We start from the raw sequence: 142511 nt of genomic DNA, 5'->3' as shown, positions 1-142511 counted from the left end.
CAAGATGCCTCTGCTAGGTGAGGTATTCTAACTAAGGGGATATTCTGGAGCAGACCCCGGATAGCAGGAGGATTTATGTGTCTCGACTGGTTTGGAAGCTTCTTGTTATCCACATGTAAGAGCTGGATAAAGGAGGCTGCTGCTGTTCCAGGTTTAAACCGCGGCTCTTATTACACTATTATTCACAGTAATTAACGTATTTTTCAGCTGTTATGAAATGGCTTGTTTTGTAGCCGATTTTTTCCTTTCTAATATTTCTTCCTAAATTTATAGTTATTGCACAATGGCTGTTGATGAGGGGTGTCAGGCATCTTTGATTTTTTTTAGGGAGCTTTTACTACTGTGATTAATCACTCACATGCCTGTTTCAAGTGCATCCCAGCTGGGTTGGTATAAATCATTATTTTGTTTTGTTCTTTTCCTACAACTCTTTGCTTGTGATGTCTTGTGTATTTATGACATAAAAACCAAAGCATTAGAGCAGGAATGTGGCACGGGGTGTTTACATCTGGAACATTAGAGGGTTAAACGCAGTCATGTGGACACATACTGATCTTCATACAACCAAAGTGCTCTCCCAGCCTCTCTCTGTCATGCTCTGAAAACTTTCAACACACTTTAAAAAAATAAAAATAAATCCAAGCTTAATGGGGAACATGTCTGAGACAAAAGACATGTGGTTACCCTGGATTCTGTCCCTGTCCCCATATTGTGCAGACTTGTAGAGATCCAGAAGGGTAAAGTGTGAGCGTTTCTCTTCTTTGTCACTAATATCCCAGTATCCCAGTAATCCAGTGGCAGTTGTCTGTACACTCAAGAGTTCAGTTCAAACAGGAGCTGCTGGCAGCTTGATTGACCTTCTTTTAATGGTGCCAAATTCAGGCTGAAAACTGGAATCAAAAGCGAAACCAGTCTCCAAGTCCAAACAGCACAAAGAGCATACCATGCCTTAGAGCAGGGGTGTCAAACTCAATTGCACTGGGGGCCAAAACTCAAGGCACACTTTAGGTCGCAGGCCAAACAAGATAAACATTTATTGAACACACTAAAACAATGTTTTTTTTAAACATAAATATGAATAAAAACAGACAGGAATATTATTCCAGAATAAATAAACTTAAAAAATAAACTTTAACTTTAAATATTTTGCTTTTCATAAATAGAATAGAATAGAATTCAACTTTATTGTCATTGCACATGCACAGGTACAGGGCAACGAAATGCAGTTTGCATCCATCCAGAAGTGCTTTAGTGATATAGATATATTACAATATATATTAGCAATAATATAGATATGTAAGTATATTACAGAAATGGGTCTATTATGGTATGTTAAAAAATATATAAAAATATATCCTGTCAAAATTATGCAAGCTATAAATATGAACATGCTGCCAAAAACCCCAGAAAAAATTAATTAAAGCATACACAAGGTTGGAGCCGCATGTAGACGGAGCTGGGCATTGCTTCAGGAATGGAACTAATAAACTGTGCGGGCCATTCAATGCCGTACTTTGTTTGCACAGGTGCAGTTTCCACGTAAATGGGTTGCGAAGCAGCTCAAAATTCTCTTTTTGTGCTTCAAAGTCTCCAAAGCGCTGTGCGAACTCAGTGTGCAGTGCGCTCAGTTTATCAGTAAAGTGCGCATTTGGGAACACTGTTGCGTTGACTTGGTTCAACATTACTTGGCAACAGGGAAAGTGAGGCAAGTTGCACTGGTGCCTTTGTGACAGCTTCACTTGAAATGCCTTCACAGCATCATACATGCCATGTCCATGAACTGACAGTTTTGCTGTGCTCAAAAACTCGATTGAGAACTTTTCCACAACTCAGCCAACGGACCTCTGTATGATAAGGAATGTCGGCAAACTCTGAATCTATTTCCCACATATAAGACTGAAATTGATGGTGATTTAAACCTTTAGCTCAGATAAAATTCATGGTCTGCGTTACGGTGATCATTACATGCTCCATTTTTAGGACTTTACCACACAGCCTGGTGTATGATGCAGTGATATGCTGTTAACTCACCGGTACAGTTCTCCTGTATCTTTACTTTCATCCTGCCGACTAGTCCACTTTTTTCACCGCACAACACCGGCGCTCCATCTGTTGTAAGTCCAACAAGTTTGTCCCAGGGCAGTTTCATGTCGGTTACACTTTGACATACGTTTTCAAAAATGTCTTTGCCTGTCGTTGTCCCGTGCATCGATTTAATGTTCAATATTTCCACTCCACGGATGAAGATGGCCAGCTGTGCAATGTCCATCATGTCTGTACTTTCATCCACAGCAAGAGAGTATGCAATAAAGTTTTTGCTTCTTTCACACAACTGTGTTCTTAAATCAGTGGCCATCTCACAAACCCGATCAGCAATCGCATTTCTGCTCAGGCTCACATTTGCCAAAATCTGCGTTTTGTCTGGACACAAGATTTCGCACACCTTGCCTAGCGTTCAACAAGGAGACTGCATCGCTGCATTATGGGATCTTTTGTTTTTGTGTTGTTAGCACCTCATGTCGCCGGGCCATGCATAACAATAATAATAAATCTATATAAAATGATCTCGTGGGCAAGATATAAATGTCCGCCGGGCCAGATGTGGCCCGCGGGCCTTGAGTTTGACACATGTGCCTTAGAGTAAGAGGAAATAAAAGTAGTAATCTTCTTTGCATGTTCACCATTTGACAACTCAGAAAATTTGACTTTTGATGTGCAACTTAGTCTCTAAACAAAAACGAGCATTACTGCATTTTTCTGTTTCATTAAGTAAGTTTTGTTTTGTTGTTACGTGGTGAACTTAACATGTTTGATGTCATCATTATTCAGGTTTTTGGACATGTGACACTGTATGGTCACATGATCATAGAGAGCATCTGAGAAATACTGGTCGCTAAGGTAAAATGTCTATTGCCCAACTAGTTGCCAAATGGTTACTTGCGGTCGCTATGTGCCACTGGTCACAAGAAGGTATATGCTGCTGCACCGGAAACCTCCATGCGATTGCGCTGGTCACTAGAAGACTGCCTCAGTCATCTCTACCTTGCATAAAAGATGCTGACATGTCTGCAAACACTCACCGGCTTCTCTCTTAGGCTACATCCACACAAGCCCGGATAGATTTGAAAACTGTGTTTTCGTCTGAAAACGCTCCACGTCCACACTAGCGTTTTCAGTCGTTTTCACAGAGTTGTGCATCCACATTGAAATGCGCAAAAGCCAGTGAGAGTTAAGAATTTGAAGAAAAGCTATCTGGAGCATGTACAAACTGATATGAATGTTTTTAAGGCTGTCAAAATTGAGAGCAATCAAAACAACTGCTGTATAATGCCTCTGCTATCTTTGTTTAATTGGTCACATGACTGCATCACATGACTACAATGCGTCATCGTTTTGGAAAGTCTGCGTTTTCGAGTGTCCACACTGGACGGGACAGCTCCGTTTTGAAATGTATTCGTTTTCGAGAGCGTTTTCAAAACGCTGCGATTTTCCTTGGGGAAAACGCCGTCTCAGTGTGGACAGGAGGCCAAAACGGAGAGAAAACGATGCGTTTTCAAACGAAAACGCATTAGTGTGGACGTCCACACGTACCAGGGTATTTTTGAAGTCTGAGATTTTTCTATGCGTTTGCACCTTTCGTTCACACGTAAACGGCGTTTTCGGTCACTGAAAAAGGAGATTTTTAAAAACGCCGGCCAGGGTGGATATTTTTGAAAACTCCGTTTTTGCATTTACGTGTGGACGAGGAAAACGGAGAAAATGCAGCGTCAAAGGTGTGCGCCTGTGTTTGACGTCACACTGTGCGCCACGTTATTGTTTCGGTGAAATGAATTTCTAAAATGGGGGACTTAGACAAAATACTGTTACTGTTACTTGTACTCTCTGCAGTGTTTAAATGCTTACACATACACACACAGTTACTGTCCCTCCACACATAGGACTTGGTTCTGCTTCCATGCACCATCTTTGTTTACTATCTCCCACCGAGGCTTCTAGACTTCTGATTGGCCAACATTTCTACACGATTAGGAATATATCGCCACCTGTTGCTTTGGCATGTTCATAGCAGTGTTTTCCTTCATTTTTTCGCGTTTACGTGTGGACGGGATTATTTTTTTAAAACGAAAACAGAAAATCTCAGTTTTCAAAAATACCCGGGTACGTGTGGACGTAGCCTCAGAGTGAAAGTGTGAAAACCTAAAACAGCTTTCAAAGTAAAAGTTTTGAAACATGTCGACCAAAGCACTAAAGTGCATATTTGAAGGTGAACCTTTCAAGTTAAGTTTCACAACCATTCAGCTCGTAGTTTGCAGACAAGCTGCCGTCTCCTATGCAAACTCTGGACAGTCGTAGTCATCTGCTTGTGACCAGCACAATCATAAGGAGGTTGTTACAAAGTACCCTAATTAATCACCTATGCAGTCTATGGCTGGAATAATTTGTCGTCTATGTAATCTGCAAAATGCGTAGCATCAATAAAATATTTTCACTGCATAATCATGTGATCAGTTTGTTGAATTCAATAAAAAAGTTATTACTATAGTCGACTCTGTGTGCTCCTTCTGTTTTCTCCCTGACTTATTGTTCAGGTTTCCCCTTTATGCTTTATGTTACATGTTTTTTCTTTCCTTTTTCCTTTTTAATTGTGATGGTTAAGTTTCTGTTCCATCTAATACCACTTTTACTTCCTGTCTTTTCCCTCCCTTTATGATAATCTGCTCCTTCCTGGCTGTTTCCTGCTGTGCCTTTCCCTCCTATGTTTCGCTCTGGTCATGTCTTGAATCCTCTCTGCCTTTTTGTTTTGTTTTTTTACATTTTTGTTGTTGGATTTTATTATTTAAATTTTTACTTTAGCCATTAAAGGCTTCTCTTGTTTCATTTTCAGTAAGAATAAGTGTCGTGAAGTGTGTCCTAAAATCAGAAGTGTCCTGATTTTTTTCCTAAACCTACCCAAGCCAGTCCTTTTTTAAAAATAATTATTATTCTTAATTTTAAAATTAAGAATAAAAAATTCGCTTCTGAATGTGGACTTATTTATCCTTTAAAACTGGATGGTAGTCCTTTTATTATACACTGATAGAAATGGTGAAAAACCGGTCAGAGGCTGTGAGTGTTTCACAAACTGCAGACTGTTTTGATTTTATTGAATGAATCCTTTTTAATTAACTGGTTTGGGGGGGGCGGTGGGGGGGGGGGGGGGGGTGTGTGTAATCTGGTGTGAACAGGGAATAAAAACTGTTAACTGAAGTGTTAACAGGTCAGTTTGAAGTCATCCTGGTGTAATTTTAAGCAGCTGCTCAATCGTACAGCATCATTAACACCTTCACTCTGCTGTGAAAACAAAGCCATCAGGAAATTCAGGCTCATGGGCATAAATGTTTCTCATCTGAAGAAAACACCTCTGTAAATGTCTGTCATCATCTTGCTTCTTATTATTTGCTTCCAGACCCAACAGCATACCCACATAATTTACCAGCAGACCACCTCCTCTGCTTCTGCTCTTATTTTGAAATTTCACTCACTGTTAAGTTTCCTGCACTCACTACAATCCAGAGCATATGTTCTGATTCAGACAGCCTCAGTTTGTTTTGCAGCTGCGATGTGAAGGCAGGGGCAAACAGCAATAAACACTGAACTGAACTTTGGTTTGCAGAAACTCAACACTTGGATCAGCAGAAAAATGTGATCAGGACTTCCAAACACCGCTCTAATGGCAATCCATCCATTCAGCCACTCTCAGATATTTTGTTTCTGAAATTTTTAATAAATGTATTTAGACAGATGTCCGCCTGGAGTTCAGGAATTCTGTTGTTGTCTTTTGTCAGTGAACTTTTGGATTTTGCTGGAAAGAAAAGTCCCCATGCAGTTGACTTTCATGTTGACAAGTTCATTGATCGTGTCCTTGTCGTCCTTTGCTCTGGACTCCAATCATTTTTATTTTTCTTTGTGAATATTTATGGTACTGTGCAAAAGGCTTGAGCCAGCCCTGATTTCTTTATATTGTGTTTCTAACAGAGCCTCCCCAGAGCCCAGACCTCAACAGAGAACAAAACAGAAGGTAGCAAACACCCAAAGAAAAGCTTTGAATGTCCTTCAAAACCCCTGGAGAACTATTACTGAAGACTATTTAAAGAAATTACAGAAATCTTCCTCAGAGTTCTGAAGAATAAAGTTGGTCATACCTAATATTCACTTTCAAATGCATTAGAATTGTCCAAACGCTGTTTTTGCCTCATAAACTGTATTATCTTTGTTGACTTTATGCCATGAGGTAAATGTGTGAAGGAGACTTCTTACATAGAGAAGTCGACTGCACTTGCATAGACTGTTTAATAATCATATATTGTTCACATTGAAGGGGAACAACAAAAAGCTCCTCTTAGAAACTTTGTTTTCTGACTCTAACCCTACACAACACACACAAAAGCATAAATATCAGTGGGCAGTGACTTATAAAGTAAAACAAAAATGCTCACCACACGGAGATGACTTGCGTATCCTGTCCACTTATGTTTTCCTTTATCAAAGCTTTCCGTGACTGTGGTCAAATTAAATAATACTGATAATAATCCCAAACTAATAAACCAATGTAAACTCAGTTAGGGCCAACGTTAAATTCACTTTGATTGGTTTCATATAGCTTGCAGTGTTTATTTGTGGAGCTTTATATACGTATACAGTATAGATCTGTGTTCATAAGAGGCAGATTTGATTACAGCACTGTGATGTTCAGCAACAGGTTTAAAGTTCAGAACACATCAGCAGGTTGTGGCTTTTCATTACCGCTCACACGATGAGTGTAGTGGTCTTTCACGTTAATTGTTGCAACCTCATTATCTACTCTCCCATATGGAAAAGATATATATAAATCTTATAAAGTTTGTATCTGTCTTGTGTGAAACTTGTATGAAAAGCATATAAGAGTGAAAACAGATATAAGATCCCTTGAAAAATTATATAATGAAACTTGTATGTTTTGGATACTTCCTAAAACAATGTATGAAAGTAATGCGAAAGTGGCCACTTTCATGAGTAAATCATATATAAGTTTTTACTATTTCTTTTCCGTATGGGCTCCTTTCATAAAGGATGCTTTAGTGTCTCCTCTGTTAAAGACTGTTATAAAGGAAGTACCGAAGCATTTAGAGAACTGATGAGGTTGCTGCAAAGCAAAGATCTAACTAACTCGCCACATGCCGTCCTTCATGTGATCACAGTTCAAACATCACAATTACATGAGCTTGTATGTTTTTTCTGGTGAATGTTTTACTGTTTATTTCAAAGGATAAGTGAAGATGAAGGGAGCAGTGAGGTTTAAGGAGTCCTATTGGACTTGGTTAGCCTGTGGGATTCCAGTACCAGCCGGCCCAGCAGGTATCGGAGTCATCATGAGCTACAGGTAGGAACTGAAGGAATGAAGTTGTAGACACAGGCCGAAGAGTAGCTGCCCCTATCTTTGAGATAGGGTGAGGAGTTCAGTCATTTGGCAAGATCTCAGACATCCTCCTGAATGGCTGCTCCTCTACTTCGAAAACAAGCTGAGGTGGTTCAGACATCTGATTAGTATGCCTCCCAGGTGAAGAATTCTGGGCACATCCTACTAGGATTAGACCATAGAGCAGACCCAGGAGAGATTACATCTCTTGGCTGGCCTGGCAGGCATCGATTTTCTCTTGGATGAGGTGGAGGAGGTAGCTCAGGACAGGGAGGTCTGAGCTTCTCTGCTTAGGCTGCTGCCCCCATGACTCAGCCCCAGATAAGTGTAGAAAACTGACCCCTCTGTCTCAGCTCATTCCAATGAAACTCATTCTTCATTGAAATGATTTTCGCAATTTTCTGCAGGCCGTGACACAGTGAGCACGCAAGCTTTATGTTGTTTTTCTTCAGCCTTGTGGTCTGATGATAAATGACTAATTGCAGATGCCACCCACATCTTCACATCGACTGCTTGTGTTTGTGTGTGTTTGTCTGGCTCAGGATGCTCTCGCCGCCAGATGAATCCTTTCTGCCATGTTTGTTTGAGGAGAGCTGGAGTGATCTCTTAGGCTTGTTTGTGTGGGGAACACAGCAAATAATCCAGATTTATATCGAATACACTTGAGGAGAATTGCAGAAACTGTGAGTAAGACTGAAAAGAAGTTATTTCTGCTGTGTGTGAGGGAAATAACTGCCCTCATGTTAATTTATATATTGTTTTTCCTCCAGTCACTGTGAAATTGTTCAGGGTAATCCAGGTATCCAGGAGTTTTCATGTTTGCATGTAATATAGCAGGTCAGTCAGTCCATAGTGTCCTCGTAACTGTGTAGTAAAGGTTGGACATCAGTAAGACGACTTAGGTCAGGGACAATTATCAGGCCTCTCGGTCATGTTATGCCCGAAACAAACCCTGTGATGAGCCTCGCTGTCTTTATGCTAAGCTAACCAGGAATCATTTTTCTCAACCTGTGAGTCTTTATGATGATGACCACCTCTGATTATTCTGTATCTGTTGGCACAGGGTGTGCAGCAGATGTAAACTGCAACATTTCCCTGAGGCCGTCGCTGTTTGATGACTGACTCAGTGCGACTGTAATAAAACTCGGATCATGTCAGATCAGGTAATCCGGGAGCGCGAGTGACGGAGTTAAAGGAATTTATTCTGATCTGTCACAGAAATCCCTGCAGCTTCTCCAAAGTGGACATTAAAGTCTTAATCAGTACCAGGAGGTTTGGACCGAGCTCTGTGTGTGTGTGTGTGTGTGTGTGTGTGTGTGTGTGTGTGTGTGTGTGTGTGTGTGTGTGTGTGTGTGTGTGTGTGTGTGTGTGTGTGTGTGTGTGCATATTTATCCACCTTATCCACCTTAGCACAGAATATTCAAACCACAGAAGAATAAAAATCTGATTTTTATTCCTGCATGAAAGAAGAAACGAGATTTAAGTTTTAAAAGACGAGCTGACTAGGAGGTGAGTCACAACCTCACTTACTTACTTAGGTCTCTCTTTAGCACAGCAGTCCATCACAGCTTCACCATCCCTCTGATCCATCTGTCAGCCCCTCTCCCTGAACAAGACCCTGAGGTACAGAAACTCCATGTCAATGATGACGATCTAAAGAGGACGAGGAAGGTTTGGATAACTTTTTTCCTCCAAATACAGTAAATCATAATTTTAAAAATGCATTTTGTATTTATTCAGACTATCTTTGTCAGACACTATAATTTATGTAAGCTTGACAAATATGCATAAAACTAAGAAATCAGGAAGCAAATATTTTTTTCATGGCACTCTGACAACAGGCCAAATATCCCATATTCCCAGAGTACCCGCCCATATGGCGCCCCAAGGAATGAATGTCCACAAAGAATGTGTAGACTAGTTGGGCAAAGAACCAAACACACTTGAATATCCTCGAGAGGATAAAGAGCTGGATTTGGCCAATAGACAGACTCTCATCTCCATCACACACCTGCTCATAGAGGCTGAGGAGTATAATTCCCTTCCTGTACCCCCTTCTTCAACCCCAGCCTGCCAAGGGGGCAGCACAGGACAGTAAAAGATTGGATACATGCTGAGAAAAAAGTTACTTAGTAACCTGAAGACCTGAACATGATGCTGAGACTTGTAGAAGTAGAGATGGTGAGGGCGTCTTGACAGGAAGCAGCTTGTAAATAACATCCAGCAGCTTTAAAGCTCATTTAAGCCCATTAAGATTCTCTTTCTCTGTTACCTTCTGGTCAGCAATTTGTTTAAAAAGCAACAATTACAACCTGAACTTGGCTGAGAGAAAAGACTTGGCCTTCGTCTGGCCTCTAAACATAATAAACAAATTCTGTATTATCCTAATTTATAGTCTTTAGATAATTTTCTAGTCTTGCTTTTACCAAACTTAATGATTTTTCTTCACGAATAATCTAAAGTAAAGGATTATAGTTCAGCGCTCTGACTGCAGAAACAGGATAATTGTGGCTGGAAAGCTTTTCTAAAGCGACTGGTGGGAGTGTGGTGTACTTGATGGCCGAGGGCGACTGAGCTTCTCAGTAACTCTCGCTCTCTCTGTCGTCTTTGGTCTCCTTGCTTCTGTTCTGAAATTAATTGTTCATTTTCCTCTTTTGCACAGCTCACGTTAGGGCTTGTGTGTAGGTGGGAGTATTCATGGTAAAAAAAAAGAAGAAGAAAGGTTCAGATTTTTATCTTGTTTTCTGCACTGACTGCAGAACACCAGAGGGAAGTGGTGTCAGAGAGTTTATCTCACAACAAAATATTTTAAAAGCTGATATATAAGAGAAAGAACAATGTGTGGACCGAGTGAATTGTGTGTGCAGGAGTTAAGCAGCTTACAGTGGCAGGTCACATAAAACATCAGTGGCTTTGTGAAAAAGGAAATGAGCAGCCATCTCACCTGCATAAAAATGAGCTCCGCACACACACACACACACACACACACACACACACACACACACACACACACACACACACACACACACACACACACACACACACACACACACACACACACACACACACGTGAAACATTACCACCATTATCCCTTGTGTTTCTGAGTCATGGCATTGCTTAATAGTTATAACTTATAACAATAATAACAATAATGTTGTTTCATTGGAGTTCATTGGAGCCAGGGGTGAGCGTATTTGGACAAGAAAGTGAAATGCTACGTTATCTGCTAGCTGTTTTGAAAAGATGCAAACGTAAGTACATGAATGGGTACGACACAAAAGAATAAAGATATACAAAACAACTACAATAAGATGCAAAAGAATAATCAAACCATAGAAAACAACAAAAATAGATGAAAAGTAAATATAAAAAGAGGCAAAACTTTCAGATCATGTCATGCCTGTGAGGGGATGATCGTGCCAGACTTCCTTCTCCCTGTTCAGGAGATATTTTATTTATGAGAATTAGTCAGACAAATAGTTTTACACTCAGAGTTTCTTGATTTTCACAATGAAGGACAATTTATGAACCAGTATGATGACATATATATTTTAAGCAGCAAGGGGCAGCTGTGGATCAGGAAGTCTACCAATCAGAACCAAAGTTTGAGTGTGTGCACGAAAGTTAGACGAGGCATTTAGGTATAGAAGTGTGTGTGTGTGTGTGTGTGTGATTGGTTGTAAGCGTAGAAAAGCGTTATATAAGTGCCAAACCATTTACCCAGGAACAGTCACAGACACATCTCGACCTCTCTAAGTGGAGTTTCTATGCTCAGCCACAGACACTCTGAGTCAAGCTGACATCGAAGGTTAAGGTCTTGAGATTTGATGAAATCTCAAGCATGTCTTTTCCGCAAGAATCTTTTAGGCCAAAAGTGAGGCAGGCGTTTCAATAACCTTTATTGCTCCACAATCCGGTTAATAATACATTTCAACTGAAACCAAAGGCAGTGAGGTCTTTGAGTGAGTGCAATTTTTTGTTGAATCTCAAGGTGAGAAAAGAAGGGAGAAAGTTTGGTTAACACTCTGTGTCCTTGTGGACTTATTGCATAAATATAGAGACCCTGAGCATCTATTTCAGGTCTGCAGACCCTGACTGGTGTTTTTCTGCCCAACACAGATAAGCCTGAGCAACAGGAAGCCATACAGCAAACACAACCATTAGGTCCCTGCTCTTAATGGATGCAAAGAGCATGCGATGCATATGTTGGTGCCACAGTGAGGCAGCTGATACAATCAACTGGGTTATTTAAAGCAGGAATCAAACAAAATGAGGAAACAGTTTAGAATGATTAAAAGCAATAGTTCAAGGAAGGTATATTCTCAGGGGCATTATCCAGTACCTCCATGTGTGGTGTGTGGTTTTCTTCTTCTTTTTTTTGGTTTGATTGTTGATGTTTCTTCTGATTCAAGCAATCACAGAAAGGCAGGAACACACACCCACACAAACAAACACTACAAGATTCAAAACATCTGTCAGTAAGAGTGCAAAACAATCAAAAACAGACAAAATAGCCACACAAAATCAAAGAAAAATGCAAAGGAAAAAAAAAGAGGGAAGATATGTTAAAACAAACAAACAAATAAAACATGTAAAAACAGTCGCAAAAGAAGCAAAGACTAAAGACGATGCACAAAATAAAAACAGAAAAGAAGAGAAACTCGTGCAAAAAGATGCACAACAGCATCAACTAGAAAGGGCACAAAACAATCACAAACAGACAAAATTATCAGAGTTATGCAAAACAATGGCAAAAAGATGTTAAACTAGTAATAATGATGGAATGTCACAGCAAATGGATGGAAAACTACCAAAAAACAAAAGACACAAAATCAAAGAGAAGACACACAACAATATATTCATCTAAAAAATCCTCGAAAGAGTAGTTGTCAAACAGCTAACAGATCATCTGCAAAGGAGAGACTTATTTGAAGGGTTTCAGTCAGGTTTCAGAGCTCATCACAGCACAGAAACAGCTTTAGTGAAGGTTACAAATGATCTTCTTATGGCCTCTGACAGTGGACTCATCTCTGTGCTTGTCCTGCTAGACCTCAGTACAGCGTTCGGTACTGTTGACCACAATATCCTATTAGAGCGATTAGAACATGCTGTAGGTATTACAGGTACTATGCTGCAGTGGTTTGTATCATATCTATCTAATAGACTCCAATTTGTTCATGTAAATGGAGAGTCCTCTTCACACACTGAGGTTAATTATGGAGTTCCACAGGGTTCAGTGCTAGGACCAATTCTGTTTACATTATACATGCTTCCCTTAGGCAGTATCATTAAACGGCATACCATACATTTTCACTGCTATGCTGATGACACTTAACTTTGTTTATCCATGAAGCCAGATAACACACACCAATTAGTTAAACTGCAGGAATGTCTTAATGACATAAAGACCTGGATAACCTCTAATTTTCTACTTCCTAATTGGGGTTATTGTACTCTGTCCTAAAAATCTAAGAAATATGCTATCTAATCAGATTCTTATTCTGGATGGCATTACCTTGGCCTCCAGTAACGCTGTGAGGAATCTTGGAGTCATTTCTGACCAGGATATGTTCTTCAATGTGCATATTAAACAAATATGTCAGACTGCTGTCTTCCATTTGCACAATATCTCTAAAATTAGAAACATCCTGTCTTAGAGTGATGATGAAAAACTAGTTCATTCACTTTTTACCTTCCTGACTTCTCTCTCCCTTCGTCTGTGTTTTGTTCTGTCTCCCTTTATTTTCTTCTTTTTCCCCTCACCCCTAACTGTTCATGGTGGATGGCTGGCCCATTCTGAGCCTGGTTATGTCGGGGGTTTCTTCCTTTTAAGGAGTTTTTCTTTCTCATCATCACAAAGTGCTTGCACATAGGGGGTCATCTGATTGTTGTGGTTTTCTCCACTAATTTAAGCTTTTTACCCTACCTTTGTAAGCATCTTGAGGTGACTCGTGCTGGGATTTGGGGCTAAATAAACCTGAATTGAATTGAATTGAATAGCATAAAATGCCAACATGAAGATGAAGGAAAACAAAAGAAACACACAAAATAACAAGAGTAATGTGAAACAATGGCAAAAAGATGCAAAACTACTAACAAAAACACATGTCAATCAACCACAGAGGTGTAAAAAAAAAGCCACAAAAGGAACAATAAATGAGGCATAACTACCACAGAAATTTAAAATGTTCACAAACAACCTTTAAATGACTTTTAGTGATTAGGAGACGTAGAAGATGTAAGAACAAAACAATACTTGGAAAAACTCTTTGTTTCTTGTTTGTTTTATGTTGTGGATCGTCCTGTGTCTCCATTTGGTCAATAAACCCCACAGTTCTGAAATATTTTTGTTTTCACTTAAATTTTGTTTTCATTTGGAGGTCAGTTTTGTGAAAAAAAGTGAGTGAACCTCAGGACTGTGCTGGTCTGACTTCTTGTTTCTTGTTCGACTGTGGAGCTGTTAGAGAGCAGATCTGAGACACTCTGCTGCCACCTAGTGCTAATTAAACAAGTACAAAAACAGCAAAACATGAAAAAGAGCCACTTTATTGTACTGTATTCAACTTTGTAGCATTTTCTATTTAATTGTGTTTCTTTCGCTTTTGTAAATTTTTCCTTATGGTGCAGTTTTATTTTGTGATTTTTTATTGTGTTTAATTGAGCTCTTTTGCTTTATTTAAGCTATTTGTTGTGTTAAATAATCGAAAATTAAATATTAGTAAATCCATCATGCACATCAACATGATGAACATTAAATAAAATGAATAAGACACCAAACCCGATTTGTTATTCTAGTGTACTTGTACATTGTATAGAGTGTATATTCTTGCGTTTTTAATCAATGTTTATGTGGATTTCTCTCTCAAGTCAAAATGAAGGGACAACTGGCTGATTCTTGCAAGAATTATTTTTACAGTCGCTTTCTGTTGGTGAAGCTCATTATCAAATACAGCCAGCAGGTGGAGTCAAATAACCATAAACTCAGTTTTAAAAGGCTGTGCGGCTTCTGTCTGAGCTGATATCACGCTGCTCCATTCATACAGTCCAAATGCAGCAGAAAGAGTGTGAAGTCTTTTTTTTTTAACTTATGTTTAAAAACAGAAATTATAGCCTGTTGGCTACTTCCTCTGTGGATCTCCTGCAAAGAATCATACATTCATGTATTTGTCATCTTAGAAATTCTTTTGACGGTGACTGCAGAGATACGTAGTGTTTTAGACAGGTTTCTCTTATCAGTATACAACAAAGACCTCTCAGTGCCAGATGCACCTGTACAGACCGCAGAGGTCTCTAGTCTGTTCCAGGGGCCCAGTCGGAAGCTAAAGATCCTCCTGATTTTATTTGAGTTTTGACTTCCTTCAAACTGCTTTTTCTGTGTTTTTCTGTTACTTTGTCCACAGTTGACTGTCTTCCAGTGTTTGTTTTATCCTGCTGGTGAAGCTCTCTGGAGTTTACAGAGTGCTATAAGCTCATTATTATTGTTGTTGTTATATCATTTTAAATAGAAAGATTAAACACCCCCAAGAGGTCACGGCACATGCCTGCCCCTCCCTGAGCCTGGTTTTGCTGGAGGTTTCTTCCTGTTAAAAGGGAGTTTTTCCTTCCCTCTGTGGCCATGTGCTCACTGATCTGATTGTTGAGGTTTTTTCTGTATTTTTGTGGGGGTTTATCTTACAATATTAATCACCCAGAGGCAACTGTTGTTGTGATTTAGCACTACTGAATTGGAGAAATAAAACATGAAAAAATTGAATGTAATTTTCTTTAACAGATGCTCCTGGACACACTCTCTCTCTCTCTCTCTGACTCACTGGCCGCCGAAGCTGTCAATCATGCCTCCGGTTCCGCCTACCGCGCGGACACACCCATTTCCTCACCGGCATTTCATTTATTTATTTATTTATTTCCCCCCTTATTGGAATTATCTGCACGCGCGCAGGGCTGGTGCGTCTGCGCGTGCCGGTCACGGCGGGGTGAGGATAACATTTAAACAGGGACACTCGACCCTCTGTGTGCGCGCGCGCGCGTATGCGTGTGTGGTCCAGCGCACGTCTACCTAGTGGGCGTGTTCCCGCTCCTCCCTCCCTGCAGACCGGTGCATGCGTGTGCACGCGCGCGAGTGTGATTGCACGCGGTGAAGTCGGGCTTCTTCTTTTTTTTTTTTTCTTTTTTTTCCAAGTTTAATCAGCTGGTTGTTCGTCCTCGCGGCGGCGGCGGCGTCTGCGGTCACGAGTGGGTAATTTCTCTCTGAGTGTGCGTGATTCCCCCCTCCTCCTCCTCCTCCTGCTGCTGCTCCTCAGCGTGGAGAGGTGCGGGGCCACTGCTGGCTGTGTTGTTGCGGCACTGGATGGATCCGAGCATGTTTGCGGGTGAAGCCTCGGGCGGTGCACGCGGAGGGAAATAATTTTCTTCTTGTTCTTCTTGTGTGTTTTTTTTCTTCTTCTTCTTCCTGTCTACCTGCCGGTCAGTCACCTGCGCTGTGGCGACATGTCAAACTCAAACAAAAGCAAGAAGGACAAAGAAATCCTTGCTGAATACGAGAGCCATGTGAAAGGTAAGCTGATTTCTCGTCATGTGTGAACATCTCCACGCGCATCTGCACCTAAATCTCCCTGTCACACCCACCCTTTTTTCTCTCACCTTTGCATGCTCACGTTAAACTCTCTCTCACACACACACACCTGTGTGCCAGCACGTTCACCGCTCATGCATTGAGTCCCGTGCAGGGTGTGTTTGTAGGGGAGCTGACACCTCACCGTGAGACGTCAGGATTTCTGGGTTCATCCTGAGTGCTGCATGGCGCCTGAGGGGGAGAGGAGGAGGAGGAGGAGGAAGAAGAGGGGTGTATGTATTCTGCAGATCCTCTTGATCTTTTTCACCCACTGTCTCTGTGTGTGTGTGTGTGTGTGGTTTTACGCTCAGATCTGAGGCAAGTGGCTGTCTGGTATTTGTATTCCTCTGAGACTGTGACTGCAGCAGCGTGTGTGTGCACCTGATACCCCAGGGACACGCTCAGGTGATGATGATGATTGGGAAAAACTCTTAAATAGTGGTTTCCATGATTGTGGGACAACCCCCTCTCCTCCTCTTCCTCCTTCCATCCCTGCTCCGATGGGGCGGGCGAGTCAAATGACCTTTTATGAAAAGCTCTTTACAAGCTGCTTCATTTTCATTTCATGAAGCAGGGTGGATGATGGGAGATCAGCCAAAATCCACCTGTGTCTACGTCTGTGTGTTTGTGTGTGTGTTCCTCTTTACCTCCAAATGTCTGACCTTTTAACAGCCTCATTCAAACGCCTGCAAAATGCCAGCAGCATCTCATTTTTGTGCAGCTCCACATGGCTCCTCACACTCAGGCTGCCATCTTCACTTGTCACCTACGCCCACGCTTTAAAAGGAGCCGCTCATGTTTTCTCACCTCAATCACATGCCGAATCTTTGGAAATGTTCAAAATCCAAGCACCTTCATTCAAGAATCCTGCCTCTGCCCTGTGTGTGTGTGTGTGTGTGTGTGTGTGTGTGTGTGTGTGTGTGTGTGTGTGTGTGTGTGTGTGTGTGTGTGTGTGTGTGTGTGTTTCATACCTTTTCCAATGAATCGACACAGACTTTGAGTGATTACATTTAATGGAGAGTGGCCATTACAGCCCCCAAGAGTGGAGTGTGTGTGTGTGACTGTGTGTTGTTTGTGGTTGCTTGTGTTTGTGTGCCCTCGCCTTGGCGTCTTGCCAGAACGCGCTCGGGGATGCCCTGCATCATAATGACCGCTCTGATAAAGCCCCCTGCTGCTCCTCCTTCTCCGGACGGCCGACTATCTCGGTGCCCCTGTCGCCTCCTGCCGAGAGCCAAACGTATAGATCCACCATTGTAACTATGTGCTTTCCAAGTCTGCCTCCCTGCTCTGCCTCCTGATTGGTGGATGCAGGAGGTGGTGTGTAATGTATACACAGGAGGTGGCTGCTGCCGCTGGGGAGGTGGGGTCTACTCACTGAGGTGAGTTGAGCCTGATGTAAAGGTAGTGGTGGAGATTATGCACAGTGCTGACAATACATATTTGGAACTGCACTGAGCACACTCACCCCGTCACCTCATCTCCAGCGTGTCACGCTTCCTCTGGCTGAACGAGCGAGATGAGGAACGTTTTAATGAGAAAAAGGAGGGGGAAAGGGAAAAAAGGAGCTCTGCAGGAGGAGAGGAGAGGCAGATATAAAGTGTTTCCTGCTGCAACGGCTGCAAGTTTGGGTTTTTTTTTTTTTTTTGCCTGCGCCTGCACGCAGCTGATTAGTAACTTCACATCTGCATACCTGCAGGACAGACACACCAACATACAGACAGGCAGACAGGTGAATAATTACAGAAGAGGGAAGGAAGTGACTCTTCACTTTAAATGCTCTGAAGTGCCAAATGAGAGGCCCCGATCACCGTGCACGTACGTTCATCTGTGTGTGAATTTCTTAATGATGATCCAGCACTACTCTGCCCCTGTGTCCTTGAACCTGGTTGTCGTGGTAACAACCACGGCGTGAGCTTCCTGTTCTTCTGACATCATGCTCACACATGCTGTATTTATAGGACGGCAAGCGTGAGGATGGTTTGAAGGATAATGGCACAAAGTCACTTTTCAAGGTGCTCGGCAGGTCAGCACAGAGGGCTTGCAGCAGTTTTGTCTCTGCATTTTCAGGGCAGTGTGCGATAGAAGAGACGGTAGCAGAGGCAGAAAACTGTTCAGCATATTGTTAAAGAATTAGATTTCTTTGATCTGTGCAAAGATCTTAAACCTTTCAGTAAATACTCTGGCACCATCCACTTTCCTGTATCTACAGAGCTAAGTCTGAAATACAAAACTGCTGATATGAATGTATTAAAATGTCAGCTTTAGCAGCATGTTGTTTACTTTATAGGGACAATATGTTGGTTAGAGATCCCCACCCAGATAGCAGTTTTAGTACAAATAGCTCCAGGGACAGGAACCATCCATTTTTCTTAAGCTCTTATTCAGTTCAGGGTCCTTAAAGACCAGATCCTCTCCAATCTGTAATAAGACAAGAGGCAGGGTACACCTTGGGCCAAAGCATCTCCAGTGCTTCTGCGTTGTTTAGTTCAGGCCATGTAGACCAGGTAAAGTTACAGAGCGGAGTTGTGCTGACTCCATAACTACGCAGTTTTAAGCCTTCTCTGACATTAACATCAGCAACAAAAAAAACGTGTGCCGGGAGCTTCATTGCATGGGTTTTCATGGCCGAGCAGTTCCTTTAAGTGTGACATGAAGGTGGCTCAACCTCACTGATGCTGCACATCACATGGTCAGATGGTGTCGTAAACCTCCTCCTGCCTTCTCCTACCCTTTTTGAACTACACTTACTCTCTATAATCGGAAGAATATGCAGAATTTCTAGATGATGCATGAAATTTCGTATTTGTAGCTGTTTGTCTTGATTTGCTTGAGCGAGATATCAGTGTATGCAGGTAAGCTATCCATGTGGTGACAAAAGATATCAAAAGCATTGCCAACTATCACATGAGGATTTAACCCTTTTAAAAATATTTTTCTGCATTCAGAGTTGAACTATTAACAGGCAGGAAGTTTCGGTCCAGACAGGCGATGTCCACGCTTGATGTTCCAAAAGAATAAAATTTCTACTTGTAGAGCTTACACCTTTGTGTGTTGGATCGCGATCTTTATGCCCTGGAAGTCCCGAAACACTGGCTATTAGTCCAAGATGCTCAGTAACCAGACTGAATCAATGGGTTCCCAGATTTCACCACAACAGTATAAAAGTGCAGAAGAATGTCGATGGTACTACTACTCGTTCTAGCTCTTTTTTGTTTCTTACTGTTAGTGTCTGGATCTTTCACACAAAGAACTCACAACACTCAGCTTTCAGTCTGTTTGTGCCATTCCAGTCCTACTCCAAAGCTGTTCTTAAACAGTCCGTTTGAACATTAAACCATTTTTGACCTCCCAGCTCTCTTGCACAAAGTTCTTGTGATGTCCAGTTGCAGTAAAATAAGAATAGAGCAGGTATTTGACTGGAAAACAGCCTGGAATGAAACTGCTCAGCATTTCCAGTATTGAGAACCAGCATGAAGTGGGCTCTGTCCTGTTTTGTGTACAACATTGGGCTTTATTGACCAGATTGTCCAGCCATTTTCCAGAGTTCATGTGTGAAAATAGCTTATGAGTGCCTGAAAAATCAGTAGTAGGACTCTTTGTAGCTGAAGGTAGTTCAGTTCTTTATGACTAGCTGGATGGTGAGGCTCATTATCATGCTGCAGAATGATGATCAATCAAATAGCTCCCTAAAGGCCATTTGAGGGTTTCACTGCGCCTGTTGAAGCTGGCCTGATCTTCTCACTGCCAGGTCGCCATTACTGCACAGATGCATGAAACAAGTCTGAGTGCCTCCAATTTTAGAAGCACATAATGAAAGCTCATGCGAATGCAACTTTTGCACAGAAAAGGTTTCTCCATAAAATTAACAAAGAAAGGGTCAAGATAGATAAAAGTCGCCATGATTAATAATTCTTGAAGAATAATTCATAAAGCCTCATCAACCATCTGAAAGATGTCTTCGGCCATTTTAAGGAAGTACACAAGAAAGAGGAAGTCAGCCAACTGGAAACAGAAAGAGGAGTAATTTGGTCTCTAAAATGTATAGAATGGTGAAATCGCATTGCAAATTCTCAGAGTGCAAAATAGTTCACATTTTATTGTGTTACAAAACAAATCTTCAGTGTTTGAGAAGCTGGTAGAGAGAAACCACAGAATTAAGTCAAGACACATGCACCAATTTACTTCCACATCACTTTTCCAAAGCTTTCACAGTAGGGTTTATTCGATTTACTTGTTAGCTTCTTTCTCCATTTTGAGCCTAGTGAGTTAAACACCCAGTTCGCCAAAGCTGAACACACTCTTCTGGATGAGAAAGGAGACCAACCGAGAAGGGCTGTTACTCTGAATAAAGCCCCTGGAGATCGTTTTAACGTACGTAAGCCATTACCAACCTACAGACTACTGTGGCCCAGTTTTAAATATGAAGATCTTTTAAAGCCCCTTTTTCTAAAATGAGTCATTTCACTTGGCTGATTTATTTTTAAAATTATTATTATTGTATATTGTACATGACCATTTGCAGGCACATGCAGTACTTTTTCATTTTGTTCCATATAAAACTGTGACGACTGGTAGATTTAGATTTTTTTCAGTGTTCAAACATAAACTTGAATTTTTAATAAAATATGTTGTGTTCTGTTTGTTGACAAAGACAGCCTTGTGGGTCAATGCAGGTCTGTTCTTTGACACAAAGTCCTAATTTTAAATAAACTAACTAAAAAGGCAGGTTTTTGTGCATAAACCAGTCTTTTTCTACTTTATTTGTTTTTCAATTCTCAGCCGTTTGGGATCTCGTCCATGCTCTAATCTCACAAACACAGAGCAACAAAGGTGATTAAAAATTAATCTCACTTAACTTTATCCAGGACTCCATAACAGAGACGCAGGTAATCTAAATTTAGGATGATGCTGATGGTGTGTAGATGCACAAACGTAAAAGTTTTCATGCGATTAAGAAGCATTTAAATTGACTATTACTCTAATAAAGGTCGCTTTGAACAAATAAAATGGATGTATCAATAATTATACATTCACTTCATTCTTATTTTGTGGTTTTGTGCTCTGACCTCTGACTGTGCATGACCCGAGCACGCCATCCCCGGTGCAAAAGGAATAAAACGAGCTCCAGGGAGCTTTCAGATCAAATCAGTCCACAGATTTAACAAGACAAATTCTTTACACTCTAGGTAACTCCTGCATGTTTTCCCCTTTGTCAGTGTTTTACTACGTTATTCTGCGCTGACTGTAGCTCGTCTGATCAAAGAGGGTGAGTCTAGTCGTCGGGGTGCTACGAGGACACGCGAGGAGGTTTCTAAGAAGAGGCATTTCAGAGATCAAAAGGTACGCACGGCGGATATCCTCTTTCACTCTCAGTTGACTGTGATCCCAGCCAAGAAGTTTCATTTATATAATCTCGCCTCCTCGGTGGATCTGTTTGAATCCTCCTTCTCTTCTGCAAAAGCAAGCCTCATATTTTTGTATTCCTATAAAGCAAACAGACAGAAACACAGACATCTTCTTTAGGACATTTTTGTTAATTCATCACGAAGTGTTTGGTTTTTAGATCTACTGATTATAGTCAAAAATGCAAATAATCCAAACAACACTTAGTTTCCTGTCATATTAGACAAAGTAAGGCTTTGTGTTCTTCTCTTTAGAATAAACCAGATTGTACCCTCCTTTTAAATCTTTGCTTGTAAAACAACTTTGTGTTGCATTGTTGAATAGACTCAGTGTTGCCTGATATAACCTGAGATGGGAATGTTTCTAATTATCATACTCTCTTCAAGCAACCTTCTTCTTTGGTATTGGCTGGTTTTAAAGATTTTTCTTCAGGGTTGTCTGGCTTTTTAAAAAATTATTATTACCTTAAATTGTTCTCTGCAGTTTTTCAGAAACGTCCGTCATTTTTTTCCAAAATTTCCTTCCATTGTCCGGCTGTTTTTGCAGCCTCACTGCCTCACAGTACTGATCAGTACCGTTCCACACAAGTGTAAAAGGGGCCCACTTCCTGTTACTGCTACATATTAAAAGAAGTTGTTCTTAACTGATGTGGTTTAATGCAAAGGGTTAATGTAGTTGGTCTTATGTTGATTAATTTTGGAACAAATCTGGATTTGTTGATTTTTATTTTGCAATATCACCAAAATAATAGCCCCACTTTTTTTGCTCATTGATTAACAGTGTTGGGTGTAATGCACTACACGGTAATGCGTTACTGTAGTCATATTACATTTTCAGTAACATGGTAGTGTAACGGTACTGTTCTAAATTCAGTAATCACATTACAGTTACAATTATGCTGTTACTTATGCTGAAAAAAGAAAAAAAGGAGGGGGGGGGGGGGGGTCGCCTTGAAAGCATGAGTGATGTAAGGATTGCATGCGGACCCCAGTCCTGCAGCCAGAGCCTGATCTTCAACGGGTAACAGCTAAATTATGCTTTAGTGTTGGCAGTTAAGGGCTGCCGGTCTACCTGCAGAGAGTTGTTGATGGAGGCAGTATATGAACTATGTGCTGCGACTGGTCTGTGGGCCACTCTTGCTACAGCTGTTGTTGGTCTGTAAGCCAGCCGTGGAGAATAGCGAAGTTATAACATACAGAGAGCAACAGTTAAAAACAAAATCTCCTCTTTAGCCACTGTTTGAAATTTCCATGCTGTACTTTTTTATTTTTGGTGTTTATTTCCTGCGTCTCACATTCCTGGTGAACTCCACTGTCGCTCCTTTCCTTTTTCTTGCCCACTTGCCAACAACTACATTCATCCATGTTGAGAAATTTGCAGTTGGGATTCTGGAGGACTGGCACAGAGCGTGTTTGTGAACTTATCTCTGTTGGCAAAAACCTCCCCAGACTGAAACAACCACAGGACCATAAAATAAGCATAACAGAGGCAGTGATGAGCAGTCAGGCCTGCAGCCTCCATTTGTACCGGTCTCTGTTTCCACGGTAGAATCTCTGTGGCGATCGCTTTGAAGTGTCTTTGGGCTAGTTTTCAGCTTTGCTTTGTGTTCAAAGAAACGAAAGATCCTGTGTGTCCTCATTCGGATCCGGATTTACGTCAGTGTGTGGGACTGTAGCTTTAGTTTAATATTCTTAACTGGTGATTATGTGACAGTGCATTTCAGGTCACATTACAGAGTACTGTGAAAGGAATATAATAAGTAGTGTAACAGATTAGTTAACAATTTTCATTACTTACAAAACCAATGTTGAATTTAGATACTTTTTTTATTTATTTCTGTTTATAAGTGGCTCTTCTACTCTGCGTGAGCACTTGAAGCTCATTCACACACATTCATACAAGCACTTTTTTCTATGCTTGCGGTCTATCTAACAGGAATGAAACCAGCAACCTTCTGATTAGCAGACAATGTGCTCTGCTGCCATTTCAAACACATATCAGACATTTTTCACAAAAACAAGTACAGTTATCGTTTAGAAAATAAATCTTACATGGATTGGATTGCAGGGTTGGAATCCTGGAATTTACTGTAAATTGCCTCAATGTTCGTTTGCAGTAGAAGAACTCTGTTAATAGATGTATAAAGCAAAAGGAGAGTTTGGAATTGAAAATGTGGAAAGTTGCCATGTTCTACATTGTAAGGTCTTCTTCCTTGAGACTGCGTGGCATTGAAGTTGCTCGTCACAGCAGGACGTCATATGACTGCAGGCAGGTGACTGGAGTAGAAAACAAGCAAAGCAGGAGAGCAGAAGTGTAACACAGAAGACTATACGAAGATGTTAGCTGCTAAAGGTTGTGCACAGCTAAAATTTAACACCTTAGCTCCTCTTGTTTTAATCAATTCTTAACTGATCGAGTCACTTTGACATAATCCTGAAATATTCTGCAGGTGCCTCAGCTGTGCAGCAGAGGGCTTCTGTACACGTGTTGATCAAAACTGAATTTATAAAATTTGGCCGTGCCTCTAGCAAATCAGGTGACCATGAATAAATTTCATGTAAAAAGCTTGAGATGGACTGCAGAGGGGAATGTGGGATTTAGAAAAATATGAACATATAAAATTATGTATATGTTTAAAAATTATTCTTTAAATGAGCAATAAAATTCCAGGTTCAAATTGTAGTTAAATTAGCTGGACTGATTCTGATTTTGACTTTCAGACTCAACAAAAGGTACAACAGAAATAAAAATAATTGATAGTTCATCTTGAATGCGTCTTTATATTGTTTAATATTTGTATTATTTAAATTTGATTGCAGTTAAGTTTTAATCCAAGGAGGACTTTAACTCAACAAAAGGTCGTATCACTGCCTTTGATGCACGTTTGTGTAAAGACGCAGTCTCACATCATTTTGGAGGCAGAGTTAGCGTTTGAACTCTTTGATGTGGCATCAGAAATCCCAGTGGAAAGTGTGAAATGGATTTCCAAGAAGAGCAAAGAAAGAGCCTCCTACAGTTTGTTTTATTAATGAAATAAAGAAATTTACTGCATCATGTTTCAGTGTTTGGTGTTGGAGTAGCGAGAAAGTGTGTGCATGGTGATAACATATGTGAGTGTGTATAACTAAAGATAACATTTAAAAATAACAGAAAAGTTTTGATTTTTATTGTCGATATTATATTTATATCTATATTATTTATGTTATAGACCCTTAACTTAAACATTTCCTACTTTGTACTGTACCCGAACTAGTAAATAATGAAAGTTTAATATTGTTGGATAAATTGAATATTGCAGTATTTAAAACTTTCAAAGTTAGATGTTGGATAACATTATTTTAATATTTTATTATCACATTGTGAAGGTCACTCTGTTTGTGAGCTCTTAAATCAAATCTGGCTTTGTATTTATAAAACTGTCACTAAGAATCATCTGATTTCAAAAGGCTATATTTTTAAAGTTAGCTACCAACAACCACTTGAAACTCACAAAACCCCTTTTTTCTAATTATATATTTCAGTCGTTGCCATTAATAATTACTACTATAAATCAGTGGATAGAAATGTGGTTGTATGGTCGTATGTTCTCATTTCAATGTACGACTGCACAAAACAGTTATAAATAATAAATACTGCATCAGCTTACATTTACCTCTAAATAAAAAGTCCTATCCTTTAAAAATGTTCAGTCTGGCGAGAATCCAGTTGTTTTTCTTTCAGTTGCAATATAGTGGGATGTATGGGAGTGTAGCCCATCAAACACACTGGTGCTGTCTAGTTTCAAGTCTTATTGAACACAAAATGATGCTCCTTTTGTAAAATGTGGTCCCATTTATAGAGTAAAGCGGTGTATGACTCATACGGTGTGACTCATATGGTAGTGACTTGCTAATCATATGGTGGGGCAGGTGTATGATTAACAAGTTGCTGCTGTGTGAACGTGCAGTGTCGCTGGGTTTCTCCTTGTTTGTCACATCTGCTTTCAAAAGGATGATGAAGTTTGAGGTTTCAAAAATGGTAAATTTCAAACCGGTCAGTGTAATAGCATAATAAACAATAACTACTAACACTGCCCTTTTTTTCTCTGCATAGTTGTATATTTTCAAAGGTTTCATTTAACTGAACAGAATGACCAACTAGCACAGGTGAAAAGTGACTGCAGTTATTCAACTGAGCCTGGTTGCACTTGCGGTTTCTTCCTGTTAATAGAAGGTTTTCCCTTCCCACTGTCACCAAGTGTCTGGTCAAAGGGGTCGTTTGATTGTTGGGGTTTTTCTTATTATTGTTGAGTCTGTACCTTACAATATAAAACACTTTGAGAACTGTTGTTGTGATTTGGCACTAAAGGGTGGGCCATTTATATGGATACACCGTAATAAAATGGCAATGGTTGGTGATATTAAAGTCCTGTTTGTGGCACATTAGTATATGTGAGGGGGCAAACTCCTCAAGATGGGTGGTGACCATGGTGGCCATTTAGAAGTCGGCCATCTTGGATACAACTTTTGTTTTTTCAATAGGAAGAGGGCCATGTGACACATCAAACTTATTGGTAATGTCACAAGAAAAACAATGGTGTGCTTGGTTTCAACGTAACTTTATTCTCTGGGATCTGGGTCATACTCGTTGAGATGCTGCAGTAGCTGGAGTTTGTAAGGGTGCCATTTGTGAGTAGCTAATATCTGCCGAAGGGATGTTCGACTAATGCCACTCTCCAGTGACATGTGGCGAGTGCTACGCTGTGGGCTTTCTTGCGTCCACATTTTGGAACCAGTTTCATGAAACTTAGCAAGCAGTTTGCTAACTGTAGCATGGGAGATGGGTGGTCTCGTAGGGTGTCTTGCATTGAAATCTGCTGCAATGACCCGGTTACTGCATTCACCCGATATCAACACAATTTTGTTCTGCTCCTCACGTGTTAACCTCTTCGACATGTCAATGGCTGTGAACAAAGAGAAACTTGTAAATAACTCATGAAAGAATAAAGTTACGTTGAAACCAAGCACACCATTGTTTTTCTTGTGACATTACCAATAAGTTTGATGTGTCACATGGCCCTCTTCCTATTGAAAAAACAAAAGTTGTATCCAAGATGGCCGACTTCTAAATTGCCACCATGGTCACCACCCATCTTGAGGAGTTTGCCCCCTCACATATACTAATGTGCCACAAACAGGACTTTAATATCACCAACCATTCCCATGTTATTACGGTGTATCCATATAAATGGCCCACCTTGTAGTTTAAAAATGTTACTTTAACTGAAATCCATTTAAAAGAATGAAAGAATATCCTTCTCATGATGTCTGTGAAAAGAAAATTTGGTCCCTGAAGCCAAGAGGTTTTTCTAAGCCTCGACCCAAGTATCTCAGTCCCTTCCTTTGGCAGATTCAAATCTCAAACTCGAAACTCGATTTAAAGAGGACAAACTCGAAACTCGAAAATATCCTTCCATTAAGGTTTCAGGCTGGACAGTAGCCCAGTTACAACATGTCCTAAAAGAGAGAGGGACAAACTTTCTCTTTCTCTGCCATCTGTCCATCATTTGCAAACTGGCACCGGGTTGCCAGTTTGTTGCTCCACTATCCCTCCTTTCCAGTAAACAGCAGCAAACTTTTCTTGGCACTGCGTTGTCAGTTTCTCTGCCATTGCTCCCTATTTTCTTGCTTTCTCACACAAATAAAAGCTGCGCCTCTTTTTTAGGAGATCCGGACTCCACAGTGTGCATAATTCCTCAAGGCATACCTTCACTTCTCAAATGCTTTCACTAGCATCACTTAAACCCTCTCTCCTGGACACAGTCATTCAGGACAGCTACTTCAAGACAAACTCACATTTCTTCACAAGCCGTTGGGTCATTACCTGGAGCATCAAAAATCCCAGCATGCGCCCAGCAGCAGAGTTTCTGTTAAGAGTTGAGTCGCATCGCTATTCCTCTATCAATGTCTGTCATCGTCCAGAATTTCTTCTGATCTCTTCTCCTGCCATTCCTTCCAAATTTTTCCAGCACATGCGCCACTCAATGGAATCCCTGACCACCCCATCAAGGTCACGGGTTGCTTATCATTGCAAATGATTGCTTATCGTTGCTTATCAAACCTGCCTGCCTGCCAGTCATATTTTTTGGAACAGTCTTCAACCTTTGTAACATACAAGCATTACTGGTTCTAGGGCAGGGGTGTCCAACTCCAGTCCTCGAGAGCTACTGTCAACACAGCCGAGTCAAATGATTGGATCACCTCTTCAGCATGCCATCAAGTTTGGCAACAAGGCCTGGTAACAAGCCATTCATTTGATTCAGGTGTGTCGGAACAAAGATGCATTTAAAAGCTGCTGGACAGTAGCTCTCGAGGACTGGAGTTGGAAACCCCTGTTCTAGGGGATGCCCTCTCTGGGGATCTGTCTGGCCTGGGAGACACTACCAGTCCCCTCTGAGGCCTCCCCCAAACCTCAGTCTCTATTCAAGCCATCTGCCATCACCTACTAGAAATGCTGTCAAACCTAAAATGAGAATGTAGTCCCAGCTAGTGAAATCTGGCCCGTGTTTAGAATTGCCACTTGTGAAAAAATGTGACATGATGGAACAAAATAGACATTATTTTTGAAACCAGGAACCCAAGATTGGCATAGATAATCTGATATGAGTCTTAGCATCATATGATCTTCCACATATCCAAAGTTATAATGGCAGCAGGCTTCCTAAAATATTCTCTTCAGCATAATCCACATCTGCTTCTTCCTGTTTCCAGTCCAGGATAGATGTATAATCCCTCCAACACTTCCTGGATCTCCCCTCATTGCCCAGAAATCCTGGAATTCCATTTGAAAAAACCTCCGTGAAAGTGAAATTCTGAAATCTAGTGCTGGATAAAATCATCTGGAAGCAGGAAATTGTGGCCCCCTTCTGGAGCCAGACATGAATCCACATAACAGACCAGAATCTAATATGTTGTTATTATTATGAAACCATTTATGGTTTTCAGTAGCAGCTTGTTTCCCCGTCGCCACACTTCCGATGTCTTAGACCCGGAATAGCACATTAGAGACCTTTCTTCTCCACTTGGCTGCTCATAATTAGCGTTTAAAGGACACATAGTGAACGTGGCATCGACACCAACTTAAAGAAGTAATTAAACCGCTGATCCATCGGGCCAATCAGAACAGAGTGTTCTCCCCCCTGCCCGGGGTAAGATGTGAAGCAGCTTCGGAGCAGTGGAGCAGACATTCATTCATATGAAATTGTTGCGGCTCAACACAATGTGTGAGAGCAGCGTGAGATGGCAGCCATTTTAAATTAGTAAGCAAACAACATCAAACAATGCCAGAATCAATACACACACACACACACACACACACACACACACACACACACACACACACTGCTTGCTGCACATGTTTTTATGGATTTCCACAGAAAAATGGTCAGTCTATAAAACTCTCCACCCCTGTGTGTGTGTGTGTGTGTGTGTGTGTGTGTGTGTGTGTGTGTGTGTGTGTGTGTCGATGCGGCAGATGCAAGCTCTTGTCTTCACCTTCCTCATCACATGGTTCACACACAGTGTGTGGTTGCCAAGACAACAGGTATTGGAGTGGATAGAGAGCCCTGGGATTGGTGTGTGTGTTTTGTGTGTGTGAGAGAGACAGGTGGAGTTACTGTGTATTCTGTGCTCGCTCTTCCTGCTGCTGCAGATTGATCGAGCTCTGAAATGGCACGAGCAGTGAAGCATGCAGCCAGGCTTTACCACGCTGTAGGACTCAAAGTGTGTGTTTGTGTGTGCTTGCAATGTGGGTTTTTAGGTATAATAATTTTAATGCGGTCACAGGATGTCGTCCAAGGTGACTCCTCAGAGGAAAAATGGTCATCATCTTCATCAGCAGTTGCACGAGGTAGAACAGACAAAGAGAGTGAAGATGAGGAAGAATAGGAAAATTAAGCAATGTTAATCAATGCTGCAGTTTAGCATGTTAAACCAGAACCAGACCTATCAATTAAACTCATTATCTTGACTGTAGCGGTTGCCTAAGCGATAGACTTTGTTCTTTCACTGCAGGAGAAATCTGTGTTCTCTTAATAACATTAATAACATATAAAAGGCGTTCCTCTGCAAATACAGGCCCAGTTTGTGGCAAATAAACAATAAAGCAATAACGAGCTGCCTCTCCAGTGAGTCCCACTTTTAAAGAGAGCGTTCAGCAAACAGTGCTGAAAGAACTGTTGCAGAGGCAGCTGAATGATTTTGAGGACAACAACAACTACAAGCAATCTCCTGGAAATCCAAGCTGAAATAAGCGGCTGAATATCAGCGGCTGAGCTTACAAAAAAGGGCAAGTGCATTGTACACTTTTAAATCATTCTCTTGGATGAAAGGGATAAAAAAAAAAAGAGTTGTCTCTCAGTGGTTGCCTCTCTGTTGACCAAATTAACTGATTAGATGATCATTAAGCAGCTGCTACCCAGTGCCTGTCTATTTAAATCTGACCTGTTCACGTCTTGGTGTGCTCATGTCCTCCTGGGATCACGATTTTCTCTTTTGAAGTTGTTTTTAGACTGCTTGTATCAGTCTCAAGGTCAAAGTGGGCTCAGTAGTATATCACTTCTAGTTCAGTGACATATGTGGCTGGTAGACTGACAAATCTGTGATCAAATTTACCATCACTGAAACCATTTTAAAGCATTTACTACAGTAAGTATAGAATATAATCTGCATATTAAACTCTGAATCAGGAGTGACATGGTGCAAGATAAATTTATGTAAAAATATTTGATGGTTTCAGTGTGATACTCCTTTGTTTGAGTCTGCCCCATCCAGTGGCTTGAATCACTGTGCAGAGCAGGTTAAGGCAGGTGATGCTACATGGAGGATGTGGTTGGAGCAGGATGATGCAATCTTTGATCTCACGTCTAGGTCTCTGCAGACACTGCTCTGGAGTTCAGGCAATCTCCAGTTAATCACTGCAACCCTTATTTTCAGTTTAGCTTAATTCCTGGACACTGCATGTGTTCATTATTTAAAATAAATGCTGCTTTATCTCAGCATCAACAGTTCCGGTCTTTGAATGTCTGATTATTTTAAATGTGAAGGATGTGAAGAGTCAGACCTTTGTTCACATATGTATTTATATTTATTATATTTTTATTTATATAAAGTCAGCCAACAGAAACAACATGATGTAACAACTGCATTACATCAGCATCACTATGATATGTTTTTAATTTTGAGAAAAAGAAGGTGATCCTACAGATTTCTTTTTAATCTGTAAAACTCTGGAAGAGTCGCCAAGTCTCAAGCTTCATTTTGGTTTGTATAGGTGTATGTAGTATTAATATATATTTATGAATTTTCCACACAACTAGGTCTAACTTACCAGCGGACAGAAACGATTGCGAAAACAAATATTCGTTAAGTATATTTGTTTTTTTCTTAATTATCCGTGTGCAGATGTGCGGACCCAGTTGGTGGAGCAGCAGCGCTGTCTGGAGCAGCAGACAGAGATGCGGGTCCAGCTGCTTCAGGACCTCCAGGATTTCTTCAGGAAGAAGGCTGAAATCGAAACAGAGTATTCGAGAAACCTGGAGAAGCTAGCCGAGAGGTTCATGGCCAAAACACGCAGCACGAAAGATCATCAGCAATACAAGTAGGCCTGCTTACCTGAGTACGCATGCATGTTTGCATGTTTCGGGGGGCACATATTTGTGTATTAAATGAAACACACAAAAATGTATTTACTGAAAGGGGACATATCAGGGATTTACTTTACCATAAATATTCATTTTTTATAACTTTTGGAGCTTTAAAACTGAGTTGGTTATTGCTAGCTGTTAGCCTAAGCTTAAGCTAATTTACTTACTTACTTTCCCATGTTTTTTTGAACCAAAGATATTAGTCAAGTTTATTCATTTTAATTCATTTTAATAATCCCTTATATCAGCGGTCCCCAACCTTTTTTGCGCCACGGACCGGTTTATGCCCGACAATATTTTCACGGACCGGCCTTTAAGGTGTCGCGGATAAATACAACAAAATAAAACTAGTACCGGTACCGAAAAAAAGAAAATTTATTCATAACACACGTGAAAAGACCAAGGAAAACCGAGTAAACGATAAAAACGATAACAAAATAACGCTGAAAACCGATAAAAACCCTGAAAACTATACATTTCACACGTGAGCCTCAACTCTCGCGGCCCGGTACCAAACAACTCACGGACTGGTACCGGTCCGAGGCCCGGGGGTTGGGGACCGCTGCCTTATAGCACTTCACATCAATAAGAAACATTTAAAACTATGGAGAAAAGTGTTTTAAGTAGGCTTTTTAAAAAGCTTGATAGCTTCTATTAGCATTGTAGCTAAAGCTCTTGCCCCTCCAGAATAAGATTAACCACATAGTAAGTTATTATTTTGCAGATAAATTACTTCAATATATATAAAACCTCCCAGTGATATATAAATAAGAAAAATAATTAATGGCTACAATGATAAAATAATTGAATATACATGATTCTGAAAAGTTCCACTCAGAATAAGTATGTTTGCTCGAGGTACTTTAAATGTATTTTAATACAACAAATTTAATAAAACTTTTCCAATATTAAGATATTTAATATTTGTTAGTTATAGGTTTATAATTTTTTCTTATCTTTGCCAATTTTCTTGATATTTGTTTATTTTTGGTCCTCATGTGCCCCCATTTAAAAAAGAAAAAGAAAAAGGCATTGGTGTTTTTTTTTAGTTACTGCTCTCTGTTCTTTAAAAAATGTTATATATCCTATAACATACATCGGCACCTGGGTATTTGGACGTTATACATTTAGGTCATGAATAAAGTAATGATGTAATGATATAAATAAAAATAAAATACGATTCAGAATTTTGCATTCAAATACAGGCTGTTGATAGAAAATTTCTTAAAATGAAGCACAAAATATCTTTAAATACTTTTATTTCACATAAATTTTAAAATAAATTTTTATTTCACATCAGAAACAGATTACTAAATGTTTGAGGTGTGAAATAAACCGCAATGGAGTTTGAAAACAAAATATGGATGTGTGTGGTTGGAGGATGTGTTTGTGCGGGTGGTGGGGGGGCGCAAACATTTTTCTTGTAAAACAAAGGTGGGCCCAGCAAAAAAAGTTTGGGAACCACTGATCTAATATATGTGTTTACCGGGGAGTTTGTTCAAACCTTTACTATCTGTCAATGAAGCATAGGATAGCTACTTAACGGAAAAGAAGAGGCCAACAGTGGATATTAAGGGCTTGAACTCAAATGCATTTATCTTTTATCTAAATGATCCTCTCCACACAGTTTTAATAATCCACATATAAGTTGTATAAATGAGTGTTTTTGCTATGTTTAAGGCATCTCTCACTTTCCCTCTTCCAGAAAGGACCAGAATCTGCTCTCACCAGTCAACTGTTGGTATTTGCTGTTAAATCAGGTTAGTTTATGGTTTTGTGAATCTCCTCAAAGTCTTTTTGAAATCTCTGAGCTATGAATATACAATGAGGCATGTGCTGTTAAATGTAAGAAAAGCTGTTGCATTCGATCTTGTACTTAGCAAAGTGGCTGAAGCTTGTGCTCACCAACTATTAGAGGTTTTATTCAATCCTTTCAATCTTTCCTTGACATGTTCCCAATTCCTGTCCCAGAGAGACAAGCCATCAACAGTCTAAACGAGTACAGACCAATAGCACTTATATCAGTAGTCATGAAATGTCTGGAGAGACTTGTATCTCAATACATCAAAAACTGCCTCCCTCTTAACTTTGACCTGCACGAGTGAGCTCATGCACCAAACAGCCCTCCAGATTTCATTGAGCCATTTTGAATACCCAGGAAATTATCCTGGAATGCTCTTCCACCTTCACCACAATCGTCTCGTATATACTGGTTGGTAAAATATGTGACCTAGACCCCTCGCCCCCATCTGTACTGGGATTAAAGACTTCCTTACCAACCATCCACAAACGGTGAATGCTGGCCACCATCACACTTAGCACTGGCTCTCCTCAGAGCTGTGTGCTGAGTTCTCCTGTATGCCTTGTACACATATTTAATTTAGTTCAATTATATTTTTATAACACCAAATCACAACAACAGTTGCCTCAAGAGACTAGTGTAAAGAACTTAAATAATAGAGAGAAACCTCAACAATCAGGCAGTCCTGTTTGAGCAAGCACTTGGAAACAGTGGGGAGGAAAAACTCCTTTTTAACAGGATGAAACCTCCGACAAAGTTTGATTCATATGTGGAGGTGAGTCAGCATACAGAGAGCTATCTGGGTGTTGCTAGCCCTCTTCTACGTCAGGGTTTCCTCAAATTCATGGGAACCAACATCGTGGAGAATCAGCAGTAACCCCATCAGAGACCAGGTTTACTGAGAATGCTCTGAAGGAACTACACAGAGGGAGAAACTGTTGGTGGCCTTCCAACGCTCCACTTTGAGAGTGTACTGCATCACAGTGTGGTAACAGCAGAGGTTTATCAGCACCACCCAGAGAAGCATCAGCTGCCCTTTCTAGAGGACATCTCCAGCTCTCTGTATCTCAGCAGGGCAAAGAAAATAATGCAAAACCTTTCCCGCCCTGGACTGCACTTGTCCAACCTGCTGCCTCCAGACAGACCAGACAGTACAGATACATAAAGAGCCGGAGCTAAAAACAGCTTCTTCCCCGTGGACCATCAGAACTCTGCTGTAAATAAAGGAGTGCAATAGCTGTTCTATAGGAAATGGCGTTCCGTTAAGTCCAGTCATGTCCTAAAGATGTGTGTCTGCCCTTAATGCTTTTATGCATTGTATAATTTTTAAAACCACATTTATTTATTTTTAAATACACTTATTCTTTTTCAGTCTTTTTACCTACAGTTTTGCACTGAATAGAATAGTTCTCAGAATCTTGTATAATTCCCCAAGGATTATTATTATTAGTAAATTATTATTGCTACTGTTGTTATTAATTATTATTATTATTATTACTATTACATTCTTTTATACCAATCTCTGTTTTCCAGGTGAGGAGGGAGAGTAAGGACCATGCCACCCTCAGTGACCTCTACCTAAACAACGTCATCTCCCGCCTCACACACATTAGCGAGGACTCGGCCCGCCTGCTGAAGAGGGTGAGCAAGATTATCATCACTATATACTTTGATATTTATGCAAACAAAATATCCTTCATGTGTTAGTCTGTTAGTAAAGGTTTCTCCACTTCTAAAAGAACAGAGGTCTTTATTTTTAATGCTTTGTATGTATTTGCTCGGGAGCATTTTTAGACTAATTTTGTTTACTTTGTCAAATAAATGAATGTAGCCTGGTCTCATAATTATATTTCTGTTGATATGTCGTAAAAACCTTATTTATCTAAGAATAATGAAAATCAGTGCAGGAATATTTTTTACATACGACAGAATGAGGTTTGTTGCTGCACCAGAAAAGTCGATTTCCTGTCTTTAGGACATTATTGTTACACAACTTTTAAGTTTTCACTTTTATTCAATATGTAACAATAGCACCACAGTGGATTCTTCTAAGCTGAAGTTAAAGAAGTACCATTAGATCAATAAGCAGTTGTTTTTTTTGAGTTAGTATCAAAAACAAAACAGAAAAGTCTACAAAAGTTAGTGTTGTGCTGACTTGTGTCGTTACATTATTCCGATGAAACCAGTCAAATCTTCACATTTATTTTTGCATTCTCACTCCCATTGAAGATTTTAATGTCTTCATCATCTTCAGCCTCCTGTCTTTTTGTCAGTCCCATCGTCTTCAAACCCAACATCACAGCAGGTCTCACTACTAGGGCTGGGCGATATATCGAGTTTTTTAAAAATATCGATATATTTTCATACGAGATATAAGATGTGACAATATCGTTTATATCGATATAGCCTATGTTACGTTATAATTATACTTGTGGAGCCGCAGGTTTGCCTCTCTTTCGTCCACTTTTGTCTCTACGCAACGTTACTCGGCCTCGCCTCTCCTTCACTGAACACAACTCCGCCTCCCCCATAGCTTCACCTGCAGGCAATGACAAGATGAAAGCGGAAAATCTCCGTTAGCGAGTTACCGCGGATCGTCCCGTGCGTGGGGCTGGACGGCGTCAACGTGTTAGCTAGCTAACCACGCTAACGAGCTAACCGCGCTAACGACATGCAGCCCGGAGGAGCTGCACGGCCTAAAATCCTTTCATTTTCTCAAAACTGGACAGTGCGCCTTATGTATTAATTCTGGTTGTGCTTACTGACCGCGAACCGATTTTATGTGGTACACAGCGCTCAGCAATCTGTCAAAAAATGTTTTAATATGACTTTGCTAAGCTACGGAGCTGCACCGCTTGATGGATTGTTGGAGGATTACGGCTACCGGGGAGGAGCCTCGCGGAGTGATACGTACTGTGCTTCAACGTAATATTACCGTACTGTGTGTGTATAAGGACCATAAATGGCACCTGTTCAGAGACGTGGTGCAGCTGTGAAATCTGTCTCTTTGTTATTACGCTCAGCGTCTATTAGTTTACATTTTGACTGCACAATTGTGAGCTTTTTGTTATGCACAAAAACAACATTTTCTTTTATTTATGGACCATGATTATTTAATAAATGCTGATAATTTATTTTTAAGTAATTTCTTCATGTACATCTACGCTGTATGTAAATAAAAGTGCCCGTGTGACATCTGGAACACAGTGTGACTAAGAACTCTCTTTTTGTTCTTAACTTATGGCTTTAAAAAAAAATATCGAGATATATATCTTATATCGCCATCCAGCTAAAAAATATCGAGATATGAATTTTGGGTCATATCGCCCAGCCCTACTCACTACCATCTTGTAAACCTTTCCTTTCATTCTCGCTGCTTTCCCTCTGTCGCCTGTCACTTCTGACACTTGTCTCCACCCACTCCACCCTGCCTGCACTCTCTCCTTCAGCCGCCTTGTGCACTGTCAGTTACTTTGAACGTTTGACCACGGTACTTTCACTATCTCCTTGCCTATCTACCTGTATCCATCTCACTCAAATGATTTCCAAAAAAAGGGTTTTTCCTTAGAATGTTTCTGTAATTGCTACATTTCCTTAATATCAAAGGACTTTTCGGTCAAAATTTTATGCAACTTACAAACTGATGCACTCTAGTTGCCTTTAAGAATGTTTTTGAGACACTATCAGAAGAAAAACAGCAAACTCAGAGTCTGAGAGCAAAAAAACAAGCTGAAACTCAGCTCAGCTGTTCATTCTCATTAAGTTCATCACGTCAGCTCATACTTTATTGCCATCAGAATATTGATTAGCAGCTGCTTTAAGCAAAGGATCTGAGCGCCTCTCCCTCAACTGTGTGTGTGCCCCTGCACAGAAACAGTGGTTATCCATCAGGCAGGCTGAACAGCAGCAGATATATAAATGAATCTGACCACACACAAACAAATGAATTCATAAATGAAACAAGCCGCGCTCCGCTGCCTGCTCTCAGACTGGATTTCTGTCTCATGCATTAAACAGCCGAGCAGTTTGGGAAAGAGCTATGTGGCAGCATTAATATTACATTATGCTAAATGACTGAGGAATCCCAGGATGGATGAATCCCGTTCCCATAGCGCCCGCTGAGAAAAGATCAGTTGAGCTTGTCGCCATGGCCACAGGGCTGTCGGTGTTGTCATGGCCACTCAGCTGTCTGTCTCTTCCTCTTCAGAGGAGAGTTTCTGAGAGGACGCGGCGATGTGATGGAGGTCTTGCTGTTTATAGCTGCTGGCAGTAGCTGCACTTTAGTTAGCATGAATAAAAGACGAGCCGGAAGCCAGATTAATAATGAACACGGCGAGCTAAAGTTGGAGGCGGGTAAAAGTACACCAGTGTGTGTGTGTTTAATTTGCCAAACTCCAGCAGAGCTCAGGGGAATACTGACTTTACTTTTTATTAAAATCAACTCTGCGACTTAAAGAAGCCGTATGAAAAAATAACAACCCCAGAGGTCTGCGCACACGGATGGTTTCCAGCACTGTAAAAATACATTAATGGTACTTTAGTGCTGTACTCGAGCACAGTACTGAGGTACTTGTGCTTAGAGCCACTTCTATAATCCGTAGTTTATATTAACAATTTATAAAGTGACAATGTGATTGGGCAGCTGTTCTCTGAAAAACTATAAAAAGCAGCTGTATCACGGGAAAAGTGAATTTTTAAATGTTTTACCTTAAAAATTAAGTGATTTAAGCATTAATAATTACAGTAGTCAAAACTAGGCTATTTATAAAATATAATAATAAATTTATACAGTACTTTCTTTAGCAAACTTATAAAGGAGTTCACAGAAATTACTTATAAAATAAAACATAGATTCAGGATCACCTCTCAGTTGTGACCTCCGCTTGTATTTGAGTATGAAGTGGATGAAAGGAGAATTATCACCTCAAAGTCCGGAGGATTTGTTTTTTTCTGGGTGTAGGAGTTAAAATGAATTAAGTTTGTTTACTCTGGTCCAAATCGGTTGATGAGCTTTCTCCTTGTGGTTTGGTTTCTTTTCACACAGAGAAAAATTCAAACGACCTATAATGCGTCTGGCTTGGCACTTAGTACAGCAAAAGGGTCCTGGGTTCAAACGTAGGCGGGGCCCTTCTTATGCTTGTTAATGTTGTGATCATTCAGGTCAAAAAGATGTGAGTTGTTAGAGGATTGTTTCCTGTAAGTGTCATTGTATAAAGAGACAATTCTAAAATGGTGCATAAATCTGTGAATGTCTTTATTTGAGAATATGCTGGTAACAGGTTTCTCTTCTCATTTGTGTGCTTTAGAGTAAGGAGATCCTCTTCCAGCTTCAGGAAGACCTCATGAAGCTTCTGAATGAGCTTTACACCGTAAGTGGAACAAAAGTTATTCTTCCAAGGCTTTAAGACACAAGTTTTTTAATGTGTTAGTGTTAAACACATTTTTATGTGGTCTACAAATGCAACAAGAAAAGAATGCACTTCTAAACATTTCATTCATTTACGGTTAATCAGGTAATAAAGCAGTAAAAAACCAGACCAAGGAAGGATTCTTGTAAAATTCAGGTTTTTAAAGCTGTTATAGCTGGTGTTGGGGTCATTCCTCAATAATGGGTTGCACAATAATCATGCACAAAAATGACACATTAAATACACTAACAGCAAGTGTCTGACAGTCTTTTGTTGGCTCACTAATTGCCCCTCCCACTCCCACCTCTGCATCTTCAGCACTGTGAAAAAGTATTTACCCCCTTCCTGATTTCCTAGTCACTCCAAATCATTTGCCATCACCCCCAACCAGTCACAGCAGATGGCTGCCCCTCTTTGAGCCTGGTTGCACTGAAGGCAACTGTTGTTGTGATTTTGCGCTATACAAATATAATTGAATTGAATTGGCTTGTTTTTTTTTTTCCACATTTGCCACACATACATTTTCAGATGACATAAAATTAACACAGCAAAAGAACATCATACCAACAGTCAATTGTGGCGATGGTGGTAGTATGACGGTCTGGGGTTGCTTTGCTGCTTCAGGACGACTGATAGAACCATTAATTATGTTTGCGGCCTCAAAATCCTGAAGCTATAATTTTGTGCACTGAAGCTCAAGGGCACTTGGGTCCTGCAGCAGGACGATTCGAAAGACAGCAGCAAGTTCACCTCTGGCTGCAAAAAAAAAGCTGTTTTGGAGTGGCCTAGACATAGTCTGGAATCAGACTGAGATACTTCGGCATGACCTTAAACACGCAGTTTATGCTGGAGAACCCTCCCATGTGGCTGAATTAAAACAATTCTTTAAAGAGGAGTGGGCCACTTCAAAAGCCTCATTTCCAGTTATCAAAAATGATTCATTGCAGTTTTTCACACATTAGTAGATGCTACCTTTCAAACATTAGCTGGCATTACAGTTTTTCTGTCTAAAGCTTTTTGTTTTCACTGCTTTAAACAGGTAAACAGGACCTGTTATGCTTTTGCTTTCCTGTCTTTTGAATGTTCATTTAAATCATGGCCAGAGTTACAAATAATGAAGTCAGTGCATGTGCAATTAATCACAGTGAGCAAAAAAATAGGTTTCAGCCAGGTTTTTTCTACTCTTGGATTTGTGTGGTGTCATAGAGAGCAGATATTCCTAATGTGGTTGTCTCAGAAAGCCCCACCCACCTGCTGTTCCAACTGTTTTTTTAACAATGAGGAGCCAATCATGAGAAAGCTGGCTGAAGGAGGAAAGAAGCCTATACGGCAGTTCCAGAGGATGAGGGGCTGCAGAGCAGTGATTCAGAGTTGATTCACCGCCCTGCAGAGCTATTCGAGTCCAAGAATGAAAATATGGTTCTGGAAATGAGCAGAATAGGTTCCTTTAATGGTAGTAACAGGGAACTGTCAAAGCAAAGTCAGTGGCTTCTTTTCACAGCTCTGAGAGCTTCCTTTATAAATGCAAAAATTGTCCTTTCTGCCTCACATTTCTCATCCATTCATTTTTTCTTCTGCTTTTTGTCTGACGTTATCCTTCTAGCCTGCTTTAAAGTAAAAAGTCTGCCTCCTGTTGGCTGCCAATTATCAGGTTTTTCTTCAGGTCAGAGCGCTGGCCTTAAAAGCTCCTTGTCCAAACACTAGAAATCAGATTAGAGCAGCGCTGATAACCTTGGGGGGATAAAAAAAAAGACAGTCGACCCCGGCTGCAGCGCACTGCTGTTTTCCTATTTGATTGGGCTATTATGGGCTGCTGTTGCCTAGGTGATGAAGACATATCATATGTACCACGCGGAGACGATCAGCGCAGAAACCAAGCTGCGGGAGGCGGAGCGGCAGGAGGGGCGCGTGAAGGGCGTGTCAGGGACTGGCGGAGGGGTGGAGCCTGTGTTTGGCCTGCGGATAGAAGAGCGCCACCAGAGACGCAACGCCGCCCGCAAGATGGAGAAAATGAGAGAGAAGGTAACAGTTTTATAGAGAAAGGAGACTGTGTTTCCTCTCAGGTGTCATCCAAAGCAACCAGATGGGTAACCTGTTCCTGCATGAGATATTTTAGAATGAGATACTTTCTTTATGTAATCCTAATACTTTCCACTTCTTGATTTCAACATGACTTGAAAGCAGAAAGGACTAATTATGAAAGCTATTTTTTTCTTCTTGTTGATCGCATTTGCAGAACAAACGAGGGGAATCGGTACACAAGAACCAGAAACCAACCATTTAATCTTCTTTATGTCTGTTTCTTTACTAGAGGAAGGCAAAGTACTCAGAGAACAAACTGAAGACCGTGAAAGCCAGAAATGAGTATCTGCTGACTCTGGAGGCCACCAACGCCTCGGTGTTCAAATACTATATCCACGACCTGCCCGATATCATAGATGTGAGTAAATTACAGAGTGTATTTGTGGCTCAAACCTTATATTCATCACTTAAAAAGGTTGTTAGGTTTGTAAGCCTAAATAGGAATTTGTTTGTTTAAAGGCAGTTTTAAAATGTATGGAGAGAGCTTTTATGAGATTATTTTTAGGGCCTCTGTTAATAGGAATAAAATTCCTTTAGATTTTTCCCATAGCGAATGTTACATCTATTACACTTGAAACTATGGTAGTACTTGAATTGCCTTGCAACTCTTAATTCTCTTAATAAACGTCACCAATTTCTACAAAATACATGCGGTCTTTTCCCTCTCGTGAATAAATCCCCATCTTTGTTTCAGTGCTGTGACCTTGGGTACCACTCCACTTTGAGCCGGGCACTGAGGACCTACCTGTCAGCTGAACTGAGCCTTGAAGCCTCCAGGAGGGCGGGTCTGGAGGTCCTGGAGGGGGCTGTGGAGGGCCTGGACCCTGCCCGTGACAGGCAGCGTCTGCTTGATCTCTACCCCACTGCTTTCTGCCCCCCACAGAACTTCAGCTTCCAGGCCCACATGGGCGACACAGTCAGTTTGCCCCTCTTTATGTCCTTTCAAAATAAGAGTCTGACACATATTATTAAATTTAAATGTTCACCACAGAGAATTTAGACCTCTGAACAGCCATTTTCCAATTGTCTTCTTTTTTGTTTCATACCAGGTGGCCCAGATCACCTCCCAGCCGCAGGTCCAGTCTGAGCTCAGCCTCCGCCTCACACAGCTTCAGACCCGCCTGGCGTCTCTGAAGATAGAAAATGAGGAGGTCAGACACACAAGTACACCTCATAAAACTCAGGAAAACCATTTTGACATTAACTCTATTTTGAGTTACTAACTAGGACTACACTAAGATGGTTTATAAGCCATGTTTTCTAAGCAACTTCAGTAGGCCCACACAGAAGCTGATCTAATGTTTAATCCCAGATGGAAGAATTTAATCTGGAATATTTTTGACCGTTATGGTGCAGTTAGAGCTGTAATGTGGCTCAAAAGTCATCTGTGCCTGATATGTGTTACTGCAAGTGTTAATGTTGGCTAAGATGACATAACTCACCTGAAATCTGGCCCATATAAGGTGGACCTGAGACTGAGTCAACACCATCATTCGTTGCTAAAAGAGAACTGCAGATTTGCCCAATAATACCTGGGGCACTTATTGGTATTTGGACTAAGACTTCACATTTTTGTGTTTATTTTTATGGTCTCATCTCATGTACAGGAAGTTACCTCTTTTTCTTATTTTTTTCCCCTAATCCTTCTTAAAGCGCTGATCAAGAAAGTGCCTACCAGTAAGTTCAACAACAGATTTCTTTGAGCTGCTAAAAAAATATCATCACTGTGGACACAAATTTACTTGATGTTTGCACTAATCTGTCCTGTTGTCCATCTGAGATATTTAGCTCCAGCTTTAGAAATTAAAACAACATAGAGACTCTGGTAAAAGTGGCCAAAACCCCTCATTGATTATTAATAACTTTCTAACAGTTATAAACTTTGCACAAAGTTATGGTAATTTATACAGATTTAATGGGGTGATAATGTGGCATATGTAGCCTCTAAAAATAAAGTTGAACCATCTGATAGCTGTGTGGTGCTGCAGACTGCCGGTGTCCTCGCTGTTGTTGTGCACAGAGGGCAGCTGTTAACTCACCCCGAAGGGCATAAAAATGCTGAAGGAGTCTGGATTAATGAGCTGCATCTGCACATCTCAGCGGCTTACAACCCACACAAACACAAATTAAAAACACTCATAGACTCATTACTCTTGCTGTAAATATAAACACTCTTTGCATATGTAGCATATGTAAACACTGCACCTCCTTAGGCATTTTTGAAAACAAAGCCACGCCCATAAAAAATGACAGTAATTCAGATGCATTGATCCATGGAGCTGTGCTGAGACTGAGTAATGTGTTCAGATCTTACAAAGTTGCTCTTCCATTTAATATCGGTAGAAAAACTCGAGTCCAGTAGACCAGCAGACATCACCAAATGCTGTGTTTGCTCCCTTGAGATGCTCTGCATGACCTTTACTGCAGAATATCGCATTTCTTTATCTTTGGTTCATTATCCATTTGCACTGAGAAGCTCTGTCTGATCAGTTTTGCAGCATTCAGCCAAATCTGAGGAGAGAGTACAGCTCTGTACACTTCACATTTCATCCTGCTGCTTCTATCACTAGTGGTCTGGTCCCACTGGTAGCCATACAGGCTCATGCCATAACGATGCCGCCACCATGTCGGACAGATGATGTGGTATGCTTTGGATCACGAGCTGTTTCTCCCCTTTTCCATACTTTTCTGATACAAATTCACCTTGATTCAGTTTCTCCTTTTATTCCAGAATTGAGCAGGCTCTTTCAGATGTTTCCTTGAGTGTAACCAGTGGTTTGCACCTTGTCATAAATCATAAATCCTCTGTATTTATATTCATGAAGGTGTCTTTTGATTGTAGAGTTTGACAGTGATCTGCCTTCCACTTCAAAAGTGTTTTTTGACTTTGTTAAATGTTGTGAAGTTGTTTTGATTAACAATGAAAATCATTCTGTCATGATGCACTATAGTTGTCGTCTGTGGTCTTTCAGGAATTTTTTGTGATGCTGAGCTGACCAGTACATTAATTTGATGGCTTCTAAAGTTTCACTGATAGGTTTATTCTGGGTTTTCAGCCAAATGATGGCCTCCCTTATCTTCACTGACATCTCTTTGGACCTCATATTGAGAGTAACATGTAACGTGGATACTTACTATGCTGTTCCACTTTTCTGCCACCTTTCAGGTGAAGAAGACCTGGGGTGCAACTCTGACCACCTTGCAGGACATGACGGTGCTGGACGACTTTGACGTCTCCCAGAGCTTCACCCACAGCCCGTCTTCCGAGTCGGTGAAGTCCAGCGTGTCGGACGGCTACTTGAACAAACCCAGTCTGGCCAAGAGACGGGCGAACCAGCAGGAGACCGAGCTCTTCTACTTCTCTGTAAGCCCAGCAGAGCAGATTTGTTGTTTTTTTTTATTTGACACTGTTTTTCACCCCAAGTTACTCATATTAGATGAAGGTCGGTTTTGAAAGTAGCAAATATTAAATAAGTATAGAGTAAACGGTGGCATGACATCCAAAACAGACTACAGTTAGTCAGATAAATCAGATTTCAAATAAGTTGTTACAGCTGCAGAATACAGTTATACTTTAGATTTCTATATTAGTGTTTTGTTAACGTAGTTTCCTTTATAACACCACAAAATGCTGTCCTGCTTTTTTTTATTAATTTATGACATTTTTTAAATTTCAGATTCGTCTATCTTCTGGTGGTGTCTCTACATTCGCTTACTAGATGATTCAATGTGAAGTTCATTGTGCTTTTAGCTGCTTTACTTGCACTAATGTACAGTGTGTATTGTAATCACTGCATTCTGCATACTCATACTTTATTTTAGTTTGTATAATTTAGCCTTTGTGTTTGTCATTTATGTGATTTCCTATATTCAGAAATTCCGCGAGTACCTGGAGGGAAGTAATCTTATTTCCAAACTTCAGGCTAAACACGATATATTAAAGAAAGCGTTGGCAGAGGGTAAGAGTCTCTCTCAGTCTTCTTTAGTCTTGTACTTTGTCAGACAGACTCTGATCAGCATTTCTTCACTTTTAAATCTTCTCCTTTTTTTCTTGCAGGATACAAAGCTGAACTGCTGACTACAAGGTAAGGTGCTTTCCTGTCGCATCGATAATAAGTGTTGTATCTCTTTGCTGTGCTTTGGCTCTCTAAAACTCTCATCTTTTGCTTTCTTTCTCCTTTTTGTACGTGTTTCAGCCGTGGGCGGAAGAACTCCCACAGCAAGCACCAGGTAAAGTTTGACCTCATCCAGGTTTTGAGGATTTGGGGAGGTGGGGGGTTCATGTTCTCCTCAACAGTAGTCAGTGCAAGATATCAGCAGCGCAATCTGCTAATTTGTCAAAGGCTACAATTTGGATTTGAAAGCCCAGAGGAGTGTAACCAATAAGCAGAAATATTAGCAATATAAATAAGGTTGTCATCTACAATGCAATGAAAGTGTATTAATGTTGCCCTCAGAACAGCAAGCTTAAGAAGCAATAATGACTCATTTTTAGGATTCATTTACCCATAGTATTACCCGTCCCTGCACCTGCACCATGTCAGACATTACTCGGGGCAGGAAAGATAACTTCTTGAACTTTTTATGCATACTTTTTGATCAATTGTTGGCTTAAAAGATAGCAGGACAGTGAAGCTGCACACACAATATCGATCATAAAACATTAGTAGTAATATCAGTGTATTAATGTAACACAGCAAAAACTACATTTCAAACATAAACATGTTAGTAAATGGCCTGCATTTGTATAGCGCTTTACTCAATCCCTAAGGACCCCAAAGCGCTTTACACGTTCAGTCATCCGCCCATTCACACACTGGTGATGGCAAGCTACCCAGTAGGAAAACATGGGGTTAGTATCTTGCCCAAGGATATTCGGCATGCAGCCAGCAGGCAGCCTGGGATCGAACCACCAACTTTCTGATTAGTGGCTGACCTGCTCTGCCACCTGAGCTACAGCCACCCCGCGAGTTTTACAATAATAAAGCAATTTACACCACAATTCTCTTTTCTGCTATGGTGAGCCATTAATCTCATAATCAAGGGATATACCATATAAATGTAATGTTTTTGCATGTCTGTTGATTGGTGCATGTCCACAACCTGTCTACACATAATACATTAATGTACATGAAAAAGATCTTCAAGAATCTTATAAATATAACAAAATTAAAAATACTCTGCACTCCAATTGTGTTTTTGTAGGATTCAACCAAAGCCATACCCTTGCTTGTGGAGAGCTGCATCCGCTACATCAACCTACATGGTGAGTGTCACTTTTCAGCTTTAAACAATGTGAAATAAATGCTGTAGTGGCTGATGCTGACAGATGAAGGGCTAAATTAGAGAAAGGGATGAAGCGTTTGTTAGTTACAGCAAAGAAAACGACTGGAAGGTATGAATTTAATGTACTGCAGTCCTTCTTCCTGCTTTCCATCAGCTATAATTTTGGTTCAGAAATGTTGTTGCGTGTATTTGTGGGCTGTCCAGAGGTGTTTTACACTTATAAACTAAAAGAGGGACATTGTGAACGGTGCTGCAGGAGGCAGTTAAATCCTTTTTTGTTGATCACATAAAGCCGCCTAAATCTTAACTGTCAAACTCTCGTGTTGGCATCCTTTCACTCTCTTCATTCTGCAAACAACAAAACTGCATCACAGCCAGCCCCTGACAGCTGAACAAGTACAAAACAGTGATTTCATTTTAATTCAGTCATTCCCAAGCTGCAGCTGATAATCATTTTTTTGTAATTATGCTATAAAACTGAATTTAGCCTCATACTCAACATGGTGTGTTCTACAATGTACTTTTGGTGGCATGTAAAATAAAATGTACTCAAATATTCATATCGTGATATATTTTACATTTTAAGTAATCAATAGCAAAATAACAGATAGAGACCATGAATAAAAGCTCTTTTTGTCTGCCTATGAAATGCACGAAACAGTCCAACCCAAGAGTTCATAGACATTGTGATTGTGTTGTTTATTCAGCAGTGACTTCTTGGCCGCCTACTGAATATGCAACTGATGTAACTCATCATTAGATCCTTAGGATAGCACCTAGTAGCCCAAGTTGGCAGCTACCAATTCTAGATTAAGAACTACAATCCTAACTAACACCAGTTTTTGGCAGAATGTTACTCTAGTCCCTAGCAATCCAATACTATCAACTAGGCATTGCTTCCAAGGCATTGGTGTCACATGGCTAATAAATAGCTTTTGAAGCTAGCTACTAGCATCCCTCTGTTATCAACTACAATTTCTATGTGGTCAGTGGTCAGTAGGCATATGAACTACAAGATTCATGCATTGATTAGTACTTTATCTTGTTAAATCAATATATAAATCAGTCTTTGGCACTTCGCCATAAAAAACTAGCAAGTGTTCATACTACAACTTATGTCAACGTTTGTTTCTCAGCATTTGGGACAGATCTGCTAGGCTTAGACTGTGACTATGTGCAACCTCCATCCCTCTGCTGTTCCCAACAGGTCTTCAGCATCAAGGCATATTCCGGGTATCAGGATCACAAGTGGAGGTCAATGACATCAAGAACTCGTTTGAAAGAGGTGAGAGGTCAACGGGAAGGTAACTCGACTGTCATGTGATAAGTACGCCGGCAAACTTGTATTTGAGGATTTCTCTCTTCTGCCTCTCATGCAGGTAACGATCCGCTGATTGACGAGGAAAGCAACCATGACATTAATTCTGTGGCTGGAGTGTTGAAGCTCTACTTCAGGGGTTTGGAGAACCCTTTGTTTCCCAAGGACAGGTTCAATGACCTCATCTCCTGCGTCAGTAAGTACTGCATAGACAGACTGAATCATTCATGATAAAAACAGAAAAATAATGTAAAAGAAATGGTTTGATCACAGAGCAACCAAAAATCCACCGAATATGTTAACGATTCAGAAAAGAATCACAAAGATTTGATATTAATATTAGGATGTTTATATTAAGTTAAGGATCGGGACTTTTTCATAGCAAATAATCCAAACCACTGACCTTGTCCTGTGGATGGGCTCATTTTGGATGTTCTCTTGACTGAACTTTGGTCAAATTTCAGTGTGTTTTTGCCACTTAATGGCGTTCAACTCTTGTCAAATATAGCTTAACCACATTATCATTCTCACTGATGAAGCAGGCAGTGTTTTTAGGAGAAAGCATGGGAAAATATGACCAACTATCACTCCTAACAGGAGGTTAATTAAAAATGTAAAGTTTTAATTAAGCACTTTTTACCCATAAAAAGTGCTTAATTAAAGCACTTTCATTAAGCACTATTAAAGTGCTATTGACAATGTCCCTCTTTTAGTTAAAAAAATCCTGAAAGAGCTTGGGATGGACCTTCATAACACTAGATGACATGCACTAGTTGCTAGATGCTAGCATATACTTGTTGCACATGGCGAACAAGTATAACCTATACAAGCTACATAGTGGATGAAGTTATGCAGAGCTCCAACTAACTTGGGTGGTGTAGATGCAGTGAAATGTGAAAAGATCCAACAGTTGGTTATTTGTGTCCCAGTGAAATGTTCAAATCAAGTGATTGTCTGTGAAGCTCGACTTTCATTTGCTTTAACACTTGAGTCTGAACCGTTTGTGCAGCTTCCATCTGCTGCGGTGAAGCTCAGCATGAATCTCTGTCTATCTATTCAGCCCACACGCAGTCACTTTCCCTCTCGGTTTCCTCGTCTTTGTTTCTCGTTAGTGTCTCTTTGTCTCTTTGAAACCCATCCCCTCCACAGCAGAGACATGGAGCTGCCTGCTTCCCTTTCTGCGGCACCGACTGGCGTGTTTCAGGATGTGTCATCGTGTTACAGACACCTCGTGATGTCTCAGGGACTCATAATGACTTTAGATTATGTGCATTTTCCTGCTGCAGGGATAGAAAACCTGTACGAGCGAGCGCAGTGTATCCGTAAGATCCTGCTGGGTGTCCCAAGGGCGACGCTGGTGGTGATGCGCTACCTGTTCGCCTTCCTGAACCAGTGAGTATCCACTTATACAAAACCGGGCCCTCACATTTATGATAATTGCCCATTTTTGTGTTTTCCCAGCTGGGTGGGGAGATGCCTCTCCTGTAGTGAAAAGGGTTCGAAGTGCACACTTGTATAGATGATAAAACACAGCTCATTTTGTTTCTGCAGCCTCTCAAATAAATATAGAATGAGAGAGCAGCATGGAGAGGCAGGAGGTGTGAACAGGAAGTGTGATGAGCTGGTGCGATGTACCAGGCGAGTGATGTACTGGTGTGTTTATTAGCAGGGCTCTGAAATGCATTCAGCTTCAGTGTTATTAAACCAGGAGCTTCACGGTCGAGCGCAGAGAAGATATTTCAATCACTATTTGAAATGAAAGCTGCAATAATGGAAAAATGCCAGAGTTTATTGAATACAGACTTTTAGCTTTAGAAGTGTATTTATATTGTATTAAGGCAAGCTTTTTTAAAATAATAAGGCAAAGCAGAGCATCACATAAAGAGCTGTGGAGTCGTAGTTTGCAGGAAATTTGCTGCATGGTTTCATAGTAGAAGAGAGAACGTTAAAAAACATGCAGAGAGTAACAATATTAGGACCTTTTTGGTGATATTAGAATATTCTTTAATAAAATAATTCAGAAAATACAGGATTTTTTTCCTTTTTAAATTAAAAATAATTATAAAAATTCATTGGATGCATTTATTTTATAGGTTTTCAAAGCCTAAAAAATTACAAAACTTTATAAATTAATGCAAAGAACATAGCAAGTAATAATAATAAAAATAAAGCAGTAACCTAATAAATCTCATGTGATCATAAATTACATATTTCTGAGGTTTCGGGGCTGCTGCTTCGAAGTTCAGAAACATTTATGTTTCATTTTAATTTATCATTTTATTATTTTTCATAAAACTTCATAGAACTGTGGTTACATCAATAACTAATCTTTAATTATTTAATTATTATTTAATCTTTTATGTAAGTAATCTACTAACTTCTGAACTCTTACGCTGTCTTCTCAAACCAGACTCCATTTAAAAAATAAATAAAAAGCATAGAGATTGTATTCTCCATTACAGTCTTGTGTATGAATCAAAACCTACAAATTGCTTTGTCACCTTTTGAAACCAGCAAACAACACAGAAGTGTAAAACTGACTTTTGCATAATTAATCTGGTGAGTCATAGTTAAGCATCAAAAATGCTTAAAATGCAATACCAAACAAAAACATTTGTGGTTTTTCTTTGTCTTATCTGAAGGTATATTCGGTATTTTAAGGTGTGAACTGTTATTCAGACAAAAAGAAGAAAACTTTTATTGATTAAAAAGTCAGAAAAAAAATCACGATTTTATGTTGTTATTAAGTATCAGAGAACCATGGTTACGTGAGAAACCTACTGTTGTGCCACTGTAGGTCTCAATTAGAGCGAAATGGTGATCAATCACTTAATCGACAGAAGTTTAATTGGCAATTATTTTAGTAAAGTCTCATTTTAAACAGTTATTATTTAAGCAAGATTTGATATTTTATTTCAGGGAAAATTATAGTTCCCTTTACTTCTCAAACTAGACTCCATAAAAATAATGTCAGTTTAAGACAGATGAGGAAAATTGTTTACAGTCTTTTTAGTGCTCACTTTTCTTTTTCCTCACTGCTCCTCAGAGCCATATTTCTAATATTTAGACACATGTGTACAGTGAAACATTAATAAAGGAGTCATACAAATTTCTAAATTCAGTGTTTCTCTCAGTTTTGATAATTAACAGTTTAATTGTAAACAAGTAAAGTTTGGCCACATTGCCCACGTTTCTGCAGCCTTTCCCAGTACAACGATGAGAACATGATGGATGCTGGAAACCTGGCCATTGTGTTCGGCCCCACCCTACTGCCGACACCGGAGACCCTGGACCAGGTGGCCTGCCAGGCACACGTAAATGAGGTCATCAAAACGGTCATCCTGCACCATGACAACATCTTCCCCGACACCAAGGAGATGCCCGGCCCAGTGTATGAGAAGTGTATGACTGGAGACCAGTACTGGTGAGCATCAGGATGTTATCCTTTATTACGCTCTGTTGGAAATTAAATTCATTTATGTTATTAATAACAAAACAAAACAGGATTTAAGACCTCTATATGCCCATTTCTTCGCCAGCCTTGAATTTTGTTTTTATATTTTAATGTTTTCAGATTAACTGTTTCATTTCTGATATTTTGGTAAATTCTTACTTTGACAGTTTCAACCACGTGTTCCCTGGTATTTCACCTTTAATTCAAAATGCAGAAATAAATCACACATTGATATCATGCAGTATGACCCGCACTTCACGGGGACATCAATAATTCTGATGTTCATCAAGAATAAACACAACAAATCTTCTTAAAGGTACCTTCTGTAATGAACCTCTGCAGGATTTAACTAAAGCTTTCACCACAAGGGGGCAGATGTTTTTCTTTCCACTGGGTGTGTAGAGATGTCTCCAGATGTGTGCAGTTGTTTAATGTCTAATATTTCTTTTTAGCTTTCCTTCATTTCCACAGGCTTTACCTTATGTCCCACTGCTGCTGGAAGTAAAAATGACACCAAAGTACAGTCTGGCTGTGGTTCAGCTTGCGTTGATAACTCTTTAAGCTATTTTAAACAGAGGAAAATACTTCAGAGCTCCTTAAAAGGGCAAAGAAAGAAACACCCTGCAGAACCTGAACCAGAACATTTTAGGTTTCCTTTACTGTCACAGTAACTCAGCAGTAGATCTATGTATATCACTACATGTACTGCAAAGAGGAACTTCTTATAGGAAATTCTGCATTCTTTTAATGGTGTTTAATGTATATAAATAAAGGTTAACTGCAGGGTGGGGCCTTTGAATAAATTGAGCTGTTAGTTTGAGCAGACACCTGGCAGCCTGTCAGGAACACGAGGTGTTGGAGCAGACAGTAATCCTTCTGCTGTGGGAAACCTCCTACAGCTTCTCTTTTCCCACCATCTTCTGAATCTTGACATTCTACTGTAGCCGTAAACGTCCTCAGACTCCAATGAGCGGGCTCGCCTCCTGCTGTGCGTGTTTCTCCCTTTGTTCCCACACTGAATGGACGGGTGTGTGTCAATCTGCTGCTTCTTCTTCCCACAGCGAGAGTCCGTTCAGCGAGCCGGGAGCGTTGGAGGAGGCCGAGCCCGACGCCGGCACCGAGACCCAGACCAGCGACGAGGGTACGCATGACCCCTGACCTTCACGCAATCGCCCACACTCCCATACTCGTACTCCCTCGTGGTGGTGGTGGTGGTGCTGGAGAGTGGTTGCTACGGCAACAGCAGCCATGGAGACACTACCACCACTCTCCTTCCCTCCTTTCATCCACACCCCACCCAGCCTCCCCTCCCTCCTCCCCATCTCTCCATCTGAATTAATAGAAAAGACTCTTTTTAAAGCTCTTTTCTGATTGGTGGAGCGGTGGGCGGAACAAAGCCTAAGGGACTGTTGATTGACAAGTTCAGGTTCACCTGCAGTTCGATGTTTGGCTCTTATCTTCACCTCCTCCTCTTTTCTCTCTCTGTCTCTTTGGCAGAGGGTGAAGCTGTGGAGGCGGTGGCGAGGTTCGACTACGTGGGCCGGTCGGGCCGCGAGCTCTCCTTCAAGAAGGGAGCCTCCCTACAGCTCTTCCAGCGCGCGTCACATGACTGGTGGGAGGGCCGGCACAACGGCAACCACGGCCTGGTGCCTCATCAGTACATCGTGGTGAAGGACAGGCGAGTGCACAGCCCGAGATGGTTTGTACACATCAAAAACACAAAGTTAAAAAAGCTGCAGCACAGTCTGAAAATACTCGAATCCATAAAATAATCAAAGTTCATCATTAAATGTGCTAAAATGTTTAGAAAACAATGATTTTCAGTTTGTGTTTTTTCACTTAAACAAATGTATTTGATTTTTTTCCTGATTGCAGGCTTCTGAAATGATGCTTCTTTTTGGTTTGCGTCCTCATAAAACTGCAAAATATCGTTTATAAATTACAAAAACTGTTGTCGTTTATTGAGTTCATGCCAGTATTCAGAATTGCATATGTTGTACTGTTTATCTACTTTTTAATGATTTTGCTAAATTACAGGATAATAATGCCAATGCATTCAGGGGTTTTTTGTGTGGCTACATCTTAAATGTGACCAGAATTGTTTTTATAAATACACACGCAACTGTTCCACAGTTTGTTAATGCAGATGTCTAATCAGCCAATCACACAACAGCAGCTCAGTGCATTTAGCATGTAGAGATTAGGCATGTAGACAGGATCAGAATGAGGAAGAAAGGAAAGGGCATTAAATTTTTTAACACTTGATTCATTTTTGTTTCATTTTTTTATTCGCGTAATAATTTATAATATTCTGATATAAAAACATTACATTGAGAATTTGGGGGTTTATATACAGCGTGTACGTGAACAAGAGCATTTTAAATTCATTTGCATTTCTTTGTGCCGCATCGTCACGATGTAACATGTATATTATACCACATGAGATGACTGGAAAAAATTACAAAAAATAGTATAATTATTTTTATTTCCTACATATTTCCTAGACATAATTTAGCCTTCACTTCCGTTTCACATTTTATAAAATTACAGTGTAATGTTATCACAGCATAAACTATTTGCAAAGTTTAATTTTACTCAAGCATTTTTCAAAATATTTTTCAAAATATTTCAGTTTGGTTCAAGCTTTATTTTAGTATAAGTATTTCTGTTTTCCATAGATATCAATTTATATGGACATATGTGTATAGATATACATAGACAGATGTTTAGTGTCTTATTTGCATTTTTAATATTCGTATTTACCTAGTTTTTATCTTCAGTTTTCCAATACAAGAGCAAGAACAAAGGGGATGCATTGTGTGTGTAAACGGTTTAGTTTAGTCGTAGTTTTGAGTTGAAATCTTTCTTTGTAGAAGTTCTTGTTAGCATAAGTGGCTCGATGGCCTCATTGAAGAGCTGCAGTGATGGATTTGTCTGGATTGCCGCTCACTGGATTGTACACCTTGTTGATTAACAGACTGATTGGGCCGAGGCAGTCACTAACCACATACTATTGATCAGTTAATTGATGATTGGTGCGCTGTGCTAGTTCAGCTCTCCAGTTTCCAGAGTGATTTTTCCTGATTGAGAGTCTGTGTCTTCAGGGCCGACGCCATGTCAGACACACTCAGTCAGAAAGCCGACAGCGACGGAGGAAGCAGCAGCACCGACGATAAGCGGTCTAGGAGCGAGCTGAGCTCCCCGACCGACATGAGACCTCCAGAGACCTACAACAGGTCTGTCATGTAAGACACCTTTCATTATCATGACACCTGGGAGGATTTTCTGCGGCGTGTTTTAAGCCCATCCTGTTCTCTCACCTCTAAAAATACCTGCGGATCTCATCACGCTGGTGTCACAGCTGTTCTCATGTGACCAGTTTCCCCATCTGCAGACTCCAGACACCTTTTATTTTATTCGTAGTCATTCCTCACAACACGTCAAGGAAGGCAGCCCAAGTGTGGCTAAGTTAATCTGTGCAAGAGGCTTAAAAAGCCTTCAGTACCAGTGTGATTATGTGGACATGCTTCTTAGACCGAAAGCTTTCTAACACTTTGCATAAAATTTTGTGTTTTTTATGTTGGACTCTTTTAAAAACAAACAAACACAAAACCCCCACACCTAACGCCATCACCTATCGGCTGCTAATGTGTATAATAAAAATGGGAGCATTTCCATGATTTCCTGGTTCATCTGCAGTTACGTAAAGATTTATACAAACTGGACTTTTGTAAAACTCGAAAACTTGAAGCGTCACTTAAGTATTACATATAAGTAGCTGAATTTATAAAATCCACAAAGCTGTTTAATTATTTGAGTTTAAAAATAACATGAGAGAAGCTTTGGTACAAGCAGAGACGAGCTTGCGGGTTCTCCAAAGGGAAGATAGCATGTAGTTCAGTAGTTGCTGAATATGATTTGTTTCATTCTACCTGAGTTAATGCTATTTACACTTCCTGTTGACAGCCACAGGAGGAAGCGAACTGATGGTTTATTCCGCCGCCCCCTCTGTCGCTCTAACGACAACCACGGGAACGGAGGCGTGATGGAGCGCAGTTCTCCTCCGGTGACGGGTCACTTCAGCCCCAGGGACCTGCTGCTAGGACGGGGCCAGGGCTTGACCCCGCCCCTAGACAGCCCGGAGCGCCGCCGCCGCTCTGCAGCTGTGACCATGACGGTCAGCCGACACGATTCTCTGCGGAGGCCGGAGGACACACCTATACGACGCTCCAACAGCGGGCAGCATGGCTTTGGAGACTCCCATCGATCCCGAGCTCTCGACCCCGACGCGCTGGCACAGGTACGCCTAGAAAACATGTAACGTGAGATGAATATTGAAAAAAATCTTTGTTTTCATTGCATGCAGGTGTCACCAGACTGGAGGGGGATCTGAAAACAGACAGCAGAAATTCACCTAACTATCTCTGATTGAAATCCTAAATCCACGGTTGAGTAACACTTTTATATATCAGTGAGCAAGTGACACTGATGGTATCAGACTCTAAAAATTCTCAGCTACGACTCTGCCAAATCTGAACAGCAACAATGACACATCCATTTTAATCACAGTAGTACCACAACGCCTCTTGAGTGAGCTCCATGCTTCTCACAGTGTCGCCAGTGGGAGAAAATACAACCCAGTTCTGGACAGCAAAAAAATAAAAAAGCTTTAAGGGATTTTATATCGAATTGCTTCAAACTGGTCCTTCTTGTGACACGCTATAAATTCTTTAGTAGCTCTAAATTTGTGGTTTCAGTTTTCTAGAAATTTTACTTGGATTTTTTTACTCCTTCAAAAAGTTTGCTGTTTCTTAATTTCTCTAATATTTAGACAAAATTCAAATCATGAGGTCCTCGTATGCGAAGCAATCCTTGTGAACGAAACACTCTGGTTCAGGCAGTTTTTTTTCTACTCTTGCTCTGTATGACATCATTAGGGGCCGTTTTAATCTGGAGGCGAAAGTGAATGGGGGTCTTCTTTGAGGTCGAAATGCTTCCATGTTAAGTCAGAACACCGACAGGTTCCAGAAAGTGATAAATCATGCAGAAATAATATATTTGTGTTATTTTTAAAAAAGTAAAATCTTATCTGTTACGTTATTTGTCTCAAGATTCAGTCAGAGGTTTTCATGATTTACTACAGAAAGATACAGTTCGACTTAAGACTCTACCTTCCAAACTGTGAGTGTGTGTTTGGCTTTTAATACAACACTCTCATTCAGACAGTTTTTTGTACTCTTAGCTCTGTTTGTGAGGGGCAGCCAATAGTGAAAAAAGCACATTTAAAGGAGAGGAGGTAAAATGGTTTGTTTCAGAGTAAAAAGTCATTTTCTCTGGCCAATACTGAGATAATTACTTTTACCATGATTACTCACACTCTGGAAAAATGTGGATTTATTAAACTTTCAAATAAATTGTCTTTTTAATTAAGTTGATTTAAATGAACTGTGCTAAATTGAATGAATACGTTTTTTGGCAGATAAAGGAAACAAGAACATTACTGCAGCACAATAACAGCTGCATCTTGATTTTTCTCGTTTTAATAATCATAAGTTAAATTAGAATTAACTGATTTGTCAAAATTAAATTACTTTTACAAGCCTAAGAGAGGATAAGATAAGTAAGGATTATTTTAAGCTCTGAATATGGAAAAGCTACTTTCCACGAATAATAGATGGAGCTGGAAAAGAACGTAATAGGTCCCCTAAAATATACATGTATTAATTTTTGAAGAATCATCCAAGGAACCAAAATCTAACTTGATGTGTGAATGGATTCATTTAAAACTGTTAACTTATTCTTCAATCATCCTCTCCGCCTGCAGGACATCGAGGAGACCGTGAGTGTGGCTTTGGGGGAGTTGAGGCAGTTGGAGCGACAGGGCTGCCGTCCGGCCCCCGACGTGGTCCTGGACACCCTGGAGCAGATAAAGAACGGCCCCATCACCACCTGCTCCTCCGAGTCTCCCAGCCCGCACAGCACCCCAAGCACACCAGGCACACCGGGAACCCCCGGCACCCCCGGAACTCCCGGGACGCCCGGTACCCCAGGCACCCCAAGCCCCCTGAGTCCTCTGAGCCCCATCAGTCCACTTCCTGGACCTCCATCTGGACCTCCCAGACCTGCCAACCCATCCCCTGACGCTCTGGGTTCCTTCAAGCCGGTGGCAGCCGCTCGCATCGGGGCTCCGCTGCGACCACCTGCCCTGAGACCCAAACCTATGGTTCCACCTAAAAGCAGCACCCCGCCTCTACCCCCGCCACTGGACAAATCCTGCACCATGTGAGCCAAACCAGGCCAATAAGAGGCCGAATCAGGCCTACCCGGGCCAAAAATGGGCCAGAAGAGGAGATCAGGGTACTGCTTAATGTTTATAATCAACATGAGGGTAGAAATGGTAGGAAAGACGAAAAAGGCTTTTAATGTAGTAATAAAATATAATATATGACATGACTTATGATATGATATGCCATGATATTTATGTGTTGTCAGGTTGGTGTGTACTCTCTTGGTGTGTAGGGGTTTACTTTCTCCATGTATCGAAGCATTTATCAAAGGTTAGCTAAAAGAACTGCTGATGCGGAGATGCAAATACGAGCGTGGGCGGGGCTTCCTGTGTGAGATCGTAATCAGAGAGAGAGAGAGAGAGAGAGAGACGCGTGGGGGGTGTGGGGGGAGTTGGGGAGTGTAGTTCAGCTCCAGTAAAACTGTAGTTTAAGTGATGTGACTGTTGCCAGAAAAAAAAGGAAAAAAAAGAAACGAACACGATTGGATGCTGTATCCAGGACAAGCGACTCGATTGGGAAGAGGACGCGGCAAACGATGGTTCAACAACGTCTGCAGGACTTTATAATTTATTTTTTTAATTTTTTCACTCGGTTCAGCTGCTAAGCTCACTTGCACCTCAAAACCACGAAAACGCCTCCTGAGGTCGTCAGTGAAAGAAAACTTATTTAACCAACGTCCAGCTACTTAATGAATGTTTCCTGTATTTTAACGACTGTTCAGCCATCTATTGAATGTTCGGCGAGCCGCGGCGGCAGCTCGCTAAACTTTTTAACAGCCTTCTTGTGTTTTCAGACGGGGGAACCTCATGCCCAGACCGGAGCTTCATTCAAACAGGGTGGTGGAGTGAGTGGTGGAGTTTGGTTAGAGCTTTTTCTGGGACGGGTAGGGGGTGGGGTGGTTGTACGATTTTGTTGCTGTGTGTTTGTGAGTGGTTGTAAGTGTGTATCAAGGAGCATCAACGCCAAGTTAAGAAAAAAAATTATGTTTATTTTTTAAATTTTGGGAATAGAGTCGAAAGGTGATGAAGTGTTTGTGAGCTATAAGAGAAAAACTTCAGAGTGACTGAAAATGCTTCGTAAGTGTGACGTAATCTACGTGAGGTGTTCTGTAGACCGACAGTTTTATTCTGATACTCAACTTTAAGGTTCTTAGTCAGGTCATCGTAGTCTAAGGAGCTTCTATTTATTCTAAACAGTATTTCCCATTGATTATGGAAAACGTTTGAGTTTATTCTCAACATTTTATTCTCAATATTTCTACTTTAACTCTGAAAATTAGTATTACCAGTTTATTCTCAGTTTATTTGATTATTGTGGGGTCCTTCCCTTACAATATAAAGCTGGACTGAATTACATTAAATTTCGAACTTGAAATTTAAGCTTTATCCTGAAGATTTTAACTGTATGCTCAAAAGAGTATTTCAGATGTATTCTTGAAACATTAATTTCGTGCTGTCAGCGTTAGATGTTAACGCCATAACCGCATTAACACGGCAAATCTCCGTGTTATCAGTCTGTTGTTGGGATGGCTGAGGTCCTTCACGATCTTCCTGGCCTTGGTCCAGCACCGCCTGCTGTAGATTGAGTGCAGGTCAGGGAGCTCGGAGCGGATGGTGCGCTCAGCTGACCGCACAACCCTCTGTAGAGCTCGTCTGTCCTGCATGGTGCTGTTCCCGAACCAGGTTAAGATGTTTCCCGCCAGGATGCTCTCTATGGTGCACGAGTAAAAGTTCCTGAGCACCTTGGAGGGCAGTTGGAAGTCTCTCAAGCGTCTGAGGTGGTAGAGACGCTGTCGGGCCTTTTTCACCACGGTGTTGATGTGACAGGACCATGACAGGTCCTGCGTGATGTGAACTCCGAGGTATTTGAAGCTGTCCACTCTCTCCACTGGGCACTCGTTGATGACGGGGGTCTGGTAGTTCCTCTCCTGCTTAGTGCTGAAGTCCACTATATATCCCATAAGGCTCATACAAGCTAGGTCCCTTAACTTTCGGTAGCTGTTGAAAGGATAAAGTTTTGGTATATCAATGGTTAGAAATACCATTATTACTTTAGGATTAGTTTCACAAAAATCAGGGCTGATCCGGGACCATTGCTGTGAGTTACAGTGCGCAGCATAAAGGCCCTTTCACAGCGTGTGCTGCTAATGCTAACTGCTAACTAAGACCCAAGGATCCAGAATTTGTTGCGCTGGCTACTGAGCTGTCTAGGTTTTTGCGGCAGCGCTACGTGAACTAGATGCTCCTGCTCCTTATTGTTTCTATCTCTGAGTTTATGTCCTCTACAAGAGTTTGTGTTGTTTTATCTTCAAATGTTCAATAAAAACATGTATCGCTAATTCATAATGAAGAAAGCTTTGTGACTATCCCCACTAGTGAAGATTTCCACAACACTGCTTTCCCCCGAGGTCTGGAGCGCTGCTGAAAGGGTTCTGGATGTCTGTATAAGCACGCAAACCTTTGAGACAAAAATCACCGAACTCTGACACGCACAGACTGTTTTTCCTTCATGGAGATGAAGGAAAACGCTGGGCTGGCATGTAAAGCCTCATGTTAGCCTCAAGATGGCGCCGAGTATGGCAGCCTCGTCGCGAGCTCCCCCAAGCAACGGCTTTCTTCTGTGTTTAATTTTACTTTTCCTTTATTTTTTCACGAGCAGCACTTGTCTCCTTGTGTATGACCGACAAACCTTACTGGACATAAAAGACGGTCTTTCTTATAACTTTCCGGAGTTCAAGTTTTGCAACACGGACGCTCCGTTTGCAGACCCCCCATTCATCTCACCTGAGACGCCTTTGTTCTCTGGCCCTGGAGGCCGCAAACGCCGACGCAGAGGGAGAAGATCTGGCGTTCTGGTTCGACTGAGACGGCGCACTTACAGACCACCGTTACCCAGTTTATTACTGGCTAATATGCAGTCTCTGGAGAACAAGCTGTGCGAGCTTCGGGCACGGATCTCATTCCAGCGAGAGATGCGGGACTGCTGCGTGATCTGCCTCACAGAAACCTGGCTATCGGACAAAGTACCGGACTCCGCAATACAACTGCCGGGGTTCTCTGTGCACCGCGCGGACAGGTCACAGGATCTTACTGGGAAAAGCAGAGGCGGTGGTGTGTGTTTCATGATCAACAACAGCTGGTGTGATTATGCGAACGTGCACCCGGTCAAATCCTTCTGCTCACCGGACCTGGAGTACCTGATGATTAAGTGCCGGCCATTCTGGCTACCGAGGGAATTTACAGCAGTGATTATTACGGCTGTTTACATTCCCCCACAAGCCGACACTGACCGTGCACTCAGGGAACTGTACAGCGCGATCAGCAGCGAGGAAACCGCACACCCAGCGTTTATCACAGCCGGAGACTTTAATAAGGGAAACCTGAAGAAAGTCTCACCAAAACTCCATCAACACATCCTTTTCAACACACGTGGAAACCGGCAACTCGACCACTGTTACACCTCTTTCCGGGATGCGTACAAAGCCCTCCCCCGCGCCCCATTCGGCCAATCAGATCACTGCTCCATCCTGCTCCTGCCCGCCTACAGGCAGAAGCTGAAACAGGAAGCTCCAACCCGGAGGGCGGTGCACTGTTGGACGGACCAATCGGAGTCTGCGCTGCGGGACTGTTTTGATCACACGGACTGGGAAATGTTTCACGTGGCCGCCAGAGACATTGATGAATACACAGACTCAGTCTGTGGATTTATCAGGAAATGCGTGGAAGATGTCATCCCATCCAGAACAGTCAAATCCTTCCCAAATCAAAAACCCTGGATTAACGGAGATGTTCGCGCGGCACGGAACACCGCCTTTGCCTCCGCGAACACGTCGGACTACAAACACGCACATTACCAACTCCGGAAGACGATCAAAGCAGCCAAACGTGAGTACAGGGACAGGGTGGAACAACAGTTTGACAACCCTCGGAGTATGTGGCAGGGACTAAACACGATCACAGACTTTAGAGGGAAAACCAGCACACCGCAGACCACGGCCTCTCTGTGTGAGGATCTAAACCAGGGGTGCCCAATCCCGGTCCTCGAGAGCTACCGTCCTGCAGCTTTTAGATGCATCCCTACTCCAACACAGCTGAATCAAATGGTTTGATTACCTCTTCAGCATGCCATCGTGTTTGGCAAAGGCCTGATAACAAGCCATTCATTTGATTCAGCTGTGTTGGAGTAGGGATGCATCTAAAAGCTGCAGGATAGTAGCTCTCGAGGACTGGGATTGGGCAGCCCTGATCTAAACGTATTCTACGCTAGATTCGACACAGCGAACACCATGAGACCGGACAGTGTGCGCACCGCGGATGACGTCAGTGCGCACACTGTGTCTGAGGAGGATGTGCGGAAGTGCTTCAGGAAGGTGAACGCACGCAAAGCTACTGGTCCGGACGGGATTCCCGGCCGCGTCCTCAGGTCATGCGCGGCTCAGCTGGCTGGAGTGTTCACGCACATCTTCAACCTTTCCCTCTCTCTGTCTGTAGTCCCAGCCTGCTTCAAAATGGCCACCATCGTCCCTGTACCCAAATCCTCCACCATCTCCTCATTGAACGACTGGCGACCTGTAGCCCTGACCCCCATCGTAAGCAAATGCTTCGAGAAGCTGGTCAGGGACTTCATCTGCTCTGCACTACCCGACTCACTGGACCCTCTACAGTTTGCATACCGCCACAACAGGTCCACTGATGATGCCATAGCCCTGACACTACACACTGCCCTGTCACACCTGGAGAAGAGAGACACGTATGTGAGAATGCTGTTTGTAGATTACAGCTCAGCATTCAATACCATCGTTCCCTCGAAGCTGGACAGGAAACTGCAGGATCTAGGACTGAGCAGCTCCCTCTGCAGCTGGATCCTTAGCTTCCTGTCTGACAGACGCCAGGTGGTCAGACTGGGCAGCATCACCTCATCCCCCATCACACTGAACACTGGTGCTCCACAGGGGTGTGTACTGAGCCCTCTCCTGTACTCACTCTACACCTACGACTGCACGGCCACTAACAGCTCCAACATCATTGTGAAGTTTGCGGACGACACTACAGTGGTGGGTCTTATCACCAACGGTGATGAGACGGCTTACAGGGAGGAGGTCAGCGCCCTGACCCACTGGTGTCAAGACAACCATCTCACCCTCAACGTCGCAAAGACAAAGGAGTTGATAGTGGACTTCCGGAGGTGCAGAGAAGTACACACCCCCATCACCATCAACGGCGCTGCTGTGGAGAGAGTGAGCAGCTTCCGGTTCCTTGGTGTACATCTGGCTGAGGATCTTACGTGGTCAGTACACACAAACAAAACAGTGAAGAAGGCGCAGCAGCGCCTCTTCTTTCTCAGGAGACTGAAAAGATTCGGCATGAGCCCCCGCATCCTCAGGACCTTCTATCGCTGTGCCATTGAGAGCATCCTCACTGGATGCATCACCACCTGGTATGGCAACAGCACCGCCTACAACTGCAAAGCTCTCCAGCGAGTAGTGCGGTGCTCTGAACGGATAATTGGAGGTGAGCTTCCCTCCCTCCAAGACATCTACAGGAAGCGGTGCCTGAGGAAAGCGGGGAGGATCATCAAGGACTCCAGTCACCCCAGCCATAAACTGTTCAGACTGCTTCCATCAGGAAGGAGGTTCTGCAGCATCCGGTCCCGTACCAGCAGACTGAGAGACAGCTTTTTCCATCAGGCCATCAGACTGCTGAACACGTCATAGACACCTCAGCTTCACTACTGGAACTTCAACATTATGCACTCCACACTGTATATAAATGCCACTTGTTTTGCACATATTCAACTCTGTATATTTTATATATTTTATTATTATTATTATTATTATTATTATTATTATTATTTTATTTTATTTTTTTACTATTTAATTTGTAAAAATGTGTATACGCACACACACACACACACACACACACACACACACACACACACGTAGGAAAATATTTAGTATACACATCCAGAAATGCATACACTATTATATATTGTACATATATTTATTAGTTTCAGGTTGGCCATTCTTGTATTTTGCTCGTTTGTGTTGTTGTGTTTGCACATCTCTGTTGCTTGTGGGGCTCGCACACAAGAATTTCACTCGCATGTGCTGTGCCAGTGTGCCTGCACATGTGATGTGACAATAAAAAGTGATTTGTGATTAAAAGAACATTTAATCTTCCAGGACCTGAAGCTCCGTAAAGCACCCCTCCAACAGCCAAACCCATCTGTTCTCTGATTGGATTGCTAATATGTGATTGACATGACATTGACCAATCAGCTGAAAGGAAGAAAAATTGGCTGAAAATTTGTATGTGTGAGTTGAAAGTCACATACAGCCAGGGAACCTGAGCGCAGAGTTTTACACCTAGCTTTTTGCTTTGTATCTGTAGCCAGACCTTAACAAAAAATGTGTAACTTGTGTAAATATTTTACAAACACAAATCCTTTTTACACACACGTAAATTCTCATCTGTATTTGCACAGACATAAAATTTTCTCATATTTTGGTTTACAAGGTTACAAAACTCAGTTCACAAATACGCATTTGATTTACAAGTACAAAATATTTATGACCACAATTTGAGCCCATAGTTATGGTGTTAACGTCATTTTAACAAGATTAACGCTCACAGCACTAATTTATTTTATTCCCAAATTTGACTCTCACATTTTGTCTGAAAATTTATTCTCAGAATAGCATTTCAACTTTCTTCTAGAATAACCATTTCTAGTTTATTCTCAACATTTCTGGCTTGAAATGTTAACGTTATTCTGATAACAATGTTGCAACTCTTTATTTTCAATTTAAATTTTCTTCTCAAATCTTAGTTCTGGAAATTGTGTTTATTCTCAGAATTTCAACATTACTCTCAGAACAATAACTTTATTCTGGAAGATTTTGACTATTCTCAAAATCTCAAATTCCTTCTCAGAACAGTATGTCAAATGTATTTTGGAAATAGTACGCTTACATTTTGACTTCTATAAAAATCTATTCTCAGAATAGTGTTTCAGCTTTAATATGGACGCTTTATTTTGAGTTTATTCTCAAAATGTAATTCTCAGAATATTGACTTTATTCTGAAATTTCTGACTTGTCCTCAAAACAGTATTTCAGCTTTAGTTTTTCAGGTTTACTTTTAAATCTTGACTTTCTCAGCATAACATCTCAACTTTAATAAAGATATTTTATTTTGAATTTATTCTCAAAATAATGTTTCAGATTTCTGCCATATCAAACGTGCAGAGCTACTCACTGTGGTGATTAAAGGAACAGCTGAAAGTAGCTTCCGTTTCAATTTTATTCCAGAAATAGTGCTTTAGGTTTGTTCGCAAAATGCTGAGTTTATTCTTGACAGTATTTTTAGTTTTAAAATGGGATTTTGAAATTAGAATCAAGACCAACCCTGTCCCCGTAATCCTTAACTTCTAACCGCACAGTTTTTATAATTTCCAGCATTTAGCAAAACTGACTAGATTTTTCCTACACAAGTAGTTTGTTTTGATCCTTAAATTATTTCAACTCTGTTCTGATGTTACAGCTTCATTCCTCAAGTTTCGACTTTGTTCTGCAAAATTAAAGAGAATTTCTTGTAATATTTTTTTTTCCTCGGTGTGACCCTGATACTCCTTGTAAAGTGTGTGTGTGTGTGTGTGTGTGTGTGTTCTGCTTGCCTGCCCTTGTTCTGCTCCCTTGTAAGTGCAGAAGTACTAGAATAGCATTAGATAATAGATAATTCATGCCTGCCAGGAGTGCCAGAACACGCGAGTGGAAGTTGGGGAAAACGAGTGCAAAAAGCATGCCACTATCTGTGTGTTTGTCAAAATACTGGTTTACCTGCTCGTTACACTGAAGTCACTAGTTAACCTTAAACTCACAATAAGCTAACAGGGTGGGGCTTTGTGTGTAAACGCCCAAAAACACTTGAACAGCACACTGAATGTGGCCTCCAACTGGGCTGTGAGTGTGGTGATTAAAATGAAACATGACGTGCTGAGATAGGCTGTGGATGCACATCTGTGAGTGTGTGTGTGTCTGTGTGTGTGTGTGTGTATGTGGAAGTGCCTTTTTTTAAAATCCTTTTTTGGAAGTTGTGAATCCACTCACGCATGTCCTGAGCGAAGAGCAGCAGCACTCCGAATGAAATAATCATAAAGTGTTTAGTAGATTTCTGAATTATGAATTCTAGCATTAACCCATTGTGAACATTGCACTTTGATGTATAGGATTGTGTACTTGGCATGTAGCATCATAACATGTTGGTGCATTTTAACTCAAAGGGAGGTTTCTTTGAATGTGTTTGATAATAAAGGAAATGGTTTTTGTCTGTTAGTGTTGCTGTATTTGAAAACTGAGCCTCCTAATGATGAGCTCATATAGCCAAATGGATTGTATCAATGTGTTGTATTTATATTATAAATAAACCTAAACTAGCATTCAAGCCTCTCATCGATTTTATCCTTTCCTTTGCTGTTTTCTCCCACTCAATAAACTTCCTGATGTGTTCAGTAAATTGCTGCCATTTAACCCTTTCATAGTTCTTTTTCCACTATTTCTCCAAATGTCGTTAACACCAAATTGTGCGCCCACCATCTGAAAGTTGCAGCAGAAATTGAGTTTTTGGTGAGTCTGTGGCTTCAGTTTCCTCTTCTTAGTTGACGGGAGTGGTACCCGGTTTCCCCTTTAGCTGCAAGGTTCAACCGGTTTTGCTTTCAGAGAATCTCTTCTGCATACTTTGGTTGCAGTGAGTGGCTATTTCAGATACTGTTGGCTTCCATTTTCCTCTGACATCACCAAGACATTTTTGGCCAGAAACTGCCGCTCACTGGACATTTTCTCTTTTCAAATCTTTCTTTGTAAATTTTAAAGACGGTTGTGCAGGAGAGCAGATGGGCAGTTTTAGGCTTTGTTCAAAGTCCCTTAAATCACATTTCTCCCCTATTCTGATGTTTAGCTTGAACTTCAGGAGGATTGTTTTGAATGTGTTCGAATGCTTAAATGCACTGGGCTAATAAAAGGGCCAGTGGGTGTATGTGCATCAGTAAATGAACACTCTTTAATTTTTAATCTCAGACGATACTCACAAAAAATTTATTTAATTCTCCTCTAAAATATTGAGCTTTCTGTTCCAGTGATGGATATTCCTGTTAAACATAGCCAAAGTTTCACATAATGAGATCACTTTATGTGCAGTGAGCCAAAAGCTTCACAGGTTAAACTGTCTGGTCTCGAAATGATGTCACATATCCTTATTGTAGTGATCTCAGCACATAGCTGAGCACTGCAGTCCCGTCCTGTGAGAGGCAACCAATCAGAACAAAGTTGGTTCAAACAGGGGGGAGGAGCCAAAGCAGCTGCAGCAAAGAAGAGTTTAAAACAAATAAGGATATTAAAAATAAATAAATAATACAAAAAAAAATATGTAAAAAGTAAATATTGAAACTTTACTGTTTTACATTTCAAATCTTTATTTAAACTGTATTAAGCACAACAAATGTAATGTATAACGAATTAAAACATAAACCTGTTAAAACCGCATGATGCCAAATAATTAAAAGGCTCTGAGCACAAGCAGTGCTGTGGTGGTCATCCTGTCACGGTCAGGTCAAATAAATTCAGAGCACCTAGAATCTCTTTGGTCTGGAACATTTTTGGCAAACTGAGAAAGCAGCAAAAAGCGCCAGCTGGACCACAGAAAACGCCGGACCATGTAAAAATTTAGCGTCTTGTCGATGTGCAGTTCAGCCCTTTGACCCGGGTTTGAGGGTGCTGAAAGGCTTGGAGTTCCGAAGCGAGCCAGAAATCTCCTGCAAGAAGCCGGTGAGGTGCAGATCCTTCTCAGACTTCCTTCCGTCAAAGATGACAACAAGCGTAAAGTGCGGCTCCGGCCGCGTCAGGTAGTATGTGCTCTGGACCTTGTCATCATAGAAGTGCACCACTTTGTCCAGAGTGTTGAGTTCAGCGGCGCGGTCTCCCATCATCATGATGACGTTGGGCCAGTGTGTGAGCGGCCGCTCTCCCGATGGCAGTGACACCACAGCGGGGAACTGCTCCACGCCCTTCGGTGCTTCCCGGTACGAGTGTGGGTGGTGGTAGCCGTGACCCTGGAAGCTTTCCGAGCCGCGGTTGTCAAACACAAGCGACACATTGCTGGCATCGTGTTTGCGTATGAAGGTGGAGATCTTGCCGTAGTAGTCCGGGGTGGTGCGGGCCGTCTGCGCCCTCATGTCAGCCGGTACCGTCTGCTTGCTCAGAACTTCGTGAAAGTAGAAGCTGAACTTGGCGAGCAGTGTCGCTTGGAAGCGCTGCAGCCACACATAGAGGTGCGGAGGCTGCACTGCCTTCTGGGACTGACCTCCGAACAGGTGCTTGCGAGTCTCCTTCTGCCGCTGGAACAGCTGACCCCAGGTGAGGAGCTTGGAGTTGGCACCGTGCAGGCTGAGCAGGGCGGGCAGGAAGTGCCACTCGGACAACTGGGCTTGGCAGCGCAGCAGCTGTGTCACTACGTCCACCTCCATCTGGAAGCCCTCCTCCACCCGGCCCACAATGGGATGGTGAAACCTGGAAGAGCAAAAAAGAAAGAGAAGGAGGTGAGGAAGTAAAGAAGGAACCAATCCATCAGTCAGTCATTATTCCTCCTGTTGGGTCTGACATTATTCATCTTTTCCAGGCCTGAAACAAACACACACTGAGGCTCCAGTGAAACAATCACTTCTGAACAGTGCTGACAGACCTGCAAAGGCAAAATGTGAAGAAGTTTTGAGGGTGCCAAAATAAAATCTCTCTGAGGAGACAGAATCCTTTATTTTCTCTTCTGGCCTAATTTGCAGAAACCTCAAAGCAGCTGAGACAAACGTCTCCCCCAGATCTGCTGACAAGGCAGAGAGAGAGAGCAAGCACGTTACAGTTTCTCGCCGGTTCATGGCTGGCTGACCCGTTGACGTGTGGCGCGTCACGCCGCATTCCGCTGCAGCTCCGTCAACAGCTCACTCGCTTTCTGTTCCTGCTGTGGCTGCAGCACGCCACTTTGCTGACACGTCTCTGGGGAAAACACCAGATTCCTGAGCTCAAAGTTTCCCTTCAACAACCTCAATATGTCACTCTCTCCCTTTCTCTCTCGCTCTTTGTTTTTTTACACTTGGGTCCAGAAGCTTTTGAATAATGACACAATTTTTGCCAGTGTGCACCACCACAGCAGGTTTTAAATTAAACTATGAAGAAATGATTTAAGTGCTGACTTCCAGCTTTAATTCTAGGACTTTAATTTAAATACTGCATTACCTGTTTAGGAATTACAGACATTTCTATGCACAGTCACCTGGTCTGTGTCAAAATTGTGTCGTTGTCCAAATACTTAACCGTACATGTTTGGGGTTTTTTTAATCTCGCTTTTTTATAATCAACATCAAAGGACCAAACTACCTGGGTCTGGAAGTCTTAGTTGCTACAACTATGTTAGTTGTAGTAGTTTCGAACTGTTCCATTTAACTCTTACATTGCAAAATTAAAAGATTTTCTTCAGTAAAAGTAATCTGTAATCAGATACACACTTGGAGCTGTATTTCTGGAGGACGACCTCGAGCACTGTGACCAGCTCCTCAGAGTTGACATTCTTCTGGCTGCCCAGTGAGTGCATTTTCTCGTACAGGTCAGCCATCTCCATGCGGGCCTGGATGAAGTGGCAGAGCTGCTCTGAAAGGTGCGATAACAGGTCCTCCAGGTAGGAGGCGGAAGAGGAGGAGTTCAACTGGCCGTGGCGCCCCATCATCACCACCTTCCTGAGTTCGTTGTACAGCGAGGTGTAGATGGTGCGGATGGAGTCCTTCCGGCTGAAGAAGGACTGGCCACCTGCAGAGAGAGGGGTGTGTGTCAAGCTACAGAAACACTTAGGTGCTGCAGCGCCACCTGGTGGTGGAAATTAAATTTGGAGTTTTAAATGTTTAATTGAGTACAAAGAATGGACAATAAGAAATCATTGCTTACTTATAATGAAGATGAAAACATAATAAGTCTCAGCTCAGACTGGATTAAAATTCTGACTGAAGCAGCGATAAAAACAGTTGGAGCTGTTGTGAACAAACGTTCTGCAAGGTGTGATGCAGGACATCCATCGAGGACATAAAACAAATTATAAAACCTAAAACTCTGCATGCACAGCACTACATTTAAAAGCTGTTTATTAGGAGCAAAAAAAAAAAAAAGATAAATACTTAGAAATGTTTATGTTCACAGCAGGAAAAAGGAGTAAAAACCCTGAAATCACCATTATGGACTGAACCCAGATTTCCCAAAACATTCCCATATTTGACGTTTTAAAGAAGGTGTCATTCTGAAGGAGACCACTCGCATGAAATATTTCACCACAGGTTAAAGGTGAATGCTCAGAACAGACTTGTAGTGATTGCAGTGACCCTTTGCTCTAAGGGGAACCACACAATTCCAACATTCCTTCCACAGCATGAGCGCCACAGGCCATTTTATTATCATGAACTGACATTCATATTTGCAATTGTTCTCCTAAATTTGCTATCATTTCTTACAAATAGATTTTTTCTCCTAGACTTTCGTTTACTTATAAACATGCTCCATTGTCCTGAATTTTTTTCTTACAAATATGCCATTTTCACCTGAAACTTTTTCCCCTCATAGATTTGCGCGTTTTTTAAAAAATCATTTTAATTTCATTTAATGTCAATGAAATAAATTACACATCGACGAATTATTCTACCTTAGTACATGCACAGACCCCATATATACTCCATTTTATCTGCTTTAATCCACCACACCCTCCGTGTTATGGTGGTAGTTATACAGGGGACCACAGCAGCAGAGAAAGCTACCTATTTTCTGTCCCAGGAACGTCATGTTGTGGTACACCTTCTCCGCCGCGGCCAGGTGTGCCAGAGCGGCCAGCAGCGCGCTCCAGATGCTCCCGCTGCTCCTGCTGCCGTCCTTCTCCCGCTCCACGTAGTCCTTTGCTCGGTCGAAGGAAAACATGCCGAGCTGGGCGAAGAAGCTCTCCAGGATGGCCCGCTCCCGGGGAACGGGCCGCAGCTCCTCCACCTCCATGGTTCGCAGATACCCCCGAGCTAACTGTTAGCAACGGGAAGTGTGTGTAAGAAAAAACACCAACTGATAAATAGTGTGGTTAAAAGGCTAATTTTACATACTGATCCCAGGAAACCCATTAAATATAAACGTGAAACAAAGAAATTAAAACACGTCTATTTAAAGCTAACAGGCCAAGTGCAAGACGCCATATTGACTACGCCGGATGTAAACACTACGGAAAGCCGCGGACGTCAATTCATGAAGAACCTCCTAAATTGGGGGCGATAGAGGAGGGGGTCTTTTATTCAGCGGCGGATCTAGAGAAATTTTCTTAGGGTGGCATGAGCGTGGCAAAGAAATCAAATGGGGTGGCAAAATCAAAGCCTTTTTTTTTTCAAACACACATGTAGGTGGTTACATATGGTTAAACTAATTTAAATGCAGTAAGTATACACGTTTTTCATATAAATATAGTCTATAACTTAATTATTATCTGTAGCCCACATAATTACACACTTTAGTTACATAAAACATGTGAGTTTTGATGTTATGTACTGTATAGCCTGTATAATAAATAAATATGTAGCCCAATAAGTATAAAATCCAGAAAGCTACACAACATTGGGCGGTTCATTTACAAACACAAGTCTAACTTAAGTTTCACTGTTTTTTGTTAGAAAACAATCACACTGTTGGATGCTTTAAATTACACAAATTGTCAGAAATCTGCACTGTCATGAACAAAAATTTAAACCTAATTTTCATGATTTGTTGGATTAACCCACTGAGGTCTGAAATACAACCGGCCATTTTTGACTCCTTTTGAGTTTACGTTTGTATTTCACCCTCAGATTGTTTCATTTTATTTTTTTCCCCTTGCCTCGTTTGGTATCTTTTCAGCTCAACTGAATTTAGTTGTTTTTCACTGGCATTAGTATTACTGATCTGAAATCACACAAAGAACTTAAAATCCTAGTTGTATTTTTTTACTGTAAAAAAACCCACAGACATGCTGAGTAAATTTTTACAACTTGAAATGCAAATATAATATAGTTGTACATTTTGTAAACTATTTAACTATTTATCTAAAAATGCAGCCAATGCACCTGCTGTTTTTTCATTTTGTGTAAGAATTTAAAAATATTACTAAAACTAAAATGAGAGAACAATCAGGTGTCGCACTAAGATGCCCCACAAATGATGTGTGCCAGTAAAAAAAAAAAAAAGTTTCTCCACCAAAAGACAGAACAGCACAGGGATAAACCTGCAGGCCCAACACTTAGCAGGCCTGACAATAGGAGGTGTATCACTCCGCTGGTTTTCTACTTAGTGACAGTGTTTACATTGCAAATGTGCCTTTGTGACATTCATTAGTGCCCTCACTGACACACAAAACAAAACGACTACACAACAGAACAACTACACAAGACAACACAACACACTAAGAATCCACTCCACACTAAACTTCACAAATCTCCCACATCTAAGATCTCTCTCTCTCTCCCTTGCTCTGTCTCGCTGCCGTTACCGTCACTCCTAAAACTTTTCCCTCTTCCTAAACAATCAAATCCCACGTGTTGACTTATTTTTTTTAATTGGTCGACATGGTGCATTTTTCCACCAAAAAGAAATAGGGTTTTTTTTCTCTTTCTTTACTGTTTTCGTGCTGTCCTTAGAAAACGCTTAAAACACGCACACACAAAAACGTGACGACAGTATTTAGTAAAGAGCGTGGCTTATATATATTATCATAACTCTGGATTTACTGGCCTGTAATTAAAATTTAAAAACTTTAAAGTCTGAACTTTCAATGTGGGCTGAAATAGAGAGTCAGCGTGGCTGCAGCTTGTTGCTATGTCAGCTTACATCAGTCATGTGATTTGGAGGTGCAGCGTGTCTGTGGACCACAGAGGGTTAATAACACTCACCTTCATTCCATTTCCAGAGTGTAACAACCAACCACCTGTTTAAAATCCGAAATTCCCATGGTGTTGTTCAAAATATGCTCTGGCACAATTAAAAGCATGGCTTGCTACTGAAAACAAGAAAAAAGCTGTCCTGCTATGGGCTGAACCATTTGTTAATGGTGCAGGGGAGGAACACTATCCAATATATTCAGTTTTAGCATTTATATTCATTGTTGACTGTAACTACGCTCAAACTGGTAATGCTATCTTATTTGAATAAACAACACTGTCATATGCAAAACTGGGGTGGCACTTGGGGTGGCAAGGGATCATTTTAGGGTGGCACTTGCCACCCCATGCCACCCTTCTAGATCCACCCCTGTTTTTATTGTTAATTTATTTTCACTGTCTTTAATTTGTTATAAAAATCCAGATTTTTTAAACTCAAATTTCCAAGAAAAAAAGGTCAAATTTACAAAAGTAAACTGACAAATTATTATGAGTTATTAATCCCAGGAGTTCAAATATAGAAATTAATATGTAAATTAAATACAACATAACTTTAAGAAGTGAAGTTATATTGTTCTTTGACTTAAAAAAATATTTTCGCCAATATTTTTCCCAGTTTTCCTACACGTTACTATTTTTCATCATGTATCCCCTCTAAGTAACAACAGGAATGAACCAAATCCCAGGTTTAGACTTATTTTTCACTTTTATTATTGAAAGCATATTAAAGTTATCTTTTGTGGGGCTGAAACTGTGGAAAACCTCCCAATACTTTATCTACAGTTAATGTTTTTGACACAGTTATTTAACAGAACTGTTTTGTGCTTTTTTGTACTAAATAACACTCTGAATATGTTTTATATTAATTGGTTTTTGTTTTTGTTTCATATATATTGCTGTTATATGTCCTCATTCTTGTTGGCTTTTAACCGGGCCCTGAAATATGTTGCAAGGACTAAAAATAAATGTAAAATTGATGTTGCTGTCAGGGGTGTTGGTGAAGATATATAACCTTAATATCACTTAAGCCAGGGGTGTCCAACTCCAGGCCTCAAGGGCAGATGTCCTGCAGGTTTTAGTTGTGTTCTTGATCCAACACAGCTGATTTCAATGGCTAAATTACCTCCTCAGCATGTCTTGAAGTTCTTCACAGGCCTGGTAATGAACTAATCATTTGATTCAGGTGTGTTGACACAGGGTGATATCTAAAACCTGCAGGACACTGGCCCTTGAGGCTTGGAGCGGGACACCCCTGACTAAATCTAAGCACCAATCAAAGGGGATGAAGTTCCTGTAGTTCCTCTAGTGGCCACTTGATGCTGCTTCAAACAGTGAGTCAGTTGCCATAGACTCCAATGTTAACGTGTCCAACTTCCCAGCAGACATAAATATGGTTACAGCCTGATGCAAGAAACAACTTAGGCCTGTCCTAATAGGGTCACTTCCAGTACCAAAAAAGCGGCTTGGCAGTGACTAATCCCATCTTTTATATACAGTCTATGGTTTAAAGTTTGGCTTGCCCATTGATTTCCCTCAGGATTCATTTGCTCCAAGAGTCTTTGGGGATTCATATGTGCTCAAATTGTGGTCATAAATATTTTGTACTTGTAAATCAAATGCATATTTGTGTACTGAGTTTTGTAACCTTGTAAACCAAAATATTTGAAAAATGTTATGTTTCTGCATCTATGTGTTAGTTGAAAGCCACATGCAGCCAGGGAACCCGAGCACAGAGTTTTACATGTAGTTTTTTGCTTTATATCTGTAACCAGACCTTAACAAAAATAATTGTAACTTGTGTAAATACTTTTACAAACACAAATCTTTTTTTACACACACAGAAATTCTCATCTGTAGATGCACAAGCATAACATTTTCACATATTTTGGTTTACAAGGTTACAAAACTCAAATACTCACAAATATACATTTGATTTACAAGTACAAAATATTTATGACCACAATTTGAGCCCATAGGATTCACTAAGCTCCAACATCATGTCATGGTGTTGAAGTCCCTTTCAACAACTACACTTCCCATGAGTCTTGGAAATACAGAATATTATAAGGTCTTTCTCTCTAATTCTCTCTTAAGGCTCTCTCTCTCTCCAGGGGTGGATCTAGCCCCCCTCTTAAAAAGTTACTGCTGCTTCAGTTTCGCACAAACCACATCTCCTCTGATCCTCCTCCGCTCGTCGCTGCTCGGTAGATGGCATAATCTCTCTTTCCTTCAATAGCTCTCCCCTAGTGTGTGTGTGTTCATAGTTTGATCTCAGTTAATATTTTTGACTGATAGACATTTATGGTGTGTATTCAAAATAAACTACTGATATTAAATCACCACTATGACTGTGTGTGGGTTTAATATTGGAGCATAAGACCAGGCTACAAGAAATTTGAGCTGTAAATTATCCGCAGGTTTGTGCACCTGTGTGAATCAGTGGGAGGAAGATATAATTAAACAAATTCTTGTTTTGAGTATTTAGTCTATTGTAATTTGTTAAAAACATTAAATCATTTTGCTTTATAGTTTTGGATATACACTCTACGGCCACTTTATTAGGTAGACTTTTTCAACTCTTTGGTAACACAAACACAAACATTTATTCAGCCAATCCTGTGGCAGTAACTCGATGCATTTAGATGTGGTCAAGATGACCTGCAGACATTCAGGCTGAATATCAGAATGAGAAAAAACATTATTTTAACTGGGTTGAACGTGGCGTGGTTGTTGGTACCAGATGGGCTGGTCTGAGTATTTCACAAGCTGCTAATCTGGTGGGATTTTCTAACACAACCATGTCTGGGATTTACAGAGGACAGTCCAAAAAAGAGGAAAATATGAAGTAAACTGCAGCTCTGTGGGAGAAAAAGCAACAGTAACTCAAATAACCACTTGTTATAACTAAGGTATGCAGAAGAGCATTGCAAACTCAAACTTTGCACACAGGCTAAAGCAGCAGAAGACCACATTGGGTGCCACTCTTGCCATCTAAAAATAGAAAAGAAAACAAAGGCTACAATTCACACAGCCTCACCAAAACTATGCAATACAAGACTAAAAAATGTTTTGTGGTCTGATGAGTCTCAATTTCTGCTGCTGGCTGAAACTTAAGTAATTATAACAACAACAAAACAAAACAAAAAAAGAGTAATTATAATATACTTTTTTAAAATCCCAAGATTGGTATTTTTTGATACAGAACTTTAACATTATTTAAACGCATTTAAACACACGGGGTAAAAAGATATGAAATTATGTCATATATACTGTTTGATAACAATATTGTAATTAAGTAAAATCAAAATAAATAGAATACAGTAAAAAGGCACACATTTAAATGAAAATATTAAGTAACAAAATCACACGTAATCAAGTAAAAGCAGAAACTTTTTTTTAAGTTTTTAATGCTGGAAAGAAAAAAACTAGTTACTAGTAAAAAGAAGATGGAACAGTTATTCTACATCACTGCTGTGGTGATGCTGTCCCTCTCAGAAATGAGCATAATTGGCACATCTTTTGGTCCTTTCCAGAAAAACCAGGCTGCATCATAAATGGTTTATGGGGTTTTATAAAAATCGAGGTGTTTTTATGATGAGACACAATCTGTTCTAACCCTGGTATTAAAAGTGTGTAATGTGTACAAACTGCTCCACATTCATTACACAGAAAAGCTTTTAAAATGCTGGCAGATACAGAATCACTTTTATTAGCCTGTACAAATGCAGTGGAACAGAAATACATCTGATCTCAACAATGTGGTAGTTAAAGCTGAGCTGAGCTTCACAGTCAACTATAATTAGACTTTAATTTATGTGCAAATACCTGTGACACAGTGAATATTCCCTGAGCCTCAGACTGACTTTCCATTCGTAGTGGTAAATAGTAAATCACCCCACATAAACCAAAATAAGGACAGAAGAGTTGAAGGTAAACTGACCTTTCTTTTCAGCTGTACCTCAGCTGTACCTACGTTCATCATCTGAAAACCATGATCAACAATGTGGAAAGATTTAAGCCTTTCAATCAGTTTGAGTTGGGAAGATTTCACAGAATATTAAGGCCATGTCAGAGGATTACCAGAGTGGGTAGGATTCATCCTCTAGCAACCACGAATCGTCACACAATAAAATGATAATTCGCACAGTAACTACAGAGGTATTTGAAGGGAAAATGATCAAACCGGTGGATAGATACTTCTTGTTATTTGAAGCTTGTGAAATCTCCAACTGTATTCTCAATAGGACATAATTGATTTGACTTAAGTGTGTCAATCTTTGATTTTTCATCAGACACCCGATAAAAAAAATTCTGCTGTGATGCAAGACAAGAACAGAGGTCTCTCTGTGCTCTGCTGTCAGGAAGAGAAGTATTTCCCATGGGATCATAGATTAAAGGCTGCATTTTGAGCGGAGCTTTAAAGCTCTTGAAGATCATTGGAAGCTCAGAAATTCCAAGAAGAATGGCAAGAATGATTATAGATATTATTCTGTTTCATCAAACGGTAGGACATCGCTTTCCATGTAGTCTGTCTGTAAGGGTTATTTATCTGCTGCCTTATGTTTTACTTGAGTCCAGCTTCTTAAAGAGTAAGCTGCAAATCCAAACAAGCAACACTACAAAAACTCGATTACACCAATTTTTGCAGGGTTGCTCCACATGTTTCAAAATCGGTTTCAAGATTTTTCAAACATCCAAAAGACGAACGTCAATGTAATTTTAAGTTCCACGTATGTGTGCACAGTAAAATTTTGTCGCATGGAGTCACACAAACCACCTGCAACTCAACACCTCAAAGACTAAGGAACTGGTTGTGGACTTCGGGAGGTCCAGAGAAGGTCCACTGCCAGTTCAGATAGAGGGGGAGGAGGTGGAGGTGGTCAACAAGTACAAGTACCTCGGGCTGTGGATGGACAATAAACTGGACTGGTCATGCAACACAGAGCACCTGTATAAAAAAGCCCAAAGCCGACTGTACTTCCTCAGGAGGCTGAGGTCTTTTAACATCTGCAGGAAGCTCCTGAGGATGTTTTACCAGTCGGTGGTTGCTGGAGTACTTTTCTATGCTGTGGTGTGCTGGGGGAGCAGCACAGCAAAGAAGGACTCATCCAGGCTGGAGAAACTGATCAGGAGGGCTAGCTCTGTGGTCGGCATGAAGCTGGACACTCTGGTGACAGTGGCAGAGAAAAGGACATTAAAGAAACTGATGGACATTATGGACAATGCTGGGCATCCTCTGCACACGGCCATAAACAACCAGAAGAGTCTGTTCAGTGACAGGTTGCTTCTCCCCAAGACAAGAACCAACAGACTTAAAAACTCCTTTGTCCCACACGCCATCAAACTGTTTAACTCCTCTCTGGAGGGGAGAGGGAGGGGAAACAGGAGGACAAAGGAGGGGGGAACAACTAAGCTGTAGTGCCTCTGCACCTCACTGTACAATACCTTGTGCAATACTTTTTGTAAATAGTCAACAGTGCAATAGACTCAATACTTGAAATGTGCAATTCACTTGTATTTTTATTTTTTATTCCTATTTATTCTATTTATCCCCTTTGTATATTTTATTTATATTTGTCTCTGTATTTATATATGTGTGTGTGTGTGTGTGTGTGTGTGTGTGTGTGTGTGTGTGTGTGTGTGTGTGTGTGTGTGTGTGTGTGTGTGTGTGTGTATATATATATATATAACAATTCTGTAACTGTAACTTTGGTCGTTGCTGTGCTTTTTTTGGAAGTCGAATTTCCCAGAGGAACCCACCCGAGGGATTAATAAAGTTCTATCTTATCTTATCTTATCTTATCTTATCTTATCTTAAATGCCTTTACATGCCAGGAAAACTAGATATACAAAAGGCATGAACCTCATTGGTCAAATTCCAGAAATATTGCCAAATTATTGTAAGGAGGATCATGAGCACCTCAGCAAGATCTTTAAAAATAACGTTGTGGGTGTTTAATTATCCAGTCTGAGCTGAGATGGATGACTCTAATGGGGTGCAGCGTTAGTATTTTCTTTTCTTTTTTCATTTTTATACGGGACTCAACTGCCTTAATTTGATTTTTTTTTTAGTTTAAAACACGAAACCTTTGGAATGTCTTCTGAGTAGACACGAAATTATAAAAGTTTTTAAACCAGAAATATCTTCATAAATATCTTCAATACAGCTATCAATTAAACACAGTTATTAATTGATGAAATATTCCGATTTCGCCTGTGCTTTGTCGTGTTTCTACCTATGCCGACCTATTTAAAAAAACAAAAACAAAACCCTAAAACAAACAAAAAACAAAAAAATAGCTGTAATTTGGGTTACTGTCCCTTTAAGAACTCAGTGGCTGGCTGCCGGAAGTGGGTCCGTCGTGTTTTCTCCCTCCGGCAGGTGTTTTAGCCTGGAAGCTTCAGCTGAGCTTCTGAATTCCGTTTGGTTTCACTGCTAAAATCTTTTTCTCTTTAATTATATTTGTAAGAAACACTACTGTTAGTTGTTCCACTTAAAATATAGAAAGCTAACCTTCTCGTTAAAGTAGGGCGTGTAACCGACAAGTCGTGATGGCTCAGGAGATAAACGGTGAGTTTATATATGTATTTTTAAAAAAAGTTTTTTAAGTACCGCTTAAATATATTCCCATGTACCAAACTGACACTTCAGCCCGGTGTTTGATATTATTTTAGAGTGTTATTCTGCTTTGAGAACACTTAGTTCTCATATTTAGGTGTATAATTTCAATGTTAGGGAGGTCTGATGGCGCTTTGTTTTGGTTCCGCTCTCCTCATGACTCTCTTCATGGCAAATTAAGAGAGTGGTTCTCAGGCAGTTCATTTAAACAGAGCAGAGGGAGGATGAGTACAGGCTAGCCTGAGGTCAGCCAGTGCCAGGGGAGAGTCAGGAGGTTTGAAATGAGGCGGCATAAGGGTGTTACCTGAGAGGTGTACCAAGCTGGGCTCTCTGCTTCAGGCTCCAGGAGGCGAGTTTTACATGTCATGTGACTCTTTCTGCACAACATGATTCCTATAAGTGCCACCTATTCCAAGGAATGGTATTTTTTTTAACTAGCATATTTTATTATATGTAACTTCAAGGTGCTTAATACAGAAAATAACAAACCTTAATGCTGTGTAGTTTTACAATGCAAGCAAAATACAGCAAAATAAAGCATAAAAAGAAGTTTAGGCTGTATTAGGGTTATATTTTCTGCTCTGAGGCACTGTTATGAAGGAGAAATGAAAGTCTAGGCAAAATGAGAACTTTTACTTTGTTATTAAACATGTTCTGACCAACTTGAAGTAGCAGTATCGTTTTCTTACAGCAGCAGAAACTATCTAACAAACACTGACGTGACTCTGTCCTCCTGTCCTGCAGCACGGGCCGTCCCTCAGCATGGACACTGAAAATGACATCTTGATGAAGGAGTCCATCAACATGATGATTGACATGATCGTGCTGTGTGCCACTTTGGCACTCTCTCTCTTCTTCTGGATCCTCTCCCTCACGATGAGCACGTTCTACGGTGAGCTGTCCGCCTGGGAATGTTTTCACTTTAAGGGTTTTCTTTTCCTTAAAACTGCCTTCAAACAGGAAGTTAATCCATTAAATCATGTGCCCCTCCATGTGCCCTGAATACCTTTCACACTAACTTTGATTTTTTTTTTTTCTCCTGAAGTGGGTTAAAAGCTGAACAGACCTCAGTACCATTTTTCACAGTCATGCATGGACAGAGAGAGCGTGGCAATGAGGACACGAGGCGTATGTTGAAAGACAAACTTGACAGCTGTCAGGAAGAAACTCAGTTCCTTGTATGTGTGCACATACTTGGTGAATAAAAATGAGTCAGGGTCTCTGGTCTTTCTTTTGAGCAACATTATAAGTAAAGTTTGGGTTTCGTGCTGTTACTCAAATGTTTGTGATTGAGCATTTGTTTGTGCTTCAAGCATTAGATTTTCAGAATCAGAATCAGAAACTTTATTGTCATTGTCACGAGAACAACGAAATGAAGAATGGTCCCCGATCATTGCATCATCCCTAGCAATATAAATAAAACAATAAAATTCAATAAATAAAATGGATAGAATACTTAAAATACTAATAAGATGTAACAGTAAAACATTCACATACGTTCCCACACACATGCTTCAGACCGTGCATAGATTAACACAAGAGTGGCGTGATGGACATTTTTTTGTAGTATTCAGATGTGTTATTGCAGTTGGATAACAGCTGTGTTTGAGTCTATTAGTCCTTGCTCTGATTGCCCTGTACCGTCTGCCTGAGGGCAACATTTCAAACAGGGAGTGGCCAGGATGTGAGGTGTCTTTTATGATGTTTTGGGCCTTTTTAAAACAGTGGGCGTTGTGTAGAACTTCCAGTGTGGGGAGAGGGCAGCCAGTGATCTTTTGGGCGGTGTTAATGATCCCCTGGAGTGCTTTCCTCTGAGCCCCTGTGCAGCTAGTGTACCAGATGCATATGCAGTAAGTTAGAACACTCTCAATGGTGGCTCTGTAGAAGGACACCAGCAGTCTCTGTGTGATGTTATTCCTCCTGAGAATTCTCAGGAAGTACAGTCTCTGTTGGGCCTTTTTCAGCAGCTCGGAGGTGTTCACACTCCAGGAAAGGTTCTCCTCTATATTGACTCCCAGGAAGCGGAAGCTTGCCACCCTTTCTACACAGTCCCCATTTATGAATAGTGGTTGGATCTCTGCCTTTTTCCTTCTGAAGTCTATTATGAGTTCTTTGGTTTTTGAAGTGTTGAGGAGGAGGTTATTGGCCTTACACCATGACGTCAGCTGCTCCACCTCGTCTCTACGTAGACTCGTCTCCCTTGGAAATGAGCCCCACCACTGTGGTGTCATCTGCAAATCTCACAAAGATGTTGCTGTGGTGGCGAGGAGTGCAGTCGTGTGTGTAGAGAGAGTAGAGCAGTGGACTGAGCACACAGCCCTGGGGTGAGCCAGTGCTGAGACTCAGGGCTGAGGATGTGTGATGGCCAACTCTGACTCTCTGTCTACGGCCCGAGAGGAAGCTGTTGATCCACATGCAGGTGCTGTATGGAAGCCCCAGGTCTTGTAGCTTGGCCACCAGCTTCACAAATGACGAGAGATGTTACAGCATTTCCACCAAGATTTTCCTCCCCTCTTCTGCCTTCTTCTTCTCCTTCTTATACTACTTCCTCCTCCTTCTCCTCCATCTTCATCATCCTTTGTCCAATATCCTCCATCACTCCTAAGCTGTCCGTCATATCATTTCTAAGCTTCTCCTCCTGCTCACTCCCAGTGAAAATCTGAAGACCCCCACCTTGGCCTCCAGTCTTTCTCTCAGTACCACCGTCCCCACACAAAAAATCACAGTGGGTCTCACTACCATCTTGTAAATCTTCTGCACTCATCTCCACCTGCTGCACCTGCCACATTTAAATTATTTCAACAGCTTACATTATCGAAGCACATCAGCTCATTTCACGTCTCTCCGGTTTTATTTTGAAATCATCATCATCAGATAGATTTCCCTTCTACAGCTGTCCCCACTGAAATCAGTCCCTGCATGGTTTTAAATTAAGACACAGTTACTGGATTGTTACACTTTGAGTGACCTGACACTGTTGTTGGAGTTGATCACCTCCAAAGCCCACAATGAGCCAGAAAAAGCCAGAATAATATGCAGCAGCTGCAGTTTAATCAGTTATATTTAAAAAAAAAAGTGCATCTCATTTCTTTTTAATATTTAAATAAAAACTTTTTTTTATTTAAAAATAAAAACGGATCTTTACATGCTTCAGTAAATCCTTCAAACGATCAGTCGGGTGGAGAGGTGCTGATGGTAGTCTTGGTGTGTGTGTTTGTTTTCAGGCACGCTGCAGCCTGTGTCGCCGTGGCGTTGGTTGTTCTCCATCTTGGTACCCCTCACGGTGACGATGCGAGCGCTGAAGAGACGCAGTCTGGACCGATCGGGAGCGCTGGCCGGTGAGTATTTGTCATCACCTTTACCCACCTGCGTGATGTCGTTTTGGCTTCCTGGCTCGCTGCTTAGCCGTTATGAAGTCATTTCGAGTGAACATTAGAAGAGTTGTGATGTTTGGTGTGTGTCTACACTGCGTTAAGTTGCTTCATTGTGATTGGTTAATAAAGTGGTGGGTGAGCGTGTTTTGGTTAGTTTTTTTTAAAGGGGGATATTCTATGACCTTTTAAAATAAAGAGGATTCTCCAATACTTACATATTTTCCAAGAAGAGGCACATTTTAAAAAATCCAAACCATTTTTCAGTTTCAGATAACACGCCAAGCTCTTCAGGCTGCTGCTTTTGCCTGTTTTCTTGGTATTATATGACGTAAGCGATGCATTTAAAACCAAGGACTGTAATGCATTTCCAGCTCTCGCACCAGAAAACAACTAGACCTCTTACTACGAATCTGCAGATGACGCACAGATCTCGTCATGTGACCCATTAAACTGAAGTCATGTTGGTCACAGAAGACTTGTTCTCATATGCTTGAGTTAAAGAGCAGAAAACTGGATTTCTGGCCACAGTCATGGACTTTAAAGATCTAAAACTCATAATCCACATTAATGTTGTCACAAAATCGCCCCATGAACGGACTCAATTCTCACATTAGACACCTTTTCATTCCTGAATCGGTACTTGTAATGTAAACCAGAGCCTGAATTCGATAAAGTTGTGAAAATATGTGTAACAGACAAGCAGAGGGAATTTTTCCACACGTCTCACGTTGCTGTCTTTAGTTTGAAATATTCAGCTTACTGCTGATATCTTCCATTTGATGTTTATTTTGTGGAATTTGTTTACAGTTCTGTGAAAAAGCATTTGCTCCCATCATTCATTCAGGATTTTCTGGTATAGAGCAGATTTCATGGCTCCATTAAGCATCCTAAAGCAGCCTCAAACCATCACACCACAACCACTACGTTTGACTGTTGGTATGATATTATTTTGATGAAATCTTGCATTAGCATCTACAGAATGCTTTCAACAAACTCTCGGGTATCATCCAGATTTTTTTTTTCCCCAAATATGAGCCGAGCCTTTGTGTTCTTTTAGCTCAGCACTGCTTTTCTCCTCGAACTCTCCTACTGTTGCCATTTTTTGCCCAATCCCTTTCTTATTGTTGAATCACGAACTGTGACCTTGCAGTTCTTTAGATGTTGCTCTGGGTTCTTTGATGGGTCGTTGATGACCTCTTGGAGTAATTTTGGTTAGCCAATCTCTCCTGGGAAGAATCACAGAGGTTCACTAGAGTGCCAAAGCCTTAGAAATGTCTTTGTAACCCTTTCCAGACTGATTGAAATCAATGACTTTGTTTCTCAGCTGTTTCTTTAGATTCTGGCATGATGTGTTGGTTCTATTTGAGATATTTCTTCATTCAGCAGGTCAGGCAGTGAAATTGAACTCGGTAGTTAATTACAAATAATTCACGAGTTACTTTTTGACATGGGCCAGGTACGTTTGGTTGACTGTTTCCCTTAATAAATGAAATCATAATTTAAAAAGTAGATATTGAACTTGTTCAGGTTATCGTTCTCTGATATTAAAATTTGTTTGATCCAAAACATTTAAATATAACTAATATGCCAAAAAATTAAGAAATCAGGAAGGGGACAGTTACTTTTTCACAGCACTGTAAGTTTTCACATGTGAAGTGACAGTCATTAAATTCTTGAAGTTTTCCTTGAGAGTTTTGATTTTTGCTTTTTATGGATTTGACATTCAAGCAACTTAAAGAAGTCCAGACGCTTTTCTTTGCAAGCTCCTTTGAGCCACAAAAGACCTCACAATCCTGAAAACTGAGTCACGAGGCTGCTGCCTGAAGTCGAGGCAATTATGAAAAGAACTGATACTGATCTGATTTATTACACTGCTGAATGATGCCTCTGTGACGCTCAGGCGATCTACAGTATATGAAGAAGGGAGGTGATTTTTCTGCCTTCCAGGAAACGCAAAATGAAACTATCTTTATGGGGTGTTTTTTTTTTTTTTGTTTTGGTTTTTTTTTGTAAAGCTTGACATCTTCAGCTGGGTTTGTTCTTTTTAAACATTTGGCAACAGAACGGCACGCTCTGAATGACTGGTGAGCTTGTGCTAACATGTGTTTCTGTGCCCTCAGCCCTCCTGGTGGGGTTTGTGTTGACGATGGCAAACTATAGCTTCTTCTCCACTCTGCTGGCCTTCTTCATCACCTCCTCCAGACTGACCCGCTGGGGAGGAGCGCAGAAGAAGAAGATCGACGCCGAGTACAAAGAAGGTGAGAGACGTAAAGGCTTCACAGGTGCTGCAGAGACTGGTGGAAGCTCTGTGACACAGTGAGGAGGCGGAGCCACAGAGAGAATGAGAGATGAAAACACTTTTGATGTCTTACTCAAACTAGCAGCACAAAGCATCCGACCATTAGCTTGTGGGTGAAGTAAAGCGTCCATCAGCAGCTCCACTGACTGAAACGGAGCTGAAGCTGTGCATGCACTTGTGTTTGTAAGAAACCAAATTTAAAGCTGATAACAAACTTTGCTGCCATCCTCAACAATTCTAACAGACACACCTGTAACATGCACAGGTGTGTCTAAGCGAGGGAACAGCATTTTGTTGGTTTTTTTTAGGGTTTTTTTAGTTTATTTAACAAAAAGTTAATATGTGCGTAATTACTGTTTAAAAAATAAATAAAAAAATTCTAACTAAATGATGCATTCTCATAAACTTACAATCAGCTCTGTGTTTTATCTTTTGAGAAGGGATCCCCTTTCCCCAAACTGAAACAAAGAGGTAACAGACATCACAGTCATCTTAATAAAATATCATCTTCTTCCTCCTCACCTTAAGCCTCGTCTCCTGAACTGAAGTCAGGGCTCTAACACACGAAAACATACGTAAAATAGCTAATTTATGTCCGATATTCTCACAATTACTTATCGTCAACAGATCAGACATGAGATGGATAAACAACAACAACAGCAGCTAGTTATAGGCTAAGATAAGTTTTCCAGCCTCTCCCAGAGTAAATAAAGGCAGATGCTTCTTACCCGGCATTCACAGCTGAGGTAAACGGTGAACTGACGTATTTCACTGTCGGGGGAAAGGGTCACTTTGCCGTCAGAGTACACTGACAGCAAATCAGGAAGTGTGTTCACAAACAACAGTAGAAACGTGCACTCCGGTCACAGCTTTTATGGAGTACAGTCTAACTTTAATACTCGGATCTCTTGTAGCTGGCCAAAATGCGTTTGTCCAGCAGCCACCATAGCTAGGATCTCTATTTAATTGGGAGGGGTTAGGAAATAGACCTCTGTTGACCATAATCTGTAATCTGCTGGCATCTAGTGGTGAAAATGTAACTTTAAATTTAATTATTTTGCATATTAAGTTTATTCATATGAAATTTAAATAAACTAATAACATATTTTACATTATTATACTAAATATGTTTATTTATTGCTTTTTTAATGGGCCAATGTGACGAGTTTGTTTTTTAAATGATCTGTGGCTGAGGAAAAAAAAAACGAAGCATCTGATTAGTGACTCCCCTTGACCCACCGCCTTTTACCTGGGCTGCTTAAACAGTTGTCCTGGAACAGTTTGAATTAAATGTGAATTACTTGTTTTTAGGAGGTCAGAGGAATTGGGTTCAGGTTTTCTGCAATGGAGGTGTTCCCACTGAGCTGGCGCTGCTCTACATGATCGAGGTAAACTGAGAAGCACAGGAAATAAGCTGCTCTGTGTGAGTGTAATGTTAGTAAAGTTATTCATTTCCTGCTCGTGCTTCAGGTGGGTCCAGGTGAGATCCCCATCGATTTCAATAAGCAGTACTCTGCCTCCTGGATGTGCCTCTCCCTACTGGGCGCGCTCGCATGCAGTACCGGGGACACCTGGGCATCTGAGGTGGGGCCAGTCCTCAGCCTATCAAAGCCGAGACTCATAACCACTTGGAAGGAAGTCCCCACAGGTGAGGAGCCAGTAAGAGGGTAGGGTAATGATGTGAATGTTCCACTTTGTGTTAAAGAGGGGAAAAGTCCCACAGCACAGTTCAGATCAGACTGGGTTTTTTTTAAAGTTGTGAAGCTCAGGACTCCTGAGAATTGACTCTTTTCCATGAAGCCAAACACACAGATTAGATTTTCACAACCGTTCATCAGGACGAGGAGGCGTGATTGTGAGCTTCATTAATAATGTGACTTGTCACATTGATTTATCTGAAGAGAGTCCACAGATGAACACTTCTTTTCATGCTGTGTGGCATCTCATTAAAAGGCTGTAGGTACAGAAGATCAGCAGTAAACAAAACATGAAATCATTTTTTTAGATTTCAGTTGACCTAATCATGCATCCTTTTGCGCTGAAAATCATTTTTAGATAAGTTGCCTCATTTTTCTGGGGCTTTTTTTCCCTGCAGGAACAAACGGAGGCGTTACTCCCATAGGATTGGTTGCCAGCTTCCTCGGTGGGGCAGCAGTGGGTGTGGCTTACTTTGTGACGCAGTTGCTAACAGTCAGCGACCTCCACCTGGCCGACCCCCAGTGGCCGATCGTCGTGTACGGCGGCGTGGCCGGCCTGCTCGGGTCCATGCTGGACTCTTTCCTGGGGGCGCACATGCAGTACTCAGGTGGGTTTGAGCCAGATCTCATGTGAATGTTGTTAAGTGTTTGCATACGTAGAGAAACTTCCTGATCTGCCACACAGCCTCGGATTCTGTCTCGCAAACCCAGATGTGTCAGACAGATTCAGATGTCGCGTTCATACTTTGAACCTTTAAAATGTTGTTTGACATCATTTACTGACTGAATCTCAATCCGGGCTCACATTTCAATATGAAATGTAATCAGATTACAACCAGCCTCTTTTAAAAATGCCCTTAAAATCCATTTAGTTCCATTTCAGCCTCATCTTCACTCAATTGTTCCAATAATCTCCAAGATCCAGCTGCAACAGATGTTTTTCATCAGTGTGATCAGTTACAACATGATCAATGATTGATCAGTGTCTGAAGCTTTACACAGATCAGTTTGATTTAAACACCAATTCTCAGCAACGTACAGCAAATGTTTGCAGTCTGACTGCTGAGTTACAGAGATGAGATTAAAGTTCAGTTTGAGCTGATTATAAATCAGATGTAAGGATTTTTCCTTTCCGCTGTTGCCAAAGTGCCTGCTCATATGGTGTCGTCTGATTGTTGGGTTTTTACCTCACAATGTGAAGCTCCTCGATGATTTGCTGCTGTAAAAAATAAGATTGAACTGAATCTGATGCTGAAGCTTGACGTTCATACGGAGATCAGAGGAAGCAGGAGAACAGTGAGTGGCTTCCTTTTAGAGTATTAAACATGCCCAGTTAGAGTGAAGTTCTGCAGTTTCTTTCCCTATAATAGTGAAGTTGAACCATTGAACTCAGCGGCCCTCAGAGATCAAGCAGCTTTTACTTCAAATCCCAGCTCATGGAGTTCAAACTTATTTCACTAAAAATTAAACAGAATTAAAACATAGCTTCAGAGGGGCTCTCCTAAACCTCAGTCCCTGTTTAGCTTGACTGAAACAAGTAAACCGCATCTGCAGACTAATAAAAAATTAAAAAAAAAAAAAAGAAAAGAAAGAGTTAAATTTTTTGGTAACGTTTTCTGCAGCTGGGATTTCCTTTCGTGCAGTGACACGCAGAGATTTTCTGACTTTTCTCCTGTGTCCCCTCAGGCTTTGACGCGAGCATCGGGAAGGTGGTGAGCTACAGCTCCGCCACCACCCAGTGGATCTGCGGGAAACCCATCTTAGACAACAACGCAGTCAACCTGTTCTCCTCTGTCCTCATCGCGCTCATCCTGCCGGGGCTGGCCTGGGGTGCGTGGCCTCGATAGACTGACACTAAAAAGCACAGTTCACAGTTGTCTGCCTGTTTTATGACCTGCTGGCTGCCTGAATTAGTGTTATTCAAACATTGACTAAACATCTGAGACCAACATCTTTTTTTTTTTTTTTTTTTTTTAAACAAAACAAAAAAAGACAGGTTTTAATAACTGAGCCACACCTGCACCATCAGCTGCACCCACACCATCAGCTCAAAGCCACTGTGTTTTTAAACATGACATGTTCAGGAGGCCATGGATGTATTAAACTTCACTGCCAACCCCTCAGTCTGGATGTGACTGATTTGTTTTAGATGAGATGACGTTTCTGCCATTTAGTGAAAAAAATAAAATAAAATCAGGAAATGAAACTGGTGTAATTTTGACGTAAACAAAGAAAACTGGCAGCGGGGTGGAAGGTTGGTGACGGTGTCTGCAGAGCTGTGATTAGATGAATATGAACACAGCAGCAGAGGGAAGATGGAGCATTAAGGTTAAACTGCTCTCAAAAGTTCAGGTTGAGGATCCGCGGTGGGCGGAGACATGAGGGTACGTTTGAGGAGGCAAGGTCGGTCGTTAATATGCAGCCGTGTAAAAGTTCAGTCGAAGAAGAGAAAATGTGGAGGAGTCCACGGATCATTTTCAGAGGTATTACTGTTTTTATTTCAGTGTCTGAGAGAGAAGGCACTAAACCAAACCGGGAGAGTGACATTGACTATGAACAGGTGAGAGAGAGAGAGACGTCAGGATTAAATTAATATATATATATAAAGTTTACAGAACAGCAGGTGCGCGTGCACGCACACACACACACACACACACACACAGCTTATTATCTACACGAGTCCTGATTGGTCACACGGAGCTCGCTGCAGAGCGCCCTGTTTCACAGCAGGATATGTTAATGTCCAGCAACAAAACAAAAACCCTCAGAAACTCAAAGAGCCGACATCAAGTCCTTCCTCCTGCAGATACATGTTCGATTATTTCTGCAGCTTTTTTCTGTAAGTAAAAAGCAAAAACACTGTATCCCACTCTGCCATCATCGAGACCTCTAAATTAACTCAAAATACAAGCTTATTCAAAGTTTACTAAATAATAACAACTTGACCTTTTTTCCCCTCTCTGAAAATATATGATAGACTCGCCAACAGTGGAGGAAAGTGTATTGTAGCAAAGCTATAATTACTTTAACTCAAAATTTGACATTTCTCAGACTTTTCAGACCCAAAAAACCCCAAGAAGCCCCAAAATTTGGTGATTAAAGAGCTCAATAACTTGATGTAAAGTCTGGAAAACAGTTTTAAGTTGTTTGAAAATAAAAAAACATTCTGAGAGCAGAATTTCAATGGAGAAAAATCAAAGTGCTAAGAGTGAGTCAACTTAGTGTTTCACATGAGGAAAAAAAACTCTGTAATTTTTGATATATGAATAATGAAAGATTGACAAGAATAAGTAAAAATACTCAAATTCATGTTAATTTAACATTAATTATTACATTGTCAAAATTTGGAGGTTGAAAAAATTGTTCATTTTAATTTGACTAAGTAAAGCTGAAATTGCAGGAACGTAAATACATAATTTAAAGGATTATAACTAAGAATAAGTCATGAATTTATTCTAAATTCAACATTTACAGAAAAAAAATTCAAAATTTAGGTTGTAAAAATGAAGAATTGTAATTCTGAATTCTTCAGCTGAGACGTTGTCACATCAGCTGTCACTTGTTCCCTGCGATGAGTTTTATAAATATATATACCCAAATATTCTAAATTGTTTACATTTTAAACAGCTGCAGTTTTACTAAAGCTTTACTGCTGAAATAATATTTTCATGTAGTATTTAAGGTGAAAGTGAAGTCTGCTTTGAAAGCCACCACACATAAATCCATAATGACGGTTTCTGTTATGAATGGCGGTTTATTTTGAAAAATCATCCTAAAGAAAAAGGAAGATGTGTCCTGTTAACTAGCAGGAAAATGAAGCGAACCTGGAAGCGCAGTACGACCTGCAGTTCCTCGAACGTCCACTTTAGGTGCCACAGACGTCTCCACAACAGGAAACAAAAGGGGTTATTTTTCCACAGTTTCTGTGATTCTGTTTACAACGTTCTTCCTCTTAAAACAATGACTTTATTCTACGGTTCAACTTCACCCTTGAAATATGACTTTTATCAGATATTCTCATATTTCTAACACCTATTTTTGATATTTTTCTCGCTTTGAGGCTTCAAAACCCACATGCATCTCTCCAGAGATCACATGTAACTGATGACCAAACAGTCTGTAGTGTTATTTTTTTAGAAACATGTCAGTTTTCTGACACACTGGAGTGTTGCATGTTTCAGAACCCAAAGAAGTCCAGATCAGTAATGACCACCGGCACCAAAATCAGTCTTCAGTCTTTTTTTGTGATGATTGAAAACAGTTTCTCTCTCACACAAAAAACACTCACACAAAATAAGGGGGAGGGGCAAGAGCCAGGGTGGGGCGGGGCTTCAGCTCAGACTCTGCTGTGAGTGGAGGACGGCCCCGGTCACAGCTGGTCTTTGTAGTAGCCAAGCTTGGCGAGGGACATTTCCCTGCGGAGCTGCATCACCTCCCAGAACATCTGTTCTGCTGCAAACACAGAGGGAGGCAGGGAGTTTAATCACACTGATATCGAGCCACCACAAGAATCCACTGGCGCGTTTCTTACCGTCCTGCTGTTTGACCAGCCCTTGGTGGATGTAGCGGATATAGGTGAAGAAGTTGCACACCGCCGTGATCTGAAGGAGAGAGGACACTGCTGAAAACACCAGTCAACAGTTTCTGAGCTTCAGGTGAAGTCATGCAAAGCTACAAAGAGTTATAGACTTAACGTATTTATTCCTTATGTTTAATGTGAGGACAGGATTACATGCTGAACTATAAGCTTAGTGATTTTGCTAAAACTTAGGTTTCTGTTAATTTAGACGATTTAAAGTATTCAGATTTATGTTCTAATTTCTCATTTACATTAAAAAAAAACACTTAAAAAAAATAAAAATCATGGAGGGAGGTTTCTAACTACAGCTCCTGTGACATTCACTTGAGGCTCCAAGTTAAAACTTTGAAGAATAAATAAACACATTTAGAGAAAACAGTTTGTGTCTCTGGATAGTTTCATCCTTTATAACAAGTGTAAGACTTAAAGTTAGAGGCATGGCTGCTTTATTTAGTCATTCTGAAAGCTCTTCATTCTTATCCTCATGCAGAGGGACTGCTCATGCAGAAGTGCAGTAACATGCACTGAATCACCTCCAGAGTTGTTTTCTTACTTTTACAGTGATGGTGGAAGAAGCTGGCAGGATTGTTTTAGTGCTCACTGAGCTTTGGAGTAATTTAGAAAATGTTCTGGCTCAGGAAAGATGGACCGGACATAAAGGGGAGGTAAAGCTTTCAGGTGTGAGTGGATGGCTGGGTGTTACACTCACTCTGTATCTACAGTAGGGAGACACGTAGTAATAGCTGGACGAATCTCCAAACTTGATTCTGTGCTTGCAGGTTTTGGTCTGACCGCTCAGGGCACATTTTCTACCAGATGGACATAAACAAAAACAAACAAAGAAAAAAAAAATGAGTTAGCTGTTACTTTAACAGGAAGAAACAAAAAAACTCCTACAAAGCAGAAACTACACAGGAGCAAAACTAACACGGCTTGAGGCAGCAAAGGAGGAGAAGAGGACGACAGGATGGCTTTGACATCCTGAACAGAAGTTTAGAAGGAGGGAATAAGTTAGCAGGAGGGTTTGGAAGAGCCGGATGAAGGTGGGGAGCAACTGAGGAGAGGCTAAAGAAAGGGAAAAAGCTAATGGGGGAGAGAGTCAGACTTACGTGACGAGCTCAGACCTGCGCCCACTAGAGGAGGAAATCGGAAGATGGAGATGTGATGATGAAGGAGTGAAAGCTCAATGCAGGGGAGAAAGTGTGTGCGTGTGTTTGAGTTCAAGTGTGTGCACGTGCTCACTTTGGTCCTCCACACTCCACCGCCGATGCTTTGACCACAGGCAGCGGCTGGAAGCCGACCGGTTCCACACTCAGTGTGTTCTGCTCCACGGCCTCTAAGATGGCCGAACCCAGCTGGGGGAGAGGAGAGGAGGGCATTAACGGACACAGGAGGTATCAGAATCTTTCTGATTCATGTCAACATGCATCTCCAGGGGACTCAGAGCGGCCCCGGCTTTTCCCTGGGATTTTCTAAACCTTGCACATTTGTCAACTGCACTTTTTTAAACAATCAAATCAAACGCATACCGAGACAAACCGGGTGAAGCCTTTTCCAGCTGGCAGAGGGCGAGCACGGGGCACGCCTTGCCAGGTCGCCACCCACTCACGCTCAAATCTTCTTACTGTGAGGCAACAGTGTCCCCAGAAGGCAGATGCACGCACCTTTAACGAACTTTTTGCAGCTTTGTCTACAGAAACCTAACATCTTTTAATCATCTGAGCTAAACAGTGACTGAGTTTGTGAGATCAGATCAGAAGTTTTAAACCTTCTAAACATTTTGACCTTCACAACAAAAAAAACTGAAATGATAATATCAGTGCTGAAATCTCAGATGGGTGCATGTTTGCATGTCTTTCTACTCCTAATAAAGCGCTTTTAAGAGTTCGGGAGGTCGTCATGTACCTCGCTCTTGTTGAAGGTCAAGCAGGGGTAGATGTCCTCACGGTAAATTCTCTCCAGAAAGCTGCAGCTTCGGTCGAACGTCGGCTCCTCCTTCCATGCCTTGAACTCGCTGAACAGCTGACCGTCCACCTGCAAGTCAGAAACTACATGCAGTCTCATCATCGGCTGTTAAAGAAAAAGCTCTGGGAGCGTGAGCACTCCTCCTCCTGCTGCACCTCTTACCTCCCGACACTCGCGTACAATGGGCTGCGTGGCCGACGGGTCGGGCTGAGTCCCCAGCATGGCGGAGGAGGTGCTCTTGTTCCTGCTGTGGCCCTTCCTGAAGGGAGTCTTCACGCCTCCTCCTGTTCCCACAGAGGGAAGCTCACCCACCGGGGAGGTCGGGGAGGAGAGCACGAGAGTCTTCAGAGCCTGAACCTCCGCCTGGAGGACGTCGATCTGAAGAAAGAAACAGAAATCCTCAGAGTAAGCAGGTAAACAGTCTGGTCTGATGTGGAGTGGTGAGGTCTCACCTTGCCCAGAGCTTCTTTCAGCTGTTTTTCAGCATTTGCCTGTTTGACGTTTGCTTCTCTCACCATTTTGTGAGCCTCCTGGAAAACACACAGACGGTGAATCAGCAGCTAAACGAGCTCAGTGCAACTGAAATATCATAAATAAACTCAAAAACACAGAACAGGAACATAAAGGTAATCTGCATTTACAGACACGCACAAGCACACAGAGTCCCAACACCTCCTGCAAGAGAAAGCCAAGAGTGAACGAGAGCACGGAGGAAGAGGAGTTGGAGCAGCACGTTTTCAGGGCTCGCCGGACAGATTCATTCAGCACAGACACATCGGCTCTGGACCTCACATGTCACAGGAGACACTCGTGGAAACATTCTTAGGTTTTTAGCATTGTGCCTCGATCTGTGGTCGAGTTTGAGCTTTTCAGCAGGGCTATCTGTTGTTAGGCAAAAAGGCTGCACTTCATTTTTAACATAATACAACACAAAAGCTAGACTGAACAAAAATGATAATTTAACTTTATTCTCATCAAATTCAATTATCTGCCCATATTTAGAGGAAACTTGCGATGCCTGATGGGTGACAAAACTAAATGTTTAGAGTTCACCTAAAAGCTTTGTTAAACCCGTCACACCTCTTTCACACTGCCTGTGTCAATCACTCATATTCTTTCTGTCCGGTGCCTCAGGAGGAAGAGGAGGAAAGGAAACAGGAAGTAGAGGACACAGACGTAGGGTAGGTGGACCGACCTGGAAGAGACTGGCGGTGAGCTCCTCCAGCTCCTGGCCGAGCTGATCTCTGACTTTAGACAACCTCTCACACTCCTCATCCTTCAACAGCAGCTCCTTCCACACACACACACGCACAGCAACACAATAGAAAGACAACCAAATGAACATGTGGAAATGAAAGCATGTCGACAAACGAACAAAGAGATGAAGAAATTAAAATAAGTGAAACATGTTTAACGCAAAAAATCATTTAAAACATGCTTTTAAATAAAACTCTGAAAATTACACGATATCGCTCTAAAGTAATGAACGCTGTGGTGAGATGTAGTGAATACACACACACAAATACACACACACACACACACACACAAACATAAAGGAACGCAGTAACATTCGTCTTGTTGCGTGGCAGTAACGTCCCTCAGTTACTCAGAAAAACCTCAAACATTCCTCCAGGAACTATTTTCTTTTTTATTTCCAGTCTGAAGAAGCACACAGTAAATTACAGCTCAGCTGAGGCAAGACGTGATCATTGTTTACATCCTGTCGTCACAGTAAACGGGCACTGCCTCCTGCACTGTGGCTAAGATCTGGTAGAAATAAAATAAATCCTAATGAAAGTGCCAAAGCAGACGTCTGTGGATTTTATTGTATTTATTTCTTGAATTACGGTTTCATAATTTCTGAAGACTGCCCATCTTTAAATGATTTCTTTCATCTTTTTTCTGTCCTCTCTCATGTCTCTGCTCTTGATCTTATTTCTTTTGTCTCTCCTGACAAAAGCATCCCTGAGTTTGGGGTGAACGGTTCCTTCAAAGCTTAAAAACACGAGAACTTGAGTTAAAGTCATGATTAGGTCACTTTCAGGTCAGATTAGTCTGGGGGAAGCTGACGTTGTGATGTCTTCTGCGTGATGAAGACATAACCCTAAGTGAGCGCACCCTACCCTCTGAGCCTTGGCGAGCTCCTCCTTCAGCCTCTCATATCCTTTCTCTCGGACCTCCATCACCGACGGGCTGCGCAGCCGTGACAGGCTGTCGCTCAGAGCACCACACTCCTCCCCATCCTCTCCGGACATGAACTCGGCCGACTCTGCCTCCAGGCCTGGCACGCTGTGCGGGGAAACAGCACGGGTGAGTTACGGATTACGGCTCATCGATTGGGTGCAGGCGCCTGTGTTTTTGTTACCTTCCATTGTGGCTGTGCCGCGGTGCCGAGTACACCGGCTGAGTGGGCAGCTGATCTGCTCGCAGTGAGGTGGGGAGGCCCGGAGGAGGCGCTCCCAGAGAGTGGGTGCGATATAGAGAAGTGGGCGGGGTGGTGTGACGGATGGCCGGGCGCTGATCCGATTGGTTCTGCAGGGCAAACACAAGCAGTCAGGGTGACACAAATTCCAGAACAGTGAGTTTATGATATTTCATCTTCACGCACAAACACACAATGAACTTTTCCACACAGGACACAAAAAAATCCTCGACAGCGAAGGGTTGTTTTTTTTTTTTTTTTTTAAATCATGCACAAGAGAAGACTTGGAGGCTGCGCAGATTTCTAAAAACAAAAACATTTTTATACCCGATGAACGATGAACTACGAGAGTGGACCTCCTGAAACGTGAAGCATGCAGGGAGCTAACGGGAACGGCTGGAGCTCCGACCTTACCTGAAGGTCAGGTGTGGTGGGCGAGGCCAGATTCACCTCGTGGAACCCCTCCAGAGTCTCTGCATTGTTCTGACCGCTGCTGCAGGCCATAGCAACTGCTCTCAGACATCATACACTCTGAACAGACACACACACACAGAGCCGTGAGTCGTGTGAAAGCTGCAGCAGTCTCGCTTCAGTAGACTGCAGATGGAGAATTGGTGACTAACAGCGGGGGGGACCCAAAAAACAGGCTTCAAAAGATGTTTGTTGGTGAATTAGCAGCCGTCAGCGCTCTACTCGCTGCAAGTTTGCAATTAAAAAGTTTCTCGTTAACGCAGACAAATACAAAAGTCTTTCAAATGGATCCTTTATGTCCAGTTTATGCGAAGCTTGTAAGAGGCAGTGGTGGTCTGAAATTCAGCTGATTCTGTATGTGCTCCTGCAAACAGGTTCACGACTACACCCCCACAAAATAAAATACCATCTACCCGCAAAAAAAAAAAGGAAAAAAAAGTAACAGTCTGGCACTCTGTTTGCTGCCCCAGCTGGACACATAGAGTACTGCGGCATGCATAATTCAAATCACCACCTCAGAATTAAAGAAAACATCAGTGTGTTTTAATCTTGTGATTATTTTTCATGTGAAACCCTGAAACTGTCAAACTCTTGCAGGTGAGTTCAGGTGTTAAATTCAGAGGTGTTAAACTTAAGGTGAGCACAGAGAAGCCTTTTCAGCAGATTAATGAGGAAACAAAATCTGCATGGTGCTCACAGCAGAAACAGCCTTGGACCTTATTAACGGCTGTTTGATGACCTGAAGAAATAATAAAATAAAAAAATTATTTGGGTTTTTTTTTAAACAGGCTAACACGCTCGGTGAAAGTGTCTCAGATCTCAAATTGTTTTCTGTTCACTGTACCATGGTGCAGCTGTGGATGGAGAAATCTGGAGGTTCAGTGGAGGCCCAAGGACAGGCAGTCAGTAAAACTCAGGTGAAGGAGTGACTCAGCACACGCCAACAGGAAAAGACTGTCCTGTACCTGAAAAACAGGGAAAGAGGCACAGAGACAGGTTAGTTTTACTTTCTGCTGTGAGTGAGTTTAAAATATTTGTCTTGGTAACTGAACCTAAAGATCATCAGGCTTAGAAGTCACTCTGTCTTTTAAATATCCACTAAATGCCTTTATTTTTAATGGTATTTTTAAAATCCTTAAATGAACCCCTACTACTCCTCAAAGAAAAAAAAAAACTGGAGGTAGCAAGAGCTCAGGCACTTTTTGCAGTCCAAGACTTGCCTGAGCCAGCAGCAGCTCCAGGTGAGCTAACATTAGCTGGTTTATGGATGCTGACTCGTAACATTTAGAGAGAATGAGGCGATCCCTGCATTTACCGTTTTACTGTCCGGATTCCAAACCTTAAATGAGAGCCGAGCTGAGTGGGCAGAAATTTCAACAGTAATTAATCTCACAGGCGGAAACAGGAGATGTCTTTGCCCCAGACTTCACCTGTCAGGCTGCTGAACTGCTGATTTCAAGGAGGGTTTGTGTGTTTTTCAGTTTCTTAAGAAACATTATAATCGTCGTTTTATTGATTCCTGCACAGTTTTCATTAAACTCCAGGTCTGAACACAGTGTACAGACATCACTCATGGTTTCAGCATGACAGCACAGGAGCTCAGTGGGACACTCTCTTGGATTTCGAAGCCAGTTTTTCCATCCCTAATTGAGACGTATCCACACAATAACTCACAATAACGCCTTTTAATTTAAACTGAAGCTTTTTTAAAATGATTTCCCTTTCTCCACTGAGCATTAGTTAGTAAGTAAGTAAGTAAACTTTATTTATTAAGTGCTTTTCACAGACAGGCAATCACAAAGCGCTGTACACAAATATTAAAATAAACAATAAAATCAATAGACATTATATACAATGTAAAAGATCAAATGTAAATAATGTAAAAAAATAAATAAATAAATATATATATATATATATATATATATATATATATATATATATATATATATATATATATATATATATATATATATATATATATATATATATAAAAAATATGTAGATCAACAAAAGGCTTGTTTGAACAGAAGAGTTTTTTAACTGTTTTTTAAAAGAATCCACAGAGTCAAGCAAACGTAATTGTAGTGGTAAACTGTTCCACAGCCTTGGTGCAACAGACTGAAAGGCTCTGTCCCCTTTTGTCTTTGTTGCAGGTTTCACACCAATAAAAACACCAAGCTCACTGCACTGGTAGAAAATAAAGCCAAACTGCCAAAAATACTGATGGCTGCCAGGGAGACATTAGGCTGAAGTACACCTGTGAAGCAAACATAATTTACTCATCCTTAATGTCTGACTGCTCTCTCAGTCCCTGCACTGTCATGACCAGACACATGACCCCACGTCACGGACTGTTATTCCTCAAACGTCTATATACAGCAATGTGTGTTCACAAGATTTTCAGTAAACTTGATCTCTGACCTTGAGGTCAATGTCCATGAGTTTCAGCTCGCCTAAGATTTCTAGTAGACGCTCCTACACCAATCTTGAGTCATCGCTGCCCGCCCGGGTTATGACAGGACACCATCAGCCTTCAGGCTTAGGAGTAAAAACTGCAGTTCCTCTGACATCCACTTGAGGCCGCCTCCAATGCTGAGTCAGTTCCCATAGACTCCGATGTTAAAGCAGGTGGTACAAATGTGCTACCACAGGCTGAAGGCTGTCTAACTGACAGTCCCTGAACTCGACCTCTGGACTGTTTGTGCTGTTGGCACTTTTCATACTGGATTATCTGGCTAGTAATGAGGCGTCCTGCATTTTGGTGAGTGAAATTTTAGTCTTCCTCATCAGGAAGCATTACAATTACTTGACTGTATGTGTCAATCCTGCACCTCGTCCCTCTGAGCCTGGTCTGATGGCAGTAGCACTGCTGCTTCACTGCGATAAACAGGACATTTTAACCTTGGAGGCAACCTCAAGTGGCCGTTAGAGGAACTGCAGTTTTTGGCACCAACACATTGGTGCCAAGTCCAAACAGAAAACTCATATTTTAAAGCTTGCTAATCTTTAAATCTCTGAGCTAGAAATGGTAGCAAGGACCAACAAGACTTCACACACCAAGCTCAACAAGCCAAAACACCACCACCAAAGAAAAACAGCACTGTATTTCAAACATCTTCCGGTTAGACATTAGTTCGTCTTTCATCTGCCAGCACTATGATACAAAGTCCACCTGAACTTGCCGTTTTCAAGTAGGGAGCGGGCACGAGGTGGGCCTCTTGCAAGTTTAACCCATGCAGCTCCCTTATCTTCCAGTAATGTGGAGTTATTACTGCATTTCCTCCACAAACTGCCCAAAGTTAATGTACAGCTCATGAATAGGGATGGGTACCGGTATCAGAACTGTATGGGTATGTCAGAACCGGTGCTGACATAAACTGTAGTAACCAGACCGAAAAGCAGCGCACATTCTGGTGCTTTATTTCGGTGCTTTTTTTCCTGAGATGTCATACACTTTGGATTCTAGCCAATCATTTTACCTTTGCAAGCGTAGTAGGCGGGCCCAGGTACGTACGTTCTTTTAGAGCAGAGCTACAGATTAAAAATGCCCAAGGCGAAGCGGTCAAAAGTCTGGCTGTACTTCACAGCAAAAGATGCAAACTCAGCAGCCAACAACAAGTGCTTTACGCTGATACTGTGCAAAGGAGGTAACACCTCGAATCTGATGAAACACCTGGCAACGTATGGCATTTTGTTAAAAGCCGAGAAATGCGCCGTATTTGATAGCTTGCTGCGAGACCTCACACCGTGCACATCTACTGCGGGTGTGGTGCCTGTTATCGGACCCGGAGTTAGCAACATCCCCCAAGAACCCGAAGACGAGAGTCCTGGCCCCTAGCCCTGCCAGTGTAGCAGAAATGATGACGGATGATGATGGCAGCAGCAGCCGTTCTTCTCTGCGTGAGTAGCTTAATGTTGTTCGTGTGTAATTTACGTTGAGTAGGCTAACCACGTTCTTACATTAATGCACATAAGGTGAACTAGCAAACATCGTCGTAGTTACATGCGGCTGTCTTCTTGTTTGATGGCAGATACTCCCTTCACCCTGGCCAAAAAGGCTGAAATGACCAAAGAAAAAGTGGGAAACGGCTAAACACTTAGACAAAATTGGTGTTTTTTCCATTGATTAAGCACTGCTTCCAGCCAAGAGTGATACCATATATGCCCTATAGCTGCAGAAAAGGCTAACATTGTTATCTTTTTACAAAAAAAACAGCTAAACATAAGAGGTTTTTGGACAAAGTTTGTGTTCTTCATTCTTTAAGCACCGGTTCGAGCACCGTTTAAGCACCGGCACCGTTTCAAAAGTACCGGTTTGGTACTGGTATCGGATAAAACCTAAACGATACCCATCCCTACTCATGAAGGCTGGAGTCAAAGTTCAGCAGGCAGGCAAGAAGTTCCCTCTGAAACTTCATACCCGAGTTACTATATCATTAACCAGCATCACCGTGATGTGCTCTCAAAGTAATTAATTACTTCTTTGTCTCTCTCCTTTGCTTTGCATACCTCAGCAGAGTGGCTGAACAGCACACCGGTCACACCTGCTCCACCTGGTGTGTGTGTGTTCAGTGGGTGTGTCCTCCTCTGATGAATGTAAACACAAAGAGAGACTTAAGGACAAATAAAGCTGCTGTCACTCCCTCGCTGTATTTTAAGAGCATGCTGAGTGAGTACTTTGTTTCTCCGTCAGTATCATCATGTCATCTCTTCTTCTGCGCCCGTCATTAGGCCTGATTAGGGGTTTTGTTCCCGCCGCAGTGAGGCATGCTGGGAAAAGATCCTCAGCTGTGACGCCGTGTCTCGGACTCTGTTAACGTTGAGTTGTGTCATTGTTTGGTCCGAGTTTCACTGATGCTGGAATGCAGCTGACAGCAGGCATTAATGTTGCATTCAAGGCCAATCAGACATCAGACTACAAAAAACTGCTGATGATACCTGATATGAATGAATCTCCTGTTTCCTCTTGTGCGGTTTGTTGAGGAGGTTTGTGGTTTCAAACTAGGGGCACGGAAATCAGCAAGTAATGTCAGATTATGATATATCTGTCTGAGGTTAAAGAGCCAAATTCCACAAACCAATCACAACTTCCGACCAACAAAGAGAGTTAAAACAATCAAATACTGTGAAAGATGCTGATTTTAGATCATTTAAGGTATTTTGGTTTAATTATTTATCCCATAAAATATTAATATAAAAGAAAGAAAGAAAGAAAGAAAGAAAGACAGCTCACGTCTGACAGTGTGCCGCTAGAAAAACACATCGGCAAAAACTCATCCAGGATGTATGACACATGGTGATGGACATCAACACACACAGGTGAAACCCCACCTTCATTAAAAACAACCTGACTCCTCTTCCCTGCCTGCCTGTCGCCATAGAGACCAGTCCTACAGAGCTTGGCGTGGTAACCCGACACGTCGCGCAAGGATCTGGTTACTCGGGCCGGCCGATGAAGGCTCATCCTGTGTCTCAGCAGGCAGCGTTTACACGAATCCCAAACAGCTCGACTGACCACAACAATGAAAAGCTCACCATCAACGGATTATGGTGACAAATGGGTCAAAATAAAGGTGTCGGGGCTCTGTGGCACTGACCAGCATTTATCATTTAACACAGAGAAGAGCAGGTGAACGGCATCCTTTAATACATCTCCAAAAAATAAGAGCGTGACACAGACAGTCATTGGAGGAATACCTGCTTCACCAAACATACGACAACCAGGCCTGACAGAAACTTCTGTGTGCTTACAGATGTGTACAGGTAATGGTTGTTCCCATAATTAGATGTATCAACTGAATTATCAGGATTTAAAGACTGAGCAGAACAAGCCAGACGTTAAAATCCTTTTGGGGTCTGTTCAATAATAGGATTAAGCCTGGAGATTCTTATACTTACCCCTCGATATATAAAGTGCAAAGGGAGGTCAGTTTGCATTCATTTACTGGTAATTATTCACACATTTTACTACATTTTAATTTTTTTTAATTATTTGGCAATTTAAAAATAAATCATTTCCAGCTTCTTTTTTTCCTAAAATTGGAAATGTGATTTTTTTTTCCAAAAATTGAACTTTTTTCTAGTGAATTTACAGGGTTTCGCTTATAAATTTATTTAAGCAGCAAATTTAGATTTTTTTTTTTAATCGTTTCACTTTCTCTGTGTGAAGTTGGCAGCTTTTCTTCATAGATTTTTTTTATTGCAGATATACTTATTTGGGTTTTTTTGGCCAGTTTGTCTCGTAAATTTTCCTATTTTGCCCACAAAATTGCAATTTTTTTCACTTTTTTGTCACAATTTTTTCACTTGGAAATTTGCCAGTTTATTCTCATAAAATTTCCTCCTAGATGTACCATTTTTTCTTTGAAAATTTGCCAGCTTTTCCTGATAATTTTCCTCATCTCTTGCCATAAATGTGGCAGGTGTTTTCTTCTTTATTTGTACTGTTTTTTTCTCATTAATCTGCCAGGTTTTTATTTTTTCTGAGCCCTGGGGTTTCCTCTTCTTACCTTCAGTGGTCCTGACACACTGTAGTACTTCAGAGAAACCTGATACCAAGCTCAGTGATATTTGTGCAGCATGTGCACAAATGTCACCTGTAGGGCTGCTCAATTAATCGAATTTTAATCACGATTACGATCTGGGCTTTCAACGATCATTAAAAATGACTGAGCCGATTATTAGCCCCTCCCTCATTTATCCGCGACACCTTAAAGGCCGTCTGTGAAAATATTGTCGGGCATAAACCGGTCCGTGGCGCAAAAAAGGGTGGAGACCGCTGATTAAGAGGACCCGAGGGAAGCTCGGAAAGCTAAGCAGAAGTTATTTGGAGAGGAGAGTGACTGCCGTTGGTTGAAAAGAGTTTAAAAAAAAAAAAAACTTCAGTGGTGTTGCACACTATTTTATATTATTTTTTTAAAGTCATTGTTAACCCTTTAAAGCCGGTCAGAGCAGCACGCTCCGTTTTGCGTAACTATTTTTAAATCCCTGTAGAACCTGAACCGTGTAAGCTAGCGCAATAATTTGTTTTGCATATGAAACCGGAGGAGTTGTACTTACATCTGATGCCATCAGCTTGTCCTCGGTCACGGTTTCCTTCCACATAAAGCTTTGCAAAAATTGCATAAAAAGCGCTTGCAGGAACAAAAACATAATATTCCAGAAACACGCTTTGCCGTTCCTATCAGCTGTTCGTAACACTTCCCACAGTAAAATGATGCACATGCTGTTTTCTTTGCAAATTTGCATCATAGGATTGTTTTTTGTTTTTCCTGCAGTGTATAAAAATTGGTGTATCTCCAAAATAAAACTATGAAGACACTCAAAATAAATTTCCTGTGGTGGGAAACTATTTTTTTGCAACTTTATTGTATTTAAAGTTTTGAGGGATAAACCTCTTAAATTTCTCCAAGTAGAAATATATGTAAACAAAACAAAAGCGATTTTCAATTTTTTTTGTAGTTTATTGCACTTTTTTGCAATTTATGTAATTACTATGGCCTTAATGCATACATATTATTAAAATATGGGCTATAACAGTTGTATTGATGTATAGCAACTTGAAATGCTCCCACAAATGGCACTACAGCATGTAAAAAAATAATATAAGCTCTGGTGGACTTGGTTCTATAGTAGGTCTTAAAGGGTTAAATAAATATCGTCAAATAATCGTGATCTCAATTTCAGTGAAAATAATCGTGATTATCATTTTTGCCATAATCGAGCAGCCCTAGTCACCTGAGTTTACACCTGCAACAGCGTCTCTGCTCATTAACCCGACCTCCAGCTCTCCCTGCACCCCGCTTACAGTGTCACCTGTACGCTTGAGGTCACTCTTCCAGGTAAGGTACTCCTGCTCTCAGGTGGTGCCTTGTGGACAACTAGCACTGGATTAGCCGCGGATAGCACGTTACGTGATGTTACCTATCATGCTAATGCATTAATACGTGAGCACCTGCGGTGGCTTAAGTTAGAGAGCTAAGGACTGTCACCTGACGCCGTCTGAAAGATGCATGACAGCGGCGTCTTTGCGCGGAGCTTCGGGTTTCGCTGCTACATCGGGCTAAGGATTAGCTGAGCAGCTAACGTTTGCTGGCCAATTACTTGACATTAGTAAGAGGGTGAGTGTGGGCACAGGTGTGTTAAAAACACGGAAATAAAGCACATGACAAGAAGAGAACTACTAAAAAACCAAAAACCCAAACACATCCGTCTTTCTCATTCAGTAAACATCAGGGAATCGCTTGCAGAGGGAAACCCTGCTTCCATTATCGGCCACTGCTCTAAGCCTGGCCAGGGCTGGCTAATTTCATTCATTACATAAAACAGATGAATGCACGGATTTATGAAACTGCGGATTCGCTTTAAAACTCAGAAAACTGAGTGAGTGACGGAGTGATGCTGAGGGAGAAGATAAACGCTGTCCGATAATGGGCGCATCGATGCTTTTTGTATATAGCACTTAAGCTAGCGGTGCTGAGCAAGTTCGCTTAACTCAGCGACTCACGGATTAAAATAAAAACCGTAACGAGGCCTTAAAGGTGTACTCACCGGACCCCCGCGTGCATAGCAGCCCAGTCGGTCAGTCTGCCTCACGGTAACGTGCCGAAACAGCCCGAAAAACAGACAAACAAACAGAGAGACACTCACCGGAGCGGCTGTTGACGCAGAGCGGTGCTCCAACTGACGGAAGGTACGTTCACGGTCCGCTGGGAAACCACAGAGCCACCAAGCAGTTCGTCACAGAGCAGTCCGTGCAGAGAGCAGGAATTCATTACTCGGCATTAGGCCCATGAACAAATAAAATGACATTACATTTAATTTAATTGTAAAAAAAAAAAAGAAAAGAGAGAGAGAGAGAGCTCGTGAAAGAGGAAACAAATAAAGACTAAGAAAAATGCATTCAAATTAATATGTAGCTCAAAAAGTCTGGACTTGTGAACTAAAAGTTGTAAAATAAAATAATTATAATAATAATTAAATAAATAAAATATTGTGCTTGGACAGAGAAATAATATTCTGAGATAATAAAAATTCAGATTTATGCAACTAAAGGCACAATATATGAAATGTATCATAAAATAAAAATATAGCTCAGTGAGGGGAATAATGCTTTACGATAGTTAAATTGTTGTTCAATTTACGATGTTAAAGTTGTGAAAACATAAAATGAATAATCAAATAAAATAAACACACGCAGTAATTATTTTTTTTAATTAATTTAAAAATGTAGTAGGAGCGAGATAATATTCAGAGACAAAAATCCAAGTTTATTAAGTTTAAGTTGTAATAAACAAAATTGAACGTACTACCACTACTACTACTACTACTACTACTAATAATAATAATAATAATAATAATTTGTAGCTGGGAATGGGGATAGCATTTCCTGAAGGTCCCTGAGTATGAGATTAAATTTGTAAAATGAACAAATAGGTGGTATATTCCTTGAGATTAAGGTCTCCAGTGGTTTTAATCTTTAAATGTTCAATTCATTCCAGTCTGAGAGGCTGTGTGTGAGGATGAAGATAAACAGTGAAGTGAACATGTGAACAGTGATAAACAGTGAAGAAGAATTAAAAGCCACCAGGGGGCAAACAAGTCCCATTTTTCCAAGTTTAAAGACACGCTATGTTTTGTTGTGGGTGCGCACTTCCAGCACACGGAGACGCGAAGAATGCTTCCTCGGGTCTCTGGAGCTGTTCTCTATTAGATCCTGTTTCCTCGAGACTGCACATGTTCGCCCTCTTCTCAAACATACTGGTCCAGCTTTGTGGAAAATAACTGGTGGCACAAAGTCTGGCTTTTACCACAAAAACTCTTTATGACCAATAAAGGACGTTTCTTTTAAAATGCTTCATAGGTTCTATCCAACTAACCACTACCATCAGAGACTTGAAGGTGATATCAATTTAAATTGTTCTTTTTGTGGAACCGATAGGAAACAGTGGTTCATAAATTCAAGTTCTCCGTTTACTTTTGTATATAATGCAAAATATTTACTCAATAATGGACAATAAGAATTAAAAAGCCTCGATCACCTTTTTAAACATTATACTTGTATAATTGAGTGTGTTAGAACGATTTTAAAGCTCTGGCATTTTGTGTTTGAGTTTATTTTTTTTCCGTTTATTTTCTTAGTGCTCCTTTTTGTGTTGTTGTCAGCCAGTCTATATAAAGTTTGGGGGGGGGGGGAATCAGGGTACTCAAAACCTGAGTAATCTGCAAGTTACAGTTACTCAGTGAGCAGCACAGCGAGTCCCGTCGGTGACGTCATATTACGTTTTATGACTGTGGAGCTAAATTTAAGTATTTTACACACAATTTGGATTCTTTAGTGTAAAACGGCGACACATTCTCCGGAGGAGTCAGTTAATATGTCACTCTGGAACTGTGTAATGTGGAGATATGATATAGATATATAAAGATGCAGATTCAGGGAGCTGGCTGATCTATATTTGATGTAAACTGTTTCTATTGTTCTTCTATTGTCCCAAAAGAATAACAGGAATGTGATGCGTTCAGTTACATGTCAAAACGAAACGAAACGAAACAAAGCTCACATGTCCTACTGCTTCTGAACCCATCCCTATGATACTCTGAGGTGTGTATGTGTGTGTGTGTAATATATTTCCACTGTGTCACACACCTGAATAAACCACACACACACCCTTCTGGGGGTGGAGTTTCCCCCGTGTTTTTAAGTAATGCGTAACGAGCCGAATGGTGTCATTACGCACACGGAGCTCGGACTATCGTTTCCAGCCAGATTAGAGGCTGATGTTGCTGCCTTCTCTGTGAAGGAGGAAAGTCATCTGTCCAGTTTCTGGTTTGAACTTCAGAATGATTAGTGCGAGGATTTTATGGGTAAGTTTCACTTTCCTGCATTTCACCGCATTTAGTTATTTTATTTTATTTATTTTTTTTTGGGGGGGGGGGGGGTGTTTTGTTTTTTGTCCAGGTGTAAAATGGAAAAGAACGTTTTCTAAGGCAAATTTATTTTTTAGTGATTGTCTGATAGATGTTTAAGGTTAAAATGCAATACACTGAAGACACTTCAGAATATATGGACAGACTTCCTATAAGAATGAGAGACACATGTAAAGCCTGTTTTATCAGTTTGTGACGATCTCGTGAAAACTGAAAGGATTCACTGTTAATAATCATTTCCATGAGCAGGGATGTGTGCATAAAAGTATGTATTATTCGTTATCCTTTAAAGGAAAAGTTAAGTTCACGAGTAATTAAAAATGTGCTGTATTTCAAATGTTGAAAGTAAAGATCATTTACAGCATGTCAGTGTAAAAAAAACATTAAAAAATAGTCGTTTACATCAATTTATCAATAATCATGGAGAAATGTAAATAAACCAAAGAAAATCTAAAGATGCTTAAAAATAATGGACTCAGGAGAAATATTAATATTGATAACAGAGGAATGAGTGCGCGTAACTGCCTGGGCTTGGTTTCATTCATAACTGTGCAGTAACACTCCTCTGTGTTTCATCATTGACTCACCATTTAACACCTACAAGTCCTGAGCCAGAGCAACCCAGCTGCTCCCTAACTGTGACCATGAAATTATTCTAGATTAGAAGGATACATATTTTATCTAATCAAAAAAAAAGAAGAAGAAGAAGAAAGTAGAAGTCTTTATAAAATAACAATAATAGCTTAACAGTGGTGGAAAGAGAACAGTCTGGGTTCAAGTAGTCAAGACTTAAACAGAAGTACCATTGCAGTGTTTTTAATTTTTTATCTAAGGTTTTTGGCAGTTAACCCAACAATGATATTCAGAATGAGCCTGTGCCTCACGATTGAACACTTTCAATCTGAGTTATGTTGATTTGGGGGTTTTCTTTACACAACTTGGAGATAAATTGGTTCATAATTGATCTCCACACCTGCAGATCCGGTTTAGCTGTGTGACAGGTAACAAAGTGTTGTGCTTGTACTAAACCTAATGCCCTGCTGAGCTGTGACTGAGGACCCATGTGAACCCGGGCTGGTTTCAGACCCAGATTCATTCACTGTGACCGCCTCATCTATACTCAGATTTTTCTTGGCCCTCCGGCCACTTCCTCATTTCTGTCTTTTCAAACTCATCAAGCAGCATTTCTCTTTGTTCTTGTCATGAGCGCGGCATCAAGCAGGAATGTGTCGGCCGAGAAGCTCGTTGGTTTCGGCTCTGCGATCCTGTTCTGCAGCTTCCTGCTCTCGGTTAACTGGTCCATCAGGTGCTGTGGACTAAATTTACCCTTGTGCTCCGTTACGTTCCTGAGGGAAACACTACATTTATCCGACAGGTTTTTAATGCTGTTGAAGATTAATCCAGCTCTTTATGACCTTACAACAAAAAAACTGCTGCTTTCTGCAACTGCTGCCAACTATTTAAAAAATCTGTAACCTGTAAACTGAGGGCTTTACAAATAAATTTACAAATGCAAGCATACTTTATTCATCTTAATATAGTTTTGTCTCGCAGTCTTTAAATCTTACATTTTATTGCTTCTTTATTGGGCCAAATGTAAATCTGCTACAAACTTGATGTAGAAATCTTGCATGTAATAACAAAACCAGGTGGCTGAAAGATATTTTTATTGATTATACAGCAGCAGTAGCACCTAAGAAGTTGCAAGTAATTTTAAAACCTCCCTTCTTGGTTTGAGGCCAAAATATGTAAACATGTCCAATATTTCACAAAAAATCCAAACATTTACCCCCCCACCCCCACCCACCCAAAAAAAAGCACAACCCTTGATATGTATCTATGTCAAGCCAACTGCACTATCAATACTCTTTCATTCTAGAGCAGCTGTTTTAGCTCCTCCCCTTTAAGCCAACTTCATTCTGATTGGCTGCAGCTCATACTCCTGATATCACATGGAGCCAGGAGCAAAAAAAACAGCTTGACACTGAGCCTTCAGTGAAGTCTAAAGCCTGAGCTGACATGCTCTCCTCTGTGTCTGCAGACTCTCGTTCAGATGCAGATTAGATGATTCTACAGAGCAGAACCAGACATGGACTTCCGTCTGCAGGAAAAATCTCACCTCTACTACAAGGTCAATGGGAGCTCCAGACCAGGCGTGAGTACTCAAAAACCACTCTGGTTTACTCACAGCTGAGTTTTTTGTTGCTTCTCTGTAATTTAGCACACATTCTTATGAGCAAACCGACACAGGAAACAGGCTAAAACTAAACAGATTTGGGGGTTTTTTTGGTTTTTTAATTAAAGCAATTGTAATAACTTTGTTACCACAAGAGAAGTCAGGGAAGGGGGGAAAGTCCCATTAGAGTTTTTAATCTGTCAAAACCTGGTGACATGAAACAACAGTTTTTCTATCTTAAAGAAGAATCGGTCCATTGAGTAGTTCAGTTGTGTCCATGGGGCAATAGTCCCCTGTGTCAGCCTTCAGCATAAGGGTAACCTGCTCAACCAGAAGAGGTCTTACTGTCTGGGTTTTTTTTTTTTTTTGTATTTTGCCCCTGAACAACTAACAGAGGAACAAAAGGAGCATGGCTTTGCAGCCAAGTTGAATTGAAATAAAACTGGAGGTCACTCTGATCTTGGCTGTTATCTCTGCACAGGGACAGATGTAGATGTCTAACGTTCTCTTAGGGAATCAGCAATATCAGTCTTCCTGTTGGTAAAACAGTCATTTTGGAGCTATTTTTCAACTATAAAAGACCACCAGCCTTTAGAAAAAGCTGCTAATTGGCTCCTGCACGAGTATTCCCCTGTGTGGTCAATAGCGGGTCACATCATGGCAGAGAAAAGAGCAGTCCTGTTCTTTTTGTCCTATTAACCACAGCAAACAGAGTCTGCGTATCAGGTGAACACCCAATTGTTCAAGCTGCATTTTCACGCTGGATAAGGCCTCGACGTCATGTTTACACAACGCAGCCAGTCATTTCAGAAGCTAGGAAGCTACACCTGCCTAACAACTTAATCCCTTCACATGCCTCAGGGATGAGATTCATTATCAGCACATGACACAGCCGAACCGGTTAAGCTGCAGTTTTTTAGGTCCTGAGCTGCTTCGCTACAATGGACGACTTTCATGGCAGCTGAAACCAGCAGATCTGCATGTTTGTCTCTTATTAGTTTCACGAGGGTGTTGCTGCAGGTGTCTTTGTCTTTGCAGGTGTCTCGGTAATCTGGTCGTAGCACTTTTCATTTCAACTGCAGCCTGAAGGTCATTACCTTCACAGAGAACAAATAAGGTGTAAAAGTCCTGCTGTCCACTTTTCAGAGCAGTGGTACTCACGTGTAAGTCCTGGGTCATGAATCCCAGTTCAGTAATTAAGATGTCTCAATTCAGATTTTTTTGTGTTTGAGTTTTCTTTGCGAAGTCAAGTTTGTAGAAACACTGAACATTTGAACCAGCGAAAGTCACGGGTGACACGTGCAAAAATCAGTTTTATTGAAGAGCTTTGAAAGAAAATAGAGTTTAGACTCTTTCATAGAGTTGCCAGCTGTAATTTAAAATGATAATGAACCACTTTGTTCACATAACAAGGCTTTTTTTCTTATTTATTTTTAAGTCCATTACACATTGTGTCAGGGGATCCCCTAAAGCCATGTGGTTTGGTTTAAATAGGTGGCCTCGATCCTATCAGGACCACAGAAAGACCTCAGCAAAATCAGCGGCCACTGCCACTGAGTGCTGTCACTGGATACCCTGCTGTGGTGGTTCTGAGTATGTGGAGGTGAAGAGGAAGAGGTGAGGGAGCCGTCCAGCAGGAGAGAGAGGGAGGGCCAGCTGAGCCAGAAACAGGGTGGGAAAAGAAGTCTGGAAGAACAAACAAGTCTGTGTTCCCTCTACACATGCCTACTGTATGAGAGTCATACGTGGAACGTTCGCACCCATATATGTGGAGCTCAGTGATGAGGAGACATAAGCAGCACCACAGCAGGCCTTTTTGTCTTGTTTTGCATTAAGAACAATAATCAGTCTTTTTTCAGTATGTTTCAGTCATAAACAGGAAAATGGGCAGATGTAGTGACTGTGAGGTCACAGGCAGGTTTGAGAAATTCTGCAAAACCCTCAAGTCAAGCCTTTTTGCCATTGTTGCACACCTAGGAGCATATTTGGATAATCCACCTTTCTGACTCTTCTGATTCTTGGAAACTAGAGCAGAGCACATATGAAAGTCAGCCTGCTGGCTGCAGGAAAGAACTCAGCTTTAAGGCCCTTTTAAAAAAAAAATTGTATATTTAGAGAAACATTCAACTTTGATATCTTCAAAACTGAACACATGCCTAGATTTGAACTTACCGTAAATGGAAAAAGAGCTGCTGTGCTAGTGCCAAACTAAACAAAGTGGAGGTATTTTCTGCAGAGAAGAGGAATAAAAGCAATACTGAATATGTGTGTGTGTGCATGAGCGGCAGGCAGAAAGAACAAGGTGGATAAATTTAAATACCCGAGAGTCAATCATCCGCAGCAACGGACAGTGCACAGGAGAGGTGAAGAAGAGAGTGCAGGCCGAGTGGATTGGTGAAGACAAGTGTGACAGAATTATTAGCGAGAGTGAACAGGAAGGTTTAACACATGGTAGTGAGACCTGTAATGTTTGGTTTGGAGACAGTGCACTAACAAAATGACAGGTGGTGTCTGGCAATCCCGCCTCCTCAATTTCTGCCATGAAGCCAAGATGACTGCTGAAAAAAAAATCAGCCAATGTATTCTTTTCATTGGTCAGCAGGGGGCGAGTGGGAAAATGACTCTCAGCTCTCTTGCCCTTTGACCTCAGTAAAATGATATCCTGATAGCTTTACTAGCTCAGTCACTAGTTTGAGGTAATATTAAATAAATCCTGAAATCCAGTTAGTAAATTATCGTCATTATTAGAGTAACACTTCATAAATAGATCTGCAGTGAATCTATGTAAAGGCTACGGCGTAGCTCATGCACGTGGCCAACACCATTACCTGCATTTATCTATGTGTAGTCGCTTGCAAGCACATGAGGTGCAGATACATTTTTACAGAAGCACAGGTCAGGTGACGGTGAACCAATAACATTTATCACTGAATCATGAAGAATAAAAAAGGATGATTCAGCAAATACTCGCTTGTTCTATTTAAAAATGTTTCAAAATGTCAAAATCTTTTTTTCATACTTTGTATGTACTTTCACATACAGGAAGTACACAAATATTTTTGCACACTAAAACAAACAAGAACAAGAAAAATGGTGTGTAAAGTGTTTAAATCAGAAACCCAGAGTGCCTCCCTCTTAAGTGGCAACCTTCAAATCTTCCCCTCCCTTTATAAATAGTGGAGAAACCTCTCTCTGTGTGTGCTACAGTGATTCACAGTAACCTGACTCTTTAACCTTTGAGGCAAAAATGTTAAGGAACAAAGAAGACATAGCAGAAATGTTTTATATCTCTTCACAGGATGATCAAGACCTGAGTCAAGAGGAGCAGGACTGCATCCAGTTCTTTGAGAAAACCATTGATTCGCTGGAGGCAAGTTTAGAGGAGGACGACTGGAGGCTTGTGCGAGCAAGGCCCTTTGAAAACGCCACTCAAGAGGTCACTAGACCTGTGGCTATGAGCGCCAACCCCTACGATACCAACCCCAAAGATCACGATATTATTGACTTGGTCCACAAGGAAGCAGATTCGGTGCACTCTAAAGAGCCGATCTTCAGTCCCAACCATCGAGGTAGCGTACAGCAGTTGGCGTTTGTGTTCGGGGTAGTCAGTTACAATATTTAAAATTGTTTATGTAGATGAAGCAGATTATTAAATTACATCTCTAAACTACTAAATCACGGTGACTGAAACTTCTTCAATTTGTTTCTACCAGGCTTTCAGACTATGGTGCCACCCCCTGAAAGCCACTTTGAGACAAAGCCAAGGCACAATCCGATGGACAGCTTGCCTTCAGAGTACAACCCTCCCCTCCCGAGTGGCATGTCCGGGCAGACGAACACACCCTACCACCCGGCAGGCAGTGTCCCCACCCCCGTGCTGATTGCCAAGAAGATAGCTGAGAACCAGTCCGGAGGAACAGCTAACTTCCTTCCTTCACTCCACCACCTCAGCGTGGATGAAAAGCCAAGCACAGATCATCCAGTGAAGCAGGGTCCTCCTACATCTGCCAAGCCTACCCACTACCCTGACAACATCAACATGATCGTTGGCAGCAAGGACCGTCAAAACCAGCCACCACCTAATGTGAGCATCCAGGAGAAACAGGCGCATATGCTGGCAAACCTAGGTATGAATCAACCTCTGCTGCAGGACGATTCTCTACACATTGTAGGGAAGAAGCCTCGAAATGTTCCTACTCGCAGCATTTCCTTCAGTGACCCCACACCAGACAAATCTAGAATGGAGGCCCTGTCTAAGCTAGGCCTAACCAGAAATCGAGCTATGTCTGGGGGTATGCCAGTCCAAATCACCCCTAACATTACCCCGCTGGTTCCTCTTACAGGTGCAGGCAGCAGTCCCACACCACTGGAGGCTCATCATCCAACAACAACTGAGACTGGGCCCAAATCGCCCAAAGCCCATGTCACTACCCCACCTCAGACCCTGATTCATGCTGACAGGAAACCTGAGGTTCGGAGGACATCTTCCTCTAGGAGCAATGACGACAGAAACCCCCAACCAAGCCTGTCGCGTCCAGCTGTTGCACAGAGCAGCTCCTATCCACCTCCTGTGGAAAACAAAGTATCCATCCCCCAGCAGCCATCTGAGGTGACCTCGTTGGCACTTAACAGCTACGGAGGAAAATCCATCGTGGTCCACCCTTCTGTTGGTTCCAAGAGTGAATCTGCACCCTCAACAACAAGCCATGAACCCAGAACCCACGCTTCTGCACTCTCCAACCCCAGTGATCCCAACACCTACGGGGGAAAGAGCAAAGTCATGACCCCCGGTTCCCTATCTGGCTCCAGGACCGAGCTTCCCGACATCCTTAGCTCACACATGGACAGGGGTCAAACCTTGCCCTACAAATCAGAGCTGCTGCAGCCCGAGCACAACAGCTACGGAGGAAGGAGCCGAAACTTCAACCCAGTCACCGGCTTATATTGCACTTCAGAAAACCCAGCAAGGGGTTCCAAACCTCCAGCCCCAACACCGGCCCCGAGACCTCCTCGGCACATTGTTCCCCAGAAACCTGCGACGTCCTTGTCCGCAGACAACAGGCGAAGATCCAACTCGATGTTCCGTCCCCAAGGCATCACGGTGCAGTTTTCTGGTCGAGGGGAGATGAATGAATCACGCAGAGAGGCACTGAGGAAACTGGGGTTGCTGAAAAAGTCTTGATGAACTCTTGTTTGTTTTCTGGATTTATCCTCAGTTTTTACCTGCTGGTGGAGGTTGTTTCGTTATAGCTCCCTCTATTGAGTGAATAAAGACAGACTTTTACAGATTTACAGATAGACAGTGCAGCTGAGCTAAACTGCTTTAAATCTCTCCAAAAAGTTTGGAAAAAAACATTTATTTAGCTTCCTGTCTCAGCTTTGTTTGTGACACGAGTCCGATTGTGAACGTCCAGAGTTTTTTTAGCCTTTTTACCAAAAGCATTAGTTTAATCTGGAGGCTCTCAAGCCTCTTTGGATTTAAGGTTGGATAGATTTTCACTGGGATTTTTTTTTCTGTTTAAAACTTGGATTCTCAGACTGTGAAGTCTTTATCACCTCTGTTACACGGGAGCCTTTTTCTTGTTTTCACTGGTTTTCTTTACTGACTTTGGACATTTTTTCTAGTCAGTGGTATGTTAGTGTGTATTTGTTTTTCCAGTTAAAAGCACTTTTTCTTTTTTTTTAAAAAACTTCTAATATAATCAGCACTAAAGAGCAAAAAGGGATCTTATGTATGGGACTAACAAAGAAAAGATGCTGTTTCCTTGAAGATGAGGAGCCGAGCCGAGCAGGGGGATATTTTTACTCCAATGAACAAACCTCCCACACCAAACCACAGACTGGTGGTCTGGGTTTGAGGGCAGGACTTTTACTTTTTTACTACACAGAGGGAATACTTTAAAAACTGCTCTTTAGGGATGGGTGTGCACATAGCATTGGACAAAACACGAGCACTAAAACCACACAGTCTAGAAATACATCCTCGATATGTTGTTTCTGACATTTGAAAATGTGTTATTTAACTCTGTGTGCGTGTGTGTGCGCGCGCGTGTGTGCGTGTGTGTGTGTGTGTGTGTGTGTATGTGTTTATCAAGACTCCGGCCTCTGTAGTTTACCTACAGTAACTTTTGAAGTATATATTTTATAAACTTATGTTTACAGACTCCGGTTCTCTGTAGTTCAGCTACAGTCATGTTGAAGTATCTAATGGTGCATACCTGCAGTATGGAGCTACTTTATGAGGAAATGTTCCTGTGAAGTGGTCACGTCTGCACAGATTAGGGATAAAAAGTGCCTCTTGTGTGGTTAAAGGGAAGCTGAGCGGCCATGTGAAAGTTGCTGCTATAACTGAACAGCCTGGTGTTCTTTCTGATTGTTGAAATATCCACATTATAAACTGTACATAGTCCATCTGCTCGAATATTTGCACCCATTAAACTGAACAATCTTACATCTGTCTGCATGTTTTGTCTGTTTTGTCCTGATTAACTGGGGAATGTGAAAAAGAAGCAGCTGTTTAATGACTGGGTAGTTTCAGCTGAGAGGAGGTTTTTTTTTTTTTGGTTTTTTTTTTTAGGATTTTACCCATCAAAGCTGCACAGCCTCTTTGAAACCATAGAAGACTCAAAGATACCTCATTTGCACTTGTAGCCAACATGGAAGCCGTATTGGTACAGCATGTCTACTAGAGCAGGAAATCTTGACAGTTTTCCAGCTTTTAAGTTGTTAACATGAGCTTAACTCCTCGTTTTCTTTCCTTAGATGTTAATTTGCAGGACTGTGCAGCGTCCATGATTCAGAGCCTTCTTTAGCAGCAATAACTTGAAGTAAATATGTGACTGTATGTATGACTTTATCAGCCTCTCACATAGCTGTGGAGGAATATTTGCCCTTTCTTCTTTATAGCATTGCTTCAGGTCATTGAGGTTTGCAAGATTTGTTTATGCACATCTCTGAAGGTCACACCACAGCATTTAATCAGGTTCAGCTCTGGACTGACCATTGTAGCACTGTGAATCTTTTTTTCTCTCTTCTGTAGATTTCCTGCTGTTTTGGAGCTTTAAGACGTCACAGAGATGGATATCCCTAATATGGTAATCTCAGACACACAGGCCCCACCTATCTGTAGTTTTAAAACTTTCTATTGTGAGGGTCAGCCAATCAGAGAGCTGGTGATGTATTACATCTAAAAACTTTGGATTGCTCCTTTTTATAGTGCATTGCAGCACCTCGAGCCCCTCCCTGTTCATGTTTTATTGTGGAAGGACTTTCTGACCCATTTTCCACATTTCACACTGGGCTGCTTGTGTTTTAAACAGCAGCAACACTAAAGAAGCTGTCTGGACTGCAGACTCTTACATAAGCCTTTGACACAGAGGCTTTCATTCCTGAGGGGTGTGTGTGTGTGCGTGTGTGTGTGTGTGAGAGAGAGAGAGAGGGGGGGGGGGGGGTATATGCAGCGTCAGTGGCAGTGCCCAAGATGACTGATATTCTGCCTTTATTGCCATTGTTTCTCTTAATGAGCATGCTTGCCCATCTCTGTGGGCACTGTGTTCATATTTAACTTTAACACATTTATTACATTGGTGCTCACATTGTGCACGTTCTCCAGTCAGGTTGAGCTGAATGAACATTAACAAACGCGACATTTATGCCCGCCCCAGATGTGACCTCGGCACCGCGTCACATAGGAAAACAACCCTAAACAACCGGTGTTTGTTCCCTCTGCAAACACCGGACCACTGGAAGCACCGAAGAAACAGATGATCAGACTTTTTTTTTTTTTTAAATGGACACTTGTGTAACTGAAAAAAGTAACTAAGCCTTTAAGATGAATACTTCCCCTCTTGATTCTCCCTGCTTGCTGTCCGCCTGCAGCACAGGTCAGAAGAAATCTGACAAATTTAAAGATCCAGTTGTTTAATTTAATGTGAAAACTGTGAGAAAGAAAACAGTCTGCTCACTGGAAAACGCCATCACCAGGTTGTCTGTTGGCCCTGGGTCAGCCAAATAGTCATACTGATTCCTGTCTGCCTCCAAACATCACATTTCCATCTCCACTCTGGAAACAGAATCAGACTGAATCCCAGTTGTGATAATCAAAATGAGGCTTTCTATGATCCATCTGTTTTCTAGTTTTATTGCAAACACACACAAGAAAATAAACCTGAGAAATACAAATCACTGACAGCTAAGTGGAAAAATGTGGACCACCGTATGTCACCACATGTGTTTGACTCGTATCAGAGTTACAGAGTGGTGACCCGTTCAGAGCGTATCCTGGAATAGCTGGCTGTGGGCTCCTATTATACTCAAAGAAAGCACCAAAGGTGTTGACCTGGCCTCCAAACTCCAACTCACCTGACTCCCAGAGGTATAGGTTGGTGGATTACCCCATGGCCCTTTAACCGGTTAATCCGGCCATGGTTTCCAGCGCTCCACATATGTAATGTTTAGAGGAGGGCGTGGGCGGGAAAAGAGGAAATACCCACTCTCGCTGCCTTGTAATTAGACCTCAACAAACAGGCGCACCCTCGCATGCCTCAAACACACGACTGACCTCATTCAGAGAGACGACTTTGTGCTTTTATTGTGGTAAATTTTATTTGTCATGAGCTGAGACAAAGCTTTAGCAGGCAGCTGTTTCTTGCTTTTTCCTTGCTGTAAAAGAATATCAGCTTGGACAGGGACAAACTTGAGTTATGGGTAATCTTTACTATAGCAAAGACACAGAGCTGCTGCAGAAAAGGTTCATGTAGCAGCATACAGGGGATATATTTATATATCTAGAGGCTTAACAAGTTATATTTATCTATTATAGTCACGTCATCACTAAGGAAGACTCTCAGGCACCCGGTTATCCTGGAAAAACTTTTGTCACATTACACAAGTCACAAATCAAAGCAAGCTGGATGTTAGCAAACTTTAAAAAACATCATCATCAAACTGGGTAGAAGTGGAAGAACTGCTGAATATGTACACTCAGGTGTCCACCACTGAGCAGGTCACTCAATCCTGACAAGTCTGAACGCAGCAGAGATCAAAAAGTGTTCGACGGTGCGAGAGCTGGAGATTTCTCAGCAGAGCAGCAAAAGCACTGACCTGACACTGCTGTCACGTCTGCAGGGGGGGCATGAGTAAGCTGAGCATTAAGACCAAAAACGAAGAGGACACGGGTGTCTGCCTCTACATAAATATAACTTTAAACTGTCTGTACCCATTTCTGAGCATTAATCTTCACTTTTTGTTAGTTTCACCAAACTAGGCTGAGACAGATTTTTTAAAGATTCCCGCATCCCTAAAAACCCACTTTCTTCTGATTGGTTAACATCTGGAAGAAAATACTTTAACATCATGAATTCAAAATGTGGTCATTCGTCAGATGGACACTTTCTGTGATATACTCACTGAATAACTGCTCACTGAAGCAAGCAGTGGATACAATGGTATCCTCTGTTAACTGTCCACACTGTCAATAAATAGCACATTTTTGAAGAAAAACAAAAAAAGACAGTTGTGTTAAGGTATTTCGTTTAGGAATAGAGACCTTTGTAACGTCTTCTTATTCTCCATCTTAAATCTCCGGTCCCAATGTCTGGTGTTCACATTAAACAAGACAAAAAAAATTCTAATAATGAGGTCAGTGTTTCTACAAGTTTTGAGCCAAAAGCACAGGCCCCACCCACCGGCTTAGGGGGGGGCAGCCAATCAGAAGACAGCTGACTTAACTGTGAATCATGCAAAGCTACTCTGAGAGGATCCAAGAATAATTACATGAAGCAGGAAATGGGACTAATAGGTCGCCTTTAAAGGTCTTGCTATAATCTGTAGAGTGTATAGGAGAGTAAGTACCTAATCAATAACAATTATGTGATGATTAGAAATGAACTGTAATGAACTCTAGAAAATAACTGTGACATACGTCTTTTAAAAATGTAACTGTTGATCAAAAAAATACCTGTGAGACATGTCCACGGTTTCATTTTTATTTAAGTAAAACTAAGAAGCGACACAAAGCTATAAATCAGCTCGTTGCACACCATCGGTCGCTGTTCGATTAGCACGTCTTTCTCTGAATCACTGGTCAGTTTACGAACACCCAACTCATTCGTCTTTTGCTGCTTCGCACAGAATTGGACCGAGCTGTTCATGGAGTCAAAAATCAATCAATCAAACAAACAAACAAAAAAATCCCTTGCTAGTCTCGTGTAAAAGTTGTGCACTCGCAGATTTGAACTCCTAAAGACGAGTCACTTTTTCCTCTGCCTGGTGCAGTGGTGGCAGCAGGTGAGTCGATCTCGCCTCTCCCCGCCTATCTCGCCATCAGTCTGCAGGTCAGCTGTTTCTAATTCATTCTCTGGTTCAGACAGTTGTGTTTTTTTGTCATCTCAGGTAACAGACAAAAAAGAAAGAGAGCCACCTGTCTGACCCCCTGACCTCTGACCCAATTCCCTCCCCCTGTCAGTTCTTCTTCTCCTTCTCCTGTGTGTGTTCATGTGAGGGGTTTGGTCTGTCCCCAGCTTCAGGGGGTGTCTGGAGAACTCGTTCCCTTGTTTTCGACCGGTTTCCCTTCCGATCTTCTCGTTTTCCTCTTGCGCGCGCTCTCTCTCTCTTTTGCTGGTTCATTCTCTCTCTGCCTCGCTTGCTCAGCCTGGGCCCAGACTCCCATCAGCGTCTCCTGGAGGACAGAGTAGGACATTTACTGCAGAGGTGCTGAAAGTAAAGCTAAAGCCTGACCCCTTCAAAATAAAACTACTGTGGAAAAAAAACATTTCTGTTAAATAAAATTAAAATAAAAACTAGACCTTTGAAAAAAAGAAGAAAAAAAAAAAAACTTCAAACCAATTCAGACAATTTTTTGAACTTGGAAAACCTAAGACAAAATAACAGAAGAGGTTTTTGTATTTGCTTGTTATTACAAATCTGAACGTTGAGGTTTCGATTATCGAGGTTTTAAATATCTACAACAGGGGTCGGCAACCCTGGGCATGCATGCCACAGCTGGCACGCGAAGGGTTAACCGATGGCACGACCATAGCTGGACTGGCCATTGCGCATTTGCCCGGTGGCCCGATGGACATTTTTCGTTTTTATGGGCCGATGATTTTTTTTTTTTGTAACGGTATAAACAATGAAAGGTGGTGGATTGGCCAGATGCTGGCCGATGTGTAAAAATAACTTGTTGTTTGGTGGTGGCTATGGCGGAGCTTCCACAGAGGCCAGCAGGTGGATGAGGGAAGGGGAGGCAGGAGGAGAGACGCGAGGCGGCCGCCGGTCCGACTGTCAGGTGAACTGAACTTCAGGTAAGAAGTTATGACCTGCAGTCTGTCTGGGTCAGATATAAACCAGGTTTAGGTGTATTGTTGTGAGGAGACCATAAACAGCATTTGCATTTTCTATTGTACAGTTCATTTGCTGTTATGGAGTTCTTGTTATGGATAAAAAGTGTCTTTTTTTTGTTTCAAAATAGCTGATAACTATTTGCTGATAGCTGCCAACATCTGCGAACAAATATAATTCTATAAAGTTGTTCTATATAGTGTGTAACTGTTCATATAGAGTGTTATTAAATTTATTGCTAATGCAATCATATGGCACATTGACTTCTGAGGAAATTTTAGATGGCACTCATCATCAGAAAGGTTGCCGACCCCTGATCTACAAGACTGAGCGTCAGCTACTTTCAAAAAGTTTATTTTCTATACTGATTTTACTAAAACCATCTTCTAAATCTATCACTGAAAACAAACAAACAAACAAAAAAAAACCCCCCAAAAAAACCATAAACATTCACAACTAAACTGAAATGACCAAACCTGCTCCTTAAATATATGAAAAACGCTTTTCCTGCTCAAGTTTCTTTTTTAATGTCTGGATTCCACTCTTGACTTTGGGGTTTTTCATACATCAGTTAAATGATTGAGGTAGTGGACAGACTATTTGTGTGTTATACAAAGTAAAAGTGCTGTTTTTGTACATAGAGTTTGGTGTGTCTCTAGAACACAACTACTGTTTGCTGTTAGCATTGGGACAAAAATATTAGAACAGGATGTATTTGTTTTTCAGACACCGAAAAAAATTTTTTTTTCATTATGCTCTAAGTCCAAGATTTCTTTGTTTTTTGTTCTCCACCACCTAAAAGCTCCACCAACCGGCAGCAGCTAGCCTCTAACTGTGGACTACAGAGGCTGTTTAGAGCTTTTAATGTGAAAACAGCTTCCTGCTGCAGATGGAAATCCAGTCTTGAAGTCTGACGTCATTAGCAGTTTCCAGTTCCAAACTCTGCTTCAGGTCCCAAAGTCAAACGAACACTGCCACATCACTGAGTTAGAAGTTAGCAAGGAGTTAGCTCGCTAGTTTCCACCTTAACATGATATACCATTTTCTGACTGAGGAATTTCTGAAAAAAAAATAAAACATACAGCTCTGGTATCACTTCTGACATAAATGAAGACAGGAAACTAAACAGCAGTGACGTTTGTAGGGATACTCAAGTTGGGCTAGCTGGTATATAATGATATGGTATGTGGTGGCTAGCTACAGAGCTATGGTTAGCATAACATAAACACAGTAAAGCTGGAGGATGAACGCTAACTTTTTTCCACTCGAAAAAAGTTAACGCGAGGGTTCCTGATGGTTAGGGACAAATGCAATCGCATGGCAGGATGCTGTAAACAGACCAAACTTCAGTCAGGAGAACAACTGTTAAAATTCATCCACAATACGAGGTTAGTCATTAACATACTGCTGCACTGACTGGTTTTAAAAGCTAAGCTTTAAAATGAACAGTGGTAATAAAAACAGAGAGGCCAACAATGATCAATGACTATTTGCAAAATAGAGCAAAGATAAAGAGGAGTAGAATATAATAGGTTTTTTTTTTAAAGCCACTCAGATATACCGTCATAATAATAACGTCTCGTGTTGTGCTTTGGTTTTAGAGATACAACAAAGATGCACGAAGCGGTGTTGATGTCAACATGTAACCAGGAAGTGATCTTTATTTGCAGACTTCAATTTTTAAAGGGAAAAAAAAAAAGAACTAAATAAACTTACTTGAACTGTCTGCACTTAAAAAATGAGATTCAGTGAAAATAGGAACAAGATGTCCTCAATACTGAGATTTTTTGCTTGCTAAAGCCTCGCCTTTGGACTGCTGCAGCTCTGGCTCTTTTAGCCTACTCCAACTCATATCTTTGGTTTCTCTCCTGCTTCTCCTGCCTGTCTCGCTTCTCCTGACTTTCATTTCTTGCTCTTTTCTCTCTGTTCAAAGAGACACCAACGAGGCGCTTTCAGTGCACGGTGAACTTAACAAACACTAAACTGACACAACCTGTAGCCAGACTGTCGCCGATTGGGGACCGAGCCTCACCTTCCTCCGGTCTTGAAGATGAGGTCAGCGTTGGGAGCGCCTTTCGGGTGCTGGTAGCGGGGACGGCGCTCCCGGTTGGTGTTGGCTGGAGCCGGACGCTGGGCCAAAGACTGCATCATCTCTGTGACATGGAGAGGAAAAAGGAAGTTCAGTCAGAAAACTGATATCAGAATCAGAATCAGAATGGGGTTTATTGCCAAATGTTGAGCAGGTTTACAACATTAGGAAATTGCTGCGGTGCTTCAGTGCAAACATAGTGTCATAAATAGCACTTAAATAGACATGGAAAAAAATAAAAGTAGGGATAAGAATTAAAAGTGCTACGTGGAAAGATATGTGCATGAGATATACATGAGATATATACATGAGAATAAGAATTAAGAGTGCTACGTTGAAAGATATATACATGAGTGCAGGTGGTGATCAGTGCCAAACATAGAATGATGCAGTGACACAGCGTAGGGTCATGTGTTAGTGGCGGGTACAGTCATATGGTTATTGTTCATGTGTCCAACAGCAGAGGGGAAGAAACTGTTCTTATGGCGAGAGGTTCTGGTGCGAATGGACCGGAGCCTCCTGCCTGAGGGGAGCAGGTCAAACAGACTGTGTCCAGGGTGAGAAGGGTCAGCTGAGATCCGAGCTGCACGCCGCAATGTCCTGGAGGTGTACAGGTCCTGCAGAGATGGGAGTCTGCAGCCAATCACCTTCTCAGCAGAGCGCACAACACGCTGCAGTCTCTGTTTGTCCCTGATAGTGGCTCCAGCGTACCACACGGTGATGGAGGAGGTGAGGATGGACTCGATGATTGCAGTGTAGAACTGCATCATCGTCCGTGTTGGCAGGTTGAATTTCTTCAGCTGCCTCAGGAAGTACATCCTCTGCTGGGCTTTCTTGATGACGGAGGTGATGGTGGGCTCCCACTTCAGGTCCTGGGTGATGGTGGTACCCAGGAAGCGGAATGAGTCCACAGAGGTGATGGGGGTGTCAGTCAGGATGATGGGGGGGAGTGGGGCTGTGTGCTTCCTGAAGTCCACAATAATCTCCACTGTCTTCTGGGCATTCAGCACCAGGTTGTTGTGGCTGCACCAGGACACCAGACGTTCAACCTCCCTCCTGTAGGCAGACTCATCCCCGTCAGAGATGAGCCCAATAACGGTGGTGTCATCTGCAAACTTGATTAGCTTGACAGACTGGTGGGTGGAGGTGCAGCAGTTGGTGTACAGGGAGAAGAGCAGAGGAGAAAGAACACAGCCCTGAGGGGAGCCGGTGCTGATGGTCCGGGAGTCCGAGACATTCTTTCCCAGCCTCACATGCTGCTTCCTGTCCGTCAGGAAGTCAGTGATCCACCGGCAGATGGGATCAGGCACATTCATCTGGGAAAGCTTGCCTCGGAGATGGTCTGGAAGGATGGTGTTGAAGGCAGAGCTGAAGTCCACAAACAGGATCCTGGCGTAGGTTCCTGGGGAGTCCAGATGCTGCAGGATGAAGTGCAGGGCCATGTTGATGGCGTCGTCTACAGACCTGTTGGCTCTATATGCAAACTGCAGGGGGTCCAGGAGGGGGGCCGTGAGGGTCCTGAGATGGGAGAGAACTAGGCGCTCAAAAGACTTCATGACCACAGATGTCAGAGCCACGGGTCTGTAGTCATTTACTCCAGTGATCCTAGGTTTCTTGGGGACAGGGATTATGGTGGAGGACTTGAAGCAGGCAGGCACATGACATGCCTGCAGTGAGGAGTTGAAAATGCCAGAAAACACTGGGGCCAGCTCGTTTGCACAGTGTCTGAGGGTGGCAGGAGACACGCCGTCTGGGCCGGGAGCTTTCCGAGCATTCAGGTTCTTAAACTGCTTCCTCACATCTGCTTCATGAATATGAAGAGTTGTGGTGGGAGGAGGTGGTGTGAAATCCTCTTTTGTGTGGGGTGAGGAGGGGGGTGTTGTAGGTGAACGGTTTGAAGGTGGTGATGGCTCTATGTAGGGGGGAGAGGTGGGGGAATTAGTGTCCAAAGTGTCTCTATTGTTGGGGCCGTTGGAGGTGTGAAGGCTGCCTGATGGCTCGTCAAAACGGCAGTAGAAGTCGTTAAGGGTGTTGGCTAAGAGCAAGTCATCAGTGGAGTGGGGGGGTTTTAGGCTTGTAGTTTGTGATATTCCTAAAACCTTTCCACACAGAGGCCGAGTCATTCTCTGAGATCTGCTGCTGCATCTTCTCAGAGTGCTGATGTTTAGCAATGTCCACTTCTTTAGTGAACCTGTACTTGGCCTCTCTGTAGCAGTCCCTGTCTCCGCTTCTGAACTCCTTTCTCTTTTCCAGCCACAGCTTTTTGAGTTTAGGAGTAAACCAGGGTTTGTCATTGTTATAACTCACCCTGGTGCGTGATGGCACAATGCTGTCCTCACAGAAGTGGATATAGGAGGTGACAGTGTCCGTAAACTCGTCCAAGCTGTTAGAAGCAGCCTTCAATGTGTCCCAGTCTGTGGTCTCCAAACACGTGCGAAGCTCCTCCACAGCCTCGTTGCTCCACAGTTTTTTAGTCCTCACGACAGGTTTAGAGAGCTTCAGCCTCTGTCTGTACGCGGGGATTAGGTGGATCATGACGTGGTCAGAAAGTCCGAGTGAAGCGCGGGGCACCGCGCGATAGGCCCCGCTGATCGTGCTGTAACAGTGGTCTAATGTCCTCTCCTCTCTGGTCGGGCATTTAATATACTGCTTATATTTTGGAAGCTCATGGCTCAGATTGGCTTTGTTAAAGTCCCCAAGAGCAATGATGAGAGAGTCCGGGAATGTCCGCTCCGTGTGGAGAATCTGCTCTGCGAGTGCGCACTGAGCTGCCTGCGCATCTGCGTCTGGCGGGATGTAAACAGCGGCCAGGATGAATGAAGCGAACTCCCGCGGAGAATAAAACGGTTTGCAGTGGATAAAAAGATATTCCAGAGAGGAAGAGCAGTGCTGAGCAATCACTGTCACATCTGTGCACCAGCCACTATTGATGTAGAAGCAGAGACCTCCACCTTTGGACTTACCGGAGAGAGCGGCCTGCCGGTCCACGCGCAGCAGATGGAAGCCCTCCAGCTTGAGCGCGCAGTCTGGGATGTTCTCACTGAGCCACGACTCCGTAAAACATAAGACACAGGAGGAGGCAAAGTCTCTGTTCATGCTTCTCATCAGGGCCAGTTCGTCAATCTTATTGCCGAGTGAGCGTACATTAGAAAGGAAGATCCCAGGAAGAGCAGTTCGCAGTCCGCGTCTCCTCAAACGCACGAGTGCGCCGGCTCGCTTCCCTCTCTTTCGGCGTCTCGCTTTCCTGGTCAGAGTCAGCAGTAAATCTGCCGCAGATGCGACAAATATTGGAAATAAATCCACAGGCGTTGTAGTCCTGTAGTTAAGGAGCTCTTCTCTGGTGTACGAGTATCCAGAGGAGTGCCCAGACACAGAGAAAATGCACAAAAACAAAACAAAAGTAACGCACTGAAGCACCAGGGCGACCATCCGCGGCGCCATCTTGGTCTACATATGGTCTACATATGAAAAATATTTCACATTTCAACAGTTTATGACAACAAGGAGACAAAAACCAAAAACAAGCAGACACAAACTGATGACTAATAAAAAAAACTACGAGCATGGATGACTGATCTTGTCCTGTGTTAGCAGTTATTATGGCTTTTATCAGGCCGCTGCTGAATACATGTGTGTGAATGGGTGGATGACTGGATGTGTAAAGCGCTTTGGGGTCCTTAGGGACTAGTAAAGCGCTATGCAAATACAGGCCATTTACCATTTACATGAACAGGAAGCACGTCCAGTGTCCTTACGCTTAATTTAAGCTTCTGTGTTGAGCCTACCTGCAACCTGCGAGGGGCATTTGTTTTTTGTTGTTTTTTGTTGCCCTGCAGTTTCACCAACAGAACATTGTCATTCAAGTTGATTTAAAACGATGTGACTACGGTGAAGATTTAACATGTATACACTGCACCTTAGTGGAATAAAATCAGCAACGTCCAGGACTGAACTATGTGGAACCAACAAGTAGCAAAACCTGCAGTTCCGCTGATGGCCACTAGCCAAACCCACAGACTTTCACATTTAAATGACAAATTTACTGCATAAATAAAAAGCCTAGTTTGGTCTCCATAGCTTCTTTAGTCCTTGTTGACTTTAAATCACTACAAATGGATTTGTTGTCATTTCCCTTAGAGGTTTCACTCAGAGCCAAATTATATTTAACCACAGACTTGTTGCCTCTACTGAAAACATCCCCCCTGCAAAGGCCCAGTCTGAACCCATAAACCTCCTACTACTAAAGCTCCTCTGAGGTAAGCGGCAGCAGCAGAAAGTGAAGGTTTATCAGGACTCTTACATTTCTAGAGTAATTATTAGAAGCCAATAAAAACCTAATACCTTGAAAAAAAATGAATCAAACTCATGCACTCACCTTTTAACCACGCCCCCCGACAATACACAACTATAATAATCTGTGCAGATTTAAGGTGGAAATGAACCAGCTTTTTCTTGTCAGTGTGACATTGCACAGAGAAAGAACTTCAAAGGACTCACTGGGTAAGCAAAACAACACACCCTGATTTCAGGTCAAAGGTCACCGTTTGCTTTCACAGATCAGATATGAAACAGAAGCCGATCCACTCGTGTAACCTGGGCAGATGCGGTAACAAACAATAAACAAACAGTTTCCATGGTTACCCTGGTAGTCCTCCTGCTCCTGCCGCTCGTTGATGTCCAGAGTGAGCTTTTTCATTCTCATGCGCTCCTCCTGCTCGGCCTGCTGCTGGTTGAAGTGATTCGCCGCCAGGTGGGAGGAGAGCGGCACGTTCAGGATCTTATACTGTTCAGGAGAATGAAAGACAGTTTAGCTGGACAAAGGCATTTTTTTATAAGTTCACATTCCGATAATTCAACAGCATTGTTTAAAGTTATCATTTTGTCTCAAATCGTAGATTAATTATTTATGCTTGGATCAGCTTGTAAGTTGCAGAGTGCCCTCTGGTGGATAAACTACGCAACATCAACACTAATAACCTGGCTGAAGGGTGTTTCTCTGGTCTCACCTGTGCTTTTTAAATAGTATTCATCCATCAGATACCGATAGATGTCTCTCCATGTCTATCCGGTATCTGATAGAAGTTGATAGTGACATATCAGCTCAGTCTTTTTGTGTAGGCATCGCTGCTCAGCCCCCCTCAGCTCTGTCAATGTACTGTTGGCAACTTGCAATTTATTGTCCCCAAAGAGAAAGTTTGTTTCAGGACTCAAAGTATAAAGTATAGTAGTATTTCAGTCAGGTTCTAGTAATTACAGCATAGCATTTTTAAAAACTTTTTTTTTAAAACTAACTAATTAATTAATTAATTACAGTGTAGCATGACTACATGCAAAGTGTATGTAAACTAGAATTCACACCAGACGTCGCGAATACAGGCAGATCTCAACTTAAATTATTTTAACTTCACACTGTATCATGAAAATCCATTCACTGGGATTCTCCTGACGCATGAGAGAATCGAGGAAAGACCGGTCGACTGAAGCAGAGCTTCACCTTCAGACAGATGGAAAACGGTAGAGGGTTCGAAGAAGCGTGCAGAAAGAAAGCTTCTGACAGTCTTTCTGTAGGGTGTACTCTGCGGTTTTCTTTAGGCCAGAAAGTGATTCATCTTGTGAAGTTACAATAGTGTTTGACTGACAGCAGAATTTCTTACTCTCTGAAAACTGATATCAGTCCCTCAACTGGCTGAGCATGAGATTTCTAGAGCTACAGATCTCTCAGACACACCGACAAAGACGCCCTGTGTGCGTTGGCGTTTCTGGCAGCTGTTTTTCAAGCAGGCTGAACGCTGCATGAAACCTCTGTGCACAGGCAAAGTGCTGGACACACCCAGCAGCACAACAACCAGCCTCTGCCCTCAAACCACACATTCCACCACGCAGCGGCTGGCCTTAACGGACGCACGCACGCACACACACACACACGTGTGTGTTTCTGTATGTGTGTTAGGACGCCTGCTGACATACACACAGTTTTTTCCATCTATAGTGCTGAAACTGTTTCTCTCAGGAAGCCTTACATACATAATGGGCACAGTTAGAGAACACAGAGGGGCATTTAGCAGGAAATTTTCCTCAGAAGGACATGAAGACCAGAAACGGAGCAAAAAGAGACTCATTAGTGTACCAACATCCACCTCAGGGGTGCAAACATGACTCTGAATGATAAAGCTGCTGAATCAACTTCAGACAGAAGCAACATCAACAGTCCTGCAGAAATGCCCTCCCTAGAATAGACAGACACTGAAACTGGCTCAGATAAAGTACACACACACACACACACACACACACACACACACACACACACACACACACACACACACACACACACACACACACACACACACACACACACACACACACACAAAGTCAACATTATTAAGCATTCATTTATGCACACCATCTCCTTAAAGAACAACCAGGATGAACTTTAAAATTGTTCATCCTGCAGAGAACAAATTAGCAGAGCTAACAAACACATAGGCTGCTTTTGTGAACTACAGGAGCTACAGTCCTGCACTCTGTGAGTGGCAGCTAAAGGAGATTGTTACTGTAACCTGCAGTTGCAGGAGCGAGAGTGCAGACAGTTTTCACACCTGATCGCTCCACTATTCATCGCCATTACGTGTAAATTCTACTGTTAATGTGGAATATTTTAGAAACCTTAAGTGCAGGACTCAGTGTACCCTGCAGGATCATTCCACAGAAGATCGGCCAAATAACTGTAGCATACTAATCGAGTTACAAACCCTTAGAAGATTATTTTGGCCGAGAAGGGTAGAAGATGAACCCGGTATCAAAATGTGGTTAAAAAAAAGACTTTTCACCTGCAACAAACTGCTGTGACCAGCCTGATTTTTAAAGAAGTGCAATAGCTTGGCACATAGATGCCACCTTACCTGCTGCTTATTGCCTTTGCGAGTCAGCATGACAAACTGCATGGTATCGGAGATGTCCGAGTCTCCCTCACTAATGCATGGCTGTCCCTTCTTCAGCTGACTCTTCAGCTGCAGAGGAATGGCAACATCCAGCTGGTGCACCTTCACCGCCTCGCCACTACGCTGCTGCAGTGACACAACACACAGTGAAGAGTCAGTCTGCGAGGTCTGGATCAAAGCTGAGGAGACCTGTACTACTCTATGTTTTCTTATGTTTGTAAAGTGCTTCTTTTCACTGAGCAAATTCATCATGTCCAGAATATCCCATCATTATCTGGCTTACATCAGCAAGATGGCTACCAATGCCATAAGGCTACCTGGGTTTCAAACTAGCTGTGAGCATGTTCACATAAAAGAGACTAAGAAAAACAGTGTAATAAAGGCCAAAAGCTACAAATCTGCTGTTAAAAGAAAAACGCTGCATGTAGTTATGAAACTGTGCATGCGTTTTTAGTCGTTATTATGATTACACTCATCTCTTTGATGTTTTTAGAATTCAATCAAATATTCAGAGTGCGTGTGTGTGTGTGTGTGTGTGTGTGTGTGTGTGTGTGTGTGTGTGTGTGTGTGTGTGTGTGTACGCGCGTGTGCGTTTAAGTCAGTAAAGCCTTTTGCAGCATAAAAAGTACTTCATGGCCAGTGTGGCGGCAGGACGCTATACCTGCAGGTTTTCCAGCATCATCTTGTCCAGAGCCTGAATGAAGTCCTCGTCCTCAGCGCATGCCACGTGCTTCAGCCCGCCGCCACGGATGGTCACCTCCTGCACACACAGGCAGCAAATCAACATCAGCAAAAGCACAAATCTTTAAACCAACAAAATGTATTAAATCTAGATTTATACACAGACATTTCCCATTGCTTACATTGTTCTCCTCGTCAGTCTCGTTCTCCTTGTTGGAGTCGGTCAGGTAATCCGTGTTCTCTTCTTCCTCTTCCTCCCTCTCCTCCTCTTCATTCTCTGACCCTTCCTGTTGGAGAAAAAACCCCCAAAACAAAACAAAAAAAACAGTCATAGCTATATTTCTGTTTTTGCCATGCAGCTCTCAGGTTTTTTGATCTGCAGCCGGGTGTGCATGAGTGTGCGGCCGTGTTGGATGTGGGGGTATTATCCTAGTTCACCTAATGACCAGGAGAATACTGCGGTGGGTACCTGACCACCATCTTGGAGTTTTGAAACCAGATGTTTCACTTCTGGGCACTGGGCTCCACCACCCTATGCTAGATGCCACTGTTAACTTTAGACTTTAGACTAGGGTTGAATATTTAGCATTTCCTGTAAGTTTGTTCTGTTGCAAGATGGATTTTGTTTGAGGAAGAACGCCAGAATGGGGGAGTCAACACTCACATCCTCTTCCTGTTCGTTCATTTCGCTTTCATTGCCTGACTGCTCTTCGGTCTCTGCGCCTCCCTCTTCATCATCGTCCCCGTCATCATCTTCCTCGTCAAGACCCTCCCCTTCGCTCATGGCACTGGAGCGGCCGTCCTTCTCCATGGCCAGACCTGCACAAGAAAACGTGGAAAGATTCCTCTTTAGGACACGTAAGACTAAAACAATCAGGAGAAATTATATCATAAATGTCTCCGAGCCCAGCCCAGCCTGGGAGAGCAGCTTTACTCAAACAAAGCCCTCAGTTATATATAGAACAAATATTCCAGAGAAAAATTGTTGTGTCTATGAAGCTCGTCACAGAGCATAATTATGCAAGAAAAGGTAACGGCGAAGAAATGAAGTCTGGCAGTGGCGTGGAGTGGAAGATCAGGTCTTGTGTGACTCAAGGACTGAGGAATGTCCGATCCTGGTTGAAGTATGAAAGGTAACAATAGCTCCACTGTTTAGCTTCAGGGGCCTTCATCAATCACTCTCCTCTCCTACATTCCCACACACAAACACATGCTTACTGCTTATCTACCTGCATAAAGGTTTACACACATAAACACAACAGTGATGGAAAGCTGCTGATTACATGTACTTTTATACAGTTTTGAGGTACTTCTGGCTTGTGCTGCTAATCACACCGATGGGGACGTATTAGCAAAGCAGCTGTTAACCTTATCTCTCTCCCATTAATGCCTCTTTGGAGGAATCCGACTCCAAGGAACTACTTTCCCCCCCACTTTTACTCTAAATAACTGAGTACTTTACAGCTCATGTATCTGTACTTTTACTTGAGTACAGGATCTGCGAGGGTGTCCTGCTCTCAGAGGGCGCAGCTGTGGTTTACATTTTTCTCAGCACATTCCAGGTCAACACCTTGAAACTGTTAAACAAAGCTCACGTTGCTGCGCTGTTATCAGGCCGCAGAGTCAGATACACCTGCTGCGCAAACACTTCCTTCTTCCTCCTCTCCAGATATCATCGTCCTGATTGTGTTTTGGTTTTTACATTCCTGAATATTCGTATTGTCTCTGAGCTCAGATTCTGTGTCGTAAAGATTGTAGTTTCGGGGTTCGAGAAAGAGGTGTTAGGGGTTGCAGCTTATTTACACCTCAGTGGTGAATCTTAACCTCCTAAGACCCGAACTCTTTCATGGCATACATTTTTAATTTCTCTTTGCTATTTGGGCTGATTGGGACCTGATGAATATAAAAACAAAGAATTACATGAGAGTGCTAGAAGAGGTGTACAGACAGCACTTGAAAGAAAATCTCTTAATCGTCACATTTCAGACACTCAACAGACAAAATGAACAAAACAAATGAGTGCATGTCACATGTTTTATCAACAGCACACAAATGCATCTTTGGTGAGATCAGATCTCTCAAGGTTATCAGGCTAGATTAAACTGAGGTCCAGAGGAAGTCTGAAACAGTCGTCATTGATTTTAAAAGATCCTTCCTGAAGTCTCTGTAATGAGTGGGAATGCATGTATTCGGCATTTTAAACAATGAATTCAAACCTGCTCGACAGACAAAGCAGAGGCAGAGAGAGGAGTGACACAGCATGCTCGCTTGCCCTCCCACACACTGGGGAATGCTGCTCTGCCAGGACAACGGAGAGCAACCAAACCGGCAACACCAGCTGCTACACCAACGGCGTCACGCTCCACGCACATTAAAGATGATTACTTAGCGTCACCCTCCTACCTAGTTTGACGAGCACCTCTCTCTCCAGGTCGCTGACTTGCTTGATGGCCTCCTCCAGGGAACTGCTGAGCCTCATCTTAGGCCTGAGCAGCTCCAGCGTGTCGCTGATCATGTAGTCGATATCGATGGGGAACGGGTGGTCCTTGGTCCACACGTCCAGGCTCTTTTTCCACCATATGTACCGCTGCAGACACACAACAACATCTCACTTACTTCACCCCTGACCAGAACACCTCCTGAGCAGACCTCACAGGTCTGTCAAACTCAAAACAGTGGCACAGTGATTATACCCAGTAGATTTACAGAAAATATCAGGGTTCCCGAACATAAAGTATAGGCACTTTAGGAGGTTACGTGCCTGGAAGTAGATGAGGAAACAGTCTAGCTTCCTCTTGCTGGAGCCTCGATCGAAGTATTGGCCGCAGGTATCAAGCAGGGTGCAGACCAGGCGGATGCGGAACAAATGCTCTGGGGGGTCCAGAGGGCTGGGACTGCCGTCCTGATTCACGCCGAAGGAGATGAAGGAGAAGAGGGTGCGGAAAATGACGGCCGACTCCACCATGCGGTAGTTGTAGAGCTCGCCCAGGAACTTGGCGCTGCTGATCCGCCGCTGGTTGAACTTGGGCTGGTTGACCTAGGAAGCGAGGGAAGAAGAGGAGATCCTAAATTGAGATGTCCAACAATATAATATAGGATGCTGCAGGGGAGAAGAAAAAGAAAATGGAGGGAAATTCTTAAAGCTTTTTGCTGCAGGGCTCAAGACCGCCAACGTCCTGGTTGCTAGGAAAAATGCTTGAATTTCGACTGTTTTGAGGTCAGATGGAGGCCAGATCAGGGTCAAATTGTAAGCATGGCTTCTAAAATATGCAAGTAAGCATTTGCAGCTGTGACACAGGCACGACTGTTTGTGTTCAATTATTTTTTTGTAAAATCACAACCTCAGCCAAGCAAATGGAGTCCGACAACATTCCAACATGTCCTGCAACACGTAGCAGACACAAATGACACAGCAACACAGGTGTCCGCTTCAATCAGCTGCCAGTCAAGCAGATAGCATCGGGGGTTTTTTGATCGTCCTGTCCAGTCAATGCTCCTGATCTCACCTCTCCTGCACTAAACATCCCAAATATATGACACACGAAGCATCTGCAGCTTCAAGTTACAGCGAGGTTAAAGACGTCCAGAACAGTTATTACAACTCAAAAAAAAAAAAAAAAAAAAAAAAAAAAAAACCTCCTCAGATTTTCATTTTGAATTTCCACTTTTTAGTTTTGCAAGTAAAAACATCTTTAGTTTAGTTTTTAGTATTTTTTTTAGATAACTGCAGTTAGTTTGTAGCCTTACATGAACATGAATAATTTCTATCACTCGACTGGAGATCCTTTTTATTTTGTGTGTGTAAGCAAACATCAGGGCCAACTGAAACAGTTTTCCCAACATATAAAAAAAAAAAAAGAAAAAAAAGAAAAGAAAATGTAGGAAATAAATACATTCAAGAATATAAAGAACACCCGCTCTTTGGCACTTATTAGTGAAGCATAAATGAAAAAAAGGACTAGATTTCTCAAGAGAAAGCTGAAGAGAAATAATATCGACAGCAAGAAGGAGCAACGTCCTTCTAGCTTCTTCGATATGATCTCTGACTGAATGTGACCGGAGTGAAAGTAAACAAGCGAGCTCGAGAGAGAAAAAGAACGCAAGCTTCGCCATGGTCTGATCTTTCCACAGTCTGCAGTTAAATAAAACCTTTTGCACACATTCAGTCTGCTCATTGTCATGGATACCAGAACAAACATTTTGGGTCAGCGTCAGACTGATAATACATTCCAAATGTTGGGCCAGTGCATCCCTAATGGCAATAAATATAGAAATTACTGATCAGAGAATCAAATTACAGTCCTATAAACTACTAAGGGCTCAGTTAAGGATGAAACACAAAAGCATATCTTGTTTTCAGACTTGATTTTGCTTCTTCTTACCTCCATGCCGAGCCGGATGTCCTCCAGGACACCGTCCACCACGTGGATCCCCACGTCCTCCTGGTAGGCCACCAGGCCAGCCAGCAGGTTGGCCACACAGTGGATGCTGTTGTACTTCACGTTCCAGATGTTGACCATGCAGCAGATCAGGTAGCTCTTCACCTCGGGGTCCTGCCATGGCAGCTTGCGCATCTGCCTCAACACCTTCTCTGTGGTGACCTTGGACAGGTCCTTATAGAGCAGTTTGCAGATGTACTCCTGCAGCGGCGGCCTCTTCTTCTTCACCGTCTTCTCCATGGGCGGCGGGTTGCAGTAGTAGTAGGCGTTCTCCACCATGGTTACGTAGCGGGCATCAAGGTGCTGGGCCTGCTTTTTGCGCATCATTTGTTCCTGGAGCACACATGGGACAAAAGTCAGGCTAAAAACCACTCATTTATCTTTATATTCAAATATTTTCTCTGTTTTTGTCCTTTTCTATATCACATTCTAGTTATCTGCTTCAAAGTGAACAGAAGCCCAGTGAAGAGGACCAGTACTGACCAGCAGGACACTGGTGCGCAGGTGAGAGTCGGGGGATCTGAAGAGGAAGCGGCCGCAGGTCTCCAGCAGTGTGCAGGCCATCTCTATGTGATGGTGCGTAAAATCAGACAGCAGCATCTGGAGGAGGAGGAGACATGGACAGAAATCTATAACAGCTAAGCTGGATGTCGTCTCGCCGGCTGTGTTGTTATTCTGATGCATGCACACAGCAGAGTGAGCTCTGGAAGCATTTCGTGCTTGTTATCACAGTGAGGATGAAGGTAAGTAAGTTTAGTTTTTCACATCTTCATCTTAATGTGGCATTTTGTTTGGGATCTGATTGGATGAGCAGAGATGTTGCTAAAAGTGTTTGTTTTCTTGTACAGGGATTTAAAGACAAACAGCCTGATGTGACTCAGACAGTGGCTTCTTTCACCCACCTTGAGACACTGAAGTGTGTCTGTCTTCGAGAACATCTTGAACTTGGCCAACTCGCCGATAAATCTGACGGTTTTATTCTTGGTCTCGATGTTGATCTGATCCTTCTTCCGAATCTAGAAACACAGATTCGATTCATAATGTTGGCAAGTGTTTTTAATGCAAACATGATGGAAAAAAGCAAAGTATGACAAATCTATTTAAAACCTGATGTAAGTGAGCAGAGAACCTACATGAAACCTGAAGTCTCCCTTCAGCATGGAGCACAGGTCCTCCGCCACGTCTGACATGCATGGATGCAGCGTCGCCACCAGACGAGAGTAGAAGGGCAGGAGATCCAACCTGCAAGAGGAGAATGACTCAGTGCACCGCTCACAATCACACAATCAGTCATGATGATAGCACCCCCTTGTGGTGATTAAAGGTAAATGCCAAACCAGATGAAACCTACCTCTGTCTGGGGACAGTGAAGAGAGCACGGACAAGCTTCCTCCTGTTAGACTTGGTGTTCATGTTCATGCAGAAGTCCATGGCAGCCTGTAGGAATCACCAGAGATCATAAACCTTTACAAACTATCCAACATCTGGAAGCTCATTGTTTTCCTTGGATCAGTGTGTCTGTCCTCACCTTGTCTATGAGGTCTCTGTTGACACAGTTGGGAAGCTGCTGGATGAAAGCATCCACGATTAGCTTCAGGTGAGACCCCGTGTTAGCTTCCTCGTCCTCTTGTTCTGCACAGACAGAAACAAATGTTCACTTTGTATGCAGTTCAAATGAAACCAATGCAATGTGTATGTTCCACTTATTGTTCATAGTTTTGTCTATACAAGGATTTCTGCACCATTTTAAAAACTCAAAGTATTAGGCCACATCTCTTAATCTCTGAATTAAGATATTTTTAGTCCTATATCCATGCAGTCTTCCTTTTTGTGAAACAAAAAAAAGAGGATGCCACTACTGCAACTAGTCAGTTCATAAGATTTCTTACCTCCTAGATATTACAAAATCAACTGTAAGTCAGCGCTGCTTCTGTGAATCAACTGCCCCCATCTCATCCTGTTGCCATCATCCTCCTGTCACACCAACCCTTGTACGTCCTCCTTCACTACATCCATCCTTCCTCTCTAATCTTCTTTTCCTTCTGCAGCTTCTTTTCCTTCTTGTCCTCTGCAGCTCCATCTTCATCATCCTTTATCTGATATATCCACCAACCCTCCTCTGCACATGTCCAAACCACCTCTCTGTCCACTGTTACACTTCTGACCCAAGCATTAGGTAAATTCATACATTCCAAGCTGTAGAACCTACTCGCAGAAGACCCAGTAAATCTCACAGACTGCATAAAAGATGGAGTAGGTGCCATCTAGTGGTCTACAAAAAAACAAAGCCAATACTTGAGTGACTTAAGCCTGCATTTCTTCTAAAGGCCAGCAGAGAGCGCTTCTGCGAGCTGTTAAAGAAGCTGGCTGTATCCCAATTCAGGGTCTGCAGCCTTAAAGGCCGCATTTTAAGGCCGATTACGTCACCGCGACGCAACGAAGGCTGTCCCAATTCGAAGGCTGCTCGAAATGCGTCCCTCAAATGCGTCCTTCATTTCCCTGAATTTTAAGGACGTGGCGGTGTAGACTTAGTGGGCCAACATATCCCAGAATGCATAGTGCGGCGATGGGTGTGGATAATTTTGCCGAAAAAAACGGCGGACGAGGGGCGCTTGAAGAGTAAACTTTAAGTAAGTACTGAATATTATGTCACTTATTTATGTGCAAATGTTTAATAACGAAGAACATGAAAACATTACTGTTGGCCACATGTCGGCAAAGTTATGTGACATTAGTGACGTTTGTACAAACTTGTTTTTAAAGCCCTTACTTTAAAATATACACCATTCAATAGCTGAACTTAATCTTACAGAGAATGATCAAAGGTCATGTAGAAACAAACAAACTAATGAACAAAAGATTTTCTCCTTCATTTCTGTCAAACAATGCTGTACGTAACGTTTCCAGCTGTTAGTATCATGGTTGCTAGGCAACCTGGGCAGCGCAACGGAGGCTAGACCGTCCCATTTCACAAGCCTCGCACTTCCGGCCTTAGCGGTCTTTAAGTACGCGGCCCTTGTGGACCGTTAAGGCTGCGTACTTTAAGGCTGAATTGGGATACAGCCATTGTATAGACGTTTATGATGAAGCAGCCTTTGGCTCCTCTGATCTTTGACCTCAGTAACCATTTTCCTGATGAGTTTATGGGCTAGTTTTAAGTCCTATTGTTCATTTAGTAAATTATAGTCCAATCAGATTAAAGGACAAACCGGTGTATTTTCATTGGCTAACTTGTGATTAAACACTGTCAGCCAATGAGCATGCAGTAACACATCATCATAGAAGTAGTACAGTAGCTGTTTTCTGGAAAATCCTGTTTACCTTGTTCATCGAGCAGTTTTTTGGCCAGCTCTTCATTTTCCACCTCGTCTGAGCCCTCTAGTTCAAGAGGTTCATCTGTGATGTCCAGAGCCTCGAGCTCCAGCTCCAGCTCCTCTGTTGTGCTGCCCGCATCCTTCCCCTCTCTGCCATCTGAACCCAACAGCAGCACGGTCAAAACAAAGTACACAAATCTCTTCCTTTTTTGTAAGCATGGGTGTTTTATAACATACCTTTGGCATCCTCCTTCTCTTTGCCCTGACTGCTCTTCTCGTTGTCCTTAAAGAGGATGGCGGGCACAAATGCCTTCAAGTCCACCAAGTTCTCATAGAAGTTACGAGCGTCTTCGTCTTCCCAGATCCCTCCTTCCAGGTCATACTCTCCAGGCTTCCCGGGGGTGAAGATGTCGATCCCGGGGCCGTGCTCTGTGACAGCAGAGCCATGATAATATCAGATATTAACAAAAAATTGACAGGGTATAATATGAGGAAGAAAAAAAAATGTGAGGCCACACACCCTCCTGCACAGTCTTGTCCTGAGGCAGCTCGGGCATGTTTTCATCCAGCAGATCAGCCAGAGACTGAGTGTTGGCCAGCAGCTTCTGGTAGGAAGTGGCAAATTCCTCGTACTGCTTGTGTCGGTCCTCGCTCAACTCTCCTTTGGAATGCAAGATCCGCCTGAAGAGGACAAAAAGTTAGGTATGCTCAAACAATCACGCAGTGGTTTCCCGTAACAGCTGAACCTCACCTGTTCTGTCTCTCAATGTTCTGCAGCTCCCGGTGGTCCTTCTTCAGGTGTTTGGTGAGTGATGTGAAGTATTCCCGCAGAAGATTCTGGAAGGGCTGCTGCTTCTCACTGCTGATGATCTCGCTGGGAGGGAAAGCCAAGCCAAACTTCTCGGCCGCCAGTTTCACCTTGCGGGGCACCAGCCCAGCAATGTCGTCCCCGCAGTGCTTACAGAAGCTGATCACCACGGAAACATGGGTGTGCGTCTCGCGGTCAGCCCCAATTATGTTTTTCAGCTGCTCGTAAATGAGCGAGAGACCCTCTTTGTCTGTGAAGAGACCGACGATGGTGAGCTCGGCGATGAAGCGGAGGTCTGTGCGCAGCTTGCTTACGTTGGGTGCCTTCTCCTCCTTCCTGGCTTCAAAGTGCTTCTTCCAGGCCTGCAAGAGCAACGGGGCAAACTCGGCGTACCTCTGGTGGAAGAGCGAGCACAGATGGACCGCGCAGCCGACATCTGAGATCTTCAGCTTCGCTTCCACAACGGAGCTCACAGCCTCACCGATGTACTTGCTGAGGTTGAGTGAGGCAAAGTCGTTGGAGAGTGAGTCTCGCTGCTGCTCGGTCAGCGTGCGCAGCTTCTTCACGAAGGCGGTGTTCTTTTTAAGGCTCGAGTCCAGGCGGCTAAAGAAGGCCTCTTCAGGACGACCCTCCTGGGCATTCTGGTTCTTGCTGCGCAGTTCCTTCCTACACTGATGGCGCTCCCATGCCTCCTGGTACAGCTGATGCCCCTCCTCCTTCTCCCTGTAGAGATGGGGTGACCCGCAGAAAGAGGCGTGATTAAAGAAAGATAGTAAAACCAGGGGTTTTACATCAGGGGTTGAGATGGATGGTGGTGATCAACTCTGGCTCTGCGAAAGGTCAAGTCAAACATATACACGCTGGACCAGCAGACACATCACTTCCTCTTATGTTTATTTCTTAAATGAAGGTCATGCTGACATCAACATGCTTTTAAAACATAAAAACACATGTTCTTGTATCAGGTTTTTAAAAGTAGGAGACACAAAAGAAAACTTTCATCTGCACACAGTGTATGACAAACTTTTAACTTAAGGTTTAAGTGGCTGAGCTTTATCACATTTTTTACATGTTACTGTATTAAGTATTTTACACAAAGGCCACATGGAGATATTCAAATAAACTCACCTGATCAGCTTGCATTTGAACTCAACTACAGCCATTTTAGGGAATCTAGAAATTTTGTGTAGTTCATTTATTACATGCAAATTTACAGCTTTTAAACCCAACAGATTAAACTGTGCACAAGCAGATGAAGCACTGATGTGGAGAGGTTTTGTATTTCTAGTACATTAGGATCCCATTAAAGATCATCTTTGAATTCAAATTTATTAATGCTAAATTAGAAAAACTACAGAGATTCATCTTGGGATAAAGATGTAGGTCAAACCGCCATTTTATCAGCTCTTATGTAGCCAAATCTCCATTTTATTGTGAATTTTAGTGCAGTGTATTATTCTACAGACTTTAAAAACAAGTCTTTGTATGCCTTCCCCACTCTTATTATGCTTATATACTAATGAGCCTCAGCATAACCACTGACCAAAATTTGTGCTGGATTTTGACGATAATGTTGTTCTTCTATATGATGTGGACCAAGACCACAGCCCTGCGCTTGGCAGATTTGTTAACATTGGTGTGTCCACACCTTCCTCCAATAAGTGTGGCTAAGATTAAGTAAGCGGTAGAATTGATCTAAATGGCATTTTAAACATTGCTAAAATCGCTATTAACTCAGAATTTAACAATCAAGATGACTTACTTGAGGAGGGCAGCCTCCTCCTCACGTTGTCTTTTGGCTTCCTCCTCTTTAAGCTTCCTCTCCTGCTCCTCTTGCTGCCTTTTCTCTTCCTCTTCCTTCTTCTTCTGCTCCTCCTCTGCCTTCAGTTTTTCCTCCTCTTTCTTCTTCCGCTCCTTCTCCTCCTTCTTTTTCTTTTCTTCCTCCAGCCGCTTCCTCTTCTCCTCCTTGCCGCAGTCTTTTTTGCCGCTCATTTTGGCCTCGTCTTTGGCCTTGTCCCGAGCAGATGCCGGCCTCCTCTCAGCCTCCCTGTCCTTCTCCTTTTCCTTGTTGCTGAAGGTGCAAACATCTTTCTCATCCATGTTTACTGAGCGCTTGCGTTCAGCAGGCATACTGAGGAAGGACAACGAGAAAAGCTTAATGGCAATAGATGCTGCTGTATAAGTTAAAGAATCATACAACAATCTGTGCTTTTTTGAAAATATTTCCATCAGCCTCTTATTAAAATTAAAATATTAATTATCAGCTTTGTTATTAAATATTCTGATTTCCTTTGATTCTATTCGACCATCCAATTTAAGAAAAAACCCTCAGGAGGGTATGGAACTTGTTGTCCAAAATCGTCAAATCAACAAACCAACCATTTACGATCAAACAAACTCAGCTTATATGGGTCCAAGTTACATTTACACCGAATAACACAGTCAAGTATAAAAACATTTATACTTTTAATTTTTTTTTTTACATGCACATTCCACTGACACTGTGACATACAGTGCTGTACTTTGCAGCTGAGTTTCATTCCTGATGTTACTGAGGTAATAAGCTGCACATATAACATCTATCTGCAGATAATAGTGCACTTATAACATACTGTAAATAAGAGAATACATGAAAATATGGCACCTGCATTTTAAATTGAAACTCTGATAATAACCTGCTCCCAACACAGTGATGTGTTCAGCATCAGTTACCATGGTGATTTAGCCAACTAAAAAGAGAGACACTGAAACCTATGATTTGAATCTCAAGACAGCTCACTAAACCATTCATCTCACTTCAGAGTACACCCCTCTGGACTCTCACTGTGGGTGGGGCTGCAGGTACACTCAATAGCAGTGAACTAAGTGAGGAAACGATGTACAGTATCTCACAAGTACACCCCTCACATTTTTGTAAAGATTTTATTATATTTTTCCATGGGACAACATGAAAAATCATGTCTGTTCTGTTTGTAAAAACTTAAAAGTTAAAAATAACAATTTAAATAAAATAAATAAATAATAATCAAGTGGACCACTTGGAAAAATAAATCCTTTGGGCATTTCTTTTGGCCTTCAGACAATAATTCTGATTGTTACAGTGCTCAACGGAACATTCAAAAAAATAAATGAATCAATTGGGCCAGTTTCATTTAGGCATTTACTCACTTTTGTTGGCAGCGGTTTAGGCAATAATGGGTGTGGGTTGAGTTATTTAGAGATGACAGCAAATTTACACTGTTGTACAAGCTGTACACTCACTTCTTTATATTGTATCAAAGTGTCATTTCTTCAACGTTGGCCCATGAAAAGACATAAAAACATATTTACAAAAATTTAAGGGGCAGACAGATACATCTATATCAATTCATTTTGAAGATGTTTTGAAACAAATCAAAAATAAGTAACTAAAATTAAACATGCACACAGACTATCGTTGTACTGCTGTGTGTGAACCGCACAGATAAGCCCAACGATTTCCTGTTTACCTGACACATTAAAACAAATTCAGGATTGATATAATCTAAAAGTCACGTCTAAAGTCTCCAGACACAAAATGGAGGAAGGGTCATCGTGATGAGATGTCATAAGGGCCTAAAATAAAAAAAAAATAATTCAGTTTAATCAAACATTCAGACAGAAACTCCACGTAAACACGGCTGAACGGGCCCTGCAGGTGAGCAGGTAAATCAAGCGAGAAGCTCCTTAAAGCTGACACCTGTCCGCGCGTGTAAACGCCGTTTGGTTCGTGCACGTTTTTAAAAAAGAAGAGATTAACATTAAACGTGTAATGCTGTTCCACTGTAAACGCTACGTTCAACAGAATCAACCTTTTGGGGTTGAACTTGTAATGTTAAAGTCAGCGTGACAGCCGCCCACGCAGACTCCGCCTGTTATCCGCCAAACCTGCGTCAGCCTCCTCCGTGTGAACAGCTTAGCAGAAGCTTCACTTTAAAAGACAAGGAGAAAGCCGCGTTCACAGCGCCCAGCAGACGCTGCGACGTTTTTAAACGAACAAACAAATTTATAACAAAAAAGAGCTAGTGTTAGCACGGCTAGCGAGTTTAGCTCAAATGGACTTAGCGAAAACAGGCACAAACAAACGCTTAGACAGCGCAAAACTGACAGACAGTAATTACAACGCAAATTTACAAACATACAGCAAGCACTCCCTGTTTAGAGAAGCCTAGTTTCTTCTAAATAATATGTAAAGATGAGCGGGGTTACCTGTTAGCCGTAGCAAAACAAACATCGGTTCATCCGTGCTGGTTTCCGGGTGAACAGCATCAGGACCCTCTCGTTTTGGAGTTCCAAATTATGCCTGATTAAAAATGTATAAGTTACCTTACATTTTCTCCGATACATGAGAGCATTTTTATTCTGGGCTTTCTAAACGATTACCTTAACAATTTAATCTTCAAAGACGTGAATAATATTGTATTATATATTAAAATTATTGTCTCCCCAACAGCCAGCATTCCAGACTACTAACAGGTCAGACAATGGCTGTATCCCAATTCAGGGTCTGCAGCCTTAAAGTACGCAGCCTTAACGGTCCATAGGACAATCTTAAATAAGTGGTTACAAAGAGACATCACAATTTTTGGAAGAATATTATTAACCAAAATGGATAGTT

At 41.8% G+C, this 142511-nt stretch overlaps 6 protein-coding genes across 19 annotated transcripts; 3 read left to right on the top strand and 3 right to left on the bottom strand.

The window, feature by feature from the left end:
• The first annotated feature begins 15532 nt into the window (after positions 1-15532).
• Positions 15533-59325, top strand: LOC146649703 (SLIT-ROBO Rho GTPase-activating protein 1-like). Of its 2 annotated transcripts, none has more exons than XM_085386812.1 (23): positions 15533-15990; positions 30891-31086; positions 32838-32892; positions 34467-34574; positions 38240-38302; positions 40166-40363; positions 40653-40781; positions 41118-41339; positions 41473-41574; positions 43590-43787; positions 44298-44382; positions 44481-44508; positions 44620-44653; positions 45629-45689; positions 46917-46994; positions 47089-47223; positions 48314-48419; positions 50227-50451; positions 51543-51622; positions 51979-52180; positions 53586-53717; positions 54448-54781; positions 56306-59325. In XM_085386812.1, the coding sequence occupies exons 1-23, from the start codon at positions 15924-15926 to the stop codon at positions 56765-56767; spliced, it is 3300 nt and encodes a 1099-aa protein (XP_085242938.1). In that variant the 5' UTR covers positions 15533-15923; the 3' UTR covers positions 56768-59325. The 2 variants fall into 2 exon arrangements, with proteins under 2 accessions (XP_085242938.1, XP_085242937.1); XM_085386811.1 differs by having other exon boundaries at positions 53586-53726.
• A 6886-nt stretch (positions 59326-66211) lies between these two features.
• Positions 66212-70048, bottom strand: kics2 (KICSTOR subunit 2). The gene is made up of 3 exons (XM_085386278.1): positions 69609-70048; positions 68319-68616; positions 66212-67329 (listed from the first exon to the last, which is right to left on the bottom strand). Exons 1-3 carry the CDS (start codon positions 69835-69837, stop codon positions 66510-66512), a joined length of 1347 nt encoding a protein of 448 aa, XP_085242404.1. The 5' UTR covers positions 69838-70048; the 3' UTR covers positions 66212-66509.
• An 8042-nt stretch (positions 70049-78090) lies between these two features.
• On the top strand, positions 78091-87693 carry tmem19 (transmembrane protein 19). The gene is made up of 8 exons (XM_085386286.1): positions 78091-78306; positions 79099-79246; positions 81579-81692; positions 83849-83986; positions 85339-85415; positions 85498-85675; positions 86123-86332; positions 87411-87693. Exons 2-8 carry the CDS (start codon positions 79117-79119, stop codon positions 87569-87571), a joined length of 1008 nt encoding a protein of 335 aa, XP_085242412.1. The 5' UTR covers positions 78091-78306; positions 79099-79116; the 3' UTR covers positions 87572-87693.
• Positions 87694-88198: 505 nt separating this feature from the next.
• Positions 88199-103868, bottom strand: rab3ip (RAB3A interacting protein (rabin3)). 7 transcript variants are annotated; one of them, XM_085386281.1, is made up of 15 exons: positions 99839-100107; positions 99671-99748; positions 96006-96126; positions 95105-95221; positions 94634-94800; positions 94392-94557; positions 93464-93559; positions 92721-92798; positions 92431-92646; positions 92209-92337; positions 91546-91658; positions 91413-91436; positions 91013-91112; positions 90256-90325; positions 88199-90176 (listed from the first exon to the last, which is right to left on the bottom strand). In XM_085386281.1, exons 4-15 carry the CDS (start codon positions 95192-95194, stop codon positions 90094-90096), a joined length of 1332 nt encoding a protein of 443 aa, XP_085242407.1. In that variant the 5' UTR covers positions 95195-95221; positions 96006-96126; positions 99671-99748; positions 99839-100107; the 3' UTR covers positions 88199-90093. The 7 variants fall into 7 exon arrangements, with proteins under 7 accessions (XP_085242407.1, XP_085242405.1, XP_085242408.1 ...); XM_085386279.1 differs by lacking the exons at positions 99671-99748; positions 99839-100107 and adding an exon at positions 103811-103868; XM_085386282.1 differs by lacking the exons at positions 99671-99748; positions 99839-100107 and adding an exon at positions 103811-103868 and having other exon boundaries at positions 88199-90173.
• A 2004-nt stretch (positions 103869-105872) lies between these two features.
• Positions 105873-114717, top strand: proser2 (proline and serine rich 2). 3 transcript variants are annotated; one of them, XM_085386264.1, is made up of 5 exons: positions 105873-106027; positions 108132-108245; positions 111565-111835; positions 111980-112393; positions 112610-114717. In XM_085386264.1, the coding sequence occupies exons 2-5, from the start codon at positions 108180-108182 to the stop codon at positions 113446-113448; spliced, it is 1590 nt and encodes a 529-aa protein (XP_085242390.1). In that variant the 5' UTR covers positions 105873-106027; positions 108132-108179; the 3' UTR covers positions 113449-114717. The 3 variants fall into 3 exon arrangements, with proteins under 3 accessions (XP_085242390.1, XP_085242388.1, XP_085242389.1); XM_085386262.1 differs by having other exon boundaries at positions 111980-114717; XM_085386263.1 differs by lacking the exon at positions 108132-108245 and having other exon boundaries at positions 105887-106027; positions 111980-114717.
• Positions 114718-118238: 3521 nt separating this feature from the next.
• upf2 (UPF2 regulator of nonsense mediated mRNA decay) lies at positions 118239-142239 on the bottom strand. Of its 5 annotated transcripts, XM_085386257.1 has the most exons (23): positions 142103-142120; positions 141364-141469; positions 141137-141164; positions 139638-140006; positions 137819-138598; positions 137588-137748; positions 137305-137496; positions 137075-137224; positions 135282-135385; positions 135105-135190; positions 134887-134995; positions 134656-134769; positions 134237-134353; positions 133697-134086; positions 132076-132351; positions 131718-131901; positions 129979-130133; positions 129497-129601; positions 129295-129393; positions 128595-128759; positions 126337-126478; positions 121639-121759; positions 118239-118944 (listed from the first exon to the last, which is right to left on the bottom strand). In XM_085386257.1, the coding sequence occupies exons 4-23, from the start codon at positions 140003-140005 to the stop codon at positions 118935-118937; spliced, it is 3828 nt and encodes a 1275-aa protein (XP_085242383.1). In that variant the 5' UTR covers position 140006; positions 141137-141164; positions 141364-141469; positions 142103-142120; the 3' UTR covers positions 118239-118934. The 5 variants fall into 5 exon arrangements, with proteins under 5 accessions (XP_085242383.1, XP_085242382.1, XP_085242381.1 ...); XM_085386256.1 differs by lacking the exon at positions 141137-141164 and having other exon boundaries at positions 142103-142152; XM_085386255.1 differs by lacking the exons at positions 141137-141164; positions 141364-141469 and having other exon boundaries at positions 142103-142239.
• Positions 142240-142511: the final 272 nt, after the last annotated feature.

The sequence above is a fragment of the Rhamphochromis longiceps genome, linkage group LG17 (genome assembly GCF_057381845.1).
Source record: "Rhamphochromis longiceps isolate RC_006_pf linkage group LG17, R_longiceps_female_GT1.1, whole genome shotgun sequence".
Classification (NCBI taxonomy): Eukaryota; Metazoa; Chordata; class Actinopteri; order Cichliformes; family Cichlidae; genus Rhamphochromis; species Rhamphochromis longiceps.
This window is presented reverse-complemented; position numbering and strand designations above follow the sequence as displayed.

Bases quoted from the DNA above. Each gene is read 5' to 3' on its own strand.
- LOC146649703 (XM_085386811.1), top strand. From the start codon at position 15,924: ATGTCAAACTCAAACAAAAGCAAGAAGGACAAAGAAATCCTTGCTGAA. The intron at 34,575-38,239 runs GTGAGCAAGATT...TGTGTGCTTTAG, and splicing joins CGGCCCGCCTGCTGAAGAGG to AGTAAGGAGATCCTCTTCCA. The intron at 41,575-43,589 runs GTCAGACACACA...GCCACCTTTCAG, and splicing joins TGAAGATAGAAAATGAGGAG to GTGAAGAAGACCTGGGGTGC.
- rab3ip (XM_085386279.1), bottom strand. From the start codon at position 95,194: ATGGCCTGCAGCAGCGGTCAGAACAATGCAGAGACTCTGGAGGGGTTC. The intron at 92,799-93,463 runs GTCGGTCCACCT...TGTGTTTTCCAG, and splicing joins TCACCGCCAGTCTCTTCCAG to GAGGCTCACAAAATGGTGAG. The intron at 91,659-92,208 runs GTACATGACGAC...CCTCTCCCCCAG, and splicing joins TGACCTTCAACAAGAGCGAG to CTGGGTTCGGCCATCTTAGA.
- kics2 (XM_085386278.1), bottom strand. From the start codon at position 69,837: ATGGAGGTGGAGGAGCTGCGGCCCGTTCCCCGGGAGCGGGCCATCCTG. The intron at 68,617-69,608 runs GTAGCTTTCTCT...CTCTCTCTGCAG, and splicing joins GTTCCTGGGACAGAAAATAG to GTGGCCAGTCCTTCTTCAGC. The intron at 67,330-68,318 runs GTGTGTATCTGA...TTGCTCTTCCAG, and splicing joins CTCCAGAAATACAGCTCCAA to GTTTCACCATCCCATTGTGG.
- proser2 (XM_085386262.1), top strand. From the start codon at position 108,180: ATGGACTTCCGTCTGCAGGAAAAATCTCACCTCTACTACAAGGTCAAT. The intron at 108,246-111,564 runs GTGAGTACTCAA...ATCTCTTCACAG, and splicing joins ATGGGAGCTCCAGACCAGGC to GATGATCAAGACCTGAGTCA. The intron at 111,836-111,979 runs GTAGCGTACAGC...TGTTTCTACCAG, and splicing joins CTTCAGTCCCAACCATCGAG to GCTTTCAGACTATGGTGCCA.
- upf2 (XM_085386259.1), bottom strand. From the start codon at position 140,005: ATGCCTGCTGAACGCAAGCGCTCAGTAAACATGGATGAGAAAGATGTT. The intron at 129,602-129,978 runs GTGAGTGTTGAC...TTTCTCCAACAG, and splicing joins TGAACGAACAGGAAGAGGAT to GAAGGGTCAGAGAATGAAGA. The intron at 121,530-121,638 runs GTGAGGCTCGGT...CTCTTTGAACAG, and splicing joins ATCTTCAAGACCGGAGGAAG to AGAGAAAAGAGCAAGAAATG.
- tmem19 (XM_085386286.1), top strand. From the start codon at position 79,117: ATGGACACTGAAAATGACATCTTGATGAAGGAGTCCATCAACATGATG. The intron at 83,987-85,338 runs GTGAGAGACGTA...ACTTGTTTTTAG, and splicing joins CGACGCCGAGTACAAAGAAG to GAGGTCAGAGGAATTGGGTT. The intron at 85,676-86,122 runs GTGAGGAGCCAG...TTTTCCCTGCAG, and splicing joins TTGGAAGGAAGTCCCCACAG to GAACAAACGGAGGCGTTACT.